Source organism: Rhinolophus hipposideros (assembly GCF_964194185.1).
Source record: "Rhinolophus hipposideros genome assembly, chromosome: 19".
NCBI lineage: Eukaryota > Metazoa > Chordata > Mammalia > Chiroptera > Rhinolophidae > Rhinolophus > Rhinolophus hipposideros.
Window position 1 is genome coordinate 29,170,465 of NC_138065.1, and position 143,645 is coordinate 29,314,109.

General features: G+C 44.1%; 2 protein-coding genes and 3 pseudogenes across 8 annotated transcripts; 3 read left to right on the forward strand and 2 right to left on the reverse strand.

Annotated features, from left to right (window-relative positions):
- The first annotated feature begins 14,064 nt into the window (after positions 1 to 14,064).
- ATP2B4 (ATPase plasma membrane Ca2+ transporting 4) lies at positions 14,065 to 105,069 on the forward strand. 4 transcript variants are annotated; one of them, XM_081026953.1, is made up of 22 exons: positions 14,071 to 14,489; positions 55,915 to 56,554; positions 68,137 to 68,334; positions 69,580 to 69,837; positions 70,323 to 70,448; positions 70,909 to 71,034; positions 72,217 to 72,252; positions 73,788 to 73,949; positions 77,246 to 77,460; positions 78,116 to 78,358; positions 78,938 to 79,179; positions 80,127 to 80,358; positions 81,417 to 81,596; positions 82,316 to 82,403; positions 83,094 to 83,200; positions 89,267 to 89,458; positions 89,924 to 90,137; positions 90,705 to 90,916; positions 91,879 to 91,986; positions 93,903 to 94,079; positions 97,437 to 97,617; positions 102,477 to 105,069. In XM_081026953.1, the coding sequence occupies exons 2-22, from the start codon at positions 56,362 to 56,364 to the stop codon at positions 102,500 to 102,502; spliced, it is 3,516 nt and encodes a 1,171-aa protein (XP_080883079.1). In that variant the 5' UTR covers positions 14,071 to 14,489; positions 55,915 to 56,361; the 3' UTR covers positions 102,503 to 105,069. The 4 variants fall into 4 exon arrangements, with proteins under 4 accessions (XP_080883080.1, XP_080883078.1, XP_080883079.1 ...); XM_081026954.1 differs by lacking the exon at positions 72,217 to 72,252 and having other exon boundaries at positions 14,065 to 14,489; XM_081026951.1 differs by lacking the exon at positions 97,437 to 97,617.
- On the reverse strand, positions 66,806 to 68,053 carry LOC308487227 (small ribosomal subunit protein uS2-like; annotated as a pseudogene). The gene is made up of 2 exons: positions 68,022 to 68,053; positions 66,806 to 67,656 (listed from the first exon to the last, which is right to left on the reverse strand). The product of its transcript is annotated as a small ribosomal subunit protein uS2-like (transcript).
- Positions 105,070 to 118,801: 13,732 nt separating the features above from the next.
- Positions 118,802 to 124,965, forward strand: LAX1 (lymphocyte transmembrane adaptor 1). The gene is made up of 5 exons (XM_081025135.1): positions 118,802 to 118,909; positions 119,317 to 119,426; positions 119,803 to 119,913; positions 120,457 to 120,542; positions 122,256 to 124,965. Exons 1-5 carry the CDS (start codon positions 118,884 to 118,886, stop codon positions 123,186 to 123,188), a joined length of 1,266 nt encoding a protein of 421 aa, XP_080881261.1. The 5' UTR covers positions 118,802 to 118,883; the 3' UTR covers positions 123,189 to 124,965.
- A 4,573-nt stretch (positions 124,966 to 129,538) lies between these two features.
- On the forward strand, positions 129,539 to 130,875 carry LOC308487584 (tubulin alpha-1B chain-like; annotated as a pseudogene). Its single transcript has one exon. The product of its transcript is annotated as a tubulin alpha-1B chain-like (transcript).
- Positions 130,876 to 138,435: 7,560 nt separating this feature from the next.
- On the reverse strand, positions 138,436 to 138,835 carry LOC308487278 (translationally-controlled tumor protein-like; annotated as a pseudogene). The gene has a single exon. The product of its transcript is annotated as a translationally-controlled tumor protein-like (transcript).
- Positions 138,836 to 143,645: the final 4,810 nt, after the last annotated feature.

The window sequence follows — 143,645 nt, forward strand, 5'->3', positions numbered from 1 at the left end:
TTCCCTGGGGCTAGTTGGAAGGAGCAATTTTATTTTATTTTTTTTTTAAATGAATATGGGCCTCAGATCCAACATTGGTCAGGATCTTTCCCATTGCAATTTAAAAAAAACCCAGATACACCTGGCTTGAGCTGAATACATGAGTATATCAGGCTTGGCTGCATACAGAGCTTTCAGGATGTGGTCAAGACTGATTTCTCTCCACATGCAGCTGGACTTTCTACTTTGGCTGTACTCTCAGGCAGCATTGGCAAGATGGCCCCCAGCAACTCCAAGGGTTAACTCAACCAACTTCAATTCCACTGGAAGGGAATTTGACCAAAGTCCCATAATTGAGTTGCTTTGCCTAGCTTGGGTTACATGCCCACTCCTGGAACCAGGGATGGGTTCAACTGCTCTCAAACTGCAAGATCTTAGAGAGCAGAGATTTTTCTAAGAAAAATCAAAGTACTGTTACCAGAAGCAGACAAAGCAACATATGACTACTACAGACCCTATCTTGAATCAATAGGTCAGGTCTCTTACTATGAAGACATCCAATTAACCATCAAAGTATGTGTCAAGGCTACAGGAAACATTAAAACAGATGGATGAATTGAGGAACCACAGACAAACTTCTGGCCTCCAAGAGCCGGTCAGTCTTCTCGGCTTTGGTCTCTTCAGTCTTAAAACAGAGCCTGACACAGGTCAGTACATTTGACTTGAACTACCTCCAAGGCATTTAGGAAAACTTTGAGTTCAAGAAAAAATGAAGACTGCTTAGCAAAAATTTCATCTCCCCAGGGTGACCAAAAGGCAGAAACCACTCGGAAAAGTCTTGTTTTCATAATTCAGTGGACCTGATAACTTCAGATTGAGACTTGTGATGAAAGCCAAGGTAACTTTGCTGCTGAGAAGTTTTATTACCTCTGTGACAGGAGAAGGTGAGAGAAATATCCCTGGCTATGGACTAATATGGAAGGAATGGGAATCTAGGAGAGGGAACTGGAAATGTAGCTGTGGAAGCTGGTGTGTAAGCAAGACCATGCCAACCTGTCCTGGTTATTGGAGATAGCAGACCTGCCAATAGGCTCATTAGGGTTGAGTTTATCCACGAAGATGCCAGACCTAGTAATAAACTATTTTGTGAATTCTAAACATCTGACTAAATGTTATGAGAGGACAAGTGGAGGCAGGTGCTAGTGATGGAGGAAAGTCCAAGGTCCAGGAGCCATGAACCCCAGGCTTTGGAAGAAAACACATGGGTTTTAGAGTGAGAAAACTAGGTTTGAAACCCAGTAATGCTACATATCAACTGTGTGACCTTGGGTAAGTTACTGAACCTCTCTGACCTTCAGTTCCCTCTTCTATAAAATGAGGATAATGATACTAACCTCTCAAGTGGTCATAGGCTCAAATGCAATAACATAACTGAAACCTTTATCTGGGATTTCAAAGGTATATGAGCCATAGGGAGTATTGACTCCACCCTAGATTTCCAATTTCAGACGGTTTTCAGAGCACTTCAGCATTTGTTCTGCCACAGGCAGCCTCAAAAACAGGTGAGGGAAGAGAGTTTGAGTTCCTAGAGGGAGTCACTGACACTACTCTTCACTTCCTTGCCTCCAAGGGAATCAGACACTAACAGCCATGTTTCTAGGCCTGGCAAAACCCAACATTAATCCAGACCAGGAAGATGGTATGTTGCTCCTTCTTAAGACCTCTAGCTAACAGATGTCTTGGCCTACTTGCCTCTGGAATTCTATTAGTTTACATTTACTCATATATTCACTCAACTGTTGATTCATTCTTGCTATAATAATTATTGGGCACCTATTATGCCAGGCACCATGCCAGCTGCTAGAAATACAAAAATGAGTAAGATAACTTTGGCTTCACTTTGAAAGCCCAAAGAAGCACCTGAGTTTGGGAGAGGGGACTCAGGGAAGACTTCTCAGAGGAGGTGACATTTGAGCGGAGTCTTAGGGGTCTGCTGAGCAAGTAGACTTAGGCAACAGTTAATCTGTGACTACTGTTCCTTAACCTTTATCATGCAAGAAGCCTACCAGGTGGGTTAGTGTTGGGCTGATTATCCACTGAGATGACATCACACTGACTGCACTGGTAATTACCATATAGAAGTTACAGTCCAATGCCTGTGATTCCAGGGTAATGACAATTTGGGGACTAAAACCTCTTGTGGTGACTGACGCCCTACAGTCCTGGAAGCAGGTGGTTCCGTAGGGCTGCACCATCGAGGCTGTTGCAGTCTCCATGTTCAATGGAAAGTGCAGGAAGGGAGGCCTGGTCCTCGCAGAGACTGGAAGTGGTGGCCCAACAGACAAGAGTATAGAATCATCTTTTTCTCTTGATCCAGACAGATACTGTTTGGATGCTGCCTGCAATGTGGCGGGAAGGAACAGATGACCTCTGGAGGTCCCCTCTTGTCAAAGGAGTCCATAGTTTCAGAATCTATATTTCTAACTTATCCCAAAGATCTTGGCTCAAGGTGCTGCCCTTGGCCCTCAAACTAATTAACCAGTTTCACTCCACCACAAGAAAGGCAACCCATGCCTCCACTTCCATGCTCCCAAGCTGCAGATGTGGAAACCCACAGAAGTTGAGCACTTCGCAAAAGGCACTTTGCAAACCAAAAAAAGAATACTATTTGTAGCCACTAGTACTGCTCAGATAAGCCACACCTCTCTAGGCAATGAAGCTTTGCCTGCCCCACCACCAAATCCCAGAAAAAAACTAAGAAGATGAATGAAGTCAGACTGGAGCAACCAGTTAAAGCAATTCCTCTCTTCAACTCTGGCAGGCACCCTCACTCTCAGTTCCAGAGACAGAGGTGTCTCTAAGGTAGAACTTCAGGCCACACCAGTCAGTGTGGAGTGGGTGCTAGGGAAGACTCAGCAAAATGCCCCCTATCTTAGCTATTGTCCTTGTTCTGTTTCTGGTGAGTGTCCACCCTAATCTGCCATAAGAAGGGCTCAGGTTAGAACTTCTGAAGAATTTACTCATTTCTAATAGACAAAAGCAGGAATGCATGACCTGAGGAGGCAGCAGAGTCTTCTCAAGGGGATTTTGAAGGAGAGGGCTCTCTACCTGTGGTACCCTATGCAGGTCTGCTTCAAGGCAGAAGAATGGACTGAATGCCTTCCAAGGAGCACAGCGTGCCTCCTTGCCTTGAAGTTAGGCTAAGACCCCAGGGGTCGGGAGCAGAGTGGGGCAGACAGTCCTGTAGTAAGCAGTTTTTGTCAAACATGCATCACTCCAGCTCTCTTGACCCTTCTCTTCACTTTGGATCTGTGCTCCATTTGCCTGCTCTCCTCTCCCCGCTGTCCCCCACCCCCTACTCCCCAGGTTAAATGTTACCCTCTTCTATCCTCCTCCTCCCTTAACTAAGAGCTTTTTTGGTGGCCACCGAAATTGACCATCCTCAATTTCTGCCTTCTGGAAGCTGTTAAGCTGAGATGGACACACGGAGTAGCCAGACATTTTAAAATCTCTTTCTTTCCTCCCTGTCTGGTCACTCTGGGTTGAGTCTGGATACTGCGCACTCTCATATGTCTGTTCAAGTAACACAGAGGGGCCAGGCATGGGCCCAGAGTCTGACTGAGTAGCGCTGGCCAAGCTCTTCAACATACTGGTGATCTGCTCTGAGTTTCATTTCCTGTGAAATTACTGTAAGAACACCTACTTCTTAGGACTGCCAGAGTGAAAGGAGATCATGCAAGTAAAATGGCTTACTCATTATTTGGCATATAGTGGGACTCAATAAATATTAGTTGGATGGATGACAGAAAGGTAAGTGTCCAACCTGAGCATTGGCCCAGGCCTCAGTGCAAAGCCTTCAGTTCACTCACTATGTGTTTGGAAGGAGTCATGAAGATGGTGCTAAGGAGCTGCTTAAATAATGGAAGAGACTGAAGGAAAGGAAACAGCCTGAGCTTTCCCTGCAAAGTAAATTTCACTCCCGGTTTCTGTGAGGCCCACCTCCTGTGGTCCTTTTCAGGTGAGAAGGTGAGGGCAAGGGAATTTTTGGAATCTAAGATCCAACGTCAGCTTGAGAGCCAGAAGGGCTAGAATTCAATTCTGGAAGAGAGGTAGGTTCCAATGCCACCCTCCCTTCCCACAGCCCCTCCCACCTAGGGCTGCTCTCTCCTCAGTACTTCCCACTGCTGTACATCCTAAAGCCTGAAGAACTGGCCTGAGGTGAGAAAGCCTGTCTACTCAAGAGAGGGGACAAGAGCCAAGGGCCAGCTTTCAGAAGACCTCTGTTATATTCCTGACATGCGATCTCAAGCGATTCAGTCAACCTATCTGAGCTTCAGCTTCCCCAACTGTAAAATGTGAATAATCAATAACTCACATCCTATTCTTCCTCCCATATAGGACTATTACAAGGATCAAATTAAATAATCTTTGCAAAAAAACACTTTGTAAACTGTAAACAGTTATTAAAGGCTCTGGAACAAAAGACCTGGGACAGGTTGGAAATTCTTCCTGTTTGACATGGGGGCCAGGAAGGATCCTTCCAATTGGCTTTTCTTTGATCTTATTTGAAACTTAATAAGCACTAAAGGCATTGCTGAACTAGGATTGAAAATTAAATTTGAAAGTCATCAGTTGTTTGCTTCTTTCCACATTCACTTCCTCAGCTCTATTGAGCACAAGTACTAACCAAAAACTATTTTTAAATGGCACTAATTTGCTGTACACTGGAACAAATGACAAATATTTTGTTAGAAAAACAAATCACAAATCAATCTGCAGTTTACGTAAATAAACCTAACTCCTTAACTAAGGAGTTCAAAGTGAAATTAATAGAAAACCACTGCAGTTTCCAAAATAATTGAACCAGAATGAAATTGAAACAGCAAGATATGTTCCCCAGTAAATCAAACTGAGCCTGCATATCATCAAATGACCTAGGGCCAAAAGTGCTTCTGGTCTCACCTCCTCTGGGTCTGCTTTTCCACATCAGATTCTGCACTCCATCTAACAGTGTGCCCCCGACATCCTTATTGTGCTAAGTCACCAGGAATGCAAAGATGAGGAAAAGACGACCCCTTTCTACAGGACCCTATGGCCCAGAACACAGGGTTTACCTATAAAAACAAACTCCCACTATCCAGCTCAGATGCCTTCTCTCCCTAACCTCCTCTAACAGGAGGTTATCTCCTCTGCCTAAGATAGAAGAGTAGAATGGAACTTGGCACCCCCACTAAGCCTCATTATTGTCAGAGCATGAAAACAGCAACACAACAAAACACCAAAAATCCAATAAACCAAAGGCGAGCCAAAGACCTCTGTGGTGCCAGACCAGTGATTCTCAGAGACCAGCTCCTCCAAGCCAGCAAAGACAGCATCTTTTTTTTTTTTTTTTTTTTTGTCATCTACTGATGGGCATTTCGGTTGTTTCCATGTCTTGGCTATTTTGTATAGTGCTGCAATAAACATAGGAGTGCATGAAGATTTTTGAATTGGAATTTTGGATTTCTCCGGATAGATACCTAGGAGTGGAATTGCTGGATCATAAAGTAGTTCTATTTTCAGATTTCTGATATACCTCCATACTGTTTTCCATAGTGGCTGCACCAATCTGCAATCCCACCAACAGTGCACAAGCGTTCCCTTTTCTCCACATCCTCGGCAGCATTTGTTTGTTGATTTATTGATGATAGCCATTTTGACTGGGGTGAGGTGGTATCTCATTGTGGTTTTTATTTGCATTTCTGTGATGGTTAGTGAGGTTGAGCATTTCTTCATATGTCTTCTTGCCTTCTGTATGTCCTTTTTAGAAAAATGTCTCTTCATGTCCTCTGCCCATTTTTTAATTGGGTTGTTTGTTTTTTTGGAGTTGAGTGAGATTTTTATATATTTGTGATATTAATCCCTTATCAGATATATCATTGGCAAATATCTTTTTCCATTCAGTAGGATCCCTTTTTGTTTTATTGATGGTTTCCTTTGCTGTGAAAAAACTTTTTAGTTTGATGTAATCCCACATGTTTGTTTTTTCTCTTACTTCCCTCATGCAAGGGAATGTATCAGTAAAAATCTTACTCCGGGTAATGTCTGTGAAGTTTCTTCCTATATTTTCTTCTAGGTATTTTATGGTTTCAGATCTTACATTTAAGTCTTTAAGCCATTTTGAATTTATTTTTGTATATGGTTTAAGGAGATGGTCCAGCTTCATTTTTTTGCATGTGTCTGTCCAGGTTTCCCAGCACCATTTATTGAATAGACTGTCTTTACCCCACTGTACATTCTTGCTTCCATTGTCGTAGATTAAATGGCCATATAGGCATGGATTTATTTCTGGAAGGAAAGCATCATTTAATTTAATTTTGTATCGCACTCTTGCAGATTCTGACATGCTTCCTAATGATCTCAGTAAAGGCTGTCCCATCTAGTCCTCTCTACAGAATCCCAGGAAGTGGGAAAAATGAAATTGTTGCTTGTTGAGGTATAGATGACCACCCAATCTCAGCAAGGGTGTGAGCCGGAAGCCAGGCCTCCAGGGAAGGGCCCAGCAATGGAAAATTGCTGCTACTATTATTGTCAAGACAGCTGCTGTGATCTGCTTATCTCATACTAATGCCAGAACCATCCCTCCTTATCTTCCTTAGACCCTCCCAGTTGAAGTCACTATTGTCTTCCAGGAGCACAATCCTCTTATATGGTTCCTGAAGCAATGCTCACCACAGACTTGAGAGTTAGTTGTTTGATTGTAGATGAGCTTGTCTGGGAGGGTATCTGTGTTTTTATCTAGTTGCAATCTTCTTTTATCTTCTCTCATCTTGGCCCAGGCCAATTTCAGATTTCTGCCCTGTATCTCCGCTTAGCACTTTTACCCCCAACCCCTTAGCAGGTACTCTTGTGGGCCAGCCTGCAGCTAAATTAGTTTCCCAAGCTCTAACTTCTTATATCCAGCTTCCACTCCATCAGTAGCCTTGCCCTGGGTTATGTATGATAAGGACAGAGAAAGGTCTTGAGGGCAGATGTTGTTTGAATAAAATATCTCTTGTCCAATCTGCCTTCAGTCATCACCAGACCTACCCTTCAGGGGAATGAGAAGATAGAGACACTTGGAAGAATTTCAAAGTCTAGTTAGAGTCCCATCAACTCTAAGAAGCCTTCCTCAAAAGCTTTAGCCCATCTTCAGCTTCGCCTTCACTAGACTTTCGTTGGATTTTTTTTTTATCTAGTTTCAAGTTTTAGATTTAATCACACACTTTGTTTTGTTGTTATCTGTTTTATGTGTCTCCACAACTAGATAGAGGTTTCTAGAAGACAGAGACTATGTCATATGTGAGGTAAAATTGTCCAAACCTGTAGGAAAATTTTATAAGCATGTATTAGCGTTTATCTGAGCCAAAGAGAGGACACACCTGGAAGTAAGATCTCAACAGGTTGAAAAAAATGCTTCCAAAATGACAGTTTGTAATTTCTTTTATATATTTGGAATTAAGGAGAGAACATAAGGAAGATTACATGAAGATGGGAGAAAGTAAGGCAGTGAAATCTCTATGATTGGATTACAAGATAGTTAACAAGATTATGTTGTCTCTTGGGGGTGGTTACTATTCTGAGGGGTCTGAAAAAGAGGCATTTCAAGGGTGTATTAAACTAGGTGCACAAAAACAATGGACAGGGCTTGCTTAAGGCAAAGATAACCTTTTACTATGGGATTATAGGTCTGGGGAGTGACTACCCACCATGACCTGCCCAGGAAATTTATGATCAGATCAACCTGTGAGGTTACTTTTAGTTAGATTTATTAGAGCCCCTCTTTCATCCACACATATATATCTATAGAGTTGCCTTGCTTTGCACTAGGCACAGATTTTCCCCCCCCTGCCACCTAGGTTTCCAATCTACCCTATACACTGCTGACACATCAAGTTTGCTAACTACAGACCTGATGAAGGTACTCAGGGCCCTTGAGAGTTCAGGCCTATCCCATTTCCTCAGCTTTCACTCTATTTTTCTATGATCCCGTCATTATGTTCACGGTTCCATCCTCTCACCCCCCATCCAAAACAGTTTAAAGCTGTCATGCAGGGCCTCTGGTCCCGCTCCCCACATAAGAACACAGGACATGGTGAGTCCAAAACGGAACACCAATGGAGCCATAGATAGGGGAATCATACCACTATAGTCTCGCTGGCGGAAGGGTTGGAGATACAGGCAGCAGGAGCCACACTATCCTCAACCTGCTGTCCACTTCTCTCTGCCAACCAACCTCACTTGTCAACTGCAATCCGCGCCTCTCTGCAATCCGCAATCCGCACTTTCTAGCCACCATCTTCTTGCTAGCTCTCATTTTCTGCTAGCGTAGCCATGACAGTTATATTAGTGGCCAATGGCTCACTGGTTACAGCTGACGGCCAACTAGCCACAGCTGATGGCCATCCGATCACAGATGATGGCCATTTACTACCCGAGTGAGCACCTTTCCACGTGAGGGCGAGAGCCTGGAAACTGCACTCCTGGCTCTGTCCTCACAAAAGCTTACTCTTCAAGATTTTCCAGGTATCTCCAAATATGATCCCCTTTCTAGAGCTTTCTACTGTTCCTGTCAGAAAAAATCACTCCTGGGATTTCTATTCTTCATCTTTCAATACGTACTAACAAGCTCATAGTAAGCACTCGATAAATATGTTTACAAGAATAGCTATAACACCTTCTATTGTGGTTGTTTATACTATGAATATATCTTTTTCCTCCACTAAACTATAAGCTTTACTTACTTATTTTTTTTTTTTAAGATTTTATTGGGGAAGGGGAACAGGACTTTATTGGGGAACCGTGTGTACTTCCAGGACTTTTTCCAAGTCAAGTTGTCCTTTCAATCTTAGTTGTGGAGGGCACAACTCAGCTCCAGGTCCAGTTGCCGTTGCTAGTTGCAGGGGGCGCAGCCCACCATCCCTTGTGGGAGTTGAACCAGCAACCTTGTGATTGAGAGTCTATTGCCCATGTGGGAATCCAACCGGCAGCCTTCAGCCTTCAGCGTTAGGAGCACAGAGCTCCAACCGCCTGAGCCACCGGGCCGGCCCCTAAACTATAAGATTTATTATCTTTGTATACCTGTTCTGGGCCCAGTAGATGTTGAAACCGTAGACATTCAAGAAATGTGTACTGAATTGAATAGTAAGTATTCAGCAATGAATAAAAGTCACTGAAATTGATACAGGCAAAATGAAAGGGCTTCTCACTACAGAAAATTTCTTTCTTTAGTGTTTTAACTCCATTAGTTTCTTAATCATAAATAATAGATTGTTTTTAACCTGAATCATAGAAACCTCCTTCCCCTGCTTTAGATAATTATCCTAAAACTTGTGATTCATACTTGTTGATTGTAATCATTGAAGCCTAATGGTCTCTCCTACCTGTTCTGGATCTAACTTCTGGACAATTAACACCTGAATGACTGGTTGAATGGCCACAGGCTCTATAGAGCTGACGGATTTATTAATTAAGATCTATTTTTCCTCATTCAGGGGTTTTGGGGATACAGAGGATACCCCAGCAAAATTGCCAGTCACAACCAAAAAAGCCAACCAGGTCCTCCAGGCGGATTTCGAGACCCCTTCCTCTCATCTAAGATCAGATAGGGGGAGAGTTCCATGAATCCCCCAATAGGTAGGGACAGCTCTATGCCCCTTTCCAACGGGAAGCAGATACAGAAGAAAAGAGCTTCAGTCCCTCAACTTCCCACAGAGATTTTATGGGGATCATGTCTCTCAAAGAGAAAATAAGGCAGGCAGGTAGAGACAGGCATCGGGTCTCTGCATTCCTGAGTAACCCACAGAATGCAACCATCCAAAAGACCTCCCCTCTCAGCCCAAAACTTCTTCTTTTCATTGTAATTACCTACCCCTATGAGGAACAAATGGGTACAAAATACCCAACTAGATTAAACCAGCCACTCACACCTGCGCAGTAAAGGCCACAACGACCTTCATTTCACCTGGGCCTCATTATACCGTCATTATAATATCATACATATGCCCAGAAGTTCATTAATATCATAACAGATTGAATTCTGGGAAGGAACTTGTGCAGTCTAAAAAGAGGCAGTCTATTGCCTCTTGTCAATCACAGGTATCAATCAAGTGGTCCCACACCCAGAAAAAAAACCAGCCCATTCTAGAGAAAAAAGGGGAAAAAACTCCAAGTCCTTGCCAGTCAGCACCTTTTGAGCCTTGCTTTTGCTCAGGAGCCTGGCTCCAAACTCTTTGGAGTGTACTTTTTCTTCTAATAATGGCCTTGAGCCACTGCTTTCTGCTCAGGCCCACTTCTACCTCTTTGAAGTGTACTTTTTCTTCTAATAAATTGCTTTTTCACTACTTTATCTCGGTATCTCATTCAATTCTTTGCTCGAGATGCCAAGAACCTGGACGTCGCGCCGAAAAGGGCCCACTCTCCAGTAACAAAATGAGTGTACCTAAATGGTAGGTACCAACTCAAAGGGTTTCTATATCCTCTTCTCTATTACATTTCTATATTATTTAGGACAAGTGACCAAAAAAACCCCACACTATTTAATCTAGCTTATGCATGCATAATGAGTCATGTAACTAACTCATTGTAGAAACAGCAAGGGTACAGTAGGATACGAGGTACAGTTGGCTCAAATGCTGACAGGACTCACCCTTCAGCTTTCTTCTCTGCCTCTCTCCACATGTTAGCTTTACTCTTTCCTACCGGCAAGCTTCTTCCATATGACAAGGAACATGGCCCCTGATATTTCCAGAGTCTCATTCCTCACAGTGTTTACTGCCGGAAGGATACTCTTTGGTCTTAAGTTTTAAAATCCCAGGAAAGGATGTAATTAGCTCAGTTTGGATCATTTAGAGGTGGGACCTCTAATAAAATGACAGTTCCTATCTTAAGAGTGAGGAGAAAGACCATCTTTAAAAAGCACTGGATCTGGGTATGGGTAGAGAGTTGCTGTTCTAGACAGACAAAACTGGGGAGAGATGTAGTTTGTATTCAAAGGAGGTGGGGAGAAATGGCAAGGGTGGTTTGGGGAACTCAAAGAGGAGCTCTCAAGAGGCCAGAGGAGCATATTCTGTTAAACACCTAAGGGAGAGTCAAGGCTGACTGCATTTTCTTCAAGTGAGAGATGGGTGGGGACAGGGTCCACAGTGATGGAAGCTATGCCGAGACTGACCTGCTGAAGGGAGTTCATGACACTCAGGAAAGAGGAGCCAGAATAGAGCTAAAGAAGCAGGGAAACTGTGAAGTCAAGAGGACAGCAGGTATAAGAAGGCAATGGGGCAACTAAGCTGCTTGGGCAGCCAGCCATACCCAACAGCCCAATCAAGAACTTTGATGGCGGAGGCAGTGCCATCCCTCTTGCCATGGTTGGGGAAAAGGGCACAACTCCACTTTCCCACATTCAGTGGTTATTTTTATGGGTAGATTTATTTTTATCCATTTAGACCTCAAGCCTGCTGCTAGAAGGAGCAAGGCACTGAAGCTTCTGGATTTGCAGGAAAGGCAAGCTTTGGTGGTGGGCTTGGCTATAGTTGTCAGGCTGCAGCTGCCCCTGGAGTCACCACCTTGACCCACTTCTCACATCCTTCTCTCCTGTCTATATGGAGCCTAGGGGTTGGAATGGGGTGGGGGTACCTCTTGTCTCATCCCACAACCCCCCACTGGGAATCGGGGAACACTGGGTTCTGAGAGAAGGGAGGAGCTAGCTACAGCCTACCATGCAAGTCAAACTCCTGGCCTGCCCTGAATCCCAGCCAGCCAGAGGTGGCGCAGAGACATCAGAGCCTCTTTGGCAGCACCTCCCCTGCAGAGCCTGCCTCCCTGGAACCCAAGGAGTTTGAGAAGAGGATCTTGCCTTTCAAATACTAACCAGGCATCATTTCCAGCTCCACATGCCAGCAGCCAAAGCAGACTTCTCCTTTAATGGGACCACACATATGGCCTAAATTGTTATTCCCTTAAGACCAGGCTACTGAACAGTTAGGCAATGGCTCCTCACGTAGTCACTGCAGACAAGCTTAAAATATACTTTAATACATTTAAAACACCATGTCAGAGAGTGGCTTTCTTGTGATAAAGATGCAACTGACACTAATTAGGAGCTAAAATATCAAATTGTTGTAATCTAGCACAAAGTTTAACAAGCCATCAAATCTGAAGCCCTGTCCAGTTGATTCCTTTCCATTCATTCTCTGTCTTCACTAACAATTGATCTGGGCTCCTGAAGCTGACATTTTGGTAGGACCTTCCAAACTCTAACAAGGTTCTCTATCCCTGCCATCAGTTCTTCCACTAAAGAACTGGGGAGTGGGGTGGGAAGAACCAGAGACGTTTGGAGAGGGGCATGGAGTGGGAAAAAAATCTCACCTTTTGTGTCCTCCCAGTATGAGACCTTCAATTACAAGGCAGAAAAGACTGCTGGAGAAGAATCCATGGATGGCTTCCGTAGAAGGTAGCCCTAAACTCCCCTTTCCCTCCCTTGCAACCTTCCCTCAGCTGGGCTGGGCTGGGGACAAGGACAGGCAGGGGCTTATCTTGGATTTGGTTCCAAGTTAGATGGCAGCAGGCAATCTCTAGCACCACATGGGGAACTCTGAGTTCTGAGCCAAGCCCAACCACTCTTAAAAAATGTCTTCATTTTTGTCTGTTTAACTTTCCCTCGCTCAGAAATAGGATGTGGATGAATTGTTGAGAAATAGTAGGATAGGAAAGTAAAAAGAGGAAAGCAAGGACCCAAATGTTAGAAATTCGGGAAGGATGCTATTGGGCAGAAGGAAACCAGAGCCCAGGGTCTCATTCACAATTCTGTTTCTCAATGTGCATGAGGTTCTTCGTCCTGGGGCAAAGCAGGACCCTATGGTGTGAGGTGTCAGGTTAGAATGGGAGAATCAAAGAGGCCTCTTCCCAAACCCCTCAAGTTGTGGTGGGTCACCTTCTTCACAGCATAGTTTACAACTCTAACCTGGCTTCCAGAAGCATACATATATGACCAAGTGTGTGTGCTGAGGTAGGTGTGGGAATAGCTCAGTCAGTGAACACATGGTGTGTGAACCAATTATGGTACATGTTTATACTTGAAAGCCATAAAGTTGTAGGCAAAATCTATGGGTGGCACTGTTGCACAATGCTGGTGGGTGTGTGGCTGCAGGGGTATGATTAACAGTTTATAGGCTGTGTATAAATGTGCATGGTATCTGAGTGTGCGCAAATTAAAATGGAAATGCATGCCAGAGTATGACACAAGCACAGGAAAGTACAGGAGACTCTGACTTGGTTTTGTTTCTGGCTCTGTTAGTAACCGGATGTGTAACCTTGGGCGGGTCACTGATCCTCAATTTCCTCAACTCTGAAAGGAGGATAATAATAAGTACCTTTCAAGATTGCCATGAGCATTAGAAAGGAAACCATATATACAAAGCTTTTGGTGCCATAGCCCATGCATAGTAGGACTCAAAAGTAAGCAGCTGTAATTGTGTGCTGGGGATGTGCCTCTGTGGGGTACAGAGGCAAGAGGGAGCAAAACGTGACCAACAGTGGTGTGTGTGAAATATGGGTGAAGCCTGTGTACTAAGGTGTGTGTGTAGGCAAAACCGTGTAGGTGTGTGTGTAACCCAAGCAATTCCTTATGCTTCTCCAATGAGCTCCCTATTCAGACAGGGGCCAGAGGGTGAAAGTGGATGGTACAAGTTTCCCCATACACCTTGGGTTTTTGGGTTTCTGGGTCCTGGGTCTAAGTGAGTAAGAGGCTGAGAGGCCCAAAAGGAGATGCAGGAAGCCAACCGCCCGGCAGAAGCTTCCTTTTTTCCCTCCACCCAGCAACGGTTAAATACCGCCACCCACATCCACTCCCCACCTCCATCCCCCACTCTACTTTCAACAAGTGAGAGCAAAGGCGGGGAGGAAACTCTGAGAGAAGAAAGGATTCCTCCCCTTCCTTTCTCCATTCCCCCTTAAGACGAACCAGGAAGAGGCCATAGATTGCAATCGGGCCACCTTAACAGTGGAGCGCTAGTCTGGCCTCTCGCCAAGTCCCACCTCCCTTCCACCTCTTACTCCTCCCCTTTCTCCTCCCTCACTGCTGGGGAGAGCTGGTGAGCTACAGTCTGGTCGAATTGGCTCGAGCTGTTGCCATGACAAGCTTTTTCTTAAGAAAGCTCTGCTGTTGAGACCATCCAAAGCTGGGGGTTGAGGGGGAAGACACGAACTTCCTGGGTAACCATCCTTCCGAAGAGAGCCAGATCTTAGACACCCGCCCAGCTCCCCCGCATTATTTTCTTCCAGGAAACTGAGAGGTCCTTCCTACTGGGAGGACCGGGGGGAGGAGACCCTGCCCACTCCCTGGCGGTGGCTGAAAAGGCAGGAGATTAAAGCCAGATTCTCTAGCGAGACTGCCACACTGGGGAGACCAGTGGTGGTCACCCCCACCCTACCCTGTCCATGGAAACCCGGAGGGAGCGTCCTGCTTGGAGAAGCCTGGATCTTTGCTAGAAAAAGAGGTAGGCTTGCAGAGAATGAATTGACTCGCGATTTACAAACTTTGTTTCTTTCCTTCCTCTCAATGGCTTCTAAAACTTCCGAATTTACTCTTCCTGGCATATTTCTTGCAACTGGTTTTGTGTGTGTGTGTGTGTGTGTGTGTGTGTGTGTGTGTTCGCACGCGCGCGTGCGCACAGATTTGTCAAACACTGTATTCCTTTCCTAGACTCAGTTTTGAGAAGCCGTATAATCAAACAAGTGACTTCTTTTCCTTTTCCTAGTTTTTGTTATTCCTGGGCCGTGGGGGTAGGGGAATGGAAGGACTGTCTTTTTCACACCCAAAATGAGCTTTTGGAAAATGCACTCCTCTTCCTTTCCTGTTTTTCCCTTCCCCCTTGGCTTGGGAATGAGATGCCAAATGGAAAACTGTTGCAAAAATATTTTCCGCGTCTGTTCCCTTTCTCGAAAGCCCCAAAGATAGACGGGGGGTTAAAAAAAAAAAGAACCAAGTAGGAAATCTTCAACAAGAAGGAGGGGCTGCAGTGAAGACTAGGAGAGGGACTCACTGGGGGTTGGGTGGAGCTAGAAGTTGGGCGGTGAGGAAGAGGAGTACACAAATTAAATTTCTTTGGCTTTATACAGAAACCTCAGCAGTTTCTCTCTGCCACTTGCAAAACATCTTCAGACTTTCACGTCTATAATTAGCTGTGGAAAAAGCTGGGAGTTCCCTGTACTGCTGTTGTTTGAGTGTGAGCAGAGCGTCAAGAACCAACTGTATGAGTGTATCTGAGGGCACCGCCCCATGTATCTCCGTGAGAAAGGAGAAGGAGTGAAGTTGGAAAGTTTGCAATTTCAAGGCTGTTGACTGTAGGGGTGAGCGTTTGGCGGTTGGGGTTGGTTGCAGGCATCTTTGGGAGTGTCCCAGAACGTCTTGGGGCTGAACAGGTAGAAATTAAGGCTGTATTGTTCCTCCTAGCCTCCCTTCACACGTATGCTCACTCACATACTTGGCTCGCTCTTGGGGTGGAGGAAGCTGGCTAGCATCCTCTCCCGGACGAGTCCAGCCTCACGCACTCCAACATCACAGAAGGACCAGGGCTCTCTCTTGCTGGGTATGGAGGATGCGGGAGGGGCCAGCCACATCCTGGGAGGCACCTGCTGGCCAGAGGCATCTTTCTCCTGGGCATTCCTCATGGACTTACAATAACTTGCAGAGGCGAAGTCTGCGCGGGCTGGCCTGGTAAGGGGAATGTCAGATGAAGAAATAGGCGGGCCCTCAACTGACGCCGCTAGGGGGAGGGGAAGTAAAAATCCCATTCTACAGCGCCACCTCCTCCACTGGGTGGAGATCCTCCTCTCTTAAGATCCTCCCCTCGCTCCTTGAGCCCCTCCCCAGAGCTGTTCCTTCAGACATTCCTATGTGGAGGTCCCCCTCCAACCCCCTCAGCTGGGGCCCTCTTCACAAGGAAGAAGGGAAGATACCAGGGTTCTCCTAGGCTGGGAGAGTCCTTGGAGAGGGGCCTGGGGTCAGGAGAGACAGGCTGGAGGAAGGTTTATGAGGAGGAGGGCAGAAAGAGGTGATGGCTCTTGATGGTTAGTGAGCGGCTAGCCTGGAGGATGGGGGGATGGGGACATGGAGAGCTGGCTCTGGGAGGTTGTCCTGGACCTGAAGCTGACACAACTGTAGGGTTCAATCCAGGGGGAGAGGAAGCACCTGCCCTTTGCCCCAGCTAGTTTGGTTGGAGGAGTTGGTAAAAGAGAGAGCTTAGAAACTGGAAAGAAGGAAGTAAATGACAAGGAGGAGAGCTTAAATGGGGGCTGGGGAAGCAACAGGAACCTGTTTTCATTTTGAGGTGTTGGACGATTGACCTGATTGCACCCTAAGGCTAAACAGCTCCTCCCTCCCTGTATTCTGATCAAGAAGGGAACGAGGCCTTCCTCAGTGGGCTAGGGTACCCAAGATAGGATCCTGCCCTTGTTCTGTAGGAAGGAGAGGGGGAGAATCCATTTCTTGGCACTTGCACTGGAGCCCCATCCTCCCTGCCACCGTCTTGCGGAAGTACACCACCTAAATCACACCGCTCCCCAGGCCCCTCCCCGCGCCCTTCCCTCTTGGGGGGTGCACCATTTTTGCAGCCGACCTTCCAATTTTCAGTGCTCTGACTAGGGATAGATTCTGGTAGGTTCGGGGAGAGTTCCCAATTTAGCGTGCACCCATGCGCCTGCTCCGGTGGCGGTGAGCTGTGGGGTCAGAGGCTGTGGGGCTGTATCCGGAATGCAGCGAACCCGCGGCTGCTTTCCCGGTGTCTCTGTGCTGGCATGCGCCGACGCCCCTCCCCTAGCACCTCAGCTCCACTCCCGGCTCTTTCTTGGTCGGAGGGCTTTGTGCAGAAAGTGCTCTGAACCCAGGAGGGGGCCACAGTCCTTCTCCCTTCCGGTGTCCACCTCCGCGTCCTGTGCTGAATTCAAGGTCAAGTCGAAAGAACACAGCTCTGGTAGCCCCGAAGGCTCCTTTACTTAACACAGTACCTGAGAAGTTAAAAGGTGCTTGGACAATGTTTGTTGAAAGAAGGAAGTGGCATTTTGCGGGGAGCCTGGGAATCAACCTCATCTGGGCTAATGCTCCCACAATAATAGTGGAAGGGAATGACTGAGTCAGATTTGTATAGTCTTTGGATGTCAGAAGAAAGTCTGACATTTAAATAGGAGGGCACAGTGAGGGGCAAAAGTAGAACAGTTAAGAGTTTGCCCAAGGTGTGAGTGCTGGAAGAAGTAAGGTGGTGTGGGGGAGGGAGGTGAAATCCCTGGGCAAGGGTTTGGAGAGCTTTACTCTCCCCCACTCTCAGTGATTGGAGGGTCTTGATAGGAAGAGGAACCCCCCACTGCTCAGCACAGCACTAACCCAGCTGCCACCTGTCAGCAATTCAACATTCCACTGGACACTGCCTCTTATTCAAAAACTTAGCTTTTTTTCAGTAAACCCCACGCCCACCCCGCGGGCCCTTTTCTCTCTTTTTCTATGCTCCTGGCCTTGGACCCAGCACCCAAAGACATGAATAAGCCCTGCCTGTCTAGGACTTTATAGATCCACCCAACTTTGGAGAAAAGAAAGGAAGATGTTCATTCTTGGTCCTCTGGATCTTAAGAAAGTGTTTGGCTTAGATTAACCCAGGTGTTTGATTTGATCTAAAAGAGGAATGCTCTGTCCTGGGCCTCACTGCCTTTCCTGGAGGAATTCTTCCTGCCCTCTGACCTCTTCTCCCAAGCCTAGCCCTTGAACAGACTCTCTTCCCAGCTCAGTTCCCTGCTCCTCAGACATGCATTGATTTCTGTCATCTCCAATTGATATGTGGTGCGTAGGTGTGAGAAGAAGGGAGGGATAAGAAAGACAAGACCTCTGGGCCACAAACAGAACATGTGGGCCCCCTCAAACTGGGATGGTATCCTTTTCCCACTCATTTTTTCCCTTTCTGTAGAATGGGTCATAGCAAAGAGGGCTCTGGGGCTGGAGTCCAAGAGGCTTGTGTGGAATGTTTTGTACTCAGCTTCCTTTCCCAGCATTTCTCTTTGTCTCCTCTTTCCTCTTTTCCCTTGTATGAGCCATTCTTGTTCCACTGACTTACTTCCTCTGCACATGTTAAAACAGAAATGACAGGGACTTTCGACTTCTGCCTCCACCCTATGCCAGTCCTCTGTGTTCAGCCCACATGAATGTGGGTTGAGGAGGGAAACCTAGCATGATCTGGTTAGAACCAGAACCAAAGGCTCCCAGTCAGGGGAGGAGCCATTGGAGGCAATCTGTGTCGGGAGGGGTAGTGGAGTGGCCAAAGAAGAGAAAGGGGAGGTGGGAACTTAGGTGTCTCTGCCCTCTTTTGCCTCTCCTCACTCTATTCCTCTGGCTGAAGTGAAGTCTTCAGCCTCATCACTTCCCTCTGCTCTGGTTCCCGAAGTGGAGTACAGAAATCTCTGGGACAATTCAGGAAGATGAGCTGGAATGGAATCAGTGAGACTCCTTTGTTCTTGCCTTCCTACGATATCACTAGAGCAGAGGGAGCTTGGGGTAGTGTGTTATTGGTGGGAGGTTAAGAACTCTTCGGTAGGCTGGGGAAACTCAACTCAGAACAAACACCTCATAACAAGATCCACTTACATTGCAAAATCAATGCCAGGCGTGCAAACCAGTACAACCCCTATGGAGGGGAAGTTAGCAGTATCTAAAAAAAAATAACATATGCATTTACCCAGAAGTCCTATTTCTAGGAATTTATCCAGAAAATGCACATTCACAAATACAAAAAGATATACACACAAGGCAATTCTCTGAGGCATATTTGTAACAGGAAAGGAAATAATTGGAAACTACTCAATGCCTATCCTTAATAGACTGGTTGAATGAACAACAGCACATCCACATAATGGAGTACTATGTAGCCAAAAACAATGAGTAGGAGACCTGTGAACCGATCCAATGTCATTTTTAGGATATGTTATTAAATGAAAAAAGTACATTGCAATAGAGTATATGTAGTATACCACCTTTGGATTGAGAAAGCAGGAGAAATAAGAATATTTTTTGCAAACACACACACACACACACACACACAGGAAGGATAAACCAGAAATTAATTAAAACGTTTATCTATAGGGGGTGGGTGGAAACAGGGTAGAGGACACAAGAATGAGAGTGAAATTTTACTAATTATACCTTTTCAGACAGTTTTGATTTTTGAACCACATAAATATTTTACGTATTCACAAATTAAATTAGATCCAAAAGAAAGAAAAAAAACCCTAAAGCTGACCACAACAGAAACAATGAACCTAACTGTATATCAATTTTATTACTTTGCAAAGAAAGGAATTAATTCAAGTAACTTTTTAATTTAATTTCCTGACTCCATATTCATAGAGGAATGTATGTTCTAAGGATAAAAAGAATTGCTACAATAACCTTGAACTTTACTTTGTTAGGTGTGTTATTTGTCGTGGTATTGGTGTCACAAATTGGAAATTGTTTTTTGTAGGGATAGATCAAATGAGTAACTACGTTGATATTTCTGGAAATCAGGGTATTTCACTATGGAAGAAGAGAGACAAAAATATAGAATGGGGAAAGGTGAGGGAGAACCCTGTGATTCTGTATGTATCTCCTCTGTCTGTCCACTGGAAGAGTCTAGAAGCAGTGCTACACAGTAGCAATGAACACATCTTGTGCTACACAGTAGCAAAATGAACACATGTTGTGCTGTGTTTCCATCTGTAAGTACTACTTCTCACTAAAAGAAAGCAGTTCTTCTTGGAGATATGGCTGATTCCACATCTGGGACTGGGAAAATACAAGTGAGTCATGTAATGCCAGAGCATGCTCATGGCAAAAGGACACAGGAGTTGGCTTAAAGGGGCTCCCACTGGGCAAATTTGGGACACACTGAGCATCTAAAAGAATAACAGTAATAGATTGTAAGACACTGAATAAAAGATTCCACGAGTCCATTCTGACAGTTAAAATGGAGCAAGGAGGGAGAACTCTTAACAGAAGGATGCCAGCTAATGAAATGTAGAAGTAATGACAAAGCTAAATTTACCAATTTGCAGCCCCCAACAGAATAGATGATTCAGGCTCGGTTTATGAATACTAATGGATGCTAAAACCATTGGGTGAAAGGTTGGTCTCATTGTAATCCTCACGAATTATTACTTACTCCTTACAAAACGGAAAACCTGTCTTTACAACCGGGAGAGTCAGCACTGTTCACCTTAACCAAGTAACGAGATAGCATGCGTGGGACCACCTCACCTATGTTCTTGTCAAAATGTTATCCTGAATCTAATCATGAGGAGACAAAAGACAAATCTAGAATGTGAGCCATTGTACACGACAACTGGGACTTCAGAAGACTGAATATCATAAAAACACAAAAACTGTGTGCTGGGAGGAGGGTAGGGAGGCAGCAGAAACTAGTCTTTTAAAGAAACTAAAGAGACACAGCCAAAGGCAATGCATAAACCTTAGTTGGATCTTGGGTCAAAAAAAAAAAAAAAAAAGACCATAAAAGACATCCTGGGAGAAACTGGGAAATTTTTTAGCATAGATATTAGGTGACGTGTAATTATTATTAACTTTTTAAGATATGGTAATGATAATGACGATGGTTTTGTAGGAGAATATCCTTAATCTTAGCAAAAGTATTTAGGGGCAAAGTGTCTGCAAGTGATTTTCAAACGGTTCAGCAAAAAAAAAAGTATGTATGTGCATATGAGAGAAGTCAATGCCCAGAAGGACTCCTAGATTCCTGGACTCCTTTCACTTATCTCCCAAACTCCTGACCTGCGAAGCTCCCTAGTCCCCACCTAGGGTGCATAAGGGATCTGACAATGTGACTTCCTTCAGGGAGTCTTCCTTCTCACTCTCACTGCTGCCAACATCAGGCAGGAAGCAGCTGGGCATAATGGGTGGACCAGCTGGCTGCCCCGCCCCCCATATCAGGTGGTAGCAGGCATTCCCCACCCCCATCCCCTGCCATGGTCAGCTGAGGAATCCTAGGGACAGAGGGCTTCCAGAATCATCCACATACCTTTTAGGAAGGGTCTCATGAGGAATCTACCAACAGCCAAGAGATATCCCTTCTGAATTCTATAATTAGGTAATTCTGAGAGAACCTGGCTATGCCAGCCCTGAGCTTTCAAGCCTGGGCTAAGCAAGGCCTTTTACCCCTCCCCCACCTACCTTGGCAGGGATAGCATACCAGCTGCACTGTCAGTGACCCAAAACACCATGCTGCCCACCCCCACCTTCCCAGCCTGGTCCTAGCTCTGGAAAGAGATCAGATTTCTAGGACCGCTCATCTCTCTCTCTCTTCTCTCCCTGGAAACCCTAGGGCCAAATCTAGCATGACTCAGGCTCTTTTCATGTAGGAGAAGGCTATTGATCCTTTAGTCAATTCCTCTTCTGTCTTGCTAGGGAGCCTGAAAGAGTGGGAGCCAAAAAATTGTAAGGGGCAGACAGGGAGGAATTTGTTCTGTGCTGCCAGGCCTGCCAGAAGAGCACGAGACTAGAAGCCAGAAAACTGGTGATCTGGGCTGCTGTGTGACCTTGACCTAGGCAGGTGATATCTCTGAGCCTTCATTTCCCCACTGTAAAATGCAGAGAAGCTTGGACAAACAAGCATTTCTGATTCAAGACTCCTTTTCTACAAAGAGGCAAAACTCTCAAAGCCCAAACCAAACTCTTTTTACCACAGAGTCTAACTCAATGTACAGCTTGTGGCTGAATTCCATCCTTCTACTCAGAATGACCAGAGGTGAGGAACCTTAAAAGGATCTGCCATGTAGACAGACCCTTGAGGTTTGGGGCTAGGACATGTTCTAAGATTTCCCATCTCACGACTCTGGAAGTTCAGTTAAGAAGTACCTACTCAACACTTTCCAAGGCTACGACTCTGCAATGTCCTAAGCCAAAAATTAGGAAAGATTAGGTAGAGATACAGAGGTCCAAGCCTTCAGGGAGTTGGGAACTCCTAGGGAACATAATCCCCCAAAGAGTTACTAGGTCCAACCATATGAAGTTGCCAGTATGCAACCACTTTTGACCTACAAAAGACAATTTAACATAGTTCAACCTAATATTAATATATTTAGACATTGGAAATCAGGGACCACAGTCAGTGCTGTGAGATGGAGAGATGAGGTTTTCATCTGAACTGTGGGTTGGGTTTGGAGAAATTTGAGTAAAGCCACCAGCTGCTAGGCCAGTCTGCCCTCCCTCTCAGTCCAGACTTTTGGCCCTTTAGGTAGACACATTGCCTGAGCATATGTCCAGACTCTGGTAGAGATCCCAGCTTTAGCCTTTCTGGTAATTAGCCAGCACAGCTGCCCATGGGTAGAGAGGCGAGTGCTGTCCATCTATAGTCCACTATTCCAGAGCTGAGGCTAGAGGAAACTAAGGAAGGAGGAAATAGGAAATATCCCCCGATTCTTCTCCCTACCTAGTGGCAGACAAGAGAAGGATACACACTTGAAGCCACATCTGGCACAGGGACACATGACCTAGTGATTCTGGGAGCTAACTGGGGTGATAGTGGGGATGTGGAGACCAGAATTTGGCAGGGCTCATCTGAAAATTACCCTTGGAGGAGGTGATTGCCAAACAGGATATGAATGAAGAGAGAGGACAGATTTGATGGAGGAGAGAGTGGGGAGGGAAAGCAGGTTGGGAGGAAGGGCTGTGTTGCTGCATCTGGCTGAGAACACTCTGAGCATCATGGAGAGTGCGATACTCTGGCAGGTGAGGGAGGCTGTCTCCTCTCCACCCCTGCCCACCAACCTAGTGCTGGATCACCTCCAGCCTTTATCTGAGCCAGCACTGGTGTCATAGGCAGGATGGCATCTGGCCTCAGCAGCAGCCTGCTGCCTGCCTGCTCTCCTGGTGTTCATGGACCATTAGGATGATTTCTTGATGTTTCCTCCCTGCTGTCTACTATAGTGTTCTTTGTGGGAAGCACTGATAGGACATCTGTTAGGATGCTAGGACAGGCACAGCTGGCATACTAACTTCTAGGGGCTTTCTGACCTTGGTACAAGGGAGGTCAGTTAATAGGCTTTGGGATGGGGGTTAGATCATTTAACTGAGCCAGGGCATTTGAGATAGCGATGGAGAAATGGTCCAATTTCCCCCTTTGCAAGTGAAAAAGCTGAAACCTACAGACCTGCCCAAGGACACCAGACTAGTTTGAGGCTGAGCCAAAGCTGGAGCCCCATCCATTCTCCTTACTAGGTCTGTGAGTGCACCCTGACCTCATCAGTGCGTCGCTGTGTGACCCAGATCAATGTCAAACCTTCTCAGTCCCCAATTTCTCTACCCATCTAACAGGGAGAACCATTGTAGCCCCTACAAGGATGATATGTGTCATGGTGAGGTCATTTGCTAGAATCACTTTGGAAGAAAGATGCCAGGAACCACAAAAGTGCTGTGCCATGATTGTTATTGTTGCTGCTATTATTAACAATTAAGGTCATTAGCACTAGAGAAAATGTAAAGGAGAAGCACTGTTGGCAGCACCCTCATTGCTGTGCAGCTCCTAATGGAACTGTCTCTCTTCTCTTGGTCCTTCCCCAGCCCTTCCCAGATAGGAGGCTCTGAGCTGGGAGAAACAGGGTAATTGAGATGGAGCAGAAGTCCTGGAAAAGGATGGGTAGAGCCTTCCTCCTGCCTGGGCATCCCTGGCTCTGACCTTGTCTCAGGGTGTGGCCACTCTGGACGGTCAGAGGAAGTGTGGAGAGGAAGCACTCTGACCAACTCTTCTTCAGAGTTCCTTGACAGCTGACTAGGAGCTCTGATTTGGGGGCTAAGAGTCAGTGGGGCGAGGCTGCTGTAATGTGACAGCACAGGCCAGTTTTATTGCCAGAGCCAATCTGTCATTGATTCTCTTGTTCATTTGTTCATTCAACAAGCTTTGAAGTGGATACAAACTGTATGCCAGGCACTATGTTGGGATTTGGGGGAAGCAATGTCCGGGAGGCAGGGAGTGAACGAGAATCGCCCACTTTCAGCTCCAGGACAAGTGTACTGAACCTGGGGGCACACAGCAAGCCTTGATTGTGGCAGTATTCCAGAGAACTTGCATTTGTGTCCCTGGAGAACACTTTTCAACCCTGACTTCAGGAAGCAAAGGCCTGGACTCCATACACCATTTAGCTGGGAGGGCCTTTGGAGACCACTGCAGGGCAGCCCGTGTTACCAAAGAGACTGTGCCCTGATGGTGAAGGACTTGCCCTTGTCCTTTGCCAGAGGAAAGCTTCTCCTGGGCCTGGTGCTAAAGCTGTGTGTTCTTCCAACCTGGTATAAATCCTATCCTTGGGCTGGCATCCCAAGGATGCCACCTGCTTACATTTGCAACCCCCTGCTTACATTCTGGGGCCGCTGAGTTTCTTGGGATGCCCAGAAGCAATCTGAATGGAACCTCGGAATGAAAAGAAACCCTCCAGTTTCTTGTCCAATCCTTATTTGTTAATTCAGCCCCTTTATCCTACTTTCCAGAGGCAGTGTAGTGTTACAGGATAAAAGAGCGCATTGATATTTGGTTGGTACATATTGCACACACCTTTATTGAGCCTCAATTTTTTTATCTATAAAGTGTGTATAATATCACCTTTCCTTATCTACCCTATAGTGAGTGTCGTGATGGACAAATGAGCTATGGTAGGTGACAGCTTTGTATGAATGCTAAAATGCTAGACCTATGTGCCCCTTCTCAAGTCAGTCCCTTCTCTCCACTGCCCATTTCTGTGACCTCACTCTCCAGCACACGTTTCTCTCTTCTCTCACTATTTGCTCCAGATTCTGCTGTTACTGTGAGAAGGGAGATTACTGCTCCCTTCTAGCCTAGATCAAGACCTGAAATAAGACTTGTTGCATCTTAAATAATAACAACAATAGTAGAAGTAACAGTCTGAGCTAACATGCAGTAATTATGTGCTAGGTATTAAACTTTTCTCATTTAATATTCCCAGCAAACAATAAGGTTGGTACTAGTATTGTCTTCATTTTACAGGTGAATAAAGATATTCATAAAACAGAAGGCTGAGGTCCAACCCTAGTCCAGCCCATATATGGATTTCCTCTTTCTATTACTGGTTGATAAGTACAGAGAGAGATTCAATAGCATTTATTGAATGTCAACTAAATGCCAGCTGCTTTCATATTATGTCACAACAATCACCTCCTGAGACAGGTACAGAATTTGTCTTAGAGATCATCTTGTTGTAAGAACAGAACCCACTCAAGGAAGCAAAAGTAAAAGGCTTTCCTAGAAGGTTACAGAGAAGTATCACAGAACTTAGTGGTGGGAAGTGTAACCTGTGTGTGGACTGTGCCTTCTCCCTGGAGCCGCAAGCACTCTGCTCCCTCATCCACGTGTGCAGGACGCATTGAGGTTGATCGAGCAGCAGCCTCAGTCTCCAAATCTGTGCGGCCTTCCTGCTTACTCCTCCAGAGTCCCTCAGTCCAAATGCCAGTAGCTGCTGATTCCAGCTGAAATCCCGTACCCACCCTGCTAATTGTCTGGCCTGCGGGAGGGGAATAGGGACTACTCGGACATGACCACAAGAACCTGTACCTTCAATGGGGCCTGCGGGTAGGGGTAGGAGCAGATGTTTCTAGAGGGGAAACTCCTTGACTGTGAGTGGATTCGAATCCAGGTATGCTCCTCACCCCACCACACTATCTCTAAGACATTGTGGAGATGATGCTCTGGTTGCAGCCCCTAAGTAAGAGACCATGTGAGTTGTCCGAGAATCTGCCGGTTCGGGTGGGCTTGGAAAAATTGTTTATCATTTTGAACCCTGCTCTGTGCCAGGCATATTATATATATTATCTTTAATCCTTACATCTCTACAACATGTTGTTGTTGCCATTTTATTAGGTTGGTGCAAAAGCAATTGCAGTTTTTGCTGTTATTTTTAACCTTTTAAACAGCAATTACTTTTGCACCAACTTAATACAAATACAAAAGCTACCATTCGTTGGGGTAAATAGCTTGCCCAGAGGTCATCTGGGTGATTAGGGTTGGTCTTTTGACCCAGGCTTGTCTGACACCAAGACCCATTCCCTCTCTACTAACCAGTACTACCTCAAAACAAACAAAAAAACCCAATCATCTTTTTACTTGATTTTGCTTGAATGTATGCTCCACGAGAGCAAGGAACTTAGTCTCTTTGTTCACTGATGTAGCCCAGGCACCTATAATAGTACCTGACACATAGTAAGTGTTCAACAAAACATTTCTGAATGGATTTTGCTTTGGTATCTTCTGCACTCCTGGGCTTCCCGTGGTCAGAGGGAAAGAGTAATAGTCTAGGCCTTGGAGAAAGAGCTAGTGAGATATGTTGGGGGTTACCCTCTAGGTGTGCCTCTGACCCCTACTCAATTCCCACAGCTGACTGATCAGGGACAGTAGGAACAGTACTTCAATGTGGAGGAATCTAAAGGAAGGTATGGCCCTAGATCCTTGTGTGTTTCCTGTCTGCACATCTCAGCCCCGTGAGGGGAGCAGGTGAAAGGAGAGCTCCCTAACACTGAAATATCCATTTATTGGAACAAGGAAATGTCGTCTAGCACTGGGAAAAAGAATACTAATTTCCATTGGGTTTTCAGCCCTAGGGGTCAGAGTTGATCAAGTCCTGAATCTTTTCCAGTGCCTTTCTCTATAGCAGTGGCATGTCCTAAGTCACCCTAGTCAGCCTTCCCAATCTCAGCAGCATGGTGTCCTGTAAGAACACAGATTTGGGGGAGTCAGTAGAACTGGGTTCAAGTCTGTCTGGCCAGCTGTGTGACCATGGACACAAGTTATTTAATCTCTCAGACTCAGTTTTCCCTGGAAAATGGAGATAACACATGAATAAAGAGTGATACATGTTTCAAGGGTCTGGCTCATAGTAGATGTTCATTGAATTTTAACTTTTGCTCTTCCATTCTTCCATTTCTCTCTTCCTTCTTCATAGATGCCGGTACGAGCCTGCCCACTTATTCCCTATTAACCTTTAAACATTTATAAAAGGGTTGTAGTCCATTATCCTCTTGTCTATACAGAAAGGCCCAGAGGCCTCAGCCTGCCATAACTCTCCAGCAAAGGGCCTGCGGAAGCCGAGGGGGGCCTCCATCATGTCCACATGATAGGTTACCTTCCTGGAGCCAGTTCTGGGATTGTGTTTGATATTTGCATATCAAGAGCCATGGCAAAATAAGGCAGAGTGGCAGACAAGGGCCAGGCCTAACCACCTCACCTTGTTTGCTCCTGCCCTACATTCCTCTCCCAGGAGTAGATATGTTAAGAGCCACTAGTGGGTTGTTTCTTGTTGATGGGGAGAGCCAGACTGGGTGATGATGCTCTACTTGATTGTAGAAGCTGTGGCCCAAGGATGCCATCACTATTTGGTCACCCAGATAAACCGTCAGCTGCCACTGGAATTGAGCAGGCCACTTGATAAATAGACAGGAGAGTCCTGGTCTAGGATCTCCTCTCTCCTCAGCACACACCCACACAGAAACTTCAGCTGGTATGAAGTGGCAGCTTGACAAAGGTAAAGCATGAACTGGAACTTACCTTCCCTGAGCTGAAAGCGGCTTGGCATTGAGTGGCTGCATTGGGTCCCTGTTCTTGTTCCAGCTTCTGATGGGTCACTTAAGTGCTCCAGGCTTTCTTGGAGTAGGAGAAGTGCTCTGACCCCCTCTCTGTTTCTCAGGAATGACGTCCAGTGATGGGAGATGCTTTAGAGAAAGTGAGGGTGTGACTATTAGCTGAGGGCTCCTGTGAGCAGGCCTAAGGCAGTGTGGTTGACAGATGCACCAACAAGTAGGTTCTGGCTTCAGCCCACCCACTCACAGCCTGTGAGCTGCTTGAAAGGAGAAGTGGTACCTTTGTCATTTCTGCATACCTAATGTTTAGCACAGTCCTTCGTTCATAGACTCATGATCTGTAAACGATCGTTGGATGGATGGATGAATAACAATAAAATGTTTTTTTTTAGACTAGAGTCAAGAGCACAGCAAAGTTTACCTTCTTCTTTCCCAGGGTCACCATCCCTGTTCAGCATTTCATCATCTCATGTCTGAATAATTGCAAAGGCCTCTAATGACAGGCAGGGTAGCCTAAAGGAAAAAATTCTAGATTAGAAGTTGGGGGACATGAACCTTTCTGGCCTTCAATTTGTTCATGTAAAGTGAATACTTTGACCTAAATGTACTTCAAAAACATTTCAACTCTCAAATTTTCTGTTTCCTCCTACCCCCAAATTCTGCAGATTATAGTTGTTTACCAAAATTTTAATATAAGAAGATTTCACATAGAAATCTGAATTTCCTGATTTTTCTAAAAAACCAGAAGCTCTGGCAATATTGGCCTACCTTTTTTCCTTGGCAATGGTTAGTAGCAACTGAGTACTACTAACTTGTCTGCTCCTTTCAGACAAGTATGCCAGTCTCCTCCTCTCCTAGTCGCGTAACGCTCAGCCTGCTTTGTTCATTTTTGTGCCTACCTGGTCCTGGTAGGCATTTGAATTCGCAAAGAAAAAATGGGAAAAATAAAACTTCTAAGAGTGGAGACAAGGGCACTTAGGGTGGAGTGAATGCCCTGGGAAGCAGCTCTCTTGCTCAGCTGGTCTTATGTGGCAGAGACTGGGGGGAATCTTCCTGGGAAGTTGTGAAAACTTCCTGGATTGTGAAAAGACACAGTGGTCGGTGCCACAGGAGACTCCTTAGAGACTTGGCCTCCAGAACTGTTGAGCCCTTGGCTGATGAAGCCATCCCCTCTTCACCTATCTCCTCCTCCTCGGACCATGTTGGGAGCTTGGGAGGCTCCCTGGGGCCTCCTCTGTATAACTTTGTATAACTCTGTATAACTCCTCTGTATAACCACTTGGAGGTGGGGAAGAGGGCTGGGGTTCCATTATGGAAACCTTGGCAATGGTGGTAATTCCCCTTTCACTTCTTTCTCTTGTCCAACTTCCACTAGTGTCTTTGGCACAAAACAAGTTGGGCTGTTGGCAGGCCATACTGCTTAAGTACAGTGTGAGTTGATCCAGGGCCACAGCTATATTCAGATGGGTGAAGTGCACATTCTCCTGTTATCTTACTCAGCTCACCTCATGGCACCTGTTGCTGTAAACACCTGCACTTCAGAGCTCCCGGGATGGGTTGGTCCCAAAGTCCCTGTCTCACTGGGAGCTACCTTGTGCCCACTTAAAGTCAGGGCTGCTTCTTACTCACCTCCTTAGTCACCCTGTCTGAGCCCTGGCAACTCTGCCTCTCTAACCAGGCAGAACATCCTTGCTTACCCCATCACAGAATCTCTTCTTTATACTTTTCTAAAGCTTGTTACTTGTAGTTTAATCAATTATTCTGTGGTCCGATCTAGTCCTCTGTGTGTTTTTCTTCTAAAAGCATCTATATTTTTTCTTCATTGGGCTTGCATCACTCACAATCATCGTTCGTCACTTGCTACCCTTCCCTCCCTTGTAATATTTCCCTTTTCACGTAGACATTGATATGTAAACCCTAGTTTACATTATGATGATTCTTGTCCCAGTCACTTTTAGAGACCCGACGTGTTCAGGAGGGCTTTTGGTGTTTTCCCAGGGCCCTTTAATGCAAATGGTAGATTTTGAGCAAAGTGGTTTTTAAGGATATTTACTTTGTTCCCTAAATATAAAGCAATACATAAAAATATGTAACATTTACTGCGCACTTACTGTATATCAGGCACCATGCCACATGCTGAAATTGCATGACCACATTTCCTCCTCAAGACAGCTCTGTAAGGAAATCTTTTCCAGAGAAGAAACTGAGGCTCAGAGAGAGAAAATATTTTACCCAAGGTCCCATAGCTACTAAGTGGGGGATGTGGAATTCAAAGCATGTCTCTCAAATTCCAGAGTCTGAGCGCTGTACTCCTTCCATATAAGATCATTCTAGAAAGTTTGGAAAAATCAGAAAAGTATAAAGGAAAAAATAAGATTTCCGTAAGTCCAGAGATAACTGTCAACATTTTGGTCTATTTTCTTTTATTCTTTTACATATGTGGATGAGTATATACTTTAACAAAATTGGGAACGTGTTGAATATTGAGTTTTTGATTCAAATTTTTTTCTACCCAATAGTATATCATGAGCATTTTCCTACATCATAAGGAATTGGCCATAAGTCAGTCCCAAACATGGTCACAGAATCTAATAACAGCAGGCAACCAGAGGTAAAAGGTCATTATGATTTTAGAAGGGAAATAATGATACTGATGCCCACAGCCTTTGCCTTGAAAGCACACAGTCTGAAGCCAGCTAGGGTGGGGCACCAGGGTCTGAACGTGGGATGAAGTGATCAGAGAGGGCAGATAGCTTAAAGCCCTTGAATTGCCTTTGAGAAAGAAATCCCTTCCCTCCCTCTGTGTGTCTGGATCCCACAGGAAGGTGCAGGCCAATTGTGTTTGGAGAGAGTTAAAAATGCAAAGTGGCTTTTTACACAGGTTCAGCTAAGGGCCAGTGTTTCTGGAAGATATGGGACACCGTAAATCAAGCCCCCTATAAACCTGTGAGCAGAATTATTTATTAAGGTCAGAGAGGCTGACTCCTCCTGCTGGGTTTGTACTCTCACACTGACCTCTGGTTGGAGAGAAGGTGGGGGAGGGGCTTTCCTGCTTTCATTCTCTGAAACGTGTATGTAAAGGCTGAGTATATTTTTATCTGCAGCTATATTTTTTAGGAAAAGATACTTTTAAAAAATCATCCAAGAAAAGAGCAGAGAGGGGCAGAGAGAAAGGAATTAGGAAGAACAGGAGGCTGTCACCACCGGTAAGATAATTAGTAAATGTAAGTCTGAGGGCAAAGACTGTCTAGTGTATATGAGTATGACGGGGTTGACAGGGACAGTGTCCCTGTGGTTGTGGTAGGCGAGTCGACACCCTTTGGAATGACATCCTGAGGTGCCAGCCTCTTGGAGGTTGCACCAACCAGCTCTTATAAATTTGAGAGTAAGTCCTGGTAGCTTCCATGTCAGATACAGGCTTGTCTAAAGAATGTTGGCACATGTTCAGTGCAGGTTCGTGGGCTAGGACATGAAGTCTTGGGTTCATCCACAAGCTGGTATCACCTCACTGTGTGACTATGGGGAAATCTTCCATCACTCTGCTCAGTCTGGCCCCTGGCCCACACGGAGGTTTCATACCTGCACCTTCTTCCTTCCTAGGCTATCTTAGGGAGGTAGATGAAAAAGTGGAGGGACATGCTTTGGGTTTCCATTATGAAAATAGAGGATTCCATATTACTACACTGGTTACCCTAGAAGCTCCTGCGACAACACAGGAAGAGAAGGGTATAATCATTGCACATGTCACTTAACTGTTAAACTTCAGCCTTTCCACTGCTTAAGATACCAGATAATATAATATTGAATACCTTTCAGGGTTTTTACAAGAATCACATGGGATAATGGATGTGAAAATGCTCTGTACACCATAGAGTGTCTACAAATACATAGAGATGGTTAAGACAGAGGGATTGTAATTGTGGCACTATATATCTTCTATTTTGAGATTTGGACCTCTGGTATAATTTGATTTAACAAGTGTAATTTAGCTTGGGACTCCTTGAAAGCTTTCTTTTCTTTCTTTGCCTCTTAATGACTCTGTTTCCTATACATTTTCTATACATGCAGACCAGTTTCAATGTTTCTATTTTCTTCCGCCCAGTGCTGGCCCTGCAACTTGGGAGAGGTTTTGCCTTTGTATGGGATCCACTCCTGGCTCCAACTTAAATCTACATAATATATGCAAAAGGTTCCATAACCGGCTTAACTTCACCTTCCCCCACCCCCAACTACAATCCAAAGCAATTTGCATCGTGGTTAGAAAATATAAAACTTGAGACAAAACAAAGATTCGACACAGTAGTTTGCAGTAGTTTCCAGCAGACTCTGCCCAGCCGACCCTTCTCTTACTTTAACAAATCTTCCTTCTATATTTCTACCTGACTTCGTGAATTCTTTCACTGCCCGCGAGTGAGCAGACACAGCAGAGATTATATATGAAGATTCTTGAATAGGAAAGCCCCTGCTCACTCACCTGACTCCTCTGAGGTTTGGAAGGCCATTTCTCCAGCTCATGTAAAATTATAGCCCTCTTTGTTGGGTAGGATGGGATCTTTCCATGCTGTAGATGTAGAGCGAGGGTTTGATGAAGACTAGTAGTCCCAAAATCCTATTGTGTCAGAACTGGAAGGGTCCCTAACTCAATGCCCTCAATTTTACAGAAAAATTGACGCCAAGGAAACCACGTCATCCACACTTACACCCTACCCAGAGCACACTCTCTACTTTAGAGCTCAGGTTCCCCGCATGTATAGCAGGGTGCCCTCCAGTTTACCACCCCCTACTCCCAACGAAGCTGAGTGCGGACTAATGAGATTCACTCTGTACATACTGTAACATCCTGTGTGAATGCATGTCAGATCCCACCGGATATGAAGTGTCTTTCATGCCAACATCCCAGAATCACCCCCGTTTTCGTTCCTGGTTTCTGACATCGTGCATATACTGATCATCTACACTTATGAAGCATGCACGCTGGGTAAAGTGCGGGACGAAGCCCATTCCCAGCGCTCATGGCAGCTCCTGGACGAGGCGCTCTGGAGGAAACTGCTGAGCAGTCACTGAGCACTGAAACCCCAGAGTTTTGCTCTTGGAGTGTTTAGGGAGGCCAGGTGGAGCGCGGGGTGAGAACTGGGCGGGTTCCCGGAGGCTTGCAGTAGACAAAGGGTGGAGATTCCTCCCCAGGGTGTGGCGCGGAGGAAGACTAGGGTCCTGGGGCAGGGAGGGGCTGCTTGGCTCGCCGAGCCGACTGAATCACTGCTCCACAGTGAGCAATCGCCGGCTGGCCGGGGTGGAGCCACCGCTTTTGTTGGCCTCGGTGCGGAGCCAGCCTTAGAAAGGGCTGATGATTTGTTGCCCCGGCTGGTCCACCGCCCTTGGTAGTCGAGGCGGGCGCAGAGCTCCGTGGCGCGGCTGGAGGCCGGCGAGGCCTGGAAGAACAGCCTTAGGGCTGCCCCCGACCCAGGCCGCCAGTGCAAAGCCCAGCCCCGCCAGAGAGGCCCCGGGTCCGCTGCGACCGGGGGCGGGACCTCTGAAGCCCAGAGCCCTGGGTATGCATGGAGCTGGTGTGGGCCTTAGGACCCAGGAAGTCTCGGCGGGAAGGGGTTTGGGTTTTCCCCAAGCTCTCTTACTCTGGGCCGTCGAGGAAGGGGGCGCTCTGCATGTGCATTAGGTTGCTAACATCCTGAGTCTCCCTCCTTTGGGAAATGGGATCCCTGTCTTCTGTCTCTCCCCGACCAAAGACCAGGCCGCCGCCCCTCCCAGCTTCTGGCTCCCTGATCCCTAGAGGAATGATGCATCTCGGTCCATCTGCCCTGCTTCCCTTTACTCCCACCTCCCCCTCTGCCTCACCCCCCAAAATAAGAATTTCTAAGTACGTTGGTATTTTCTTATTAGGCTAATATAGTTAATTCAGTATATTGCCTGTCGTTAAATGACAATTTTGGACCATGAAGTTGACAGAAGTTCTCATCTGAAGAGTCTTGCTAACTTTCGGCCTATCCATGGCTGTCTTTGATCGTGCAGATTAAAAAGTGTTCCTGGCAGAAATAGTAGAAACCTATTTTCTTTCTTTTTCCCTCTCTCTCATCTCTAGTTTTATCTCTTCTTTTTTCTTTATTTCTCAGGTGCACAAAGTTGGATGAATCAAAATTCATGCTTCATGATACATTTTCTTCATTAGTTTATGCATGTCTCTTTTGCAGCTTATTTATATAGGTTGTTTACATATTTTAATAACCTAACGAAGCCACTTGAGCCCACCACCCAAGCCAAAAAACAAGATCACTACCATAACTTACATCCACCTATGTGCCCTTTCTATCCTATCCTCCCACCTCATCACCCATCATAATCACTATCCTGAATTCTGCGTTTACCATTCTCTTGATAAACATATATATGCTAAACAAATATATTATTTAGTTTTGCCTTATATTGTATATTAAATATATATACTATGTCAACTCTTCTGAGACTTGCTTTTTTCGTTCAATATTATAATACTAAGATTTATCCCTGTTCGTTTATTTTCACTGCTATATAATATTCCATTGGTGAAGATAGCACCCTTTTTCACCATTTTGAGGAGTATGGCCACAAACATCCCTGTTCATGTCTCCTGGTGTGCACGTGTAAGTCTCTCCAGAGTAAAGATCTCAAGAAGGGAATTGCTAGGTCTTGGAATATGAATATTCAAATTTACAAGATAATGACAGGTTGTTTTCCAATACATTTGTAGTAGTTTTGACCCTATCAGTGAAATATAAGAGATGCTGTTGATCCATGCCCTCTCAAGTACTCAATATTGACAGACTTTTTAATTTTTGCCAACTGAATGTGTAAATAGTATGGTTTTGATTTGCATTTCCCTAATTACCAGTGAAGATGAGCAGCAGAAATAACATTCCAGAGATCACACCCCAAAAAATTGCAGATGTTGGAGTGATTGTATATAGAAATTTTAAAAATATATTTAATGTGTTAAAAGAAATAAGAGGGTATTAAGAGAATGATGAAGGGAAATGAAACTCAATTGACCAGATTGACTTCTCTTTGGATAGCTCTCAGATATCTGAGATATCCAAAGAGAACTTCTAGGAATGTCAAGATACAGTGAAGGAAATTAAAACGTCAATGAAAAGGTTAAAATAGTGTATTATAGCTGAAGATAAAGTTAGTGAATCGGAAGATATTTCTGGAGAAATTATATAGAAGATACAACAGATGAAAATGGAAAATGTGGAAGAGGTAGAGAGGCATAGAAAATAGAGTAGGGGTTGGCAAAATTTTTCTGTAAAGGAACAGATAGTAAATATTTTAGCCTTTATGACCCACATGGTCTCTGTCATAAATATTCAACTCTGCTGTTTTAGTGTGAAAGCAGCTAAAGGCAATAAATAAATACACGGGTGCAGCTGGGTGCTAATAAAACTATATCTACAAAACAGGCAGCAGGCCACATTTGGCCCATGTGTTACAATTTTCCCACCCCTGGAATAGAGTAAAAAGATCCCACTATTCATTTAACTAATGTTCCAGAAAGAGATAATAGAGAGAATAGGAGTATGACAATATTGAAGAAGCAATGGTCAAGAATTGATGAAATACAATTATATTTATGAGTCCTAATGAATCCCAAGAGGGATAAACTTCACCCCTAGATACATCATAATGAAACTATAGAACACCAAGGATAAATGATTTTAAAGTCAACTCAAAAGGTAAATTGCCTTCAAGGGAATGACAGACTGACAACTGATTTCTGAACCTCAACAATAAAAGCAAGAAGCTACTCTTTTTTTTTTTTTTTTTCTTTAAGGAGGGCGCAGCTCACAGTGACCCATGTGGGGATCAAACCGGCAGTCTTGGTGTTATTAGCACCACCCTCTAACCCACTGAGCTAACTGGCCACCTAAAAGCAAGAAGATAGTGGAATAATATTCTCAAAGGGCTGAGATAATAACTGTTAATACAGAATCCTATCATCAGTGAAAATCTTCCAAGAGTGAGGGCAAAATTAAGGCGCTGTGCAAATGAACAAAAACAGAGGTTTCTACCAATAGGACTTTCAATAAAACAACTTCTAAAGGAAATAGTTCAAGAAGAAGAAACATTACCTAAAAGGAAGTTCTAAGATTCAAGAAGGAATCATGAGCAAAGGAAATTGTAAACATGGCGCTAAATCTAAATATTAATAGCAAAGAAAATAAAGACAACAATGTCTAACTGGCAGATAAAATGAAGCTCTAATTAAAATCCCTACCGTGTTTCCTTGAAAATAAAACCTAGCCAGGCAATCAGCTCTAATGAGTCTTTTGGAGCAAAAATCAATATAAGACCCAGTCTTATATTATATTATGTTAGATAAGACCGGGTATTATAGTAAAATAAGACCAGGTCTTATATTAATTTTTGCTTCAAGAGATGCAGTAGAGCTGATTGTCCAACCAGGTCTTATTTTCGGGGAAACATGGTAGTAACAATAGCATATAAATTGAAAGGTGAATGATTGGAGTTTAAGTGGTCTAAGGTCCTAATATTGTTTGGGAAGAGGTTAAAGGGTTTTATTATCAGCAATTTTTAAGTTAAATATACATGTTAATATTTCTAGGCTAACACTAAAATAACTCGGAATAATGTAACTTCCAAAGTAGTGGAAAGGAAGAAAATGGAAAGAAAGAAAAGGAAACAAAACATGAATGAAGATGATAGGAAATGTAGCGGTTAAAATATTTTAAGGCTGTGTGATACAGAAGAAAATAGTAAATATTACCACTTATTGAGTTGCTACAATGTTAGTCATTTTGAATCATTAATGTTAATAATTTCATGTAACATAGGTAAGAGTGCCAGGCATAAAGTAGGCATAAAAATTATAGTATCATTATTGATGTACCTTTGTATTTAAAACAAGTTCTGGAACTTAGTAGGCACTCATTTATTGAAGAGTGACTTAAATGGTAGTATCGATTCCTGTCTAAGAATGAGCAAACTGAGAGACAGCGTGACATGAAACTAGCCTCTTCTACTTAGAAACTTTGTGGTATTGAGCATAATATGCCCCTCAGTTTTCTTATCTGTAAAAATTAGTCAAAGAGTGCTTGACACGTAATAGTGCTCATTAAATGCTAAACACTCACTAAATGGTAAATGTTATTGGTGGGGAACTTTCTCAAAGTCAGAGCTTGGATTCCAATCCAGGTATTCGGGAATTCAACCAAAGCTACTTTCCCCGCTACTAGAGGATAGACCTGTCCTCCCTTCTGTAAGGCAGAAGTATTATGTAATAGCTGAGAACGTGAGCTTTGGAGTCAGGCAGACCTGGGTTCATGGCCCAACTTGACCACTGGTTAACTCTAAGACTTTGGGTCTCATTCTCTTCAACTGTTTAAAGGGGATAAAAATCGCTGTCACCAAAGGTGGTTGTAAGATTGAGAGACTGCCTGCCAATCACTTTGGTGGTGGAGATTAGATATTAGGTCCCAGTTTAATACAGGCATACCTTGGGAATACTGCGGGTTTGGTTCCAGACCACCACAATAAAGCACAGACCACAATAAAGCGAGCCATACTCTTTGCTGGTGAGGGTCTTGCTTTCAATTTGTTAAAAACGCAACCTCTATGGGGCACAACAAAACAAAGTGCAATAAAATGAGTTATGTCTGTATAAGAAAGAGTAAAAGCTAATGAGTAGGCCCTTACGGAACAGTAAGAAGAAATGGTTTCTAATATTAGAAAAGAGATTAGTCTAAATGACTGTCAGTCCCTTCCAACCTTGGGATGTTCATTTCTTCCTTATGCAGAAGCAAGGGAAATAATGGTAGAATTTCCCAACTCACATTGTGACTGGTGAGCAGGTCCCCAGTGGCTCCACACCCTAAAGGTAAAATGGGCTGATTGATAGCATTAAATAATAACCACAATAATTATATTGATTGCTTACCATGTGGCAGCACCATGTGCCTTTACGTGGATGAATTATCTCAAAATCTTCTGAAGTATTTTAAATGAGGTACTATTATTATGCCCATTTTATCAGTGCCAAAGCTGAAGAACAGAGACATTGACTAGCTTTTCCAAGGTCAAACCGGTAGTGATGGTGGATCTGAGACTTGCGTCTGTATACCCACAGGGCCTGTGCTCTTGATCACTTTAAGAGGTGAGTGGTCCCTGAGAAACAGTTCTCATTTCTGGAGAGCACCTTCCTGGCAATCTTGTGGAATGAGTGTGGCCTTTACCAAACTCTGGTTTGAATTCTGGCTCCACTTCTTACTGTGTGGCCCTAGACAAGGTATTTAACCATTTTTGTTGGGGGCAGTATTACCCGTTTCCCAAGTTTGTTGGGAGGATCAAATGAAATAATATATGAGGTGCTCAAGAGTGGGGACGCTGTATTTCCACCATGGATCAGGAAAGTCTTAGTGGCACCTGTTCTAAGCAGATGCCTATGTGCTTTGAGCTGATGATGGGGTGACATTGGGAGAGTGGGTAGACGAAAGCTGACTTTTTTCTTGCTCCTTGAAAAGACGACCTGTCTATCACGCTTAATGCGCTTCCACTTCCACCACCCCCATACGTACAGAGCATAATCTTCAGAAGTCCAGTCTGTTTCCCCTCCCCTTGGCCTTGCCACTCAGCCTTGCCAGGTCACCTGTTTAGTTGTTTGATTTTGTGCCAAGCCATCTGTGGACTTCCAGCCCTGGGCATGTCAGAAGCCACTGACTGGAATAAGTCACTGGGCCACCACCTCCAATACCAAGATGGTTCTGAGTAGGTGACTGGTAGCTGGGCTCACAGTACTGAATTTAGTTCTGTCCTTCCCTTCTCTACCCTTTTCACCTATCTGTACCAGCCATATTCCATTTGCTTTCCTGTTGTTGTTGTTTTTTAAATATTTCTTATGGTGATAAATGTATAATTCAGTGGCATTAATTATATTCACATTATTGTGCTACCATTACTACTATTCATTTACAGATTTTTCTTGTCATCCCAAATAGAAACTCTGTACCCATTAAACAATATCCCCACCCGTATCCTTCTCCACCTAATCCCTGACAACCTCTACTCTACTTCCTGTCTCTTATGAATTTGTGCCTAGAGTAGGCACTTCATATCAGTAGAGTCATAACAATATTTGTCCTTGTGTGTCTGGCTTATTTCGTTTAGCATAATGTTTTCAAGTTTCACCCATCCGGTGGCATATATCAGAATTTTATTCCTTTTAAGGCTAAATAATAATAGTTTCTTGTATGGCTATATGACGTTTTGTTTATCCATTCATATGTTGATGGATGCTCTCTTTAATCAAACTTCTTTGGGCATATCAAAATTTGCAGTGATATGGACAGAACAGTCTATTCTTTCTTTGAAGCAGGAAACTGAAGAGAGTCACCGTCCCGGGTGGTTAGGAGTATGCTGTTTATAAACTATGCTCTGAAGCCTCTTCTGAGATGTCACCCTTCCAGAGGTCTCTCTTCTGAATAGGTGACACCACCTAGACCTGGAAGTGCTAGTTGGAAAGGAGAGAAGGGATTGTCTGGGACTCCAGCCTTGCCTTTGCCTGCCTTTCTGGGGACAAAGCCTATAATTGCCCAGGGGTGTTCTGTTTTCAATACTATAGGCAAAGGGTCTAGAGATTAGAGCAGCTTTTGTTTTCCTTATTTATAGTTCTGACTTTTTGTTTGTTTTGTTTTGTGTATTTCTTCTCCTTGTCAACTCTGTTATTTCTGGTTTCCTGCTTGGCTTTGACGCACTTTAGTATTTCTGTACTACTCCATTGTAATCATAGGGTTTCCTAATACGGCAGTGTCCTGTCTTCTTTATTTAGACTGTCTGGGAGTTCCTGGAGGGGAAAACTCTTTCTTCCTTTCTTTGAGTCTTCCTCCATCCTTTTTTGTTTTCTCTGTTTCTTTTACCCACCCCGCCCCCTCCCGCCCCAATGCACCAGTAACTGCACAGCCTCTGTCTTGGCCACAATCTGTACCCTCAAGGTATTCACAGCCTAAGAGGATGACACACACTAACATCACACACACCCTCAGTGTAGGTCACAGTTACCACTGGGAGGAAGTAGGAGATCCCATATCAATCCTCTGAGCTCATCAGGACAGGATTCCCCGAGCTCTGAACTCCTGGGTTGGGCCTAAAATTCTCTATTTTATACAAGCTGATCTCTTGCTGTCTTATTCCTGTTTCTCTCCACTTCCTTTATAGGATCCTGGAGCATGTAGTATGTCTTAGCTGCTTCTTGGCTCTTTCTGTGGTTGCATATCCTTAATTGAGTCATGTCACCTTTTAGACCATGAGTTATAAAATCTGCAGAAGGAATAATCATCAGTCCTGTCTGTCTTAAAAGGCTGTCCCAAAGATCACACGTTAAAGTGCTTTGAAATTGTGTGGCATTACCCGGATATGAGTTCTTACCACAACCTGCTTTGACTCTCATGCACTTTTACTCCTTTCTTTCTTGCCAATGCTACTTATCAGGGAACCTCAGGCAGACCGATTCCCCAGATACAGCTGCAAAAGTTGGAGATTCTGGAGAATTCTGCACATGGCAGTACCAACCTCTTCCTGGTACATAGAGCCCAGGCCTGGAAAGTATAGGAACAAGGGGGCCAGGGGCACTGGGAGCCTCTGATGAGGAGCAGCCTCAGTTTACCTACATTGTTCAATAGCTTGTTAATGCAGTTGATCTTCATCCAAGGGCCCTGGACCTTCGTACATGCAAAAGAAGTAGTAATCCTCTTAACTTCCATTTGAGGCTGTTTACTCTCATTATCTCCATTTTTTTGGAGGAGGATGTGCTGAGAGGAAAGCAGTCTAGTGCTATTTGGGAAAGGCTGTGATGGGAGAGCCTGTGAGCTCTGAGGGGTAAGAACCTGGCCCACACTGGGCAGTCTGGCTCCCAGGCGGAGGTTCATGGGAGCCTGGGCCCACGGGCGTGGCTGCTGTGGCATCTTCCGCCCTTCTAGTGCATCCCCTGATCAAGCCAGATTCAGTTCTGGTTTTCTTCCTGAGATATTTCTTAGGGGCTGTAACTCACAGCAATGTACCAGGTTGACTGGTAAGTGCAGCTGCTAGCCCATAAGGTAGCTTATAAAGACTTTAGAAATATGCTCCCTTGCGATGAATACAGCCCATGGGTGCATGGCCTATCCAGCAAAAACACTTCGGGTGTTTCATCTGCTAACAACCTTCTTACCTGGTGCCCATGTTCAAATTGTGGGCCTGAGCCCATTGTGGAGAGGCCCATGTTTTGAGTGAGTTCTCCTGCAGCAGCCTAATGGCTGCAACTGGCCTGCGGGACAGACCCTGGAAGTGTCATGTCGATGCACATGGGTGATCTCGCTCTTCATTTCACTTTCCATCATCTATGTCTGCCTATATCCTGCTTTCCAATCGATAGCTTACCTTTTTGTCCCAGTGCCCAGTACAGTGTTTGACCCATAGAGACTTCACTGTAAAATGTAATGCAATGTAAAATTGTATTAGACTTTCCCCAAAGTTCCCTGCATGTCTTTGATCCTGGGATGTTATGAGATGTTTGATACAGCTGGTAGGAAAAGCAGGGGATCTGCTCCCTGAAAAGGCCAGGAACTTACTGGCTCATGCAATTACTAGTGATGAAATAGTGATTAGGCATGCCCTGCATCCTAGCTTGTGATCAGTTGATCCCTGCCCCCTCTCTGCTTTGAGATGGTAGCAGGGTGTATGTGGTACTTAACCTACCGTGGTGCCATAGTCGCTGCTTCTGGTTGTACCAGAGTCCTGAGCAGCTCCTTTCTATCTCTCCAGTGGGAGCCAAGCTGGCACCAGTTCTGGAAGTGGTGGTGGAGGAGGCATCCAGGGGGTTCTTCTACAATGCAGAGAGCTGTGAAAGGGAACTCCTTGGCCAGATGGTCCCGTTCAGCGGACAGCTCCTGCTGGGAGGACATGGTAGCATTTTGGCACTTGATACTGTTCTGCCCTTCTTTAGAACGAGACTTGAAGAGTCCTGACCAGGGGACCTGGGAAGGTGATATGCTAATTCCAGTGTAGGGAGTAGGCAGTGCGGCAGACCTCAGTTCTGGGGAACAGCACCTTTACACATCACTTCTGAGGATAGTTATCTCACTTGCCCTCTTGCTGGCAAAACTCAGAACCTTTGGAGGTCCTGGCCATTCCCAATGCCGTTCAATTTAGCCCCTGTTCTCTCTGCTGCCTACGTTGTGTTGGCTGAGCATCTGCTAGAGGGAGGTTGCTCATCTTCCCATTTACTTCCTGGGTTTATCTCACCCCCTGAGTGGCACCTTTTCCTCCTATAAGTGGGGCCTTCCATCCTGGCCTCCCCAGGAAGAATGGGAATTGTCAAGACTATTTTCTTTACCCTGTAACCTTCTGTAATCTTTTCTTCTTTTTACCGTATCTCTCTCCTGTCTTGGCTCTTGAAACTGTTCCCACAGGAAGAAAAAGGCAGTTCACCCTCCCACCCCACTTTAAGGCCAAACCTCTGTTTGTTGTCTTGGAAACTATGGCAACCTGGCCTAAGAGGCTGCTTCTGCCATCTTGGAAGTTAATGTTCCGGAGCCTCAGACTCTCAGCTGTGAGCTTGCTAGCACTTTTTTCCAAAGGGGAACAAGTACCTCTGATTTTTCAGGTTAACTAAAAGGAGAATGTTTCAAATGAACCAACCCCTAAATGATCCTTTTACAAGTGGGTTAAGAATGGGAGCTATGTTCTAGGATCTGGAGTATGAATGTAGTAACATTAGCTGGGCATCTGGAAGAGTATTCTGGAATGTAGACTACACTTATTTTCTTGTGTTCTTTTCTTATTTCCCCTCCTCACGTTCAATTACTCAGAAAACTGTGTTGGAGGTGGTTATCTTTCAGCTTAAACCAACTGTTTTCTTTTTCTTGTACTCAACATGTTTGTCCTTCTTGCTCTGGTGCTACGTTTTAAAGCCCCAAGTTGGGAATCCAGGCAGCTGGGATGATTAACTGCAGGAGCCCGACAGAAGAATTCCACAGCCTTAGACGGCAAAGTTTCCATAGCCTCACTGCTGTGGGACTTCCCCAAGGAAGGAGTCCTCTTTCTTGATCTGGCTGTTGGAGGAGGGAGGGGAGAGCAGGCTGGTGTGTCCTTGGCTTCTCTTTGGACTTGACTGCTTGCAGAGGGGAGGATTCAGTGGCTGAAACCCTGAAGGGAGGGCACTGACACCTCCCCCCATTCTGAAAAGGCTTGTTCTCTGGTGATGGAGATCTTACTAATTTGTAACAGCTGGCCAGGGTGTGTGAGACTGGACAAGCTGGGTAAAGAGTACTCCTGCAAACTTTGGTAGAGGCAAATATGTGAGATGCCTACAAAGGTCTGACTATGCTTGGTTAGGATGCCTTTTGCAACTCTGTGAATCCTTGAATCCTTGCATAGTAGTGGGGAAGGATATAAGAAGGCAGCCATGTCACCAGGGAGTTGGATTTTAGCCTCCCTATGCCTACAACCTACAGGCTCAGAGTAGAATTGAGGTGCAACAGTGGGGCCATCTGGCAACTTGTAGTTACGTAGAGCTACCTTATCATGCTCGGTTGCTGAACTTTCAACTTTCGTGGGAGTCTTGGAAGGACCCAGAGTCAGATTGTAGCCCTTTTACATTTATCCAGTCTCTCAGCCCCTTCCTCCATCAGGCCACTTTCCTATTTATGCTGGATTGGAAACGTGGCTGAATATACTATAATAAATCCTGCCTTTAGTTTTTTGTGTTTTTTTTTGAATTGGGAAATATTGGGTAACAGTGTGCTGCCCTTCCAGGATGTCAAGTCATTGTTTCTTCAATCTAGTTGTGGGGGGTGCAGCTCAATCCAAGTCAAGTTGCTGTTTTCAATCTAGTTGTGGAGGGCACAGCTCACTGGCCTACGTGGGAGTCGAACCAGTGACTCTAGTGCTATGAGCACCGTGCTCCAACAACTGAGTCAGCTGGCCACCCACCGGCAGCTCAGCTCCAAGCCCAAGCTGCTGCCTCTCACTGGCCCATGTGGAAATCAAACCGGCGACCTTGGTGGCACGAGCACCGCGCTCTAACCACTGAGTAAACTGGCCGCCCCTGACTTTAGTTTTTAATCTGTGAGAAAGTCTCATACCCTCCCTGTTCCCCCATCTCTGTTAGGGCTCTTTGCTTCGGAGTCCTCAGTGTTAGCAATTTGCCTCTGTTACAAGCATAATTAGATTCTATATATTTGACTTAGCCAGGCAAGCTCCAGGTGGATTTGGGAGAGTACAGATTGGCTCATAGAATTCATCTTGTGTTCCTTTGACCCCTCATCCATGATACCAGAGACACTGACTGGCCCTGTATTGGTGCTAGCCATGGCAACCCCACAAGTGCCCATCATGTCCATATTCTTTCCACGATTTGAGCCCGTGTGGACTAGATGGATAAGGAGAATGGAATTCTATCCAAGTAGTCTGTCCCTGGAGATGTGGAAAAGAGAGAATAAGAGAAATTTTGAGATTGAGGCTGTTAAGTAGGTATGTGGGTAAGGGAAAAATGGAGAGAGGTGGATGAATGGATGGATGGATAGATAGACAGGATAGGATAGAAGGAGGGAGGAAGAGAGAGAGACAAGGAGAGGGACCAGGAAAGAGATATACGTAGATGTGAAAAAACAAAGTGAAAAGCTTGGGAATGAGGTATATAGAGAAAAATGAGGAGGTAGAGTTTGGTACTAGATATTTTCCCCATGATTTCTGGCAGCTCAGTCCTTCAGAAGTAATCCAGAAAACATCTTTTTTGCCACGTCCTACAAACCTCCCCACCACCACCATCACCGTAGCTCTCCCCTGTCTTTCCTTAGAGGCTCTGCAGTGATGTTTAAAATGCAATGTGTGGGAGTTTAGAATCAAATGGGTGTTAGGAGAACTTAAATTCTTTGTTTCCCTTTGCCTCTCCCTAGAGAGTGGATGATTTCTGCAATGATGGCCAGTCTTTCTTCTGCCTGCACCAGAAAAGCCCTCTGACTATGTTCTGGAGAACAAGGGAGATATACTTCCAATCCATTCAGTCTACCAATTCCAGGGGCCCAAGAAGAAGCAGGGGGAGAGGGGCCAAGTGCTGAAGGAGTGGTTCTGGGGACTTAAAGATAACTCATTCTCTGGCAGAGAAGGGTGACTCATTCATTAACTCTGCATGTTAAGTCAGGTACTGGGGCAGAGGTTGGGATACAAACATGATACAACCTTTCTGCTCACTTGGAAGAAAAATACACAGTATCTTCTACTTTCTCTCCCCTGAGACATCCATTAACAATGACCAGCTGGGGCTGAGTCACCTTTGTCTCCCACCCTTTGTCTCTTTCAACAATAGGTCCTGTGTCCATCACTATGGATCTGAGCCCTTTTGTGAATAGATGTTCTTTCTAGTCCATGATTTTTGGAAGCTTACTCTACCTTGGGTGCTCTGAGACGTGTCTGCTTTTCTGTGTCTTTTTATCTATTCCCTAGTAATGGCCACTCAGCTTGAGTGAATACCCTGAGATTCAGGAACAGAAGTACTCGTGTCTAGGACACTAGCTCAGCCGGGGTACTTTTCTGTCAGCCTACTCCCAGCTGTCCAGGACGGTGCCCCATGTTGGGCCCTTTCCTCACGTCCTCCCTGCTCCCTTCCTACCCTACAGGAACAGTGGGATGCTGATGACAGTTGGTTTGACAGCCTTACAAACCTTGTGTGCTCTGCTCTTTTGACCTCAAGGTGCTGCCAAGACTGATTTCTGTTCCAAGTTCTGATTTTCTCAGCAAGACTTTGTCAGCTAACCAGAGCTGTTAGGACTTTGACCACTCCTGGGGCAGCAGGGTGCTCCCCTAGTGGAATCAGCAGCAGCTTCCCCCTTCTCCTGCCCTCTCTCCTCCCCATAGGGTTTGTTCTCATCAATACCCTTTCTGAGCCATGGTGGCATCTGGGAGGCCTTCAGGCATAATCTGAGATGCAAGGAATCGGAACAGTCTGTGGGATTTGCTCTTCTTAACACTGCCCTAGCTTTCATTTGGTCTGATTAATGTGCCCATGGCAGTGTGTGTGTATGTGGGGTGGGGGTGGGGGGTCCTCCTCATAAGGGCATACCAATCCGCAGGAGCTGGAATAAGGTGGAAGGAGAGGCATGATAAAACCCTGCGGCATCTTTTGGATTCCAACCAGCTGTTTCTGGAAGGTGACTCTTTCTCTTACTTGGACGTCATTTAGTGATTGGCCACTAGCTTATTTATCAAAGTCAGTATACATTTTCAGCTCAGTTATGTGTGTGACTCTGTAGCTGATCTCTGATCACTCCCTACCTCCGCTGCCAAAAACCTTTTTCAGGCACCTTGTGCCCTGGAGACATGTGTCCCAGGAGGAATCAACCTCACTTTTGATCATCCTTTAGCATCCCAACTTTGAATGCTGATTTCTTGGTGCTGGCTAGGGGTCCTCACCACCCTAACTAAAACTTTAAATCTTGTTGTGCAGGAGCATCTCTTCTCCCAAGACCTCCCTAAGAACTGAGAACAGAATGAAAGTTCTCTGTATACATGGAAGAAAAATATGTGTCCCTTCTGAGGCACCTCCTGAGGTCATTCCCTTCAGACCTCCAGCTAGGAGAGGCAAGGCTCCATGCTGGGTGGCACTGCACCCATGGTGGGGTCGGGGGGGTGCTGCTGCTTTGAGGCTGTCTTCCCATGACCCCTAGTGGAATCCTCAGTATCTTCATCTTGATGACATTGTCAGCCAAGAGGGGCTGGTAGGGAGTAGTGGGAGGTGGGAAGGAATGCTGCTGGCTGGAGCCTGGCTTTGACAGAAGGAAGAAGACCAAGTGGCCTTGTCTCCTGTCAATAATGGACGTCATGCAGAGGTGAGAAGACCCTGAGTTTTGGCCTTTCTCCTTGATGAGCTGAGGCAGACACGTGTGTACAAGAAGCTCCACCTTCCCTTCTTTAAAGGAACTAACCCGTACTCGTCACTTTAATCTTCCCCTTGCTGGCTCAAGTCCTAAGCTTTATTTTCTGGCTCTATTCTTTTCATTCCTGAGAAAGTTGTGGTGGATCTTTGCATTTTTATTTTTTAAGCTGTTTTAGGGGGCTGGGAAAAGAAAACTTTAAAAGTAAAATAATAAAAAACAGACCACTCTGCCATTACAGGCACATAAATAGCTGCCTTGTGGCCAGGCTGCACACTCACTTTGCCATAGCAACCTAAAACGAGTGTTTACAGCAGCTTGTCACCCGACTGGAAAACAGCAGCTGCTGCTGCCCCACCAGCCACGCCCTTGCCGCTGCCTTGTGCCTCCTGAGAGCAGTGGGCAGGTGCCCCCCAGAGGTGTTGTGGGGGGCGATGGGCCAGCCCTTCTGCTGGGCCTTGGGGGCATGGTGGCAGGGAACAGGCAGCCTGGAGTCCAGATGTGCCAGGGGGTGGTAAGACTTGGGGAGCCAAAGCTGGTGGTAGGTGTTTTTTGTTCTGTTGTTTTTTCCCTTGTCTCTCAGCTCCTGCTCATGGAGGAAACTGGAGTACAGAGGGTGCTCAGCTTCCCCTGAACCGAAAAGGGATCTGTGTGTCCCACTGTCCCTGACAAGGTAGCTTGTTTTAGCTGTCTGAATAAATCTGGGTTCTGCTGCAGCCTGTCCAGGGAAGTCCTCTCCAGTCTGTTAACTCAAGATCTCATAGGAGAGGGGCTTTCCTGGGGAAAATCAGTGTTCTCTCGGAAAGGAGGCTGCTCTGAGGTCATTGGAAATGGAAGCAGAGCATCCTGGAAGAGCTGGAGGAGGGAGAGGGGAAAGTGGGAGGAGATATGTGACAAGATCCTCCTGTGCCTCCCCTGTCAGCTCACATTGGGACAGTGTTGGGACTGACCCCCAGTCAAGACCCTCAAGTATGTTAGCCGGGTGTTGTTGGAGATTGTTGTGACCTTGTTTGCAGACGGGCTTCATAACCTCTGCAACGTTAGGAATTGTGATCCCCAGACCAGCAGCATCAGAATCCCCTCGTTAGGGAACTTGTTAGAAGTGCGGGTTCCCAGGCCCCACCCCAGAACTCTTGAATCAGAAACTATGGGAGTGGGCCCAGCAATAGTTTTAAGCAGCTGTCCTGCGATCCTGATTCTCGATCAGGTTTGAGAACCACTGCTCTAAAACACAACACAAGTGCCAGGGAGTGTGATCAGTCCACTTTCTCATACCCCAGGCTGACTTAGTAGCTCCTGTATGTGCAATGAGTGAACAAGAAAGAGTGGAACTGGGGCAATGAGGAAAGTTATTAGGGAGTGCTCCCAGCTCTCTTTACTGATAAATGCTATCTTCTTAGCATGGGGCCCTTGCCCATTTGCCTGGGACTTCCAGGAAACAGTTGGACTGAGAGAAGGCTGGAATAGGCAAAGCCAGGAGACGGCTCTCTACTCTGTACAGGTGGACTGTCATGGAGTGGGGGGAGGTGATGGAGTGTTGGCCAGGCGTGATGTCCATTGTGTGGTCCTCGGATTACTGTCTGGGTCACATAGGAATGTTATTTTGCTTTCTCTCTTGCTGGGCCCCTGGGGAGAGGTCCGCTGCCCACGGCACCCCCTTTTGGCAGATGAAATGTAGCTTCCTCAGTCTGAGACCTGGCAGCTTTCTCCTCAACCCTGAGAACTCCAGTAGAACCTGAAGCTTGGGAGCAACAGGATCCTGACTCAGTAGCCAAGGGAGAGTGACCTTCCTCTCCCTCTTCATGAGCATGGCATGATTCTGCTGAAATTTGTTTCTAAAAATAACGTAGGATTCAGTCCAGCTGCTAAAAAGCCCTTTTGTTCCCTTGGAACCAAAATGTGGAAAAACTACAGCAGCCCCAAGAAAGGCAATCCGTGTCGCCCAAGAGAATGCACATACTGGATATTTGAATGTTACTGCCCAGAGCCTGCCTCCTCTCTGCTGGCCTAGTTCCAAGGAGCTGCACCTTAATTCACGTGAGCGGCAGATACCTTTGCTAACTCATATCCTGAGCATTTCTCACGATCAAATGGGAGGGATTTCATTAAATAACAGGCCTTCTAGATGGCACTGTCACTCCCATCTGAAATCAGCTCTTGTCCTCCTTAACAACTGAAGTAGTTGCTGTTTTATCCTCTATATTTTTTTTAGCTCTTACTTGCTGTGAATGCTCCTCCATACCCTTGAGTCACAGGAGGCCACAGAGGTGACCTGGGCCATTATGACTCAGATTATTTGGAAGAGGGTACGTGGCTCTGGGGCCTAGGGACTGCACTTTTTCATCTTGATATATTGGTGCTATTTTTGCGTGGAGTTGGCTGTGGGGGAGAGTGGGTGACATTGCCTTCTCAGGCACATTCTTGCTTCGGTTTCCTCATCCATGCCACGAAGCTTCCTGTCTTCGTCTTGATGGTTTCTAGGGTCTCTGACATGCGTTGAATCAACAGGCCAAATGATCAAGAACAGACTGGCAACCTTGGGTCAATTCTTGGTATTATTCTTGTGCAAATGTTTGTGCTGTCTATGGGCCCTACCTTCTCTCTGCCCCTGAAGACGTCTGGCCAGAACTGGTAAGTTTTGTATCATTGTCATGACACATCTTAGACAGTACAGCTCTTCCAAGTCTGACAGGTTTCAGCGTCATGGTATGTTTTATTTATTTGGACCTCAGGTTCAGAGCACTGAGTTGATCGTACTATGGCCCATTATTATCATTGGTCCATGGGAGGCCCGTGCTATTCTCAGTGATTCCCCATATCCACATCTGTTCCCTTCCTTGCCTATAAGCAGCATTCTAATGTGATACTATGTATCTTTTTGTTTAAATATGTCTCTTAAAATGTATAGAATTGCTTTAGACACATGTGTTTTTAATTTGTGCAATAGCTGTTACAGCACCTTTACCCCCACACCAAGTACTGTTTTTTTAAAAATTAAATTTATTGGGGTGACAATGGTTAGTAAAATCTCATAGGTTTCAAGTGTACATTTCTATACTACATCATCTATGTATCACATTGTGTGCTCACCACCCAGAGTCAGTCGCCATATATTTGACCCCCTTTACCCTCTTCTACCACCCCCTCCCCCTTTACCCTCTGGTAACCACTAAACTGTTGTTTGTAAGCACTGTTGGTTTTTTTTTGTTTTGTTTTGTTTTTTAAGATTTTATTGGGGAAGGGGAACAGGACTTTATTGGGGAACAGTGTGTACTTCCGGGCCTTTTTTTTTTTTTCAAGTCAAGTTGTTGTCCTTTTAGTCTTAGTTGTGGAGGGCGCAGCTCACCTCCAGGTCCAGTTTGCCACTGTTAGTTGCAGGGGGCACAGCCAACCATCCTTTGCGGGAGTTGAATCGGCAACCTTGTGGTTGAGAGGATGCACTCCAACCAACTAATCCATCCGGGAGCTCAGCTGCAGCTCAGCTCAAGGTGCCATGTTCAATCTTAATTGCAGCGGGCAGAGCCCACCATCCCTTGTGGGACTCGAGGAATGGAACTGGCAACCTTGTGGTTGAGAGCGCACTGGCCCATGTGGGAATCGAACCAGCAGCCTTTGGAGTTAAGAACATGGAGCTCTAACTACCTGAGCCACTGGGCCGGCCCCTGTAAGCACTGTTTTTAGATTACCAATATTGCCTTGTGTACATCTGATCTGTGTTTCTAACTGTCACGTAATATCCCCTGTTATCTAGCTCGCATGCCGTGTTTCCCCGAAAATAAGACCTAGCCGGACAATTAGCTCTAATTTAGAGCAAAAATTAATATAAGAACCGGTCTTATTTTACTATAATATAAGACCGGGTCTTATATAATATAGTATAGTATAATATAATATAATATAATATAATATAATATAATATAATATAATATAATATAATACCGGGTCTTATATTAATTTTTGCTCCAAAAGGTGCATTAGAGCTAATTGTCCGACTAGGTCTTATTTTCGGGGACACACGGTATTTTACCTTCCGTCAATGGGAGGGGGGATCCTGGGTGGCCTTCAGCTCCTGTCACTACAATGTTCCTTCCGGATCTGTGTGAGAATTTCTTTGGGAGTAGATGACAGGCTCCTGGGTATGCATAGACTTAGTTTGGCCAAGAAGTACCAGACAGCTCTGGGGAAAAAGGATGAATTCTGGGTACCTGAGACCCAGGGGTCAAGGGTGACACATTTTCTCCAGACAGATGCTTTGATTTTAGCACTATATTTTTGCTGTTGAATTGAAGATGTTCTCAGGGTAGCAGACTTGCATAGGGGGAGGGTAAGCAAAGGAGTCGTGTGTGTGTTTGTGTGTGTGTGTGTGTGTACCACCTCTTAACCGGGAAGTGATGTTTTCTTCTTCACGAAGGGCTGAGAATTAGCATCAAGTTCCAGGCCCAGGCCCACAGGCCATCCAGTGTGCCATCCTGTGGTCAGTGCAGAGGCCTGGTTTTTGTGCCCCAGCCCTCACTTGACTTCCTGGCATGGGCCTGGCAGTTGCTGATGATGACAGGCATTGCCAGCCACCACCTGAACTTTACCCAACGTGTTCTGTCTCTGACCTTCCCATGTGCCTCCAAAGAGCCTCAGTAGACTGAAAGGGAAGATATACGCTCAAGTCTGTTTCTGCAAGCCAGCAGGCATTAGAGGAGCAATTAGGGCAGGCATGCATGAGGAGGGAAGTAAAATCTGGGACCATGATGAGGATGGCTACCAGACCTGAATGGTGGGAACTGGCGAGGGTGGGCAAGAATCTGGGTCATAGGAATAAGAGGCCTGTAATGAGAAGGGAGCAGAGCAGTCTGTGTGTGTAGTTTAGACCTTCAGAGAGAAGGGCCCGTCAGGGATGTTTTGGGCTAGGCAACCTGTATGTTGAAGTGCTTGCCAGCTTTCTTGACAGGGTGTGGTCCTCTGAGAAGAATAGGAGTGCCTGAGAGAAGGCGTAAAGCTTGAGACTCTGTAGGTAATGCCACAGGAAACGCCCCTTCTGGAGAAATGAGAGAGAATCCAGAGCAGGATCTCTCTGTGCCTCTCCCAAGTCACTATGGGTTGCAAGGCCAAGGGTGTGAGATTACAGAGTAGAAGAAGCCCTCATCCCCACTCCCAGGATATTCAGTGGGAATTGTATGTGCTTGGAATCGTGCCAATTCAGAGCCAAGTGCATTCTGGCTGGGGGTTTGGGGGGATGAGTGGGGCCTTTTTGCCCCTGATAAGCCCTGCATCTATCCCCACACCTGCCCAGAAAGTTCAAAGAGATAAGGAGATGTTTTCCAGACCTGTTTCATAGCTTTTAGGGGTCACGGGCAAGGGGCAGATATATTTGTATGGACTTTTTCATCAAGCTTTAGGAAGTACATCCATAGCTTTGTTTCCATTTCCTTAAAAAAGTGTCCTTGTACTTAAGACAGGGTGGCTTTTAATTCAGACTAGGGCACAAATCTTGGCTCTCTGAATCTATATTTCCTTGCTATGAAATGAGGTGCCCGCCTTATAGTGTTACTAGCAAGGATATAGTAAAACAATACATATCATGGTGATAGTAGCTACAGTGTATGGACCAACCACTATATATCAGCCACTATGTGCTAGGCACTATATAATGTGTGTGTGTGTGTGTGTGTGTGTGTGTGTGTATACACATATACATATATATGATTTTTCTGCTATTTTCACATAAAGTGCCTAGTATGGTACCTGGCTCATTGTTGGTGCTCAACAAATATTATTTCCCTCCCTTGCTCCACTCTTGAAAATAGAGAGAAATAGAGCCTCATTTGGGATGAGGGAGAGAGGATCAGAGAAAAGAGAACAGGTTTTTTGGGAGTGGGGTGGGGCTGAAGCGGGGTTCGTATTTCAGTTTGGTGCATTCTAAGGTGGGACCAGCCTGCTCCCACCCCCTTCTTTACCCGTCTTCCCTTCTTTATCCGTCGGCCTGCATGGCAGTGATGTTGGCACTCTAACCAGAGCATCTCTGAGTGCCACTACCTCGCTCCTGAGCACAGGCTCTCAGCACTGAAGAGGGCAGGGCAGGGAATAAGAGTCTGCTCTACTGATCATATAAAGTAATATGATTTCTTGCCCCTGCAGGAAGTGATGAGAAAGTTTACCCTTCCATCCTATCATCCCTTTGCCTTGCAAAATGCTAGACATGGGGAGTGAGAATGCCCAGAGCCAAATGATTAATCCTAACCTGATAAGAGGTGGTGTTTCCCAGGCATCTAAGCGTTGTGTCTGAGGCTGAAGCAGTGTGAGCACTTACAGATTGTTCTTTGCCAGTTACCTAATAAGGTTAGGGGCTAGGCCAGGGGTGTCCAAACTTTTTTCAACAGTTCTCACAAAGGGCCATATGCAGTAAAATACACAAACAGCTGGGCCACTCACTCGAGGTGAAGTACGTATTGCCTCACCTTGTTTATTTAAGGAAACTAAATATATTTTTGGAATTTGCTGCGGGCCAATTAACAATGGATTGCGAGCTGCAGTTGGCCCGCAGGCCGCAGTTTGGACACCCCTGGACTAGGCAAACTCAGCAGTTGCAGTGAGCTCATATTCTAAGAGCTCAGAGCTCAAAGAGAAATATGGGCACCTACTATACCTTCAAGTCCCAGAAGAACTTTCATGGAGAAATAAACTGGGCCCCAATTGGGCACTGCCCCTTTGACGTTGTGCCAGCAGCTTAGTGATTGACATCCTGAGTACGTGTCTCTAGAGCAACCTGAAATAGACAAACCTTATTTCTTTCCAGTGCCCAATCTTAAATGGCCTTTTTTCATTGGTTGCCTATGTGAGTGGAAGGAGCTCTCCTCTTTGATACCTTGAGGAGAGGTTCAAAGTAAGGAGTTCTGACTTAGACTGTCCCTTCTGCTCTAGAGGTCCAAGGCCATATAGCCCAGTGGTTATAACCTAGCAAATGGTTATTACTAATGAAGCTGCCTTGGGATTTTCCATTCTCCTCTGGCAAGGAAAGATGGAGGGACAAAGTTCATTAAGATCAAATTAAATTTTCTCCCATCGCTTGAGTGTCTTTTATACTGGACACTGGGCATCTTTCTTCTAAGATTTGCAAGCATTATTTTGATCTATAATCCCATTCCTATATCACTTTTTAGGATGGTGTAAAAAGGTAAGGCTGATTCTTTTCCCAGGAAAGATGGAAGGAACTGAGCTCTAAGAAGGCTAAGTGACTTGCCCAAAGGATGCCCTGGAAGATGGTAAATCTGGTTCTGAATCTGTTACTGGTTATTCAACAAAAAATTTACCTGAATGCCCACCATGTGCAGGTTCTCTTCTAGGCACTGGGGATAAGGCAGTAAATAAGACGAACGAAAATCTCTGCCTTCATGGAACAAACTTTGTAATAGGTAGAGACAGAAAGAATAAAATCTCCTGATTTCCAGTTTAGCACTCTATCAGCACTGTTCACAACATCCTCTCGAAAGCTTAAGAAGTTCTATGTAAGGGTCAAAATTGGCTTGTTGCTACTGTAGCCCTTCCCATGGCTTGGAGGAGAAGCTGAACTGGAGAGAAAAATTCTTTGGCACTGCCTATCTCTGTGCAAGTCTGAATGAAGAGAGTTTGACACATTACATCAGGCTTTTTCCAAATCTCCTTGATCCCCAGGATTCACTGATGACATCTAAAAAGAAAGGGAGTGTGATATTAAAAAACAATAACAACAACAAAACAAAACTCTGCTTGTTTAACTCTTTGTAAGTGAGAGTAGCTCTAAAAATGTATGGTAGAAGGAGGAGTCAGAGGGCACATTTGGATAGAAGATAGGAAGTGTGTAACCACCTCCATCCCAGGGGAAACAGGTTTGATTTGGAATCAGCAGGAACTTTGGCCACTTATGATTTTTGGAAAAGTAATTGATAAAAGAGTCAAGTCCTTATCAAATGGTTCTGTGCTTCTTTGTTCACCTTCTAGAATTGAGGATATCACCAATTTATTAAAGATAGGTTGACCAGAGCTCCTTGCCAACCCCTGGTAACCTAACTTAAGTCAGTGGGCACTGTTTGACCAGGGCTGAGCCTCCCATGTTCTGGTGCTGCACTCAGGAAGAGCCCTTTCACATTTAAATGGCTGATGTGTGGCAATGGTTCCTGCAATGACACACAGTGGCACCTCTCTGAAGCTGAGAACAGGGCTCAGGATAAACCATGTTACCCAGAAAATAAGACCCAGCTGGACTATCAGCTCTAACGTGTCTTTTGGAGTAAACATTAATATAATATTATAGTAAAATAAGACTGGGTCTTATATTAATGTGTGCTCCAAAAGACGCATTAAAGCTCTTGGTCTGCCTAGGTCTTACTTCCAGGGAAACACGGAACCACCTTCCCACCTTCAGTCCTCCATATCCTCATCTACACATAGCTCCACCCCTCTACCTCTTTCTGCATGTATGAGAGGTAACACATACCTTTCTGAGGGGAGGAAAGCTGATTTGAGACCCTCTAGTGCTCACTCATGCAGAGGCTGACTTTATTCCCCTGCTGACCGTGTTGTGGCCCTAAGCTCTATCTGAATGGAAAGCTGTCTTATCCCTGCCACCCCAGAGAAACTTGAATGTTCATAGGCTTCAAACTCATTATCTTTCCTCCTCAGAGGTCCTTCTGACCCCTTATGTAAAAAGGTTCCACCCTGTTATGACAACTGCCGGAGCATTTCATTCTCTCCTTCCATCCACAAAACCTTTTTGGAGAAGGGTGGGGCTTAGCTCCAAGACCTGAACTTCAGAATCTGACTTGTGGACAATTGCAGCAAGCTGCAGAATTTCTATACAGCTGGAGGCTGAATATTCTGAAGAGCCGTAGAGGACTTGGGCATCTTCCATCAGGTTGTCCTCTTGTTTCATAAATTGTGTTGGGAGTAGGGAAGGATAGGGGCATGGGGGAGGGTGGCAGACTGGCAGGCCACCCTCCAGGTCACTCGTGTCTGGATTTCTTTTCTGATCTCTCACCTCATAGAAGGGAGGTCAGATGAAAGGATTCTGTAGCAGGTCCCACAAATAATAGACAGGGAGAACATTAGAGCCATTAGAGGTCATAACCTTTTAATTCAAGTTTCTGAAGTTGTGGGATTTGTATTGCTTGGTCTGGGAGAGGCAAGATATGAAGACTGGGGTCTATCTAAAATTACTTTTTTACCTTGGACTTTGCAGGCTGCTGGGTCTTCCCAGGGAAGAAGGAGGTTCTCCTGAGTTAGTTCACTCAGCTCAGGCCCCAGCTATCAGTTCAGCGAAGGCATCAGCTATTATCTAAACCTTTGTGCTAAAATGAGTATCTCTTGCCTTTGCAGGTGCTGAATCACCATGGCTGCTCTAATTGTTTCTTTTTGTCTATCTTTGAATCTTTATTTCAGAGATCCAGTTGTCATCGGTATCCAGGGAGCCCTCCTCCTTCTCCTGCTGCCTCTTTACCACTGCAGTTGCTGGTTGTTGCTAAGGTTGCCTCCATGGTAACATGCACATCCTGTTTACACCTCCATCTGGGCAAGTTGGTCTAAGCTAGGAACCTACCTACCCTGGACAACCACTTCCATTACCACCTGGGGACACCAATCATCGTGACACGTGGTCCTGCTTCTACTCTGTTCCCCCATCTTCTTCCTCTTCTCACTGCCAAGCTTCATACAGGAAAAAGGATTGAGGCTAGAGACCGTGAAGCTTATTGTACAGATATAGTCAATCAATTTCCTAACTGGGCTCCCAGAGAAGCCAGAAGTGAGGCCAAGAAGCAAGAGACCCTGATCAGTTGAAGGGAAACTCCACATTTTCTCTGGTTGAGGGGATTGGTAGCAATAGTCAAAATGACGAACCCAAGAGAACATGCCTTTCCGGCCAACTCAATGGTTGAGAGCCATGAAGGGGACTTTGGCTGCACAGTAATGGACCTGAGGAAGCTCATGGAGCTGCGTTCGACTGATGCAATGAACCAGATCAGTGTCCACTTTGGAGGTGTAATGAATCTCTGCAGTAGACTGAAAACCAACCCTGTGGAAGGTAAAGGCCATATCAGGAGCGGGGAATTGGAAGAAGGTGGCTAGTGTTAAAAAATATTGATTTCTTAGCTTCTAGAGAAGGCATATTTCTGGAGCCCTCAAATGGTATATCTGTCTGGTGGGAAAAGTATGGTATCTGAAGCACTAAAAGGAGATGAGGTCATAGCCATTTCTATTCCCCAGACATGATGTTTAGGGCCTGTGGTATTATCCTCTGAAGGTCATTTTCTTCTCCTTTTTCTGTATCAATGTACGGAAAGGAGGATATTTATCACTATTTTGGAAACATTTATGTTAGAGATACTTTTATCAGTAAATAATCATCCAATCCCTTATTCTGTATCAGTCTTTGATTGCAAAAGGGTTTAGATGTGATTCTTTCCCACAGTGATTTCACAGTGCAATTGGCAGGATGGGCACCAAAAAAGCGAATAAGTCCATCTACCCAATATAGCAATTTTCTAACATATACAATTAAAAATGGGCAGTAAGTCGTATAGCTGTACCCGCCAAATCATTGGACTACTCGCTCTGTTTCCTTTCAGGGAATTATTGATGACTTTTTCAACCCGGTCTAATGCACTTATTTATTTTTTTTTTTTTAAGATTTTATTGGGGAAGGGGAATAGGACTTTATTGGGGAACAGTGTGTACTTCCAGGACTTTTTTCCAAGTCAATTTGTTGTCCTTTCAATCTTAGTTGTGGAGGGTGCCATTCAGCTTCAAGTTGTTGTCCTTTCAGTCTTAGTTGTGGAGGGCGCAGCTCAGCTCCAGGTCCAGCTGCTGTTGTTAGTTGCAGGGGGCGCAGCCCACCATCCTCTGCAGGAGTCGAGGAATCAAACCGGCAACCTTGTGGTTGAGAGCCTACTGACCCATGTGGGAATCGAACCAGCAGCCTTTGGCGTTAGGAGCACGGAGTTCCAGCAGCCTGAGCCACCAGGCTGGCCTGCACTTTTAATGTAGTTATTCTTAATCTACACTAAGAGTATAGCTTAAGAATAACTATATTAAAAGTGCTGGCTGGCTCAGCCCAATTGCTCAGTGAGCCATAGTAATATGAAATTTTGCCTCATCAAAATGGAGAGAGAACAAAATGAATCTTGCTTTCTCACTTTTGCCTGGTTTCAGCATCTCTGTTACAGGTTCTTGTTTGGTCCTATCAGTCAGGCAGGCCATGGTTGAGGAGCATGAGATGGAACAAAGATCTTATCCTTTAGATGCCTTCAACCTCTTGAGGTATACTATTCCTAAGCCTTCCTTGGAGACCACATCCTATTTCTTGCCTATTCTAAGAAGTTTTGATCCCTAGCCAATGCTATAAGTTAGTGACTTGGAGTCCAGACTCTTAAGAATTTTAAAAAGAGAGAGAAAAAGAGATTTTTATCTGATATCTGTACAATGCCCATGTCTTGTTTTCTTTGCAATCTGAGACAGCTGCACTACATGTTTTCTTTGCTTCTAGAATTCAGTTTCCTGTCATATAGGCTTTGAGTTCAAATACTAGTTCTACCACTTACTAGTTCTACCACTTACTAGCTGAATAACATTAAAAAGTTTACTCAGCTTCCCTGAGTCCGTTTCTCCTTTGAAAATGATACCTAGCACATAGAGATGTTGGGATTAAATACTGTAGTGTATATACAGCGCCCATTTATAATGGGGATTCAATAAATTAGTTGTCTCAGATTAAAATGGAGTCCATGTGTCTGAAGATATTTGCCAGAATATGAGTGCCTATGGAGTGCAGTGTGTTATTATATCTCTAGAGGTTACTGCACGTGTAACTGCAACTACTGTCCATTTCCTCCAGGCACCTGTCAATGTCAAAAAGAGATCTGGTTGAGATGGCAGGGCCTAGTTGCTTTCATGTGCCTCAGTCTTTGCCTTATGGCTGGTATCAAATGACTGCCCTTGGCACTGCCTACTTATTGTCAGTTAGATTTCTTTACCACTTTTGTAGTAGTATTGACCTTAAAGAGAGGCTATTTCTATTATGTTTTCACTGAGATAATGCACCAATCAGAATTTAGACAGATCGTTCTTTTTCCTTTTCTATCCTGTTATTGAGCCCTTTGGTCAGTTGTTTCTCTCACAAAGTGAAACTCAGGAACCCAAATAAGCTGGAACCTAGGAAGCTCCTAATAGCAGGATCCAGGTTTTCCTTCCAAATTTCCAAATCCTTTCTCATAGCTCCCACTGTTTGCTTTCTGATTCCCAAAGAACTTCCATTCCCAAAGGCCAACATATGTTCTATTTTAATTTCAACATCAGATATCAAATGTTAATACTCAGATTCTTTCCCAGTCTTGGTTTCAGACCTACAGTTGAAAGCCTCCCCTTCTGATGGCAGGTGCCTGTGTTGTCATAGACCCTGACCATACCTATATCCTAGTACGTCTACCATTGACATAGTTGTCCATTGCCATTCTCCTGCTTCCTTAGATCACAGATATGTATCCTGATTTATTTCAATGTAAGACTTACCATGGTCCTGGTCCTTGAGCTGGGGAATCAGAGTGTCAGAAAAAAACTTTTCCAAGAGTAATTTTAGCTCCCCATTGCCAACAATGACCTCCTTGTGTGTGTAAGAGGAATAAAGGGGTTGGAAAAGGAGACACCAAAGAACTTTAACACAGGAGTCTCCCCAGACAAGGGTGATGCTGAGCTGTTTAGTTGGGCAGGCTGAGAAAAGAGCATTGATATCCAGGTGCCCAGTTAGCTGGTACTATAAAACGCCAGCCTGTTCACAGAAGACCACACTGAAGTGACTGACAGCCTAGCATGGTTTTGTCACCTGTGGAAGGCACCTGCAGACTAATAATAAAAATAAAGAAATTTACCTGGTACTTGAATTCTGTTGGTTGGAGACCAGAGTGAAGTAAGATTGGGATGATTGGTTACTAGAGTATGAATGACCCTTCTCCTTTATTTTCTGTTGGGTTGATAGCATCTGTAGTATAGATTGACAGATTTTTTTTTTTAAAACCCTAGCTACTAAGGGGCCTTATGGAACTTGGAGTCTATAACATTTCTGACACCAACATGGTTTTATCATTATAGATTTACACAGTTCTAGAGGCAGGTGGGATTAATTTTAATTTGTATATTCTCTCTCTCTTTCTCTCACTCTCTCTTTCTCAACAGGCCAAAAGGTTTAAATTACTTACCTAAGGTCTTCCCACAGGAATGGAATATTTCATGTTTTCTGATTCAGAGTCCTTTACTGCTCTGCTGCTTCATGCTAAGACAGCAACAGAGAATCTCAGAAGCACAGATAATTTAAGTTTTTGTATTAATCAACATAAGAATGTCCAAACCTGTAGAGAATTTTTTTTTAAAGATTTTTTTATTGGGGAAGGGGAAGAGGACTTTATTGCGTGTACTTACAGGACTTTTTATTTTCCAAGTCAAGTTGTTGTCCTTTCAGTCTTAGTTGTGGAGGGCACAGTTCAGCTCCATTTCCAGTTGCTGTTGCTAGTTGCAGGGGGCGCAGCCCACCATCCCTTGCAGGAGTCGAGGAATTGAACTGGCAACCTTGTGGTTGAGAGCCCACTGGCCCATGTGGGAATCGAACCGGCAGCCTTAGGAGTTAGGAGCATGGAGCTCTAACCGCCTGAGCCACCAGGCCGGCCCCCTGGTCCACATATTTTAATGCTTGACAAAAATGCCTAATTGTGACCCACAATAATGTTAGTTTAATATTGGCTTGTGCTCCTTGAAAGTACACGGCTAGTTAGAGTAAAAGAAGTTGCTCCAGTAGCCAAGAGTTGGTTAGACTCGAGAAAACTCAGAGGTGCTCATCTTCACAGCATTCAGCAACAACCAGAAATAGGGTTGAATGTGATCAAAAAAGGGAAGGCAAGTTAAGGAAACAAAAGGGCGGGGGACATATGTGAGACAGACTCAAGCCAAAAGAATATCTTGGAAGGAGGGGGAAGGTTGGAGGTGGGCAGACTACCTCAAACAGCCAGAAAGCAGTTATGTTGTGATGTGAGTAGTTCAGGCAAGTCTAGTAGCTTCATAGAAGACATATTTAGTACTTGGTAGAGGGGTGGGAAAGATTTACAAAAAACCTGGGGGAAGCAGCTTCCACAGCCATATGCTGGATGATTGAGAAAAACAGGAGTGAACGGTGTCCTCCCTTTGTCCCCGCCCCCCTCATCCTGCCCCTGCAGGGAATTCCATGTTGCATCCTGGGAATTCCCTGTCTGGTTTGAGTTACTGCCTAGGGCTGAATTAGGCCAATAGTGCCTGACCGTTCTCTTCCCACCAGAACCCCAGGCTTTGTGAATTCTTTTCTATCCAGCCCCTCCTCGCTCAGAGCTGGACTTCTGGGTTAGCTGGCATAATGCTGCCAGGCAGGGGGCAGAGAAATCTTGGTGGGAAGAGTGGTTAAGTCTTCTGAACCTGAGCACCCTCCCTGCTTTCTCCCCTTCCACCAGCCCTGGAGCCCTCTATGCTACATTCCTTTGGCAGCTCAGTACAAAGTGTTGCAAGTTTTGTTTTGATTTGAACCTTCTTGTTGCTGCCTTGAACTGAACCATCTTCTGGGGGTGGGAAGAGAGATGACATTCCCTCCTTGGCTGAGGTCAATGTTGTGTCTATCTTGGAAGTGGGGCTTTCGCTCTTTTTCTTTAGCTCTGAGGTGTGAGCACGGGGGAGTGTGAGCTGCATGGAAGCACATGCGTGCAGCATGGGAGAAGGTGGCTGAGCAGAGGGCTGAAGAGGGCACTCAGGGAGCTTTCTCTTTGTGCCGGAGTTGGAATATGTAAAACACGCATAGAGCAGAGGCCAGATAAGGGGGATGTTCTCTGAGGAAGTGCCCACCTCTGCAGGCTGTTTTGAGGACAATGAGGAAAGGGGCATTCTTCTCTAAGTCTGCCATCCTTTTGCTGTGACCTGGAGGAGATTGCTTTATCTCTAGGGGCTGGAAGTCCAGCAGATAGAGAGCATGTCCCCAAGCTGTGGATGTGTTAAGCTAGAGAATGTGAAGTATGGAAATTATTCTTCATCCTTAAAGGAGTGGCATTTGGTTAGCAGCAGGAGCTGGCTAAAGCCTATAGGTTTCTATGTAGATTTGAATCTTCTGCTCCTCATCACCCCCCAATCTAGGGTTTTTAAAGTAGTATTTGAAAGGTATTCTGGTGTCTGTTCTTCTCACATACCAGAGAGGACTGCCTTCAAGTCAACCCAGAGAAACCTCTCCCTTATACTATCTGTGTGGGAGAAGATTCTGCTGTCTCTTTGGCAAGGTATCATAACTCAGACATCTGGGAAGTCCCTCATGATGCCCAACTTAGCCCCACCCTTTCTGGGACTGAACTGGTTCTGATAAGGTTTGCCTCTGCCTGGGTGATAGCCCTGGGCCTCCTAGCAAGGCTGGCTCTGGCCCTTCCCTGCTGAAATCAGGCCACTAAGCTGCAGCTTCTCTTCCATAGCCCTGGGTCCCGACACAGGCTCACAGCAGACACAGATTTTCCACTGCTGCTTATTTGTCTCCTGCTAGCTTGGGCAGGGGCTATGTCACTCCCCAGCATGGGGTGGGGGTGATGACTTCACAGCCTGACATTCCTGTCACCTCTCCCAGCTCATGTGTTAAGTCTAGTTCTTAGGGCCAGAAGCACTCCTGATTGGGTGGAGCTTTCTCTCTCTTGTTCTTGGAGACAAGATTCTTCCTCCCTCCCTCCCTCCCTCCCTTTCTCTGTCTCTCTCCCTCCTTCCCGCCCTCTCTCTTTGATGTATTTCTAAGGGAAATCCTTTTCTTGTGATTTCAGCATTCTCTCCCCACTAAGTCCTCCTTCCCTCTCCAGGAAGCTATGTGTTTGAGATGCAACTGCAGAAATCAGAGAACAAAACCTTTCCTGGGCTGGACAAGTACGAATATGCAATTACAGCTGCTGAGATCAAGCTCTGATATGATAGACTCTCAGGAGGCAGGAAGAATTGGAATGGAAAGCCCAAAATTGGGGATTGGCCAAGCTCTGTGGCTTGGCTGTCTGTGCCATGCCACATATCTGAGAGAGGATTCCCAAGGCTGCTATGCTAACAGCCCAATCTGCCCCTTCCTGCACAGGGCATGCTGGGAACTGGGCAAGCCACATGGCTTCTTAAGGTAGCTGTTTGAAGAGCTTAGCGAAACTTAAGGAGGAACAGATAGATAAAATGGCAAAAAGGAAGTAAGTATGTGACTTTGAGGATATCTAGGTAAGAGCAAGGCCTAACCTTTTTGGTTTCCCATAACGTGTCTTTGTTTCATTTGCTTGGGTCCAAAAAAGGCCATAATGAACTTTTTATTGATTATAAATGTATAGGTTGGACTCTGATAAATGTGGTGTCACTATCCCTGAGGATAGCAAAACGACAGAACAGGACTGATTTGCTTGAGAGTGCAGAGGAAAGCAGCATGTGGGCCTGCCCTGTGGTGAATAAAGTAGGTAACCAACCCTCCCTGTTTGCCTAGGACTGAGGGGGCATTCTCAGGAGGCAAGAGCTTCATTGTTAAAACCCAGAAAGTCCCAGGCAAACCCAGGCAAATTAATGAGCCTAGAATAAAGCCTTAGCTGAGTGCTGCACCATCAATACCCTGGCCCTGCTGCAAGTAGGTTGGCATCCCGCTGCTTTCTGTGGAGTAATATAGCCTCTGCCACATACTAGGCTTGAGTAATTACAAAACCTCTCTAGGTCTTAGTTTGCTTATGTGTAAAATGGGTTTAATAGTAATTACCACATAGGGTATATAATGTTTGAATGTGAGAAGACACCAATGCGCCTGGTGAATCATCTGGTACAGAGTAATCACTTAAATGTTAGCAAACTTATTTATTACTCATTCATTTAGTTCATTCAATAAATCTCTATGCATACCATGTGCCAGACACTGCTGTGGACCTATAGAACAAAGACAAAAATCCTGCCCTTGTGGAGGGGGATAGACAAACAGAATAAATGAAAACAGCATATCATATATTAGGCGAGAAGACCTGTAGAGGGAACAACTGAGCAGGAGAAGGGGAATGGAATTGCTGGGGCAGATAAGTCATAATGTTAAATACCTCACTAAGAAGGTGACATTTGTGCGAAGACCTGAGGGAGGTGAGAGAACGAGCCCTACCTGATGAAGACGATTCTGAGCAAAGGGAACAAGGGCCTGAGATAGAAGCATGTCTAGTGCGTTCAGACTGGTGGGAAGGCTAGCTTGGCTGGATCTCAGTGACCAAGGGGAAATTGTAGGAGTTAAGGGGTGAGGGGCCTGGGGCCCCTAAGGGGCCTTGTAGGCCATCACTAGGTCTTCGGTGCCCAGTTCCACTCCAAGTAAAAGCCACTAGAAGATTCTGAGTAGATGAGTGTCATGGGTTGGGTTTGAAAAATATTCTGGCTACTCTGTTGAGAAGAGAGTGAGAGCAGAAAAGCAAGGGTGGAAGCAGGGAGACCAGTTAGAAGACAGTTGTAATTGACGCAAGAGCTGATGGTGGCTTAGACCAGGATGGTAGCAGTGGAGAAGAAAGAATGAGTAGACCTGAGATATACCAGGGGTGCCAAAAATATATATATATATACACATGACTTGTATTCATCTTTTGTTATCGGTATATAGTGAGTATTACAATTTTAATACAGGTTTTCCCTTTCTTAAAATGTGTATATGCTTTTTTGGCACCCTCTGTATTTTGAAGATAAAGAGATAGGATCTCCTGACTAAATGGATTAGTGTATGAGAGAAAGAAGTCAAAGATCATTATAAGGTATTAATATGAGAACAAAGAGGGGCATGGCTCCCTCAGATGGGGTGCTTTTTTTTTTAAAAGAGTGATGCTTAATTTTTTATTATTTTTTATTATTGGGGAATATTGGGAAACAGTGTATTTCTCCAGGGCCCATCAGCTCCAAGTAGTTGTCCTTCAATCTAGTTGTGGAGGGCGCAGCTCAGCTCTAAGTCCAGTCGCCTTTTTTAATCTTTAGTTGCAGGGAACGCAGCCCACCATTCCAGTGGGAATTGAACCAGCGACATTGTTGTTGAGAGCTCACATTCTAACCAACTGAGCCATCCGGCCGCCCCTCTGGAAGCTCAGTGGCAGCTCGTTGTCTTCAGTCTAGTTGTGGAGGCCACAGCTCACTGACCCATGTGGGAATCAAACCAGCAACCCTGTCGTTCGGAGCTCGTGCTGTAACCAACTGTAAGCCACCCAGGGGGTGCTTTTTTAGCTAGACTTTTGTTGTTATTGGGCCTTCATTAAGCTATTGGGATGTTCTTTATGATGCTCTCTTATATCAGATGTCTTGGTTTGCCTTCATAGTCATTGTACCCACCTTTATGGCCTCATTTCTCTTTACATTGTGAATCTTGCTTTCTTGAAAAGCATCCCAAATAGATTAACAAATTATCAAAACTCCTATTTCCCGCAAGCAAACCTGGTCATCCAGCACAGCAGTCCCCAGTTGGCACAGACTTGCTATCTAGGGTCCCTGGGGAGAAAGGACCAGCAAAGCCCTGCCCTCTGGCGACCCTGTCTCTGCCTGCCAGGGGAGCAAGATGCCCTGCCCAGGAACACTCCTTTCCCAGGCCCTTGCTTTTCTTTCCTACTGGGAACCTGCTTCTCAGAGTGGTAGAGGTGGGATAAATCCTCTGGGAAGCAGCCCAACTTGTTTCTAGTGCTTTGACCAAACTCTGTCCCTGCAGAGCTCAGCTCTAGGCCAGGGTGGTGCATTTGGGGACCAGGAGGCAAGAGTCCCGGGGGTAAGAACATTAGGTACCACCTCCCCATCAAGCTCCCTGTTTTCCTTTCCTAAAAGCTAGCAGGTAGAGTGGTCTCCAATCCCCAACTCCGTGAGTGTGGATGCCAGTTCACCCCCATTTTACCTCCAGGCAGGGTTCATCTGCCTTCCCAGACAGATGAGTATCTCGATTACCTCTCCTGATGGTTCTGTTTTCACGGTGGGGAAGTGGAAGCTGTCTCAAACCCTGCAAATAACACTCTCTTAGGTACCTATTTTCCCGTTTTCAAAATCTTTTTCTGTCTAAATGTCTTCCTTAGATCTAACCCAAATTTCTCCTCTTACCATTTAAGATAACACTCTTGGGTCTTATTCAGTGGAGGTGGAGAGTAGATGTTTGCCCTCATGCTATACCCCCATCTCCCCACCAGTGGAATGCACTGCGTGGTAACTGAAGTCTGAAGAAGTCCTCTGGCATCAGTGTCTCCATTTTCTTCTTGCAGCATCCTGTCATCTGCTTTTCCCTGGGCTCTGTGTGAACCTCCATCCTCTGATTCTGTGAGTGGCCTGGTCCTCTGATTCTAACCCTCCTCAGCTGCTGACCTTTTTCACAACAAAGGTTGCCACACCCTGCCTGTGGGGAACCCATCAAACAGTGCAGCCAACAACTTCAAGTGCCAAGACCTGGGCTAATTTGCTGCTGTGTGTAAACAACTTGATAATTGCCAACTGGCAGTAATTGAAATTTTAGGATTTCGCCCCTTCCCTTAAAGTATAAATCCTTGGAGTCCAGTAGAGGAGCCTAACTATAAGGAAGGCACTAGGAATTTCTTTTTCTCTCTGGGAACATGCCTAGAAAATGTGTGCACATTCACGCAGTTATATAAGCATGCATGTATGTGTTAGTGGAAGCATGCTGATAATCAAGGATGGTGTACTATCTGACTTTGTGGCTCCACCTTTTTTGTTCTCTTTTTATTCAACCTTAGTAGTACTGTGTTTCCCTGAAAATAAGACCAGGTCTTATATTAATTTTTGCCCCAAAAGACGCATTAGGGCTTATGTTCAGAGGATGTAATCCTGAAAAATCATACTAGGGCCTATTTTCCGGGTAGGTCTTATTTTGGGGGAAACATGGTAGTACTTCTCTTAGTACCTAATACTTCTCTAAGTACACAGTGTTTAGTAGAATAGTAGTACCGCTTAGTGGTATGTTTTTATGTCTATGTGATGGAAAATGAAAGCTATGTGTGCTCAAAGGGGACGCCCAGAGTTGGAGCCGAAGAGCCTCTGTTCTGTTGATCTCCTGGAACTTGAACTCAGGACAACTAATGGGGCTATGTCTTCTAGCCTCCTAGCATGACCTTGAGCAGATAGCTTATTCTTTCTGGGTTTTGTGTGTGAGCAAATGGTGGAAGCTAACTCTGCTTTTATTTATTTTTATTTTACTTTAAAAAAAAACAAAAAAACACAAACCTTTTAGAAACTGTTTTCCAAAAACCTTACTTTCATTTTGCTTAAGAGTTTGTGGAAGAACAGCTTAGGACCACTCAGCGGTTGTTCCTCCCCATTCAGTGGCCTGAGCAGTGGGGGCTGCAAACCAGTCTTCAGAGGCTGTGTTCAGTAGGGAACTGCTGAGTAGGCACAGAGGGCACCTGCTCGCCTTCAGACCAGTCTGCAACCTCAGGTGGAGCAGCAGTGAGCTCAGAAGCTGGAGCAGTCTTCGCCTTGAAATTCCTCCATGGTCACAGCCTTTTCAGCAGCGGCCTGCTCTTCCTTTTCAGTCTCCTGAGGGTCTCTGTACAAGTAGAGGTCAGGCATGACCTCCCACAGGTGCTTGTGGGAGATGGTGCCACACATGCGCAGGACTTCCCGGGCCAGCATCCGCGACATCAGACTCACGGAGTGAGCGCCCTTGTTGCTGCAAAGGATGGTAATGTCCACATAGCGCAGAGAGTCTGTTACACAGAGCAACGGTCGGCAGGTTAACATAAGACACCTCTGTGTTGGTCAGCCCTGGGATCCGTCACCACCAGAAGTCTTGGCTCCCGGAAGGCTGCCGGGATCCAGTTAGTGAAGGTCCCAGGAGTGAAGTGGCCGGCGATAGGAGTGGCTCCAGCGGCAGCAGCAAACTTCAGCATAGCTCGCTAGCCAGTATTCCTGGACGATATGACACTGATATCAGCCAGGTTTTCAATGGCAACAATTTCATGAGCTGCCAGCAGAAGCTTCTCCCAGGTTCTCTTCAGATCTATGATGTAGGTGCCATCACTTTTCCATTTGTAGATGTACTGTTCTACTTTGAAGTCGAGGTTGGTGCCACCTAAGTGGGTTCCTGCTGCCAGGAGTTTGAGGACATCCTCCTCCCTCATTTGCAGGACATCAAGGCTACTGACATTGTGAAAGATTCCCTTTAAGTTTCTTATGGGAACTGAAAACAATGCTACCCTCTTTGGGTAGAATGGAAAGCAAGCTAACTCTCTCTTTAAGTCTTCACCAGCATTTACGTGTTAATGTGAGAGAGAAGTTCTGTGTGAGTCCCAGGAAACATTTTAATGTTTGTGTTCTTACAACTGGAGCCTAGAACATACTCAATGAGGAGGAAATGAAGTTTTACACCTAGGTTAGCTTACCCCAAACACTTTAAGAGGAGTGAGTGGACCCTGTGACCAGCTTGTCTCGGTTTGCCCATTTTTAGACTGAAAGTTTCACACCCCCTGAGTCCTGGGCAAATTGGGGTGGTTAGTCACACTAACTGTATATCATGGTTGTGTAGATCAGGAAGCATGGGGTCTTTTCACTTCTTTCTTCTATCATTCATCTCTTCCCCTTTTTTCTCACTCATTCCTCCCATTCTTATCTCCTTTTCAGGTCTATCTGGGAACCCGGCAGATCTGGAGAAACGTAAGCAAGTATTTGGACAGAACTTAATCCCTCCCAAAAAGCCCAAGACCTTCTTAGAATTAGTGTGGGAAGCCCTTCAAGATGTCACCCTCATCATCCTGGAGATTGCAGCCATCATCTCCTTGGTCCTGTCCTTCTATCGCCCCCCTGGTGAAGAAAATGAACGTGAGTGTCTTAAACAGCCCGTCATAACTCAGATCTGGTTCTTTCCATATTCACCAAAGAGCACTTACTGTTTGTGGTTGACAGATTATAGCTTAAAAGTTTTCCCCCATTATCCAGTGTGAGTTCTCCAAAGAAAACCAACAAGTAGCTAATAAGCTATTCTTCCAACCCATTCTGATTCCAGGGTCTTTTCCCCCTTCTCCCATCAAATTCTTATTCAGAATGTCACAAATCCTCTACCCTTACCCAACCAATGAAGCCCTGCTTCTCGAAGTGCCCCCCACCAATATTATTGGCATTTTGGGATATAGCAGTGGGAGCCTGACCATGTTGGGAGTAAGTTCTTTATATGTGACTTGCCTATGATTTGCATTGACATGTTTTGTGCTATTTAGTTATTTGCTTCTTTTGGGTTACCATAAATAATTTTATGGTGATAAAATGATGCCGATCCTGCTGTCCTCCAGTATCCTCAGAGCATAGCTCTTCCACCCAAGAGTTTTATTTTTTATTATTCTCTTTCCCTGACTTTCTATTCTGGGGGATTGCAGAAGCACTACCTTTTAATGGGGTAGTTGCATTTGAGCCTTGATTCCCATGCCTATTGTTGGTTGTAAAGAGGTGAGTTACAAAGCCCACCCCAAATGAGGTAGCTAGGCACTCTGGCCCCAAATGCCCTCTGTGTAGTCCTCCGACCCCTGTCCCTTTCTTCCTCAAACACGAGGGATTAAATGAACCATGAAGGCTAAGAAACTGGCCAGAAGGTGAAACTGGATTCCTGCTGAAACCATGGGCTGTCAGTGGAAGAGAGACAGAGCTAGGAGAGTGAGCAAACAGAGGTAATGTCTACTCTGAAGTTACTTCTGTCTTTGCCATTCACTTGTTCCTGAGGGAAGGAGAAACAGAAGGTGAATGAGAGAAAGACAATAAAACCAAGACTACACCTTTTTGTAAGCACTCCTCCTTCCCTTGAAGGACAGAAGGACTCTACTGCTTAGATGGAGTACCATCTTGGGCTGTTTAGTGGATGGTAGTTTATGAAAAGGAAATAAAACGCACTCCTTCCAATACTACGTTGTTCATTTCTGCAGCTACCTACAGATGAATAAGGAGGAAGCTTGCCTGGTGCTGGTGAATTGACATGGAGACACCATGCAGGATCCCTGCCATCAGGCAGAAGCACTACCTTTTAATGTCAACAAAAGCCACTACATGATCCTTTCTTTCTCTCTTTTCCCGGGTTAGAATGTGGTCTACCTGTAAGTAGCCCAGAAGATGACGGGGATTCAGAAGCCGGATGGATTGAGGGGGCAGCCATTCTATTCTCGGTGATCATCGTGGTGCTAGTGACAGCCTTCAATGATTGGAGCAAAGAGAAGCAGTTCCGGGGGCTGCAGAACCGCATTGAAAAGGAACAGAAATTCTCCGTCATCCGAAATGGTCACATTATCCAGCTCCCTGTGGCTGAGATCGTGGTGGGTGATATCGCCCAAATCAAATATGGTGAGAGCGCCATGTTTTTTGCATCCATGCCACCTGCCCTATTTGAGGGCCAGGTGCTTTGGCATAAGGGGGCTAGGAATTGCTAGGGACCCAAAAAGATAGGACACCAAATCATGTTAGCTTCTAGGTTAGCGTTTAAGGAAGTTGTAGGAAGGAAATTCAAAGAAAGAAGTAACTGAAACTCTTCCAAAAGATTATCAACCTGTACCCTGTGTGTCTTCAGGTTAAAAGTATATAATATTCAGGCCATGGGAAGATGTTTGGGGATCAGTAATTGTTTGAATTTATCATACCTGGAAAGGAATCTTGTTCCAGGTTGTGAGAGCTGAAGCTGTCTTTCAAAGGTTCTCCAGATACACCCTGGGCCATTGCTTTTGTGTAGGACCCATGGGGGCAGCCCTGAGATGGGGTTAGGTGAACCCCACCCTCTGCCAGGCTCTTAACCTTCCCTCTTTCCCTGTTGCCCCTTCCCCTGTGTGCACTAGGTGACCTGCTACCAGCAGATGGGATCCTGATCCAGGGAAATGATCTCAAGATTGACGAGAGCTCTCTGACTGGGGAATCGGATCATGTCAAGAAGTCTGTGGAAAGAGACCCCATGTTGCTTTCAGGTACTGCCTGTCGCCATCCCAGTTCCCATTCTACCTCCCACAGACAGCCAGGCCACAGAGACCTGATCCAGATCCTGCTGCCTCTTCTGGCCCTGCCCCATCTCCTTCCCCTGCATTCAAATCGGGCAGTGGCATATTAATGTGTTGAATATAAGTATATGCGGTAACCTAAAAGAAGTTCTACATAAAGTAAGTGCTGCAGGGTCCTTGGAAGGGCTCAGCTTGTTGGGGGTAGATGGTGGTGAAAGGAGCCTTACCTTAAAGCAGACACACTTACCTCCTTATCCCCCAATTTGCTTGGTCTATTTTAAATGGTCCAGCTCTTGACCTTTTTCTACTATCTGCTGAGTATATCATTATCCATGGAGGAGGAAGAGGGGCTGCTTTTTTCTATGTCTGTATTTCTCATGGGTAGGTGTAAAAAAACAACACCCCTCCCATCTTCTCCTTTCTCATACAGGGACCCATGTCATGGAAGGTTCTGGCCGGATGGTAGTGACTGCTGTGGGTGTCAACTCCCAGACTGGAATCATCTTTACCCTCTTGGGGGCCAGTGAGGGAGAAGAAGAGGGGAAGAAGAAGAAAGGTAAAGGGGATTCAGAATGAGATTATCTTCCCTCCCATCCCTATGGATAAACTAGGAATCAAGGGAGCAGATCTGGATGAAAGAATCTGCTGGATGAAGACTGCAGGTATCCAAAACCCTTGCTGAGATAAAGATGTCAACCCCGCCTCTCCAGGGTGCTCTGATAAAATCCTGATTTTGGCTCTAGGCTCCCAAATCAGGTTGCATTTGAGCCTTGATTCCCGTGCCTATTGGTGGTTGTAAAGAGGTGAGTTATAAAGCCCACCCTAAATGAGGTAGCTAGGCACTCTGGCCCCAAATGCCCTCTGTGTAGTCCTCCGACCCCTGTCCCTTTCTTCCTCAAACACGAGGGATTAAATGAACCATGAGGGCTAAGAAACTGGCCAGAAGGTGAAACTGGATTCCTGCTGAAACCATGGGCTGTCAATGGAAGAGAGACAGAGCTAGGAGCAAACAGAGACAGAGCTAGGAGACAGACAGAGCAGAGCAAACAGAGGTAATGTCTACTCTGAAGTTACTTCTGTCTTTGCCATTCACTTGTTCCTGAGGGAAGGAGAAACAGAAGGTGAGTGAAAGATAGTAAAACCAAGACTACACCTTTTCGTAAGCACTCCTCCTTCCCTTGAAGGACAGAAGGACTCTACTGCTTAGATGGAGGACCATCTTGGGCTGTTTAGTGGATGGTAGTTTATGAAAAGGAAATAAAACGCACTCCGTCCAATTGTACGCTGTTCATTTCTGCAGCTACCTACAGATGAATAAGGAAGAAGCTTGCCTGGTGCTGGTGAATTGACATGGAGACACCATGCAGGATCCCTGCCATCAGGCAGAAACAGTTCAAACCTCTCATTTCCTAACACCTCATGCCATTTCTCCAAGTGTTATGACTGAGGCCGGGAGCACCCTCCCAGTAGCAACCGTGCTCTAGGAGGAAGCTGCTCGGTGTAGATGTGTTCACTCACCTGCGTGAGTGGTGTGCTCCATATCCCAGGGTTTCATGAGAGCCCCCAATGAAAAGGGAAGTGAGCAGAGATTTGAGCTTCCTTCACATTCCCTTCACTGCAACTCAACCCCTTTGCTGTCGCCCTTTTGGGCTCTAAGCAGGACCAACAAATTGGATATCTGATCTCTTAATAGTCACTTTGGGTCTCCACCCCACTTTTTTCTTTCTTGTTCAAACAGGTAAAAAACAAGGAGTCCCTGAAAATCGCAACAAAGGTAACCTGTCCACCCACTCATTTACCATCTCTACCTGACTACACTCAAACCAGACCTTTCCAGGCCATCTGCCGTCTCCCTTTTCCTCGCCATAAATCTATTATCTGCTGCTGTGGCCCAGATATCTCATACTGAGGAAGGTGCAGAGATTTGGGGGTGGCCTCAAGGTCCCAGTCCTAATCTAATATGGGACAACAGCACCCCCTGCTGTTGGCTCAGGGAATCTCATGTCAAGGTTTCTCTTGGGGAGTGTGTAGGATTGATCTGCTTTTCCCAGGTTGCTGAATTCTTTGCCTCATTGCCCTCAGCCTGATTTAAACACCAAAGATCATTAGTTTCTGGGTTGGAAGACTTCAGGGTCCTATGATGGAGGGCGTTGGGCGGGCAGTCCCTGCACCCTCCTCTTGCTAGCTTCCTCATTGGTGTCCTCTTCTGGTCTGGAATCCTTCTCTGCTAGTCTCAGGGTGCTTAGAGAGAGGCTTTTCTCCGTGCCTCTCTCCTCACCTCTTTCTTTGTTCTCTCCACAGTCTGTTTTCTTCCTCCTGATCTGATGTGTGTTTCTTTTTTGGTGACTGTGCTGACATCCGTCTCTGTCTTGTTTGTGAGTCTGACAGCAGAGACAGTATCTCAGGAAGGGCACCCTAAGCAAAGGGGCCAATTTCTGCAAGAGTGAAGTGAGAGGGTGGTGGGAGCCAGTGAGAATTGTTCTCTTGAGACAGAGTCTAGAGATTTGTTTCCTCTGTCACCCACATCATAGTAGTCTTTAAAAATAAAGTCATCATATCGGAGAACCAGGGCTCCACAGAACTAATTCTTTAATTTCAGGTCTCTTTAACTCTTCTTTTTAAAGCAAACTGGATTTATATGCCTTTATCCCTGCTTTCTCTTATTCCAGGAGGTTCCCCACACCAGCTTCTTCCCTCTCCCCCAGAAGACTAATCCCAGGTCCCACTCTGGCCCTTTCTACCTTTGTTAGGCAGGGGAGCAAGGGGTTTCCTTCCCCTGTTCAACTGACATAAGAAGGAACTGGAGAGCACCCTTTGTGGGGTCTGTGTTTCTTCCCTGGCAGTCTATACATAGAGATACATGAACCTTTGAACAGAGCAAACTAGGACCCTTATGCTCTGGAAACATCTGTCAGCCTTCCCTTTCAGTCCCTTTCTGCAATAAAGATTCACTATAGTAAGCACTGAGTTACAGAAAGGATGTTTGTTGGTAATAGCTCTTAGTAGCATGACTGATCCTCTTGCTGGAATAAACCTGGCTTGGGACTTTGAGGTAGTGCCAGGAAGATGCCACTGCAGAGGAAATTCATACCCTAAAAGCACCCCTGTTTCATCTCCAGTTGTTAGAATATCATTCCACGGGCCGTAATAGAGGGTCAAAAGCAAGCACCCTGTCTGGCATGGGGTGAGGGTGGTCAGGACTCATGTCAGGGGTCCAAGGAAGAAGACAGGTTTTATGATTTCCACCTGTCTGTTGCTCACTGCTACTACCTGGCCTATTCACCTGTCCTATTTGTGTGTACACCCTAGCAAAGACTCAGGATGGAGTGGCCCTAGAAATCCAGCCACTCAACAGCCAGGAGGGGATCGACAATGAAGAAAAGGAGAAAAAAGTGGCCAAGCTGCCTAAGAAGGAGAAGTCAGTGCTGCAGGGCAAGCTGACGCGCTTGGCTGTTCAGATCGGGAAAGCTGGTGAGTAGGGCAGAGCCTTCTATCTTCGTGGTTTATTGACGTTGTTCCGGATCCTCGCTGTTTTGATTCCTATCTCTCCACTCCACCCAGGTCTGGCAGAAGAAGCTAAAACTTCCAAGTGGCTAGTGTAGTGTAGGTAGCCGTGTCCCCTGCGTCTGCCACTCTTTGGCTACCCCCTAGGCTTTCAGAGACAAACGTTTCTCCCTGTGTAAGGCTTAAAGGCTCTTGGGTCTCTTTCATCCAAACAAATAGGAAGTAAAGAACTTGTATCATAACATGGGAGATTTATATTAGCAAGAAGGGAGACTTTAATAACTGCTTACCTGTTGTGCAGGGCTCCCTATGGGGTCTCTGGTCCCGCTCCCCACATAAGAACACAGGATATGGCTAGGCCGAAAAGGAACACCCACGGAGCCATAGATAGGGGAGTCATACCACTGTAGTCTCGCTGGAGGCTGGAGTTACACGACCTGCAACCTGCCATCTGCTTCTCTGCCTGCCAACTGGCTGATTCACTCTCGACTCACCAACCCGCCCAACTGTAGCAGTTATATCAGTGGCTAATTGGCTAACTGGTAACAGCTGAGGGTCAACTAGCTACAGCTGACGGCCATCAACTACCCAAGCCAGCACCTTTCCACGTGAGGCCAAGAGCCTGGAAACTGCTCTCTGGGACTCTGTCCCCACACCTGTCACATGTATGGGCTTGTAAATTCTGTAAGGGTAGAGAAGACTAGCAGTTTGTTAGAGGTAGTTCCCTAGCAGAGTAGTAGCATCAGAGTGGGGACAGAGTCCCAGAGAGCAGTTTCCAGGCTCTCGGCCTCACGTGGAAAGGTGCTGGCTCAGGTAGTAGATAGCTATCAGCTGTGACTAGTTGGCCATCAGCTGTTACCGGTTAGCCATTAGCCACTGATATAACTGCCATGGCTAAGCTAGCAAGCGTGGATTGCAGTTAGCACGGCGGATTGCAGTTAGCAAGTGGGGTGGGTTGGCAGAGAAGCAGATGGCAGACCGCGGATCGTGTGGTTCCTGCTTCCTGTGTCTCCAACCCAGCCGCCAGTGAGACTATAGTGGTATGACTCCTGTATCGATGGCTCCATGGGTGTTCTTTTTTGGCCTCACCATATCCTGTGTTCTTACGCGGGGAGTGGGAGCTGAGACCCCGCATGACAATCAGGCTAGGCAAAGAGCCATGAATTCAAAATAAGGACTGGAGGGAAAAGGAAGAGAGTGACCACAGAGGCTCTTTTCAGAGGAAAGGTCACTAAAGGCATTCTTGTGTACTGTGAGAGGAGGTGGCTTCTCCATCACTTGCTACTACATTATCTCTCCTCTACTTTCTTCCTGTGGTGAGGAGGGGCAAAGGGGTTGGAGGAGGGAACAAAAGGAAGATTTCTCTTTCATTGGACATACCCCTCCAGGTACTGTCTTATACCACTGCCTATTTACTTCTTGACTCCGAACCCCCACTCCTCTGTTTACCACAATTGTAGTCTAGCCTAGTACTTTAATGTGTGTACAGTTTACCTGAGGCCTTCTTAAAGTGCAGTACTTGATTCAGGAGATCTAGGGCAGAGCTGCAGAAAGTCTGCATTTCTGACAAGCCCCAGGTGAGGCCATGTCGCTGACCCACTAAGCACACATTGAGTAGCTAGAATCTGTGTTGTCCACTACCGTAGCCACTAACCATATTTAACTGTTTCAGTTTAAATTAATTAGAATTAAACACAATTAAACATTTAGTTTCTCAGTTCACATTAGCCTGATTTCGATTGGTCAATAACTGCATGTGGCTAGTGGCTACCATATTGAACAGTGTTAGTCTAGCCTATTCATTTGATTCTATTACCCAGCTAATCTGGACTACTGTGAAATCTCTAGAATATAAACTATATGTGGATGAGATGAATTGCAGTTGTGGAATCAAGTTCTTGAAACTGGCACACACAGGTTTGAAACATTAAACACATTCCACCTAATCCCTCCTATTGTCCTCTTAATCCCTGCTTTGCTCTATAGGAAGGACAAGCTTCCTGATGGCTGGCCACTCATCTCCTCTGTCATATTATTTTACACATTTTACATAAGCTAGGCCAGGACTAGGGTGAGGCAAATGGGGTGCCTTGTACCACCCTGAGAGTGATGGCCCCTTCAATTTTGTACCCTAGGCACCTTGCTTGCCTCACCTTAGCCCTGAGCCTCATGAAGCAAAGTGCAAAAGAATATGCTTTCATTGATATTCATTGATCACCTCTAGCCTTTCAGAGATCCCTGTAAGTCATCAGGCCCTCAGGAAAAGTGAAGACCCAAACCAGACTATGGTTTAAGGCAGAGCTTTTCCCAGATACTGTGCTTCAGATATAGGTACCGCTGTGCCCAGATACTGATCTCAGGGCAATTGGAGCCCCTCGGCCAATTGTTTTCAGACCTTGAGCAGATTCTCCCATTTACCTCAGTGTGTAGGATGACCACTGTCACCGTTTGCTCAGGACTTTCTTGGTTTTAGCACTGAAAGTCCCATGTGCCAGGAAACTGCTCAGTCTCTCAGGCAAACCAGGATGGTTGGTCCCCCACCAGTATGTCACACCAAAAACCTCTCTGTGCCTTAGTTTCTTCAGAAAAAGGGATTATGATAGTAACTTACCTCATAGGGTTGTTAGGAGGATTAAATGAGTTAGTTTATGTAAAGTGCTTGCCTGGCCCATAGTGTAAGTACTATATAAATATGTGCTATTATTTGTCACTTTCATCTCTGCCACATCAGAACAAAGGTTGGGAGGCACTGTTCTAAGGCTTGGTCTTGTAGGTGATGTGCTAACACCATAGGGACACGGCTGTAAACCAGTTGTGGATTGCCCGGCATTCGCAGGTTCCTGCAGAAGTCCACATTGATAAACTACTAGGAAAACAGTCAAATATGGTTACGACATTGTGAATCATAGGAAGAGGGTAGGTCTGAAATGGAATCATAGAGTGCTATTTTGGAAACTAGACCAGCTGCCTTGTGTAAGAATAAGAAAACAGACCCAGAGAGAGTCAAAGACTAGTCTAAATCCATGAATCAGGTTAGTGCAGTGCTGAGACTAGCACCTGTGTCTCTGGAAAGTGAAACCTGTTTTTTCCCCTACACCATCACGTACAAGCAACAAAGAATGGGTTGGGATTTTATGTAGTAGGACTTCCTGGAAGTGGTTTTAAAAATTGGTAGCAAAGGCTACAACTTATGCCAATATGTCCCTGGCTGGGGCCTTAGGAATGCCCTCGAGCTGGAGTTCATGGGACTTGTTTCCTGTCAGGTCTGATCATGTCTGCTATCACCGTTCTCATCCTGATTCTGTACTTCGTGATTGACAACTTCGTGATAAAGCGCAGACCGTGGCTAGCCGAGTGCACCCCCATCTACATCCAGTACTTTGTCAAGTTCTTCATCATCGGCATTACTGTGCTGGTGGTAGCTGTGCCCGAGGGGCTGCCACTGGCTGTCACCATTTCACTGGCCTACTCTGTGAAGGTGAGACTGGAATGATACTGCCTCTTCCTTTAGGACAGAGGGGGAAGGGGAGAGTGCCACATAGCCTTTAATAAAAACAGAGGCCATTGATCCCCTGTAAACTCTGGGTGGAACCTCAGAAGAGCACAAGTCCCTGGCACTGTGGAAGGTCTGTCGCGATCAGGTGCATCAGTGTTTAAGTGTCTCAGTAGAATCTAAAGAAGATTCACAAGAATAGTATCCTGCGGGCGGCCGGTTGGCCGGTTGGGTTCAATTCCCACATGGGCCAGTGAGCTGCTCCCTCCACAACTAGATTGAAAAAACAATGGTTTGACTTGGAGCTGAGCTATCGGTGGGCAGCCAGTTGCCTCAGCTGGTTAGAGAGCAGTGCTCCTAACATCAAGGTCACCGATTCGATTCCCACATGGGCCAGTGAACTGCGCTCTCCACAACTAGATTGAAAATGATGACTTGACTCGATGGGTCCTGGAGAAACACACTGTTCCCCAATAAAAATTAAAAATAAAATAAAATAGTATCCTGCATCTTTGTGTGGGACAAGAGAATGAAATGTAGAGAGACGTAGGCTAGGAAATGGCCTTTGACCTATATTTGGGGGAGCTCAGTTGGTCCCCTCTCAAGTCTTCTCTCAAGTCTTTTCTCTTGTTTTCTGTAGAAAATGATGAAAGACAATAACCTAGTACGGCACCTAGATGCTTGTGAGACAATGGGCAATGCCACAGCCATTTGCTCTGACAAGACAGGCACGTTGACCATGAATCGCATGACTGTGGTACAGGCTCATATCGGAGACACCCGTTACCATCAGCTGCCAAGCCCTGACGCCCTCGTGCCCAAGGTCCTGGACCTTATTGTCAATGGCATTTCTATCAACAGTGCCTATACCTCTAAGATCCTGGTAAGCTCTTCCTTTGCCTGGCCACTGAGAATGGGTGGTTGGAGGGAACATAAATTCTCCCTGAGACAGATCATTCTCCCTTGTTCATTCTGCCTGTATTGACATCCCACATCATATTTTCCACTCTTCAGTGAACATGTTTAGGTGACACCAGGGAATAATCCATGGAAGTAGATTGGGGGAGTGGCAGGTAGGAATCTATGGCTGTGAAACGCCCTTCAATTGCCATGTAAAGGCAAAATCTCCAGGGAGACAGACCTCACGCTGATAGCAAAATTGGGCTCATCAGGACTAAAGTACTCATTTTCCAGAAATTCAGGGAGAGTGTTAGAATAAGACCCACACACCAGCACCAACCCCGCAAAAAAAACCAAACAGAAAACCGTAAGTCCTGGGTGTCTCAGGGACCACTCAGGATTGACCGCTGTCTGCCTTGGAAAAAAAAGAAATGCCGACCCGCCCCCCACCTTGGGCTCTGCATAGATTTGCGAAAGTTTTGAGGGTATGATTTTTCTTTCCTGAGTTCTCTCCTTGGTTGAGGCATCTTATTCAATAGCGCCTTTTATGTTTTTCTCTCAGCCTCCGGAAAAAGAGGGAGGCCTGCCGCGTCAGGTGGGCAACAAGACGGAGTGTGCACTGCTGGGCTTTGTCACGGACCTGAAGCAGGACTACCACGCGGTGCGCAATGAGGTACCCGAGGAGAAGCTCTACAAGGTCTACACCTTCAATTCAGTGCGCAAGTCCATGAGCACAGTCATCCAGAAACCCGGTGGTGGCTTCCGCATGTACAGCAAGGGCGCCTCCGAGATCATCTTGCGCAAGTGAGCATTCCTTCCTCGCCTTCTTCCCTTCCAGATCCTTCTTCAGGAAGGTCTAGGTGCCACGCCCCACGCTGAACCCACTGAATGATGCACGATCCTTCTTCAGGTGGTGACATGTAACTAGTATCTGAGAATTTACTTAGGCCAAGCATTGTTTTTAAGTGATTTGGGTCGCTCATTTTATTTAATCCTCACAACTCAGTGAAATAGATACTATTATCATCTCTTTTTTACAGATGAGAAAACAGAGGTACAGGGAAGTTAAGTAACTCACTCAAGGTGACACAGCTAATAGTGGCACAGCCAGGATTCAAACCCCGGCCGTCCAAGCTGCCATTTCCTAATCTGAAAACAGATAGTAATACTCACCCATCTCTTGCGGTTACTATAATTATATGAGTCAATGTATGCAAAACAGCTTCACGTAGCAAGTACTAGAAATGTTAGTTTTATGTTCCCTTTTCCTTCTCTTCTCAATTGTAATTACAAGGAAGTTGCATAACTTAATCAAAGTGGCTAGACTAAGCACAAGTCATTAACAATTGACCTACGTGGGTCAGTAACTGAATTAGCCTGTACCCCAACTTGGCTTTAGCCACCTTCTGTCAATGAACACATTCTTGTTGAGCACATGCTATCCACTGAGCACTATTCTAGATACCGGGGACTAAAAAAGTCTCCTCTACCTTTGAGAAGTTCAAAAGAGGAGGTGATCACATGTGAATAGGAACAGATGACATGGGAGAATCACATGCTCTGCTTATCTAGACCTTAACCATCTCCAGGTCCCTTAGAAAAAGGGACCCAGCTGGGTAATGAATAGGGATTTCTGGCGATGGAACAGTGTCTTTAGAAGTAATGCAGAGTTACCAGAATGTCTATAAAAGACTGTAGAGTCACACTGGTTGGGAAGGGGGATGCTGCTGTCTGACTGTGCCCCTCCTCAGGTGTAATCGAATCCTGGACAAGAAAGGGGAAGCAGTGCCATTCAAGAACAAGGACCGAGATGAGATGGTGCGCACTGTCATTGAGCCCATGGCCTGTGAGGGACTCCGGACTATCTGCTTAGCTTACCGAGATTTCAATGACGTGGAGCCCCCATGGGACAATGAGAACGAAATCCTCACTGAACTGACCTGTATTACAGTGGTGGGCATTGAGGACCCTGTGCGCCCAGAGGTGAGGCATTCACTTGGAAAAGGGGCAAGAACACATGAATGGGAGTCTTCCAGCAGTCCCTGGCCCGTGTACAGGCCCAGTGTGACCTACTGGGAACCCACCAGGAGTCACGGGAATGAGGGTACTGGTTCTGTTTCTAGTTGTGACCCACACAAGTTACCTAACTGCTTCTCACTTAAAAGGATAGCTGTTTCTGTGCTCCTGGCTTCACAGAACTGCTGCAGAGTCCTGAACGGATAGAAGGTGACATTCCTATGGTTAATGCTGTGTGGGGTGAGAAGCATAGGTTTCACTGGGCTTATCATTTGGTTATTAAGAATAGTCAGGGGCCGGCCGGGTGGCGCAGGCGGTTAGAGCTCCGTGCTCCTAACTCCGAAGGCTGCCGGTTCGATTCCCACATGGGCCAGTGGGCTCTCAACCAAAAAAAAAAAAAAAAAAAAAAAAAAAGAATAGTCAGGAGACTGACTGAACCGGGACACCAGCTTTATTTCTAGCCACTTTTCTTTCAATCAACACATTTTTGTTGAGCTCCCCTAGCATAGCTGAACACTATTCTTAACTATAGGGTATTGAAAGTTTCTGCTTCTAAGAAATTCAGACAGATGAGCTATCAATTGTCAAAGCCTAGAGGCATGAAAGGGTGTCATACGTTTGGGAAACTGCAAAGAATTGATACGGTTGGAGCATGGGCCATGGAGGGTGGAGAGTGGTAAGAAATTTCTGCTAGAAAGGAAAGTAGTAGCCAAATCTCAAAAGGCTATACATGCCCAGCCAAGTAGTCTAGATTGTAATCAGGAGGGTCAGCTTTTACAGCTGATTCCTAAAGCCAATTTCCCCTTCAACTCATGGTACAATGAGGCAAATTCCACTGTGAGAATTATGGGTAGGACAGAAGTGAGGTGGCACCAGGCAATGTAAAAATGACCAGACTTAACCTGTGCCCCATGGCACTGCTTCTAAGATGCTTCTCCTTTACACAATGAAGGGACAGCTGAACAGGGGCAGCTTATCAGCATCACCAGCCCTACCTCCTCCTCCTCTTACTTCACTCTCCATAGGTACCAGAAGCTATTGCCAAATGCAAACGAGCTGGTATTACTGTCAGAATGGTGACAGGAGACAACATCAACACAGCCCGAGCCATTGCCACCAAATGTGGCATTTTGACACCTGGGGATGACTTCTTGTGCTTGGAAGGCAAGGAATTCAACCGACTCATCCGCAATGAGAAGGGCGAGGTGGGTCCTGGGTGGGAGGAACTGGGGCCTCATTTGGCAAGGGAAGGGCTGGTTCTACTGTAAGGCATCTGAGATGCATGGGAGAAAGTGGGTGATTTTAAATTAAAATCTATTCATAGTGAAATGTCCCTTCCACCAAAGCTGCTCAGATGGTAAAATTGAGAGTTTCTTCTCATGATGTTCATTCATAAGCTAGCTTTTGAGACAGTGTCACTAACTCTTCATGTCTTTTCGTTTTTTTCAGTCAAGAGATGATTCTGTACCAATTTCCCTCTACCTCATTCCTCCTGTGTCACTGCCCTGGGACTAACAGTGGCACAGGTTTGTAAAAGGACATGGTCTGAGTGTGGAGCAGACCAAAGCTTCCTGGTCTACGTAGAAACCAAACCTAAGACCTCAGAAGCACCACTTTAGCCACCTGAGCCAACAGCTAACTAACCCTGATTCACCTCCTGTCAAGGGTCTAAGAAATAGGGGATAGGCTGCCAGGTAGGGAATTGGGAGGAGAAAGAAGACAAGCAGGACCTGAATGGTCACCACCAATGACTCTGCCCTTGGAGAATGAATCCTTTGCTTCATCTCCAGGGGAGGTCAGGCTAATTCAACCCCCTGGGCCTTGGAGTACCAGATATCTCAGCATCTCAGAGTGTAGAGGAGTAAAATGTTCCTAGATGGCTGTTCTGAGCTTCACTGACCCAAGTGTGGTCTGGTGTTGACAGGTAGAGCAAGAAAAGCTGGACAAGATCTGGCCTAAACTTCGAGTCCTGGCGCGATCTTCCCCGACTGACAAGCATACACTGGTGAAAGGTACGGTCAGCTCCTGAGTAGGTGCCTGGGGTAGAGGAAAGCGGGCCAGGGTGGGGACAGATATGAACCATCAGCCAAAGCAGCTCTCCTGTCCTGAATAGGGAGGTCCCAGGAGATCTCTCCACCTCATTGGGAGAACATACAGTTTAGCAAACAGATGAGCCCCTTGTGAGTATAAGACATAATAAAGTTGTTTCTAAACATCATATCTTTAAACATATTTCTAACATCATATCTCTAAACATCATATCTAATAATACTATGCACTAGGCATGGCAGGTTAAACTATTCCCATTTTGCAAATAAGGAAGTTTGAGGCCGAGAAGACAAATAACTTAACCGAACTGCCCAACTGGTGGCAGTGGTACAGTTTGACCGCACATCTCTGCCTTCAAATCATTCATTGCTTTTTCCACCACATAATCGTTTCCTTAGGGCATCAGACAGGGTGTCTGATAAGGACAGACTTTCTTAGCTCAGCGTGCTACCCATGAAACAATTTACTGCTCTTCGGTGATAGTGTAGCACTTACAGCATAGGGAAAAAAGAAGGAAAGAAGAAAGTAGGAAGGGAGGTGATAGCAGGGACAAGGGAAGAAGACCAAAAAAGCACCTTTAGTGGGGATCAGGGCTTTCCAAATGGCCTCAGATGGCGTATGTGGAGTGACTGAGGTGTGTCTCTTTTTCCCAGGCATCATTGACAGCATGGTTGGAGAACAGCGACAGGTTGTCGCTGTCACTGGTGATGGCACAAATGATGGGCCGGCTCTGAAGAAAGCAGATGTTGGTTTTGCCATGGTAAGCAGCTCTGCACAGTGTCTCTATCTGACTGCAAACTGCTTTCTCCATCGAGAAACCAGGATGGGTTTGTTGTACTTTGACACCTGACTTTGTGCTCTCTTCTCAGACTCCATCTCTCCTCCTACCTACATAGCCAATAATAATAGATATAATGGGGCAGGCGGGGGGTGGGGGGGAGGCGACATCAAGTATGATGAATAGATGACACAGGGAGGGAAATCAGGAAATACCATTACCTAACAAAGCAAAGCCAACTTAAACTTGCCCCTGAACGTGGTGATAGTGTCTATGTAGGCACACCATAAAAAATTCATGTTCCATATGTAACATGTATTCTGGCCAGCAGCACTGTTCATCACTCTGCTTTTCACTTGTGAGACTGGGAGCATCAGAATCACTTGGAAAGTTCACTTAAGTCATATATTCCAGTGTTCCACAGTTGGATATCTTGATTCAGTGATGTCTGGAATGGGTCCCAGAAATACCTGGGTTTTCTTAATAGTCACATGTTTTGATTCTGATGTTCAGGGACATTTAGAAGCTCCCAGATTGCAAAGTAGTTAATGACTGTAGTTAATGACTCATACTCAAGTAGTTAATGACTGTAAGTCTCCCTGTATATTAAACTGATGGTGATTTTTAAGCAGTAGGAGATTCAAGAAGTAATCTGGCTTTAAGGTGCTCTCTTTAACAATAAAAAAAAGTTTTTATTCTAGGAAATTTCAAGAATATATAAAAGTATGGGCAGCTGGATGGCTCAGTTGATTAGAGCGCGAGCTCTGAACAACAGGGCTGCCAGTTTGATTCCCACGTGGGCCAGTGAGCTATGCCCTCCACAACTAGATTTAAGACCAGCTGCCGCTGAGCTTCTGGAGGGGCGGCCAGGTGGCTCAGTTAGTTAGAGCGCGAGCTCTCAACAAAGTTGCTGGTTCAATTCCCATATGGGATGGTGGGCTACGCCCGCTGCAACTAGAGATTGAAAACAACAACTGGACTTGGAGCTGAGCTGCGCCCTCCACAACTAGATTGAAGGACAATGACTTGGAGCTGTTGGGCCCTGGAGAAACACACTGTCCCCCAATATTCCCCAGTAAAATTTTAAAAAATAGAAAAATAAAATACATACACACACGTAGAGAGAATAGTTTAATTAACCCCCATGTACCTGTCACCCAACATCAGTTATCAACACTTGGTCAATCTTGTTTCACTGAAACTGCCCCCTGCACTTCCCCCATCATCAGCTGAATTATTCTGAAGCAAATCTAGACATGTCATTTTGTCCCCCAAAAAAGGCCTTGAAAGATAAGTATGTATCAATAAAATATATCTAAAAGAATGATAATATCATTATCATGAAAAAATTGATTCGTTACTGTCATCAGATAGCTAGTCAGTTCACATTTCCCCAATTGCTTCATAAGCGTTTTTATAGTTCATTTGTCTAAATAAGATCCATACATTTCAATTGTTATTGATATAGCTCTTAAATCTCTTAATCTATAGCAGTAGTTTCTTTGTTGTTTTTGTGTTTTGGGGGGTTTTTCCCCCCTTCTTCCGCCTTCCCCCCTCCCCCGCCCCACACATTCCAGTTCAAGCCATTGTTTCTCAGTCTAGTGCAGGACACAGCTTCCTGGCCCATGCTGGTATTATGAGCCTTGCGCTCCTCCCGGCTGAGGCAGTCGGTCACCAGTTGTCGGTCGGCTGCTCACAGCAGCTCACTCACGATGGCTGCTGGCCACTCATGCTGGCTGCCGGCTGCCCATGGTAGCACACAGCAGCCTATGGCAGCCCATGACAGCCACAGCAGTTCTGCTCATGGCAGCCCAGCTCCAGGGAGAACTGTTGTTCACAATCTTAGCTGTAGAGGGCGCAACTCACTGGCCCATGTGGGAATCGAATTGGCTACCTCTGCATTAGGAGTGTGGTGCTCCAACCACCTGAGCCACCGGGACAGCCCTATAGCAGTAGTTTTTAGTATATGTGCTGCCGAAGCGAGCACAGCAGTAGTTTTTAAAGTAGTTTTAAAGTGTTCCTCCTTCCAACTGTACCTGGAAACCTCTTCACCTAATAACTTGAATATGCCCATTCTCAGGCCCCACCCCAGATCTACTGAATCAAAAAGCATGGAGTTGGAAGCCAACGATCTATGTTTCAACAGGCCCTTGGTGATTCTGACACATTCTAGAGTTTGAGAGCCACTGATCTCATAGGATCCCTGTGTTAAGTCCCCAAGGCTGCCCATGACATTTGTGGGTTCACAAGAAGGACTCTGCATATAGCTGTACTCATGGCTAAGATTTAGCACATTGATATAGTAAGGAGGAAAGTCACAGGCAGAGTTTGGAGGGATCCACATTCAGGCTTCTTTATGCTCTCTCCCGCCATGAGGGGTCACACAGAGCATACTCTTCCCCCAGCCATGAAAATGCAGCAACGTGTGTGATATTTCTGCCAGGGAAGCCCATCAGAGACTCAGCCCAGGGTTTTTATTGGCGTTGGTCATATAGGCACCTTCTGCCTAGCTTGTATCCTAGCACGTATTCCAGACTCCCAGAAAGAAAGCAGGTGTTCAGTAGAACACAGTCTAGGCACAATGAATCACTAATTAGTTTTCAGCTAGTTGTTGACTGGGAGTATTCTGAGCCAAGTTCCCACATGCCAGCCAAGGGCCAACTTTGTAAACAGGTGGTTTGTGTTTTGTTTTGTTTTGTTTTTTATTGAGGAACAGTGTCTTTTTCCAGGACCCATCAGCTCCAAGTCAAGTCATTGTTTTCAGTCTAGCTGTGGAGGGCGCAGCTCACTGGCCCATGTGGGAATCAATCTGGCAACCCTCATGTTATGAGCACTGCGCTCCAACCAACTGAGCCAACTGGCCTCCCTAAACAGGACTTTAAAAGATAGCAGTCTCAGACCTTGAGACTCTTTTCTACACAATCCCCTTCCATCTTTTTTTCCTAGCCATTAATATTTAGTTTTGAAGGAACCAGGTTGTTTGTCTACACAGAGTACCTCACAGCATGGATTTTGTTGATTGTATCCCTGTAATGTTCTTTAACATGTTCTTTTGTTCCTTGTATTTCCTATAAACTAGAATTATAATAATTAGTTTTAGAAGCAATCACATTCTAGATCCCATCTTTCATTAGGGGATATGAAATGATGATGTTCTGGGTTTTCTTACCTATTAACTTGAATATTCTATAAAAAGAAATGGATGTCCCCTCATTGACTCTTTGGTTACTCTGAAGTTCAGTTCCTACATGAAAGGCAGATTAAATGCTTGATTCTTTTCCTTTATTTACTAGTTTTCAAAATATTCAAAATAATGAGTTGACTTTTTAGGATCCCCTAAAGGTAATCAACGAATTGTTTATTTTTTAAAAACATCATTATGAACTCTTGAATTTAATCGTACTTGATGTGTTTCTATCCATTGCCCATATTATTGTTTTGATGTTCATATTCGCCCATCATGAGCCTCTTCAACCCTGCTTACTTCTTTTGATACAACCCCAGCTAACTCTAATAGCTTCGTTGGTTTCTTATATGACAAAATGTTCCAGAGTTGTCATGCATATTTCTTGTCCTAGATCTGGAGTCGTCAATTTCTCAAAGGAGTCCTGCTTCATTTTAGTGAGAAATGGTATTTAGAGAATACAATCTGATTATCAGGATGTTCCTTACCACTGAGGCTTCTAGGCCTTTTCAGTGGAAAAAGCTAGGAAATAATGTCTCTCTTGTGTTTTTGTGTTTTAAAGTAAAATACTTCATGAATTCACATTGGCATTTCCAATTCAAATTTAGAATTATAGAACTCTTAACTTCTTGATTTTATTTAACTCCCCTGATTTTATATTTATATCTCTTAAGCTAAAAATTTTGATTTTTAAGGGCATTAACATAATTATTACTTCTTTATCCTAAGATATATGTAGTAGTTTCAAAATAGCAGCAATAATTCAATTACTCTACAAAAAAAGTTACATATTTTCTTATACTACTTTTTATCCCGTAGGTATATCCTACTAAGAATATACCATCAAGTTACTGCGTTTTTTAAAAAAGTCATTTGGGACATTTTCCCTTTATGTGGTTGTACTACCAACTGGTTACAACAGTTCATTTATCATGTTGCTTTCCAATTTAGAGATTTCTTTTTTTCCCCCCCTTTATTCTTCCTACCCCCCAACCCTCCACTCCATTCAAGCCATTGTTTCTCAGTCTAGTTGTGTAGGACACAGCTTCCTGACCCATCCTGGGATTCTGCCCCCCTTCCCCCGGCTGAGGAAGTAGGTCACGAGGCAGTCAGTCAGCTGCTCACAGCAGCTCTCACCGGCTGCCGGCCACTCACGATGGCTGCCTGCCATTCATGCTGGCCCCCGGCTGCTCATGCCAGCACAGGGTAGCCCATGGCAGCTTACGCCAACCTCCGTCTGCTCACCGCAGCCGGGCTCCAGGGAGAGCTGTTGTTCACAATCTAAGCTGTAGAGGGCGCAGCTCACAGGCCCATGTGGGAATCGAACTGGTGGCCTTCGGTGTTAGGCCTTAGGAGCATGGAGCTCCAACCACCTGAGCTACTGGACCGGCCCAAGATTTCTTTTTAAACTTCATTTTGTTTTATACTTGTATAAAGTAGTTATATAATTCTAAAGTCAAATATAGAAAGCAAAGTCTTTTCATAGAAATCTAGCTTCTACTCCTATCACCTCTACCCTGTTGTCTCCCTCTTAACCCCATAGGTAACTTATTTCTTTAATTTTTTGGTTTATCTTTCTGTTTCCTTCTTTAAAAAATAATAAGTAATATGTTTATATCCCACCCTCTAAGAGAAGGGATACTTACCTATAGTACTTTCTGTTTATATATATATATATATATATATATATATATATATATATATATATATATATCACTCTTTTTTCCACCTTGCTTTTTTTCACTTGGAGATTATTCCATGGTATCAAGTACAAAGAGATATTCCTTCTTTCTTTTCCTTCTTTTTTTATAGTGCATGGTACAGCATTGTGTGGATGTGTTAGAGAACTTTTTGATGGGGAGACTGAATTGTATAGTCTGTCTAACAGATATTCATTTGTTGCAATGTGGATTGGAAAAATAATACTGCCAGGGAAAGAGAACAAATAATCTACTAGTGTGAGCCAAATTAATAAATAAACTCCTCTGGGGGTTACAGGAGTCTAAAGACGTGAAATTGAAGTATGGGCTGAGGATGTTAGGGACAGTTTTGCAGAGTAAATGGGACATTAAAGATAGGTGGGATTTAAATAGATGGGAAAAGAGGGTATTCCAGACTTGGGAAAATGGTATAAGTAGAAGTATCCTCTAAAAGTGAATGACAGATTTGGGGGATTGTGAGTAAACTAGTGGGTTTTCAGCAGAAGGATTATGTAAGAGCAGGTTGGAAAACACAGCAGGGTTCAGTTATTGAGGGCTTTGACTGCCAGACTAGAAAGTTCACTTTCTAAAGCACAGCTTGCAACCCCTGGTATGTCTATTCAGAAACCTTTAGTGGTTCCCCAGTGGCAGGATTTTGAACAAGGACAGGACATCTGAACTGTGCTGCCAGATTACTACTCCTAGAAGGAAAATGTAGGGTGACTTAAAGGTGTGGGGCCAACAGGGACTTAAATGAGATACTGGCAGCAGCAAAGGAAATGTGAGGATTTGGAGATGGGATAGATAGGACTTTTAATTGGTTCTAAGTTGGGGGAGTAGGAGGGAAGAGAGAAAGGAATATCAAAGACAACTATAACTTGCAGTCTGAGTTCAGGAGTAAGGTGTTGGCATCAGGCCCCAGAGCTCTTTGCTGTAGAATGACAGTGACACATTTTCCCTTCATTTTCTTTGGGAGAGAAGAGAACTCAAAATACTCTGCCTCATTTACTCTTTAGTATTTGTATGGCTAGTGTGCCCACTAGTGTTAGGCCTAGTTCTGAGACTTCTTTGAGGTCAGGAAATGGAGTCTGGGTTCAGAATGTATTAATAGATAAACTCTGCTTTATCCGGTTATTCAGTTTTCCTTCCCCTTTCTTAACTTAGGGCATTGCAGGCACAGATGTGGCAAAGGAGGCATCAGACATCATCCTAACAGATGACAACTTTACCAGCATCGTGAAGGCAGTGATGTGGGGACGAAATGTCTATGACAGCATTTCCAAGTTCCTGCAGTTCCAACTCACTGTCAATGTAGTGGCCGTGATTGTGGCCTTCACTGGAGCCTGCATCACTCAGGTGAAGGGAGTGTGTGTTTGTGTAGTGGCTGAAATGGGAGGAATGAGGCAGGGACTACAGAACGTGAGGAATGGGATACAGTATAGTATGTCTACTGAGGAGTAAGGGCAGTTTCCCCAGTGGTGTTGGGCAGGTTGTAGCTCTACCTAGGTCCACTCTCTCCATCTGCTCATGTGGGGTGATGATAATTTATCTGCTTAACTTAGCACTTACATGTCAGCCACTGTGATGATCACTTATGTTATTATCTCTGTTCTTCAAAACCAACCTTGCAGAGTTTGTATTATCCTCATCTTACAGGTGAGGTACCCAAGGCTTAAAGAGGCTAAGTAACGTTTTCGAGGTCACTCAGCTGATAAGTGGCCGGACCTGAAGTCTAGGTAGATAGGGGGAGCTAGGCGATCTCAAGGACAGACAGTGAGGGTGCTGAAGTGACCTAAAAGGACTGGTTCTTCTTCCCACTAGGATTCCCCATTGAAAGCTGTGCAGATGCTGTGGGTTAATCTCATCATGGACACGTTTGCCTCACTGGCCCTGGCCACAGAGCCTCCTACAGATTGTCTGTTGAAGCGTCGCCCTTATGGCCGAAATAAGCCTCTGATCTCACGGACTATGATGAAGAACATCTTGGGCCACGCAGTCTATCAGCTCACAGTCATCTTTTTCCTTGTCTTTGCTGGTGAGCTGCGGTGGGGATGGGGGTGAGGCGGTAGTTGGGGTGCTGGATAGTGATGGGGCGAGAATGACTCAAGGAAAAAAAGCAGCAGGGGAGCAAGCTGAGCACAGACTAGGAGTAACAGCAGCTCCACTTACTGAGTGCATCCTCTGTTCCCACCACAACTAGCGCAACAGGGCTCATTGTGGTAATTTATGTACTTCTTTTAAGAATTTCCCAAGGGTAACTTCATTATACCTTTTTTATAGATTATAAAACTAAAGCTCAGGTCCCATAATAGTGGCACTAAATTTCAAACCTATGTCTGCCAGGCTCTAGTGCACATAGTTTTACCACCATGCTGCACTAGAAGAAGGCAGATACCAACAGAGCAAACTGAGAGAGAGGGTCAGATGTGTTGAGACTAGGGCTAACGTTAAAAATATGTGCTAACTAGCATAGCTCAGGTACTGACATTAGATTGGACACCAGCCATCAGCAGCCAGTATGGCCACACCCGCATGTTCTGACCCAACCGGAGCCCTCGTTGGGACCATCCTTACCCTCCCATGCCTCCCCTCGCCCCACCAGGTGAGAAATTCTTTGACATCGACAGTGGGAGGAAAGCACCTCTGCATTCCCCACCCAGCCAGCACTACACCATCATTTTCAACACGTTTGTGCTGATGCAGCTCTTCAATGAAGTCAACTCTCGCAAGATCCACGGGGAGAGGAACGTTTTTGCAGGCATCTTCCGTAACCCCATCTTCTGTTCTGTGGTCCTGGGCACGTTCATCAGCCAGGTGAGTCGGCGTAGGAGGTCCGGGGCTGAGACCAGAAGCTGGGAGCCAGAAGTACCCAGGGAAGGGAGTGAGGGAGTAATGGAGATCTGGACTTTGGGTTCCCCATTGGCTTTCATTTGCAGGTTGCTCGAGAATTGGAGCCCGCTATGTCAAGTACTCCAGTGCAAGACAGCATGTTGGTAGCAAATAAAATAAGACTTGTAGAATCCTTTCATTATCTTTCTAAAACCCAGAAATATTCACAATGTGACCAAGAGGAGAGTCACACTATTCTCCCCACTTCGCATGCCAGCATACATGAAATGTGCATGCACGTGCTACGTGGGCCCACTCCCCACCCTGCCCCTTTGTTCTGATGGGGCTTTTGGTCGAAAACACTGTGCTGCTAACAGAGAAAGAAGTGATGGGATGGTGCACATGTAGTTGACAAATAAACCTGGAGTGGGCTCCTCCTGTGGGAACTGGGGTTAAGACATAGCTGTCCTAGTGGTAAGAGGATTGGGCCTTTCCTTCTTGCCCTAGTCAGAGATATACTTAAATATCTGCAGATACAAGAGATTAGGAGCCCACCATATAACAAAGGAGCTCCTGCCTCACCTCTCAACAGGGTACCTCCCTTATTTGCCCCCATCCTCAGTTCCTTTTCTCCATCACTGTGCCTTCTCTTTGTCATCACTGGCTTTAGTCACAAGAAGCCTCCAGCTCCCCCTCCAGCTCTCCCTGCTCCCACATCAATAGTTTTCATAATAGCCGTGTCTGTCTCCCTATCAGAGTTCTCTGTAAAGACTGTTCGTGTCTCTCTCCACTTCTGGATTCCTTCTGTCTCCTTTCCCAACAAGCAGATCAGGACTTGCACCGCCAGGATCCTGGAAACGGGGTTACCTGGCTCTGATGGCGTTGGCTGAAGGGCTGCTATCTGTTACTCACCTCCCTGATGGTGGGCTGCCCCTTCTCTTTTCTAGATTCTGATCGTGGAATTTGGGGGTAAACCCTTCAGTTGTACGAGGCTCACCCTGTCCCAGTGGTTTTGGTGTCTTTTCATTGGTGTTGGAGAACTGCTGTGGGGCCAGGTAAGTACTAACCCGCCTTCCCTGTGCACTCACACAGCGTGCAGACCTCTTCTCCTCCCTCCTCAATCCCCAAATTTTCAAGTTCTTTCCATCTGGTAGGATCCCAAAGTGGAGTGATCAGTGCCCACCACTTCAGAGGCTTCAGATCTCTTCTCTAACCAGGCCTGGAGACAGGCAATCCCTTAGTTTCTCTGAGGTGGGAGTGGAAATTTTCAATGGAATTTTGCTTAAAAACAAAACAAAAAATAGTAAGGGTCTTAGAAGTAGAAGAGTTTACAAAGCATATGTCTTTATTGTAGTGAAACTGCAGTCTGGCTCTGGCTACTGTGCTAACACAGTTTAAGGCTCCCCCACCTCTTGTGTTTATCTCCATGGCCTTATCTGGGTAGAATGCTTGACTTTTACCTAGAATAAAATCCAGACTCACAAGGTCTTTAGAGAAGCAGTATAGCACATGGCTCAGAGCTGGATGTGGGATTGGCTGCCTGGGTTTGAATCCCAGCTCTCCTTTTTACAAGCCTCAGTTTCCGCAACTTAGGATAACAGGGTTATTGTTCATCAGAAAATCAGTTACTATACAGAAATGTTACTATACTAGAACAATGTTTAGTACCCAGTAAGTGCTCCATAAATGGTAACTGCTTATGTTGTAATAATATCATCCGGTCTGGTGAGAGTTTCAGTCCTTCCCGAATACCACTGTGTAAGTCCTCTTCATCCTCAGCTCTGGCCTGGGCTGTCCCTCTACTTTGTAAACCTCAGGTGTCTACTGAATGGTGCCCAGCCACCTAGGTAATAGAGGCTTTGCTCTAACTGGCCCCAAAGATTCCTCCCTGGGGCTACAGGGAGGAATTTCCCCCCCCTCAGACACCTGCTAGTTGTTTCTTTCATACCTCCTAGCTGCCATCCTGATTAAACTCCATCCCATTTCCTAACCCCAGTACCTCCACCCTGTTCCATTTGCTGAAGTTCATTTTCCATTGGGGTCCCTAACACAGTTTATACTCGGATGAAGCTCGATTGTTTCACTACTACTTGAAACTCTCATCGGAATCTAGTCTCACACGTGACTGTGTGACCTTGATGCCAGATAACAGTCTTCCTTCTATATCATAGCAGCTCCTTCCAACATCTGAAAACAGAACTTTGATATTCTTCCTATTTCAAAACACTTGGGTCCAGGTTGGACCGCCATAGCCCCTTTCCCACCTGAGCCCTGTCTACTCCTCATGTTTTAAAGATGAACTCATTGATAGGAACTAAGCTTACCAAATGATTTATTTTGAATTACAAGCCCAACCTACTGCTCTGTGGCTTCTGGTAATACTCATATGTCCCTTCTTCCATGGCCTGTCCATATACTTCCTCACCCTAAGCCCAAGAAGACTTTTAGTAACCTTTGACTATAGTTTTATAATACAAGAATTACTTTGCATGTGGTAACTAAGAAAGGACTCATTCTTTTCCAATATCCTCTCTATCCCTTACTCATGCACATGCAATGTGACCGTCCTGTCCCCAGACCTGTTTTCTCCCAGGTCCTAGTCACTGTCCCTTCCTACTATGTATCATACATCATACATTGTTCTCCTTTTTTGGAAAGACACATGGCAAAATGGAGAGGAAAAACTGAAACAGAAGGAGGAGAATGAAGTATATAACAAGGCAGATGGTTGGTTGAATTTTAGAACATAAGTTCTCCTTTGGACATCCACAAATACAGAAAACCTTTCGGAGGTCCTGACAGCTGGCAGGCACTTGGTGAATGCTGTTTGAATGGACTGATGCTTCTCCCTCTGTTTTCCCAGTGGGAAGAAGGCCAAGAGTCACATACCCCAGGGCCTGACCCATGTAAGTTGAACGACTGTTCCTCACCCCAATTCTGGTGTCTCACCTTTTGCTTCACCTGGTCTCAGGTAATTTCCACGATACCTACACAATCCCTGAAGTTCCTAAAGGAGGCTGGGCATGGCATCACCAAAGAGGAGATCACCAAGGATGCAGAGGGGCTGGATGAGATTGACCATGCAGAGATGGAGCTGCGCCGAGGCCAGATCCTCTGGTTCCGGGGCCTGAACCGTATCCAGACTCAGGTACTCTGATAGTGGCCTAGCCTCACACTGGGAGAAGAAATCTCTCCATCTTGGGAGGTGTTGGGAGGGCATCAAGTAGCCATCGTCTCTTCCCTTCCAAGGCCCGCTACTAGTGGGCAGCCCCAGATTGCTAGCTTCAGGGCAGATGGGCAGAGATAGCTCCATGGGCTTATTTGAAGGGAAAGTAGTCATAAGGTCTAGAGGGTGGGACACTAACTGTTAGAATAGTCCTTTAACTTTGGGTTGGTTCTCAAGCCCACTTTCCCACCTTCCATCAGGTTGGGCAAGCTTCCTGAATGAAGTCTCCTGCAAGCACTAGACCTAACCCAGGGTGGGAAAAGTTCAGAGTCTTACCTTACCTTCAGATGGAAGGAGTTAGACAGCTGACACGTAATGTACATCCTCAACTACTCTAACTGCTGTTAGAGTAATGTTGATGTCACCTGGAGGGATCTTTGTAAAAGAAACTCACCCTCATATCTTTCCCAATTGAAATTTAAGGACATGGTGGGGAATCTGATGGCTAAGTGTGTATAAATGGCAATAGTCTCTCAATGCCTGAGTATCTTTTGCAGGATTCAGACTTACTTCCCAAAAAGGAAGAAGCTATAATTTCTTCAATTTTTTCCTTTCTTGCAATTTCTCAAATGGGAGAGAAGTTGCTGCTGCTGCTCTTAAGTCCCCTGCCTATAACCCTACAGAAACTTTTTTTTACCACTTTCCATGCACCTGTACCTACTTTCTCCTGGGCGAATGGGCTGGTCTAGGCATCCCATCCCTTCCCCTCTTCTTGCCCCATATACCTCTATTGTGATAGTCCTGAGATTTTCCATCTCAAGAAACTAAATTCCAACTCTCCCAGGTGCTCTCTAGAGACCAGGCCTATTCCACTCTACTGATTGGCTGAAGATCCCGGAAATAAGGTTCACTCTAAAATTAACCTTGCAGATGTTTAGAAAGTTCCCTAGTCGAGTCCACCTCCGCTCCTTAGTGCATGGAGAAGAGAGGTGCAATGAATATTCTAAAGTAAATACCTGCTGGGAACTTGTCCCACAGGCAAGACAACAGATGGAAGTGGAAAAGAGGGGCCAGGTAGTAAAACACTGAGACTTTCCCGTCTCTTGAGTTCCTCGTACCAGAGAGGGGAATTCCCACAGTACCTGCAACTACTGCCTCAGGACCTCCAGAGTTCCCACCATTGCCCCACCAGCTCTCCAGGCTGCTGAGCCCATGTGCCCAGAATAAGGGCCTCATGTGCCCGGAATTCTGGCACCTTTGGCTCCTATCACTGAGGCCCTGGTGCTTTCCTTTAGGTCTGCTCTTTTCAAAATGACCTGTCTGCTTTTCTTCCCTTCAGGATCCTCTGCCTCCTCTCCTACTATGTGATTTCTTTCCTAGCCAGGATTCCTCCATTCCAGTGTCTCCTGGTTCCTGGTCCGTCTTCTCTCCTGGGGGCCTGAGATTCATGGATTTTCCTTCTGCCCTCCACTACCAATTTCTACTCTCGACTGTACACCTCTCTGTTTAGTTTCACTGCCTACATAGCTTTAGGAATATTACCTTTCCCTATTGGTGTATGAGGCGGTTAGGCCAGAGTAGCATTAAATCCTGAACTTAGGCAGCAAAGGCAACCTGTTAAAGATGCCACAAGGACCAAATTCATGCCATGGTAATGTGCACCTAACTAGAAGCAAATGAAGCTGACTATGCCAGTCTTCATCTGGACACCTGACGCTCTCTCCTGGCACAACTCTTCAGCCTTAGCAGGACTCTAACAAAATCTCCTGCCATATGTGTTGATCTTTGTTGTAATTCTCATTGCAACACTTAGGGGTGGGAGATGTTGCCAAGCTATTGTCCCATCTTGGTCTCTTTAGTTTGGGGAGAGCTAAAAAGTATTAGAAAACATAAGTTTCAGAAACAAGGGCTAGAATCTTGGGAAGGTAAACCTTGGATCCAATTTCATTGTGGAGGTTGAGATATCTTATAACCCTAATAAATACGAGGGAAGATGTTTCTATAGCCCCTTCTTCCATGAAGCTGAATGCTCCCCACATGGAAACCCTTTCCTCCTACAGGATCAGGCACCTCTGTCCCCTAGAACTGAAAACTGTATAATGTGATGGGGGGGTGGGGGCGGGGGCGGTGTTTTAGCTCAGAATCCAGAAACTAGCCCTAAACAGGTCATGGTTTCTCAGGAAGCTTTACAAGTAAGAATTACTGTCTGACTCACAAGGTGCCTGTTTTCCCACCTTCTCTCCTGAGGAAATGAAGTCAGATGAGTGGAATCAGCACCTTTCCTGCATTCCTGGGAGATTAGCCCTTGGTTCTAAGCATGTGGGCATTTTAAAGACAATTGTGCCAGATGCTGAAGAGTAAAGGAATTCCTTTTGATTTGTTCCTTGTTCCTTAGGGGTCAGGGATAAGGATGGTGGGTTTGACCGAGGCCCCAGACCCAGACCGTTGTTGGAAAACAGATAGCATGACTTTCCTCTGTCTCAGAGGAGTGGCACCCTGGAGACCAGAGACCACTGTGTAGGGATAGACTTGCAGCTGCTTACCACCCACCAACTACCAACAACTCTTTCTGCCCCTCCCTCATTCTAAATGCTGAATTATTGTCAGCATTTCTGCCAGACTTTTCCAGATCTCCAATACATTAATGCAGTTAGTGGCATTCTTTCTGAAGAGCCTGGCCATTAGATTCTCGAGCTCCATTCTCAAGCCCTGTCCACTTCAGCCCAATGAAAGGGTGTCTCAGAGAAGAAACCCAGAACAGGGTGAGCCCAGCAACTCATGGTCAGGAGCCTTTCCACTATGGTGACCTATGTATGTCACCTACTACATGCCTCTGTTTTTTCTTTAAATACATGAGTTATTTTCCTGGAAAATCTGTAAAAATAAGTAGTCAGTTTAATTGGGTTAGAGGTTCCTGAGCCTCAAAATTCAGTAATATATACTTTGCCTTCTATCTTAAATTATATGCTTCATTTTTTAACAGTATAGGTCAAAACAATAAGTTGCCACTATCTGTGAGCAGTTATGGGTGTAGAAGTCCTTTTAAATTTTAGATACTTTTGGTCACCAGTATACCTAAAATGTCCTTCATCAGCTAAAAGGGAAGAGCAGACTGGATTCTGGCTGGGTATTTGGACTCCATGGCAAATTGTTCCTTAAGTGAAGTGTGACCATTGCTTTGTGTGTGAGGGCACCTCTCTCTCTCTAGCTTTCTGTCTCTTGTCCCCTTTGCCCAGCTCCTTCCATTCCCCTTCCCTTAACCCTCCGGGACCCTCCCTTCCTTTTTCTTCACCTCTCTGACTGTGGAGCAAAGCTGTTTCACTCTCTGATTCTTTGCAGATCGACGTAATTAACACATTCCAGACGGGAGCCTCTTTTAAGGGAGTCCTAAAGCGACAGACCATGGGTCAACACCTTGATGTAAAACATGTTCCTAGCTCATCCTATGTAACAGTTGCACCAGTCAAATCTTCCCCCACCACTTCTGTTGCTGCTGCTGTTTCATCTCCTACTCTGGGCAGTGAGTGATAGTCTATTATGATGCATGATTTTATGACCACAAGAGAGCACGTGGCATCCACTTTAACCAACCATGGTTATCTTCCTTTTTGTTTTTCCCTTTGATCTTTGACTTAAGGGAAGAAAAGTGGGACCAAAATCCCACTCCCAAACCAGGCTGTGTGCTCTTTTCTTTTCTTTCTTTCTTTATTTACTTATTTATTTTAAATACTGAAAAGTTATTAAATATAACCATTTTAAAGACAACAGTCCTGTTTTCTGATTGTTCTTCTGCATTTCTTGCTTCTTCCTTGAGTTTTTTTTTTGTCCTGCTTTGTTTTGTTTTTGTTTTTTGCTTTGTTTGGATATGTTGTGTTGTTTCTCCTTCTGCTCCTTTGAGTCTAAACTCTGTCGTCTAAGTTTAGGTGTAAGTTTAGGCCAAATGAAAACACAGGAACTCTTCATTTGGGGGCAAGTTTGAGATCTCCTGAGAAAAGGTATGAGGGGAGCTATTGTTCCTATGGGTTTTTTTACGAGTAGATCTGTCATAATTGAGCCATTATTGAACTTGGCCGTTAATAATAGTTCTTCTGGCAACCACTCTATTGTTAGCTGGCAGTATTGGCATAAAAGTTATAGTGGAATGTGAAGAAACAAAGGTGTTCAGTTCCGGGCTGAGCAGCCGCATTGTTTTACTTTTCAGGGACTTTAAACCAAACTCTGGTTTAAAAATCAATTAATTCACATCTGGGTGGGAGAAACAGATGAAAAGTTCAAAATAACTTATTTTTCTTCACCTGTTAAACTTTTTTTTTTTTTTTAGGAATTTCTGAAGAGCAACTTTTTTTTTCTTCTCCTTTCCTCTAGGAATAGAATAGAAAAATAGAAGCAGGAAGTTCGAAAATCATTGTCTTTCCTATAGCAAACCCATCTATCTTATTTTGTGCATAGAGTTTTAGGAACCCCTTTTTCAGCCCGCCTGTCCATTGGAATGCTGTTTACATTCAACCTAAGATCTGGTGTTCCCTTTGGTAGATTATTGGATTCTTGCTCATGCTTATGCCTTCATATTCCTGGTCATTTTACCTTCCCCAAATGGGACACAGAGAGGAGAGAGAAGTCTCTTTACTGATACTGCTATTTTAATATTTGATGGGAAAGGAGTCTCTCTGTATTAAGTATATTGTGGGCTCCAAACATCTGTTTGTCTCTCCCTTCCTCCCAACCACCCCCACCCCCAACCCTGGGATGGGTTATGAAGAAAGAACAGTTGCACTGTCCGTGGTTCACATGACTGTGAGCTGTGTAGGTTGACCAGACTTAGATTATTTATTGTCTTTTTAACCAACTGTAAATGTTCTCATATGAAATATGGGGGTGGGGTGGAGTGGAGTGTTATATAGATACATATTTCTTTAAGCCTAAGGGTAGTCACAGAACTAAACAAGTCTTACCTTGCAAATATCCAGGAGCCTCTCGCTCTGTTCCTTCCATATTCCTTTCTTATTTCCATTTTCTTCTGGCTTTGCCATGTCCTCTAACTAGTTTCTGTTCTTTTTAAATCATGCCTCTCTGTTATGTAGGATTAGTGACAACAATTTGAAGGTAGAAGGAGACTAAACAGAAGAGAGAGCCTATTAGGCCCTTGTAGAGATGCTGGTGGAGGGTATGCTGCAAACCATCAAAGACTGGGGAAAAAGTCACATCTGTTCTTTCTCCAGCTGTGACTTCTTCCTTGGAGATCCTAGAAGTTATAGGCATGCATTTTAAAACCTCCTGTCCCATTCCAGATCTCCAAATGAATTCAGTTACTTATCTAACCTTCTGTAGATAAATCCCTAAGATTTCCCTCTATAGGAAAGCCCGAATCTCTTTTCTTCCCCTAGTTTCTGAAAATGGAGCAGAAAACTACCAGCTGAGGAAATGGAGTCTTCATCTGCCCATTCATTAAGGTCTGGAGAGTCTGTGGTGGCTCTTAGCACTCACACCTAACCTAAGGTCTAGCCTGGTTGGGGTTCCTGAGTTATGAGAAAGAGTTGCGCTTCAATCAGCCACTTCACCTGTAGGACAGGGGCCACAGAAGAGGCATTTCCTAGAGGTTTTTAGAGATGATGACCAGGGAAGGAAGGGTTGATTGGCTGAGTGGAGAGTGCCTAAAGCTTTCACAGCACCCTCTTCACTAGCTATGTCTTGTTTCCCATATGCTGCTCTTGCACAAGACAGCATGCATCAGCGACGGAAGAGGCCGTCAATTGGGGTGGATTGATGATGGTGTGTCTGTGCAGTTGTTCATCAGCATGTGTTACACCTTCTCTGAGGCCAGTGTTGGGAGCATTCTGGCACAGACTTGTGCCCTCTACCCACTTGTCCTTCTCTCCATCCACCAGGCCACTAGATGGTACTCCTTAGCTCTCTGATTCCTCTTCACTTGAGCTTCCCTTGCAGGTCACTGGTTTCTCTTTAGATTCCAGAAGTCCCGCAGTCTAGCCGGATGACTGTTCCTTGTGCCCCCAAAAAAGAAATTTTCCATCTACCCATCCCCAATTTACTTTTGTCTCCCTTATTGTTTACCTGTAAGTGTTATGACCACCCCAACAGGTGAGAGCAAAAGCCAGCAAACAGGGCTCTAGATGCTCACTCCAACCTCAGTTTTTTAAAATCTGTTTTCTACATTAGACTTCACATATAATTATTTTAATAAAGTATTCAATTGCTTAAAAAAAAGGAACAGGAAGTTTGAAAATCACTGATGTTGACAATGATCAACTGGTGGTATAAAGGTACCTGTTCTCCTGCAGCACCTGTTAGAAATTTTGAGATCTCAATTGCAGGTGAAAACTATGGGCTATGTTATCACTCCTACAGAGGGTGGCATAGCTTTGAACCCATTTCTTCACCAGGGCCAAGGGAGAAGGCATTGGGTTTGGGTTTACTTAAACCAAATTGCCTTGCTCTAAGTTTGACGTAGATCAGTAAAAACTTTGGACCTTCTAAAGATCAGATGGAGCCTCTATTCCATCTGATATCACTTAGATCTGGAGCAAAGAGTGCATAATAGTTAAAATTCACCCATTAGATGGTAAATGAAAATCATAAAAGGATGGAAAAGTAGGTCCTTACTTTCTGTTAAGCCTGGTGAATGTGTGCCCACATTCCTTGATTCTTCTTGTTGAGCTGATTCTATTGAATGGCAAAGAATCCTTTGCCTTCTAAGCTCTGAGCACCCTTAGTTCTGGGTGGTTCTGCCAGGCTGTCATAGAGTGAGGCAAGGAAAGCCTTAGCCAGCAGAGACACAAGTTTAGTGAAACTTCTTTGCACATTAGTTTTGAAGGTTTTCTGCAGTGATAGGAAACACTGGGACAGGCTAGCCAACCAATTTATTTGGCTGACTCTGTGCACTCTGCTGTCCCCACACTCTTGCCTCTTCTCCAAGAACATATTCTTCGCTTAAACAGCAGAAGAATGAAAGAGGCACCCTACCCCAACGTTCATCATTCCTCCCTATCTCATCACCCTCCCTACATCAACAGTTTCTTCTGTGTTTCTCCCATTCTTTTTCCAAAGGAAGAATTTTTGGCTAAGACTAGGATGAGCCTCCTCCCAGCAACAAAAAATCCTATAAATGCTTTCTCTTCCCCTGGCCTCTCCAACCTTGGTATCCAACCTTCTCCCCCTCCCCCAATCCTACTAATGCAGGTTCTAAACCATCCCTCAAACAGGTCTGCAATTCAGAAAAGCAGTCTGCCAAAGGGTGGGTGCCTATGGATAAAACAAAGGCTGGTCACAGGGATCAATTAAGATCAATTTTTTTCTCTTTCTCTAAATTGACTGAATCCCTCCCTTTCTATACAGTAGAACAAAGACTTTGCCCAGTACAACTATAAATTGTTTCCTTTCCTCCATCTTTTTCTTCCACCCCATCAGAAAAGTCACTTATTTGTAGCACTGCCCCCTGGATTGGATGGTTTCTCTCCTGGTCCCATCCTTTCTTTCCCATGTAAGAAAGAAATTTAGAAACAGCTGGAGAAAACTGAAAGACTGGGCATAGTTGCCGAGTATGAGAGACACAGATATACATCTGAGTTGTGAGAGACACGTTTTCTCTCAGTAATCAGGAGGAAGGCGCCTTTTGATACCTTTGATACCTGTATTTCATCCACATCTTCCAAGGGAAGGACAGAAGGAGGGAACAGTGTGGAAGTTGTGGGATATAAATATATACATACATGTTTCTTAGTAAAAGAGCAATTATTTAATTGGAGTTTATGGGTTAATTTCTTGCATGCTGCTGACACATATGAAGACTGGTTTGTCTGCCTTGTTGCACTGTATTCATGGTCACTTATCACCGAAAGCGTATTGTGTGCAGATTGGTATGTGTTTGGCTCTTTGAGGGTTTTAAACAGATAACTACTATGTGTAATTTATCCATTCCAAATTCACAAGATGTTTGGCCTCAACACAGAAATCCACATATCTGAATCATCTTTTAAATTTGGCTGTTAATTTGCACCTAGTTCCAATGTTCTTGCCCTCCATTCAAAAGAACTAATGAATCTTTTTGTTTTCCATTTCATTTTAAGAGTGGATTGTTTGGGAATGCTAACTTTGCTTTGGGTTTTCTGCTTTTTTTAATGCAGCTTTTGAAACATCCTAGATGTTTGCCATTACTCACCCCACCCCACCCGAATGCTTGAAATTGAGTCACGTAAATGTTTTTAGTGTTCCATGATCTCTTCTTATATGTATGCTTTTTGTTATTGATCAGTAATGTCTTGTAGCTTAGGTTTTGTTTCTCTCCTCAAACCACCAATTTCTTGTTTTACTGGTGAATTCTCATCTCCGTATTTTCTCATCCTTCTTTTCCTTCCCCTGGTATAGATCAGAGTGGTCAAAGCATTCCATAGTTCCCTCCATGAAAGCATCCAGAAACCCAAGAACCGAAACTCCATCCACAACTTCATGATCCACCCTGAATTTGCAATAGATGAGGAGTTGCCACGTACACCACTCCTGGATGAGCAAGAGGAGGAAAATCTTGAAAAGTTTTCTAAGTGTGGGACTAGGGTGCTCCTGTTGGATGGCGAGGTCACTCCGTACGCCAACAAAAACAACAATGCAGTGGATTCCAGCCAGGTGCAAATTGTTGCCTCTCACCTGGACAGCCCTCTACACAGCCTGGAGACATCAGTTTGAACTTCATTCCTTGACTCCCATTCCTGCTTTCCCTATTTCCTGTTCATCTCTCCCATCTATAAGATGATGATGGGGTTTTTCACTGTCATGTCAGTTGCTCCCAAGTATGTATGAGCCCTACCTGACCAAGAGGAAGTAGGAGAATAGACCTACAAGGATTTTGACTTAAACTTGAGTTGGGATTTGTAGCAAGACCCAGTCAAATCCCAGGCAGATAGTGAACGGTAGAATCTACTTCTTGGATGTAACAGTTGTCATTTTTAAAGAAATGATATGATCCTCTTGGCATCCACCCCAACTCAAATTTTTCCCCAGTATTCATACATATATTGCCATCTCTTGACTTTTTTTTTATTTTACCCTATGAGTCTATGCCATTTATAAGCCCAGTTGAGGGTTCAGAGAAACAAGTGTTTTCAAATGAAATGTGTGGAGGCAGGAATGGAATATATAGAATTAGCCTACAGAGTGATTGTTTTTAAAACAGTTTTCCCATTTTGAAAACATAACCCTGTAGCTCTTTCTACCCTTCCAGCCCAACCTCCCTAAGGTCCTTTGACCATTGTCTTCCTTACCTTCACTCTTTTTTTTTTTTTTTGTCTTAAAGTTGCGATGATTAAGAAAGTCAAAAGGACCTGGATGACTTGAGTAAACTTTGACCATTCTTCCTTCTGGCCCCAGTGGAACCCTTGACTTAGTTCTAGAGGCAGATAGGCTTTTTTTGATAACAGGGTCCTTTTGAAGTAACTGAGAGCAGGTAAGAATATGTTGCTGCTGTTGTCAGGTTATCTATTTCTAAACTGCCATCTTGTCACATTTGTGTGGTTTCTAAGTGCCAGGAAGATCAACCTTGACCATGAAGCTTGCATATGTGTGGTATGTAGTTTTTACCATAAGCCTGAGCTTTCTCCTAATCCTAAAGTGGTGACAAAAGAATGAATTGAGAATGACCCTGCCTCCTAAATGGACTTGGACGTTGAGGACCAGAAGCTGGCAGGTCAAGGACAAGACAGACCATCGAAGCCAACTCTTGTGAAGTCCTCCTTGGGGTGACCACTACTGTTTTCAAAGCCATCTGCCAAGGCTCTCACAGGGCAGAACCTGAGTGTAGGAAGAGTGAGTGTTGAGAAGCCTTGGGAGAGGCTAAAGCGCCATTCTAGCAGGATCTGAAAAACCAGAAACCTTGAGCTTAGGTGGCTGGATACTAGCTTTGACATTCCCTTCAGTTGCGTAATTCTACTTTTCGCTGTGTCCCTGACTTGTCCAATCTCTGAAAAGGTCCCAACCTTTCTCAGATATTCTGATTTTGAAAATACGTTTCCAAAGTGGGAGCCTCCAGTGACATTTTGCTGACTGAAAGTAACAAAAGACCTGCCCTGAAAAGCTCTCCTCCTTCCTCTCTTCCTCTCTCTCACATGCCCCACTCAAGCCCTTCTCCAGAACATGTTCGCCCGCTGCACAGTAAAACCCTGTGCCTTCTTTCCCTGAACACTGCCCAAAGCATCTCGTTTTACCTGCCACTTAGGAGCTGGGAACTTCAATAAGAGATTTTTTTAAAGTGTTCTTTAATGGGACAAGGTGGAGCCACGTTTTCAGTAGCTCCATATTTATCCCTGCTGATGTTGACTTAAACTCTTCTGTGTAGGGGTTCGCTCATATCTGCCAATTCCCTGCTCCCATTGGATTAATGAAGCTTGCCACTTTCTCTGCAGAGCGATGGGAGTAGGGAGAAGGGGCTTGAGGCTTTTATGAACTGCCAAATGTCCATTTGTGAGAGTGAGGAGACCCGGACCTATCCTCTCCAGCCTTCTCTTCTAGATGCCTCCTCCCTCACCCTTTCACCTGAGCTGTCCACGGTAGGAAGAGTAAAGAAAATAACCCCTACATATCCCCATTACTACAGAATCTACCAAATTTGATTTTGGTTTTGTAAAGTTTGTATGCGTCAGTGATCTTTTCTCTGTCTTAAACACTCATAGAGGAAAAACAGCTCATGTGAGGTGTTAGGTGTTCACATGTATATTTATTAAGTACATTGGAAGATTTAGCGCTGTCAAGTCTTTTATTACCTCAGATCAGTTAAAAAAAACAAGCCAATAACAACCTTTAGAGGCTATTTTACCATTCCTGCTCCCAAAAGACTCTCATGGTGCCTAACAGGTTACTCCTGAGAGATTGTGTCTACTTGTTTAAAGTCAATGGTTTTTTATGTATTCTAGTTTCCATAGTAGGAGAGAAAATATAGAATATTATGCAAAAATATATAGTTTTCTTTAGATCAGAAACTGGTATTTTTTGAGTCAGCCATATGTATTTTGTTTAAAAGATTTAAAATAAAGTGCTGTCATGTAATTGTGTAGAGGGAGCACTAACCAGCCATTTGACATGACAGATGACTTAGTATTTGTAATTGGTTTTCAAACCAATGCACCATAATTCCTTTCTCCAAACAGCCATCTTTATACTTGGGGGAGGGGGCGGAATTTGTTGGGTTCTAGACTTTTTTAATATAAATTTTGTTGTTAGGGAATTGAGTAAGTTTAAGTGTTTATGTGCATATTTTTTATATAGGTTTTTTTCTATTCGTTTTCAATGATCCAACTGGCCGTGAATGAATATGGCATAAGTTAATAAAGCTTACCCCCAAAATGGTGCTTTGGATTCGAAAAAAGTCTGATGGGGAGAAAAGGAAACTATGATTCTAGATTCCTATCTTGATAGATCTAGAAAAGCGGGCAGTAGACTGTGGGTGGGAAGGAAAGGGTCCAGCAGAAGGGATGGCAGCAGAAAATGAGTGTGCGACCCCAGGGAGATGTGTGCCAGGTTCTCTAGTAACTAGTCATGAAGGTCAGGGGTCTTGATTGGATTTTATTTCTTGATGAATAGCTGGCGGAGTGATATACAAGACATTATCATCTCTTGGGCTGCAAGGATACTCTGATTTGGGATTTGGGGTTCTTTTACCTCTTGTCACCCCTGGAGTTTTCCATTAGTGAGTTTTTGTGTACAGATTTAATTTGGGACTTCTTCCCCTTCCCTAGAAAGGTTTCATGCAGTATATGAGATGGGGGATAGAGCTCTAAGTGGAAAAAACAGAGGCTGGTTCTGGCCCTGGCTGACAGTCTTGGGGCTAGGTTCTTCCCGTAGGTACCCTCTGCCCTCTGAAATGACTCATATCCCTAAAGGTGTTAGAGAGACCATCTATAAATCCCTCTGGCACTTGTGGGTTCTTTAAGGCTTGGGTTTCTTCTTCCCCTTGAGCATCAGAGAGGAACAAATCTGAGTGATTACCTCACTGCTGGAAACCCAGAGGGGCTGGCAAGCTCACATGTGCCCTGAAACCCCCAAATGCAGAGCTTCCTTTCTTTTCTGCTTTCCTTGCCTAGTGATTGAAGCAGCCGATGATACCATCACAAAGTTCACACTTTCTTACTTCATAACAAGGGACCACCTCACTGCAATGGTAGGGGTGAGGCATTTGTAAATGCCTGCTATTCTTAAGCCATTCCAGCTCCTTCCTCAGAATAGACCAGATACCCTTCCATTGAGCTCAGTGCCAGTCCTTTGCCTTCCGAGCCCTGCTGTTTGACCTGCTGTTCCCTTTCCTCTTAATTTGAAGAGATAGAGGGAGGCGAGCTTCCCGTGACTGAACTGGCCTTTGGTTCACGTTTTTTCTCCCATATGTATGTATGCCATATGTGGATATGCCATATATATTGTGCCAACAAATCTGTCTACATTGTTCTTTTCAAATCAGCATGCAGATAGGAATTTTGAGTTTCTTCTTTTTTTTCAGTAACTAGTATAGCAAGCACTGGTATTTTTGTATAAAAAAGAAAAATGAAACAAAAGATTGACCATTGTGGTCTGCATGACATAAATAAGCCGATGGTGATATCCAGGCAATGCATACCCCAGTGTGTTTTGCCATATTGCAGTTCGGCTTAACAGTGCACCCAATCTGTATTTGCATTTTGATATTATTTAAGTTCTCTGTACAATGTTTTGCATGTATTTATGGTTCTTAGGGGAAAATGCTATAAACCGGCAAATCTGAAATTCAAACACGTTGTTCCTCTGAGACAGGAAGAATAGTTCTTAAAGGCAGAAAAAAAGGATAATTTTTTTGGAACCAGTAAAGCTTGTTGCTGATGAGCAGAAACCAATACTGCTGTGCACTGAGAATAAAAACCCATGCCCACTTATAACTGTGCTGTCCTCAATGTGTCTCTACTTTTGGGTAATGTCACTGGTTGAACTTGAGAAAGGATCTGTCAGAGCCATGTTTAGAACCCCATGTGTGCAAGCCCAAAACTCAGCTTGTTACTGGATCCTGACTCGTGGCCCCAGTTGCCAGTTTCATTCTCTTGTAGTACAAGCTTTGCTCTGCCTGCTTTTGTTAGAATGTACAATCAGGGAACTATGAAGCTGAAGCTTTTGAACAAGGATGAATTTGGAAGGATAAGAAAGAGGGGTGGGATTGACAGTCTTTTCTTTTTTCCTTTTATTTATTTTTAACGAAATGCCTTTTGGGAAAATTTGTTTCCCTTAGCACTTTCCCCTACCTTCCATCTGGAGTTCTCCAGCCCCTGCTTTCTTAGTTGTTTTTTTTTGTTGTTGTTGTTTTTTTAATTGTTCCATTCATTGAGTCTCTAGCATGACTGATATTAGGCCCCAATTTCAGGTCAAAACAGCTTCCTGACAGGTCATTTAGGTTGAGTTTTCCTATCTTAGAACTCAGAACTCTCCTGAAACTCTCATCCAGTACAATCAAGTTCCCTGCTGTCTTTTAAAACATAGAAGGGAAGGACCTTGTGGCTACCCAGGGTCCTACAGGAACAGTGTGATGCTGTAGGACAGCCCACTCTCCTGGCTGTTTGAGTAGACTGGTTGGCAAGGAGGAGAAGCTCAAGTTGTACAAGACTTCTGTAGTGAGAGGTCTTTTCCCCACTTCTCTTGCCTCTGTCCCAGGCTGCTCTCCACAGGTAGCCACATTGCCCACTTCATTTCTTTAAAACGCTGCAGTAAAAAAGTAAGTAAGAAATAAATGAGTAATAAGGCCTGGGTCTTATTTGTTAACAGAGGTCATTCACAAAACAAGTCTTTTTCTTTCCATTGTATGTCCCCTCCCAGTTACCCTTGCTAAAAAGGGATACAACACACACACACCCCTAGAGCCCTTTCTAAAGCTCGGCCCTATACTTCCCTTTTCTTACTCTCACCTTGTCTTTGTTGCACTCCAGATCTGTGCCTCTCCGCTATGCCAAACAGCATCGTAAGGGTCCACACGTCCTAGCCCTAGCGTGCAGTAAGGCCTGGAGAAGAATGAGCTCCAAAGTAGCTTTCAGACAGAGACCAGTGTATCCTGAGATATCAGTATAATGGAGTGTAAAGCTAGCTCAGCTCCTTGGGCCTGAGTCGCCATATGGAAAAAGAGCTCTTCCATATTTTTCCCTGCCCTCAATTCTTTTTTTTCCTTTTTTCAATTGGGTAACAGTGTGTTTCTCCAGGGCTCATCAGCTCCAAGTCATTGTCCTTCAATCTAGTTGTGGAGGGCGCAGCTCAGCTCCAAGTCCAGTCGCCGTTTTCAATCTTCAGTTGCAGGGGGCGTAGCCCACCATCCCATGCGGGAATTGAACCAGCAACCCTGTTGTTTTGAGCTCACGCTCTAACTAACTGAGCCATCCGGCTGCCCTCTACCCTCAGTTCTTGAAAAGAATAATTTATTTGCCCTCCATATTTAATAATGGTTTGTGAATCTCCCCCTTTTCAGCCACCACATCATCTCCCTGCAGTCACTGGGTTTGTTGGAAACTCTCCCAGATGACTGGTTCCCTCCCAAGTACACACACAACCAGGCAACTCCCTGACTTACTCTGTGGCAAATCCAAAGATGACACATTGGGTACCAGTACGCTGGTTACCAGCCCTTGACCTGAGTCTGTTAGGGAATGGTCTTCATGTCACTGTAAGAAGGAAGATGGATGAAAATAGCATGTCCTTTACCAGCAAATAATTTTGAAACCTTGTAAATAAAACATGCAAACATGTCACTGTCTCTGTGTGGTGTCATTAACATCCAGTTGTCCCCAACATGAACAAGAGGTAATAACCTGCTAGATTCATAGACTGTAATACTTTGGGCCTTGAAAGGTAGTGGCATCTGGATTCTGGACTTGTCCATCGTTAGATGTGGAACTAATCAAAAGTCTTTACTTCTCTTGAAATTTGTTTCAGAGACACCTCACTGTCCTCAGAAAACACACACATCGTAGAAGGGAGCAGTGTCTTTGAAATGGCCTCCCACTGCTATCTTATGAGGAAACCAGAATGCCACATCACACTTACTTACAATGAGAATTTAAATGATCCACATTACTTGAGAAACCGCATAACAATTAGAAGTTTGACTTCTGCTCATGAAATCTAAACGGGGAAATAGAACTGTCTGAGAGGGAGATGCCATCACACTCAGAACCAGCTGCATCCCTCTCTGCTCAGACAGACCCAGTCCCTGAGTTCAGGCTCAGGCACCACTTGGTTTCTCTCCTATAATAGAGGCCACGCAGACCATCCTCCAAACGAAGCAATGTTGATTAGGTTTTCCTGTTGTGCTGGACCCAGGAATACTACAATGAAAGACTGATTTGTATAGCTCCAGTTCTTCCTTTGGTGGCCTTATTTAAAGCAAACATACATGAAAACTTACTTGAAAGAGACAGTGAGACTGGGGAGGGAAAAGCTACTGTGTTTCCCCAAAAATAAGACGTAGCCGGATACTCAGCTCTCATGCGTCTTTTGGAGCAAACATTAATATAAGACCCGGTCTTATATTAATGTTTGCTCCAAAAGACACATTACCGCTGATTGTCCAGCTAGGTCTTATTTTCGGGGAAACACAGTAGGAACCAGTGATTGCCCTCAATCACATGTAAGAGGGAGAACAAACACCCCCCATGGTGATCCAAAACCCTTCTTCTGAGTCAAGAATTCCTGCATCTTCCCTACCAAACCTTTGAACTACAACTGGTGCTAATCAAGTAAGAGAGAGGGGTTTGAAGGATTTTCTCATTTTTTGGTGGAGGATCTAAAACAGAAAATTTAGAGAGAAAGATCGTGATGTGTGGCAACCCAGGAGGCAGGAGACATGTGTTCTGAGCCCAACTCTGCTCCTTGGCCAGCTTGACTGTCTATCTCTACGAGGAGACGGTTGAACTACATTGAAGTTTTTCAGATTACACTTTGAAGGTCTGAAAGGTAGTTCCTCAGAGGTGATTCAGAGCCCACAGATGTTCAACAAAAGTAGCTTCAAAAAAAAGCATTTGGCTTCCAGGTTTACTATAGTTTTAAAAAATAATAACTTGAAATCACTGTGAACTAGCCATCTCTGAAATGCTGATTCTAATTAAGAAACCAAATAATCGGTGCTGAAATGATCTAAGCTTGGGTGACAATGTAACAAGTTGTGTGATTAAATACACAAAGAAGCCTAACTTGGATCCTATCTCCATTGTTTCCCATTATAATTCTCAATGTATGTACAAATAATACAGTGTCCAATTTAGTGATTATAGTCCAGCCTGCTGAGATTGTTATCTTGCTGATTCTGCTTTGGAATTGGATGTGGAATCCAGAGATCTAACCCACCGGAATGGCATAAAATTGGAGAAGAGAAGCAAGATGGCTCATTTGAGCTTCAGTGGAAAGAGCTGGCCTGCAAATCAGAAGACCTGTGTTATAATCCTGAATCTGCCACTAATTTACTGTGTGACCTAAGGTTTCTCCAGGTCTAACATTCCCCAATCTTGATCTAATGTCTAAAATTGCTGTCTATAACCATTGGAGACTGTCTAAATGGCATTTCTCTTTCATTGCTTTAACTCCCCTGGAATGCAGCATTATCACATGCATAGCATGACATGTGTAGGCAGGTTTCACTTAGGCTCAGCCACTTACACATGCAACAAAGAGAAATTGCTCCACAGCTCTGCAAGTATAATAAATCTGTTTTATTTCTTTCCTAAATCAAATCTAATGTAGTGCCGAACTAGCTAGCACTCACCAAGATGTGTGCGAGGTCTCTCTTAGTCATGTTTTTGTTCTTGTCTCCTCCCCTTGGATGTTGCTCCATTTTTTCATTTAATAAGGGTTTATTGTCCATGCACTGTTGTATGCACTGGGGATACAACAGGGAACAAAACAAAGTCCTGCCCTCTTTGAATTCAGTCTTGTGGAAGAGAGAGAAAATACACAAGTAAATATATAGCATGTCAAATGTCAACAAGGACCAGGAGAAAGGTAAAGTGTAAAAGTGAAATAGGGAGCACAGGGCACGAAAGTTGCTCTTTTGTAGAGTGGTCAGGGAAGTCCTCTCTGACAGAGACATTTGTGAAGACGTGTGAAGGGAGTAAGAGAGTGAGCTATGTCAATATGTGGAGGAAAAAGATTCCCAACAAAGGGCACAGCAACTTCAAAGGCCCTGAGGCAGGAGGTCTTGATTTGTTTGAGGACATACAAGGAAGCCAGGGGTTGGAAATGAGTAAGTGGAAAAGCATAGGAGATAAATTCAGAGATGGAGGGTTGGAAGTGGGGGCAGAACCTGCAAGCCATTATAAGGTTGGCTTGATGAAATGGGAATTAATTGGAGGGTTTGAACTGAGGACTGAAATGATGATCTACCTCACAGTTTAAGGGAATCACGCTGGCTGTTGTGTGACCTCAATGTAGGGAAAAATGAAAGAACACTGCAGCTTTAGCTACCACACATGCCACATGTGGGCCTAGCCTCATACCTTTAGGATACAGGTAAATCCAAGCTCTACTATTATGCTCTTATCATATGATGCACAAATCATGAAAATAAAATGCTTGTAAAAAAAATTAAGATATATTGCTTGCCACCGTAGCTTGTTCACAATGCCCTGGTTAATGAAATGATTGAAATTATATTCTATTCACTTCACAAGAAGGAAACAAAGAAAACCATCTTGGCCTGCTCTATAGGCCTTCCCTGCTCTAGCCTCTCACTCCTGCTATCATATGGCTGTCTGGTTCCCAAGTCCTCTGTCCTGCCGCCTCCTCTGAGATGCGTTATGCCCTCATTACATTCCTAACATGACTACCCGCCCTGCTCCGTCTGCTGAGGGTTCACCTCCTTCCAGTCAGAGCCCGGGGGGTCAGAAACTCTCCTCATGTGTGGGCTAGTGGAGGGGCACCTGTGGGCTAAGGGACGCCTTGGGCTGTCAGTTGACATTTGCTCATCAGACATGCCTCACAGCCATCTCTGCTCTGGCTCTGCAACTACAGAGACTCAAGGTGAGGCTCGTAAATGGCGAACTCCAGAAGGACCAAGTAAGTAAGGTCTGCCCTCCTTTAGGGCTTAAGAAAAGAGCTCTCTTACCTTGTCAGCAGTGCCAACCCACCTTCTCTACTAAGGCTTAACTTGAGTGGGGAACAGAAACTATCCCCTTGTCTAGTCACACTCCTTGCTTTCAAATTCTCCTCCTTCTTCCCAAACTACCCCAAACTGCCTTGGGTGGAGTGGGGACAAGGAGCAGATAAGTGAGGGAAACATTTCTGCAGTTTCTAAATCTATCCTAACCCTGCTGTCTCACAACTTTAACTTGAAAGGAAGGTATTTGCTACCTTTGTTCTCTGTTTCAGACTTGTCTGGGCTGGAGAAGGCATCCAGGGTACCAGCAAATGAACAGGGAGGGTGGGGGATTGCCACAATTAAGGCCCCCCACTGTAATTCTGCCTGGTTGTCTCAGCAAATAAACCTTCAAAAACAAAGCCTAGCTGAAATTGTCTTTCACACGGGATAATTTGGGTGTTTTGACCCAGAAATACAAAAGCCACTGTTAACCCTTTCCTTAGGCAAAGGAGACCCAACCCAGGAGCTCAGGATTCTCTTCTTACAGAGAACAGGGAGAGCAGGACTTCTTCCTTTGGCTGATGAGTGCACACAGGAAGAAAGACTAGCCGCTGATTTGTTCCTCAATATCTCACCCATTATACGCTTAGGTCATAAATTCACAGCAGCAATAGCACCTAAGAGAACTCCGAGAGCCCAGTTTTCTCTTACGGTCAGGCACTGTGCCAAATGCCAGAGATTCAGTAAATAAAACAGTTCCTGCCCGGAAGGGGTTCAAAGTCTACTTGGTGAGACAGACATTTCAACAACTAATCCCAACAACTGAGAGGCAGTATCATGCATGGTGCCATGGGGACATAGACAAAAAAGAATTTGGTTCTTGGGAGAGGAAGGCTTCACAGAGGTGGTGACGCTTAGGTCACTTTTTATTAAAATATTTTTTTAAAATAAAAATGACACTTGATCTTTCTAATAATTCAAACAATAAGTGTCCAGATAAAGTAACAAACTACCTCAAGCACCAAAGCAAGAAATAATTAAAATAAACTCTTAAAACGCAATTTCATTGGAATTTTACAAGAAAATAAGAAACTACTATTAAAATGAAGAAACTTGTCATGCAAAGGCCCAAGTAGAAAAGTGACAAAAACCTGGATCTGCTTGGAACGCAGAGTGCCTTCCAAGGGGCAGCCAGCCAGGACTGACCACTGCATGAGGGCAGGAACCTAGTCTATTTTATGGACAAAGCCAGTGGCTAGCCCCATGCCGTGGGAAGGTAGGCAGGCTAAGCATCCAGAGAGGAAAGGAGGAAGGCAAGTGGCAAGTCCATTAAGTATAAAGAAATAAGCCTCATGCTTCATGAGATAATAATACAATAGCAGCCCATTTAACTGAGCTCTTCTTGCACATGCCAAGTCCAAGGCCAAGCATTTTTCATTGTTAGCCCAATTAACTTTCACAACAGCTTTACCTAAGTACTATTATTATTGACACTATACATCCAAGGAAAGACCCAAGAAGGTTAAAGGACCTGCCCAAGGTCACCCAAATAGTAATTTAGGATCTAAACTCATGTTGATACTCTCAATGCAAGGCTTCCATCTTTCCTAAGAGGATTCTGAGAGGGTTTTGACATTAGCAACATCAATGAGTTCATGTGGAGCCTCCTCCCCTCAAGGGGCTTTGCTCACTTGGATGCATAAGTTCTATTTAAAATAAATTTTAATACTGTTAGAAAACAAAATTTAACCAAGTAAATCTAAAGATCTAGTTGGCTTTATTAAGTGATTCATGTATCCAGCATCATCTCATCTAGTGAGTAGAGGGGCGTTTTGAGGGCTTGTACAAAATGGATGGTTTTTATAGTAAGAAGGGTGGAGCAGGGGAGTCACTAGCAAAAAAAAAAAAAAAAAAAAAAAAAAAGGATTATTTTTAAACCAAAACATTATATTTTATGGGGGAAGGGAAAGGCAAGTATTCTGTCATGCAGATTGCCTCTTCTTCCTTTGAGGTGGGTGGATGGAGAAGGCCCAAGCAACAGATTACCTTAGGGGTGCTTGACTAGAAAATTCCAGAATAGTTAACTAGATTATATTTCTGGGGGAAGCTGAGACTGCAGTTAAGTCATTAAGTCTAGGTTTAATATGGGCTTTAACACAAGTGAGGCCATTTGGGGCCTGTGGTTTTCTCTTTAACAATACTTTAGAATCATAGGTCACATTCAACCTCCGAAATCATTACAAGTAATTAAAGGGAAACACTTGAGCAATCAGGTTTAAAACATATATGCTATTTCCCAGGAATGAATAATTTCCTTCCACTATTATGATGAATAACTTCAGACACCTATTTTGTATTTTAATTTCTGGGTTAAGTGGTTTATGTCCCATAGGGAAGGAAAGAAGAGCATCGTGGAAGGGTACTTGCCAAAGGCCTAGAAACCTGGACCTCCTTCTGCTCCTGGGAGCCTCCTTTGAGGAGGCTATTTCCCTCAAGTGTGGGACAGGAGAGACTCAGAAGACCAGAGGCAAGTTTTGTGTGACTCAAGCAGGCTGGGTAGATAAAGAGATGATTACACGCAGGGGGAAGTCTTTTGGAAAAAAAAAATATTTCAAGTAGTAGTCAGGGTTCTAAGGTTTGGTTCTATCTGCCTTCCTGTGTATCATCTTTCAAGTTCCTGGTTCACACACAGTCTCCTATTGGTGCCAGTGGCTCAGGACAGGCCTGGGGAGCCTCTCTGTTCCCACAGTCCCAGCCACTAACCAGAGCAATGGATCTTTTTCCTGTGAGGAGTCCTATTTCTTACTCAGTCCCGAACTAAAGGAGAAGTGGACAAAGACCCAGATTCCAGCTCTAGACTCAGCTGCCTCTGAGCCATCTCTGCTTTCTGCCGGGTAAGGCTAACTTGGACAGTGGGGACAGTGGAGACAGTGAGGACCTGGAGTGGCAGAGCTCTGGGGAGAGCCAGACAGGGGGCCCTCTCTACTAGGGGACCTGTGAGAGCCGGGACAGGTGCAGGGCAGGGGTTGGCAGGGAAGAGATGGGAGAGAGGCATGGTGGTGAGGCACTGGCTGTCTTCCCTGCCATCCACCTGGGAATCCCTTTTCTTGTGGAAAGCAAAATCAGAGGCTCTTCTTCACGCCCTCTTAATAGTCTTAGTGGAGCCTGCTTAGTGGTGCCTTCTCTTTGGACTCTCCCAAGATGCAAAGAGAGTTTTAGGAGATTGGTAAGAGGAAGAGGGGAAGGGAGTCAGAAACAAATTTTGAACAATCCTCGAAGTTTGGGACACTTGAGGTAGACACAGGGGTGAACAACTGGCTTCTGAGACAGGCGCAGAACCAGCAGGGCTGGAGCCATCTTCTCCAGAAGAGCCCTGTGAGCAGGACAGCTGGCAGTCGGGCCGCTGACTGCCTTCAGGGCAGGCCTTCAGGGAGTGGGGGGCAGAGAGGGCTGAAATGGCTTCAGGAGCTCTGCTAACCAGCGTCATCTCCATTGTGGGGCAATACCCAGTACAGAGCTTCTCAAAATGTGAAATAGATCAGCTCCATCAAAATCACCTGGGCAGCGAAACAAAGTTATGTTTCATAACTTAAGTTTGTTATGAAAACAAACTTAGCACTCTCCACCCACAAATTAGCATCAGGTGCCAGACATCCACATTTGTGTCTAAAAAGCACCCTCCAGTTCTCCTTAAACTTGTTAAAAAATTACAAACCTGGAGGTTTATAAAACATTAAATACCTCAGAAACACAGGGTGAACGATTGGTGAATGCACCGCCACCTTGCCCACACTCCCCATAGACAACGGAGCACCTGGCCAATCCAGGGAACAGGGCGTGCAGATGTGTTTTTTTCTTTCTTATTAAAAGCTGAACAGCATTTCCTGTACACCATGTTTCATTAGCACATTGGTGGTGTCGCTTCCTGTCACTGACTCTCTGTTTCTATTCTGGCAAAGTGTTTTCTCTTTTCTCTGCTTTGGGGGCTGAGGTAGATGAGCTTCTCCGGAGCCTCTCTCTCTAGCCTCTTGGCAGTTCCCACCTCTGTGCCCCTCACATGTTCACCAGAGGGCAAAGACTATGGCTTCTCCTTGAGCCACCTTAAAAGGAGCATGACACCGGATGTACTCTCCCCTTCTATAATGGGCATTTGTGGCCACATCCTGGTAGAACCAAACCTGTTGTTTTTGTATTTTGGGTCAACTCAACCTGACATCTCAGGGGTAAACACATAGTAGGGAGTTTGTTGGGGGGAAAAATTCTAGAAAGATTGGAAGTTTAAAAACCAATAAACTTTTTTTTGGTGAGGGACTTTGGTGAATAAAGATTTCAGAGGAAGAAATTGCGAGAGTAGAAAGTTGTGTACTGGGAGTGTTTGGAAGTCATGGATGGAGAACAGTAGGATTTCTGTTATTCTTATCTACTAAAAAAAGTGGTTTTACCTCACAGGATTATATGTAAAATGCAAACCAATTTTGCCTTTTCTCCTGGGTACAGCATCTTGGGAAAAGCCAGAAAAAGTGGCAGACATGCTGGCTAGCTAATTATGCTTAAGAGAAGGCTTACAAGGAGAAACTGAAGCCAAAGAGGTTTCTGTGGACAATGGATGTCATCACCCCGACACTTTCAGAAATCAGAGGAAGTACCTTGGAGCCCAGCTCTCTACAGGTAACTCTCGGCAGGTTGGACAGGTAAGTGGCTCAGAGTGGTGAACTCCACCCTTCCCTGAATTACACAGAGGGCCCTGATCTACCTTGGGGGTTTTCTACTCTACAGTGTTACCACCTACAACCAGACTCAGGTCCACTAAAACCAGTCTAGGCTCAGAGAAGTTTGCTCAAGGTCACTGGGAAGAAAGGAATAGGAACTGAGGAGTAAAAGGAGTCATTGGGGGAAAGGAAAAGCTATGATAACACAGGATTTCTTGAGATCTGGCTGCCTGGCTTGTTTGGATTTATCACCTTTCAGGGGCCCTGATCACGGGCCTCAATCTTTCCTATCTCAGATCCCACAAATCACTCCTCAAAAAAATACTAGGTCCACCATAACGAAAATAGAAGGCTCACTTTTTCCAAAGATGTGTTTTTAGGTCCTAAAAATTTGCCATGAATCATAGCTACGATTATGTTTTTTAAAGATATATCTTTAGGACATAAAATCTCACAGAACTAGTTGTGGATATCAGTTTTACTGCTATATCTTTACGTTCAGTATCTTACTAACAAAAATAAAAGTCCATCAGCAGTTGAAACTTTAGGAACAATGGTAGGTATAAATTTCAGTGCTATGATAACAACACAAGTATAATAAATTTTAAATTGCTGTAATTTGGGGAAATAAATATTACCATGACAAACACATCACTTGCAGGTGGGCAGGAGCATTGATGGGAGTTAAATTTATGAAGTCAGAACCTTGGAGTGTCACCCCCGCCAAGAAAAACCAAACGATTTCTGTATTTATTCATGTGTTTATTTATTCACTCACTCATGCATTTAACCAATATTCATCAGGCCCTTACTAAGTACCAGGCACTGTTAGATTCCAGGCGAACAAGGTAGACAAGTCTGTGACCTCCTGGAGCTTACAATCAAGTGGGAGATCAGAAACAGATAAACAAATGAATGTATACTATAATGTCAGTCATAAATGCTATGAAGAAAAATCAGAGTAAGGGGACTGAGAGTAATAGGTGTGGCCAGGGAGGACCTATCTGAGGAGGTGACATTTCAGAAAAGGCCTGGATGAAATGCGGGACTGAGCCATGCAGACAGGTCGGAGACAGGACTATGATTTGCATGGCAAGGAACAGCAAGGAATCCTGCTGGTCAAAGTCAAAGTTGGTAGGAAATAAGGTCAGAAGATAGGCAGAAGCCAGAACATAAGGTGCCGTGAAGTCCTCACTGGGTGGGGACTATGGCTGTTATCTCAGGTGTGATGGCAAATCATGGAGGGTTGCAAGTGGAAAAGGAATGTGATCTGATTAACCTTTTAGAGGATCACACTGGCTCATGTGTGAAGATAGTAAGTTGGGGCTGAGAGTGAAAACATGGAGACCCATTAGGAAGGTCATTGCAAAGGTCCATGTGGAACACACAGTGGCTTAGGCCAGGAGGTGGCAGTGGAGGAATGAGAGGTGATTGGGTCTGGGATAGATGCCTAGGACTGAGCTACAGAATCTGCTGGTTGACTAGAAGTGGGTCATGAAAGAAAGAGAACAGTCAAGGATGGTTTTAGACTGAGCTACTAGATGAGGGAAACCCCAGGGTAGGAGGAGGTTTATGCGGAGAGAACAGTTCTGTTTCAGACAGATTTGGTTTGAGATGTCAGGCAGCCGAGTGGAAATGTCCAGTACAAAGTTGGCTAAACAAGCCTAGAACTCAGGAGGACAAAAATCTTTCCCTGATGGATGACCTGGTTCCTATATTTGGGGGTGGCAGGTCTGCTAGTGATTCCTCCTGGCTACTTGCTGTTACAATAGACAACGCAGAACAGCAATGACAGCCCCGCAGGGGAATTGCAAGTAGCACAGAACTTGCTCGGTGCATTTGCATTGGTTAAATTCAACAAAACAGAGTGTTGCTTGGAGACCAGCTCCACAAGTTGTTGGTACTGTGAAAGTTACCCAAGTGCACACAAGCTGGACTGTCACAGAGCCACACTCTAACTGTAAGTTGGGTAATCCACCCAGGATCCGGAATGAGGGGAAGCAAGGGCTGATGAACTTGACTCTGCAAGTTTGGAGGTCAGTGTGATGCAGTGGAAAGAGTGCGATCTTTGGGTACACCTAGACTCACATTCCAATTTTGCTCCTTCCTACCTGTGTGATCTCTGATGTGTGACTTTACATTTCCGAGCTTAAATCTCAGGTTACTTGGTCACAAAGAGAGATGGGACTGTTGCAAAGATTACATAAGTATCACATGCAAAACCCAGGCATCCAACAGGCATTCACACAGGATAGTCCTTCTCCTGCGTACAATTTCCCTTTGCCCATGAAGAGATGGCCGTCTTCCACTACACAGCCTATCCCACCTCAGCCTTCCTTTACCCGGCTTCCATTCCAAATGGGCTCAAACTCCTGAAAGAAGCATTTTCTCCAACCCTTCCACCCTCCCACAGCTGGGTCCTGGCACTCGGTTTTCCTCTTAGATATAAAGACCAGAGCAGCAGCATCTTTTCTGGGTTTGCGGGACTCCTCGCCGTCCTCCTGGTCATCGCGGTTCTCTGTGTCCTGTGGAACTGGAATAAACGGAAAAAGCGTGAGTCCCTTGTTTGTCCAAAGTTGAGACACACTAGGACTAATAATCTAGCCTGGCATTTAAAGCCCAGTTTATTCTCTAGGGATATGCTATTGCACCAAGGACACACTGGTCCTTGATTCACTTAAGATCTTAGGCTGTGGCTCCAAAAGGCTCAGTGCTGATTGTGGATCCATTTTGAAAATCATTGCCCTCGTAACCCTGCGCTCCCGTTTTCTCTTCCCTGTTTTCTGCTTTGTCCACCAAGCCCCCTATTTTTATAGCTCAAATGGAATTTGCCAAATCTAAAAATTCAGTTTTTATGATGGAGGGCGAGGAAATACTTTCAGGGACCATTTCATCCCCAAGAGTCCCCTTCTCTCTCGTTGCCATGCAGGGCGAGGTCCTTACCTGCAAGTTACCATCATGCCCTTACGGACTCTGCCTCGACCCAGGCAACGAGCCAAAAATATTTATGACTTCTTGCCCCGGAGGCAAGAAGAGCTGGGTAGGTTTTTCTTTGTAATCCATAGAGGCCTGACATACTGAACTTCTGCCCCCAAAATGCACCTCTCACCACCTGGAAGCAACTTCCTCTAAACTTCTAGAACTTCCTGCTCACAAGGGAGCATGGAGGAGAATGGGATAAATAGACTATAAAATGCAACTCCAGTGGGGGGGCCTAGAGAGCTCTAAAAAGGGAGCAGGGGTTGTCTAGTTTTGGGTTTTTTTCTTGATGTTAAGATAGCAGAGGACAGATGGGTGTGTCTAGGGATGGAGAAGACATTCAGAAGGAGAACATGGGTTCCCACCAGGAGCTTCCTTCCCAGCCTCAACATCCTTGTGCTCATGTTCCCTGGCACCTCAGAAACTGAGGAGGGCTCCAGGTCTCAGAGTGCACCATCCTTGTAGCAAGGACCATCTCCCCACAGAACACCAGCCCGCAAATACCAGACACCACACAAACCCACATAACTCATGATACAAGGAATGTTGAGGCTGAAGCTAGGACTGGCTAACTATCGTCAGGATTTGTTCTCTGTCCTTTCAGGCAGACATCAGTTGAGGAGTATACGCATTTTCAGTACCGAGAGCCTCCTTTCCAGAAACTCTGACAGCCCTCCTTCAGCGCATATGGTAAGAGTCATGTGAAATGACCAGCTTCTTGGGAGAAATGACTAATTTCTGGCAGAAAAACTGAGGAGAAAGAGTCATAGGTTCTCAACCTTGTCATCAGAGTTGAACGTGTCCTTTGGCACTCACCCTTACGGCCTTATTAATAAATCAGGAAGACTAGCCTCAGGACCTCCCTACTGCCAAGGAGAAAAATTAAGGTAGATATGAGCAAGTACTTGGATTTTAAGAAGGGCACTAGTACTACAGGACATGATGTTAGAACTGCAATGGATTGTTTTAACAAAGACATGACAATGTGCTTATTCAAATAAGCATAGTCCTTTTCAAAGTAATCACCCCCAGAGGGTCACAGATATTCCAACATTGCTGTTGGTGCTCAAAACAGACATAAAACCCTGCTTTGGGAATTACTTCTTGAGCTTGTGTCAAATTACTTCAATTATCCTCAACAGCAGAAATAGTCATAAGTCACTGAGCACTGGTGTAGAAAGTGTTTCATCAAATAAGAACTACCCTTTGAGGTTACAACAGAAGTGTTACAATTAATAATCCCATGTGTCTTTTGCTCTGGCTCTGAAGGCAGCTCCCACAGAGGAGTCCCACACAGTGTGGAGCAGAGGCACAGCAGAGGGACTGCTCTGAAGACTAGGGTTCCGATTTCCATAGCTAAGTTCTTGTTCACTTGTTAAAGAATGAGTCCCTTCAGTTTTGTGGTCATCTCAAGCAAATGCAGTTATGCTGCTGATGGTGGTGTTACCTAGCCTGTCTTTACCATATGGCTACCTCCATGTTGCCAGCTTTGTTCCTCCTCTTTCCACCTGTCCCGTACTTGGGCTCTACTGGTAAAGGGCAGGAAGGAAGAGACTCCACTCCAAGACTCAGGTGGGTCCTGAGGGGATTTTGCATCTAGAGCTTAGATCCCAAACTGACTTCAGCCTACAAATATATTTAGCTTGGACTAAATGTTTGAAAAACATTTTGAGCCAGTGTCCCAACATTTAAAAATCTAAAAGATTTCACATTAAAGATCAGATGTCCAGCTTTTCTTGAAAATTCAGGAATTCTGGAAACATCAGACCAACATCCCTAAGTGGCCATAATCAGCTGATTCTGTGTCAGCTGCCCCTTTAATAATAATGCAAATATTTTTAGTGTTTTCTGGGTGTCAGGAGCGATTTTAAATACTTTACATGTAATAATCCATTTACTCCTCACAGAAACCTGATGATATAGATATTATTGATATAATTATTCTCATTTTATAAATTAGGAAATGAAGGCACAGAGAGATTAAGTAATTTGCCCAAATTCAGCACAGAGTGGTGAGGTTGGGAATAACACCCTCAGTCTGAGTCCAAGTCTCTACTTTTAGCCACTGTTCTGTGTTGCCCCTCAGTGTGCTCTGAGGTAGCAGGCTCTCTCCAGTTTATAATATTTCTCCCCACACCCCATTGAATCCCCACATTGAGGCCAAAAAACAGTTACTATTTATCATCACATTTACACCGTTGCTTTCCCTAAACTCAGCCCACTTTGCTCATACCTATATAGCATCTGAAGACTTGCATTTGGAAACCCTGATTCAGAGCCTTTCTCCAAGGTGGAGAACTGAGTGAAGGAACAATCAGATAGCAGTACTGGGTGGGGAAGAAGAAAGGTTTTATACATATTTCTGCTTCCATCTTGTCACTGGCTTTCTCTTTTTGCTCATAGCCCTCCCCAACAAGCAATGCCCTCCAGGTGCACAGAGCCCATACTCATGCTGTGGGCTATGCTGTGGGCATCTATGACAATGCCATGCGGTCCCAGATGTGTGGGAACCTCACTGTCTCAGCACACCATGTCAATATCAGAGCATCTGGAGACTACACGAGCATTTCTTCAGAGAATTTGAGAGATTATGTTAATGTACCCACAACGGAAGAGTTTGCTGAGACTCTAGCTTCTAACAATACCCTCCCCAAGAACCTCTTTGTCCTATCAAGTGCCCAGGAGCTGAAATTTACTAAGGAAAGAGACAAAGCCTATGGGAATGCCAGTGACTGCACCAGTTTTTGGTCTCCAGAAACCGAGAGCAGTGATCCCCTCAGTGATGAGGAAGGTTCTTCTCAGACCTCAAATGACTATGTCAACATGGCAGGCTTCGACCTCGGAGCCATCCAGAGGAAGCATCCCTGGGTGTCTGTTCAGGGCTGCAGAGATTATGAAAATGTCCCATCAACATATTCCAATGGAAGCCAGCAGCAGACAGGACAAGTGATATCCTTAAACACAGACCATGTAGAGGGCAGAACAGATGGCTTAGGGAGCCATGTCCAACTAGTCATGCAATCAGGAGGGTCCTTGGATTTAGGGGATTATGTGATTTATGAGCCATCTTCTCAGAGTGAGAATAGTCAGATGAAACATGGGGAAGTGATGTCAAATAAGGACTCTAATGACTATGAGAATATGCTAGCTGCCAAGTTAGGAGGCAAGGACTCTGAGCAGAGGCCAGACACATGGCTCCTTCCTGATGAATTAAGACCCAGCCACCCAGCTGGAAAGCTACATGGAGTAATCTATCCTGCCAGATCCAAAGCCACTGCAGGTCTTCTAGTGAAGACCCATGACCATCCACATATTTCAGTGGATTCATTTGGTTAGGCTAAAAAGAGGCTGAGATGAGTAGGGAGCTAAGAGGTTCACAAAAGCAGAGGTTTGGGAAATCCAGAAAGAAATTCTTCTCAAGCAGGGTGCCGTTATACCAATCTAACAATGTTTGCTAAAATTGCCTTTTAGGAGATAAAAAATAAAAGAGTACTTTAGTGCACAGTGGAAATATAATCTAAAATCATTACCTTCACTAATACCAGCAGGCTGAAAAAAGAAAAATACAGCTTATTTTGTAATCTGGGCAGAGCCCAAAAGGAAGGGAAAAGTGGGAGTGGGGGTGGGAAAGCTTCCACTTTAAAATGAAGGTAGACAATCAAATGCCGGACAAGATGTGGAACAATAAGAAATCTCACTCATTGTTGATGGGACTGCAAAGCATAACATCCACTTTGGAAAACTGTTTGTTTGGCAATTTCTTATAAACATACACTTACATGACCCAGCCATTCCACATTTCCAACTGAACTGAAAACTTGTGTTCACACAAAAAACCATGCATGACTGTTTATAGTAGCTTTATTCACATTTGCCCATAACTAGAAAAAAACAAGATTTCCTTCAACAAGTAAATGGATAAACTGTGGTATAGTCATACAATGAATATCCACACTCAACAGTAAAAAAAGAAATGAACTATTGATTCATGCAACATAGACAAATCTTAAATGCATTTTTCTAAATGAAAGAAGCTAGACCTAAAAATCTACATATTGTATGACTCCATTTATATGACATTCTAGAAAAGGTGAAACTATAGGGATAGAAAACAGATTAGTGACAGGCAGGTTTGAAGAAAGGGGAGGAGTTTACTACAAAGGAATTTTTCGGGTAATGGAGGAGTTCTGTATGGTACTGTGGTGGCTGGCTGTATGACTTCATGCATTTGTGAAAATGCAAAAAGAACTGTATAGCATACAGAATGACTTTTATTGCATGCAAATTAAAAAAAAAATTAACCAGGCTGTCAGGGGAACCCATGATGGAATGCAAATGGAATGAATCTAACTGTATTACAAATATATGACATAACATCACACTGAAGAGGGTGGGGGGAAAAGGAGTTGGCCTAATTAACTTTGGAAAACAATGTTTTCACTTGAAACTGTAAGATAAAGACTCAAAGAGTTCTACATAACACTGTACTCTAGTTGGTAAAATTGCATTTCACAGGAATATCGGTTAGCAATCCTGAAACTACTTTAAATGTATACTAAGGTTGAACAAATAATATATTATAAATAAGAAGAGGCAGGTTTCTTACCATCAGAGAAAGAAGTAACAAATAAACAAGTAAGAAAAGTTCCAATGAACTCTGTGGTGCTGGATTAAAGTTGGGCGTACAGTTTGAACTCATGTTTATTTTAATATATATGAATAGATATAGAAATAAATATAGATATAGGCTAGTATTGATACATTTCTTAGCTCTGTCCACTAGAGAGCCTAGAAGCAATGGCACCCCAGTAACAATGACCACACATAGCACTCAGATCTTGGTTTCTAAATATTGTTCTCCAATCAAAGGAAACAGAGCTCCTTGGAGAAATGGCTATTTCTAGGGCTGAGCCAGAGTAAACACAGGATGAGCTTGATCATCTTGTAGAAAAGGGAAGGGGAGGGAGGGAAAAGGAAAGGAAATAGAGAGGGGTATGCAGGGGAAGAAAAGATGAGGGCATGTCCAAAGGAGTCAACTGAAAGGGTTCCCAAAGGCAAAGCTAGAACAATCTGAGCAATAAAAATAAATAATTATAATGTAAATTTATAACCCAAAGAACAAAATAAATATCATGACTGATGTCCATACCAATGGTCAAATAAACAAATAAAATAGAAGAAAAGGATAAATCTTCCTTACAGATAAATTACAAATAATAAATGTAGAAGAAATGATGGAAAAAGAAAATCACCACTAAGTCACCACAGAATAATTGCTGTGGGTAAGTCTTGATGAATGCTAAAATTAGTGAGTGACACTTTAAGGAGAAATAAGGTAGTTGCATAGTCCCAAAATATTTATTCATTACTGTGATGATTTTAACACATGTCCACAAATTATTTGATACTCCCCCTGGAACTTAATTCCCCTCCCCTTCACTGTCGGCTGAATTTAGTGACTATTTTCTAAGAAATAGAATATGGAATGGGAAAAAAACAAATTTATAGTGGAGAAACTTGGCAGACATCACCTCGACCACATGATCAAGGATAACTCCCTGGTAATAAGTTGTATTACTATATGATCAAGGAGAAAGATACTTCACCTCTGTGGTATCCCCCCGCCAAATCCACAATCCCAGTCTTATCAGGAGAAAAAGATCAGAAAATCCAAATCGTGTGACATTCTACAAATACCTGAGCAGAACTCTTAAATGTGTTATAGTCATGAAACACAAAGGCTGAGAAACTGTCGGGTTGGAGGACACTGAGGCTACATGATGACTAAGTATAACATGGTACCTTGGATTACATCCTGGTACAGAAAAAGGACATTAGCAGGAAAAGGAAAAGTTAGTTTAGTTAATAGTAGTATATGAATGTTAGTTTCTTAGATGTTAACATTAAGAGAAGGTGAAGGGTATGTAGGAATTCTCTGTACTATTTTTACAACTCTTCTGTAAACTATTTTAAAATAAATAATTTTAAAACATGAATAAAGCTATGAGTGAAAACAAAAGGCTCATGCCACTGAAATAAGTGTGCCTTTGTTCCTTCTTCTGCAAAATGGATGTAGCATAAAGCACATGCTGGAGTAGTTGTTCTGGGTGTTTGTTTTCTGCATTATTTGTTAGCATGTGCATATAAGTTCTATCTCCTCTATCAATCTGCATCTTTGCCTGCTGCATCATTAAGTCAAACATATTTTGACTTAAATGCATTTAAGTCCTTTACATTCACCTTGGATCTTAGCACAAGGCCAAGATAAAGGCAAGTTATTGACAATTGATGATTGGCAATGTGGTTTCAATGCACTTACTTATACCATAAAATGTTGAGAAAGGTTTTACTGTTGTTCAGGAATCTAGGCTAAGGCCTAAAGCTGAATAGTAAAGGTGTAAAACACCCCACAGTCTGAGGTCAGAGTGCCACCAGCTGATAGGGGTCAGGGCTTATTGAGAGTGAGAAAATTAGTGCTACCATATACTGCTCTCTACTGCACCATGTTCCTGCTCCACGGGAGAGGACTGAGAGGTGACTGAGGCTCGCCTTTGAGGAGTATGCTGGTCAGGAAGAGAAGTTCTTTTCTCCTTCACTGGCCCCATCCTGGGAGTGGTAACCATCTCCTTCTGCGGAGTGCGTGATGCCCCAGGAGAAAGAAGAGAGTTGCCGGAACTGAGAGGGAAGCTATGAATCAGCTGGCCACCCACTGTTGGGCACGGCAACAATAAGAGCGTCACCAGGGGAAGTTCACTGGGCCTGGGCCATCTTATTGGCACCACCTCAAGAGGATGCCAGGCAAGGGCCTATAGGACAAATCATGAGTGCTAGAGACTAAATTTTTGTGCCCCCAAATTCATATGCTGAAACCTAATTCCCAATGTAATGGTATTTGGAGGTGGGGCCTTTATAAAGCGATTAGGTTATTAGGGTGGAGCCCTTATAAATGGGGATAGGGCTCTAATAAAAGAAACCCCAGAAAGCCCCCTCACCCTTCCACTATGTGAGAACACAGCCAGAAGACAGCTGTCTATGAGTAAGTGGGCTCTCACCAGGCACTAAATCTGCTGGAGCCTTGATCTCGGACTTCCCAGCCTCCAGAACTGTGAGAAATGTTTGTTGTTTAACTTTTGCTGCAACAGTTGAATATGCTTTCCTGTGGCTTGCACTATCACCAACAAAGATGTTTTGTATGCAACATTTTGTAATAAATTTTTGTCATCAGTGCCATTAGATTCTAATTTGACTATACTTAAATCTAATTGATGCCACTTAGTATGTTTTGAGTATTTTTTGCCAAAATTCAATATAATGGTAAATTTATTACCATATAACAAAAGTTTAAAATAAAATTGTCATTTATTTACAAAGCAGCTCAAAATGTTATTAAATACATAAAATAGTCAAAATATCAACTTTTTATTTTTTGTGGATTTTTGAAACATTTTGGGGGAAAAAAGCTTGAAATCAATTAATGCAATAAAAGGATTAAGTCGCCCAGTCTGTGGTGTTTTTGTTATAGCAGCCTGAAGGGAATAAAATAGTAGGATAAAGGGAGATTATTCCAGTAGCCTGTTCTCCCATGTCTCATGACTATACTGTGGGTAGATTTCTTCAGGGCTCTCAGAGTCACCTCACAAGTGGCCAGCATTTAAATTCCTACTACACAGAGGGCACCGTGTCAGTGTGGTGTTAATGGTCAGGGAAGCAACAACAAGCACACAGAGAGGATGGCAACCGCACCCAGTCAAGTAAGGAGGAATTGTATCAGATGTGAGAACAAAGATTCAGCCAGAACTGACTCTTAACTACGGGGATGAGAGAATTCTCATAATCAAGAAGGGATGAAAAATTATGGGATCAAAATAAGTTGTTAAGCAAGCTACTACCCAATAGGAAAGGGAGGTTCAACCTACCACAGTTAGGGAGCAGGTTGTGGAAAAAAATAAAGCCAAATCATGTCTATATCCCAATAAACCAGTTACACTTATATACATTCTCCCAAATTAAGAATGATTAATAAATTGTAGATTGTCTCATAGGAAACATTTTTGTTTATTTCTTGTTCTGAGAATTTTTACAAATTAATGGATAAAAAACTTCTTATAAAATTATAATTTTTTCTTTCCACTTATAGTTTTATTTTCTCACGATAGTTGCCAGGAAATTTTGAGTTAAATTGAATGCCCAGTTGCTGTAATTATCTGATCTCATATGCCTGATAATGCTAAATATGAGGAAATTTTTTCAAGATCAGGATGAGAAAATAGATATAAAAATAATCCATTATAATTCCTCACGTTATATTGATTGTGACCTCATTCAGAATACTGTTTAGTATGAAATACAGAGATTTGCTACATGTCCTTCTTCCCTGTCACTCACCCTCTGATGGTGAGCAGAAGACCAGATTTCACTGCCCCTCAGGCATGTCTCCTCCCTGAGGGCTGCCTTAGTTTCACGGAGCTTTATTTTCACTTGTGGTTTCCCTGTGGACTGAGGGATGGTTTTGACTTGCAAATACTTCTAGAAACTCTGCTCTTAAACCAGTCAATAAGCTAGTGTCACAGAAAGAAGGCACAAACATCCAAGGAAACCTGTCATATCTTTTCTTACTTCTGTTACATCCTTATATTAGTTAACCACATGCTGAAAGTAATGACATAGCAAGAAAGGGAAAAATAGGGTAACCCATACTTTCTTTTCCTGTTAGTCTTCCCGTACTCTCAGTGAGTGGGAGGCGGAGAGTCTTGGCAGAATATGCATATATCAAGAAGTGAGGTAATAATTCTGGTCACCAAATGTGACATACGGGACATTCCCACACCACCAAGCAATTCTCCACCACCAGCTGGGTTTCCTACAATTCAAATTAATTCTGACACTGTCTACCCAGAGACAATATCAGATTCCACAGGTTGCAGGCTCAGTTCCACAAGACTGCCCTCCGCGTCAGAAGCCAATTGAAAGTCCACATTGTCACTTGTGCTTTTGACTAACTAGCTATAAATCAGAGATTCTCAGGACCCCCTCCTTGGGTTTGATTAATTTGCTAGCGCAGTTACAGGACTCAGGAAACCCACTTATTCACTAGATTACCAATTTATTGCAAAGGCTATTAAAGGATATGAAATAACAGCCAGATGAAGAGACACATTGGGCAGGGTCCCAAAGGAGCTTCTGTCCTCATAGTGAAAGCACTCTGGTTTACCAACCCGGGAGTTCTTTCCCAACTCCGTCTTTTTGGATTTTATGGAGACTTCATTACATAAGCATGATTGATTAAATAATTGGCTATTGACAATAGATTAAACCTCCAGCCCCTCTTCCCTCTTTGGAGGTGGGCAGGGGTGGGACTGAAATTTGCAGCCCTCTACTCACATGGTTGGTTCTCTTGGCCCTTATCCTTAGGTATGATCCAAATGTCACCATTAACATAACAAAAGGTATCTTTGTCACTCTCATCACTTAGGAAATTCCAAGGTTTTTAGAAGCTCTGTATCAGAAACAAGGACAAAGAGCAAGTATATATTTCTTATTATAAATCCTAACCACAGGAATAAAAACTGGTAAGTTATGAGTGCCTTACTTATCTCAAGTCCTACCTTGTCGGGGACAATAACTGGAATCCAGTGTCTACTCCTGTTACCTGCGCCTGCTAACCCATAGACGTGGATAAGTGCATCTCCTTCCACATTGGCCAGGCTGGTGTCCATATCGGCAGTGCCTGCTGGGAGCTCTACCGCCTGGAACATGGCATCCAGTCTGATGACCAGATGCCAAATGACAAGACATTGGAGGAGGAGATGACTCCTTCAACATCTTCTTCAGTGAGACAGGTGCTAGCAAGCATGTGCCCAGAGCAGTATTTGTAGACCTGGAACCCACAGTCAATGATGAAGTTCGCACTGGCACCTACCGCCAGCTCTTCCATCCCGAGCAGCTCACCACAGGCAAGGAAGATGTTGCCAATAACTACGCCTGGGGGCATTACACCACTGGCAAGGAGATCACTGACCTTGTCTTGGACTGAATTTATAAGCTGGCCAACCAATGCACAGGTCTTCAGGGCTTCCTGGTTTTCCACAGCTTTGGCGGGGGAACTGGTTCTGGGTTCACCTCCCTGCTGATGGAACATCTCTCTGTCTATTATGGCAAGAAATCCAAACTGGAGTTCTCCATTTACCCAGCCCCCTAGGTTTCCACAGCTGTAGTTGAGCCCTAAAACTCCATCCTCACCACCCACACCACCCTGGAGCACTCTGATTGTACCTTCATGGTTGACAATGAGGTCATCTACGACATCCGTCGTCGAAACCTTGATATTGAGCACCCAACCGACACTAACCTTAACTGCCTTATTAGCCAGGTTGTCTTCCATCACTGCTTCCCTCAGATTTGATGGAGCCCCAAATGTTGACTTGACCGAATTCCAGACCAACCTGGTGCCCGATCCCGCATCCACTTCCCTCTGACCACATATACCCCTGTCATCTCTGCTGAGAAAGTCTACCATGAGCAGTTTTCTGTAGCAGAGATCACCAATGTGTGCTTTGAGCCAGCCAACCAGATGGTGAAATGTGACCCTCACAACAGTAAATACATGGCTTGCTGCCTGTTGTACCCTGGTGACGTGGTTCCCAAAGATGTCAATGCTGCCATTGCCACCATCAAGACCAAGCGCAGCATCCAGTTTGTGGACTGGTGCCCCACTGGCTTCAAAGTTGGCATTAATTACCAGCCTCCCACTGTGGTACCTGGTAGAGACCTGGCCAAAGTACAGTGAGCTGTGTGCATGCTGAGCAACACCACAGCTGTTGCTGAGGCCTGGGCATGCCTGGACCACAACTTTGACCTGATGTATGCCAACCATGCCTTTGTTCACTGGTATGTGGGTGAGGGCATGGAGGAAGGAGAGTTTTCTGAGGCCCGGGAAGACATGGTTGCTCTTGAGAAGGATTATGAGGAGGTTGGTGTGGATTCTGTTGAAAGAGAGGGTAAGGAAGAAGGAGAAGAATACTAATTACCATTCCTTTCAACATGTCATACTTGGAACTTCATCTTCAAGCTGACAGGCATTAAAGCTTTCTGGATAGATTGTCTTCGCTTTTACCTGTTGTAGGGAAGATGTTGAAGAATATTTGCCTTCATTGGTTGATGTGAGCTTTTGTCTATTAGCTTTTATCTGTTCCTGCATGTGAGGTAATTTCTGTGCTGTGATCAGTGGTTGAGTAAATTCCCTCTTGGTCTCATTCTCCTGAGCAGGGGAGATATGAGATGATGTTGCTTTCTGGGTCTCATTCTCCCGAGCAGGGGAAATATGGGATGAGGTTGATTTCTGTCCCCCTTTGGTCTCATTCTCTCGAGCAAGGGAGACATGAGATGAGGTTTTCTATTTGGTCTCATTCTCTCGAGTACGAGAGATATGAGATAATGTTTGTTGTTCTGTCCGTGTTGCAAGGTGATAGTTAGATTAGGGTTAAAGAAATTCTTCATCGGAAGTTGAGAGAATTCCCTCTTTGTTCTGTCTATTTCGCCCACATCAGCAGATGGAGTGAAGAAGTAGCTAAGTTATATCAGGACGACATGACAGGCAAGTTGCCAGGCTTTAGAAGACCTTGGGCTGATGGTCCCCAAAACAGTAGATATTGCTTGTCTGCATGAATTGGCCCTTTGGCCAGATGGGCAGCATTCATATCAGTAACTGCCGGACCCTCCTGGAACTGTCTATTCCCGGAGGAGTCGGCAGGAACAAGAAAGTTGGCTCGAAGGTACATCTGAGAAAATGTATAAGACAGACCTCTGTTGGCAATAGTATAATAATTATTATTTCATCATTTGGTCATTTTGTCATTGGTGATTTCTCATCTTTCTAACATTTTGAAGACTTCCAGCAACATGCAACTTATAATACCTGGGGATGTCATGACTTCCAGCCATGAACCTGGTGAGGTCTGGCTGGTTCCGGGCCTCTTCAGTGTTGTTCCCATGGTTAGCCTTCTTGAGAACTTGTTAGCATCTAGAAAACTTGTATACAGCTTGCAGCTTACAACATCAGAAGATGTCCTAACTTCTAACAACAACAACAGCAACGACAACAATAGCAACATTCTTCAGATTGTTAACACCTTGAAAACTTATATGCAGCTTGCAGCTTATAACATCAGAAGGTGCCTTGACTTCTAAGAACAACAAGAACAACAATGCCAACAACAACACCAACAGCAGCAGCATTCTTGGGAACTAACAAGCAGCGCTGTAGAAGACGCCTGAGTTTCTCTCAGCTACAGACCTGGCAAGGTTTTGATTTATGACTTTTCCAGTGCTGTTCTCCCCCAGTTTGGTGAGCTTTTGGCATCTACTGTAATAGTTACTATCCTGCAGAGCTTATTACTGCTTTTGGATACTCCTTACTGATGTTATTTGTGTATTTAGCCAAGTGATTTTTGATCAATAGTAAACATGTGTTGGGATCTCTTAAACTTGTAAATATGTGTACTCCTTTGACATGACATTGGTATCAATGTATATAGTTTAGTCTTAACCACCTTTACTTTCTGTCATTAGCACATTCTATTCATTGCCTTTGTCTTTTGCAATTGCATATTGCTAATAAATTAATTAAATATTGCTAAATAAATAAATTCATTAGCCCCATTCTAGCCTGTGTCCCTCCTCCTTCTTTTCCCCACTCATCATTACACATGTGATAATGTCTGTCTTTATAATGCATATACCTACAAGATTTTTTCCCTCATGTTTCAAAGTAAAGGTATTGAGAAAAATACAAACAACAAAAAACTGATGAGTTATTTTGTGCAGTGTTTCCACTGTTCTGGTAAGAATGAAATACAATTAATTATTGCTATTCATGGTAGTTATAGTCTAAAAAGTCACCATAAACAGCAAATTAGTGAATACTGAACCACACTGCTCCTAAGGGAAATACAGAGTTAGGTTTCTGCAAGCTCTGGTCACATTTCGTCAACCTTGTTTTATGTGTGTTTCTGTCTAAAGACACGTATTTAACACATACAGGCGATTCATTAACACTGGAACTCACAGCCAACTGCACTATAACTCATGCCTGAATGAGGCTTATTTAGCATACAAATTTTCTCAGTATAGCACATCACAGCCTTCTCGACCTTTAAAAACTAGATTGCACTTCAGCACTACACATGGGGGTCATTTGAAACAGTTAAATCACCAACAGGAAACATGAAAGTGCAGAAAATGTTGCACTAAATAGACCATAGAAAGGACACTTGTTTGTTGTCACGCAGCAGCCTTCCCATCTATTCCCTTGTGCCTACCCCTAAAGAAAAAAGTCTGTGAGTCTGTGAGACTGATCCTTTCAGGGACTTTGCTTCACGTTTGTGCTTACATCTTATGTCTCCCTGTTTGGCCCCAAAGGATGGCTGGTTAGTCGATGACCGGTAAGATTCCTCAAGGGAGGAACAACCTAAGACAGGCACGGTCACATAGGGGCCATCAGGAGAACTCATGGGATTGATAGAGGTGGGCATAGACCCCTATCTTCCCCCGTCTAAGGAGAGCTTCTGCCTCTGTGGCTATATTCCTTCTCACAACCTGCTTGGGAAGTGATTCAATGATGTGATAACATCAGTTCTCCATCTATTCTTATCAGTAAGTTTCAGCATAAAGGTTTTGTCCCTTGGGGAGGCACATAGAACAATTACTAAGACATCCTGGGACTTTCAATACCAGCCGTGTGCAGGCAAGGGTGATTGGTTTGAACCAGTTTTCTGGTATGATGCATGGAACTCACAGACAGTGGGAAAAACAATGCTACTGCCTTGTGTGTGCATCAATAAAAGCCACAAGGTGGCCCAAGGCTCTCAGTCCTTTGAGGCTGGGAGACCCTTGGCCCCTATTGCATAAATCTCTTGACTTCAGTTTCTTTCTTAACCCTTCGCCTCCCCTTCTCTTTCTCTCACTGCCGGTGTCATGCTGGACACGACACTCATTTATAGTTTGAGAGCTGAAACAAAAAAGGAGACTTTGCCTTGTTCAAACTCAGGTGGGAAGATGAGTGTTGGCCGATAGAAATTTTTCCCACTCTGTACATTAGTATGTCCGTGAATGACCAACAGTGCCAAAAGTATTGATTTTGATGTTACAAATAAATTTTAGCAAGTAGGCAAATTTGCAAACACATTATCCATAAATAACAAGAATTAACGTATGCATGTACCAGCTATAAAATAAAAATTGTGTAATTTTGGTGATTCCACATGAGTTAAATGCTGATATATTTACATTAAAACTGGCATTGCACAATATAAAGATGAATGGTAAAATTCATGTTAACAATTTAAAATTCTAACTTTTCTTTACTTAGAATGGCATTAAATAGAAAGTAAAAAACACCATAAGTCAAGAGAGACTAGAAGAAAGGAAAAAGCTTTATATTTTAGCACTTCTAACAGCACTTTTTTCCTATTTTTTTAACAAGAGGCCGCACATTTTCATTTTGCACTGGGTCCTACAAATTATGTAGCTGACCCTGGTTCCCTCAGGCCTTCCATCCTACACTCGGGTTTATGTGCTTACCTGAATCTCTTCACAGGAATATGGGACATTCCACCTCCCCATTCCAACTACAGAAGTCCCTTCTCACAAGAACTGTGGCTCCTTTAGTCTTCACTCTCCTGGCACACTATGCCCAAATCTAATTTTTGCAGTCTAGTATCAGCTGGCTAGACAGTAAATGGCCATCCCCACCTGTGCTAACAGACACCAGTAGGGAAAGACAAGCCCTAGTTAAAAGGTTAAATGGACAATGATTTTTCCATCTGTGCTTCCATCTTGCTATTCTTTCAGTGCAAAATATGGACCTCTGGCTGGTCCCTTCAATTAGTCAGTCTATTAAAGTAATAAAATCTAAAACCATGGAAGTTTCAAAAAGGGACAAGGAGAACTTTTATAATCCCAGAGTGGTAAAGGTCTTTCTAAACATGAATCCAAACCTAGAAAGCTATAAAAAGAAAGACTGATAAATTTGACCACTATATTAGTTTATGTTGCCACAAAATTAGTGGCTTAAAACAACATAAATTTATTACCTTACAATTCTAGAAGACAGAAATCTGAAATAGGTCTCATAGGACCGAAATCAAGGTGTCACCAGTGCTGTAATTCCTTCAGGAGGTTCCAGGAGAGAATCTTTTTCCTTGCCTTTCCATCTTCTAGAGATTGCATGCAGCCCATGGTTCATGGCCCATCCTCCATCTTCAGAGCACACACTCCAACCTCTGCTTCTGTTGTCACACTTCCTTTTCTGACTCTCATTCTCATGAATTCCTCTTATAAACACCCTTGTGATTACACTGGGCCTGCCCAAATAATCCAGGATAATCTCCCCATCTCAAAATCCTTAATTTAATCACATTGCAAAGTCCTTTTTACCAGATAAAGCAACATATTCACAGGTTCCAGACATTAAGACATGAACTTATTGAGGGGCATTATTTTGTTTACCACATCTACATAGCAGATTAATATCTCTGATGATAGATAAATCTGATAATATCTCAAGCCCTGTTATAAGATTTAGAGAAGTAAAAAGATATGTGCACACACAGGGTTTCAAAAGAAGAAATGAGAGATGAGGAAGAAGGCTGCTAGGCCTGACACATTTGTTGGTTTCCTGATAAACTGATTTAGATTATGTAGCAGATGTGGTCTTAATTTAAGGGAAGTGCTTTCTTTCCTGGAAGTCACAGCAAACCTCAAAGCAGAAGGCAGCCATAGAGAGCCACCAATGCCCTGGGAGATACCAGGCAGACGCATCCAGGGAGGTCTCCAGTTGGCTAAATTTCAAGATCCCTAGGTAACTTTCTCTCGGATGCTGACAAAACTCAGGTTTGGCTCAGGTGTCCTGGAGACCCTAACTCCCTAGAAGAGGAGAGAGCTCTTGACAATGCCAGATAAGACATAATTGTCCAGGTGTATTCTAATTTTGCAGAATCTCACATGGAAAGACTATGTGCTCAGCTGCTGTTGAGTGGAATGCTCTGAAAATGTCAAGTCAAGTTGGTTGAAGTCTCAGCTTCTAGAGACTGTTTCATGATGTGACCGCTGCTGGACCCTCAAGCTAGATCCAGACCAGAACAGAGATTGCTTCACATAAACACCCTCAGAGACTATCTGATTGACCTCTCCCCTAATGCTGGTCATTAGGGGAGATTGATTGACCAGCCCCTATGCTGGTTCCTGGAACAGGCTGTTGTGCTGCCCTGGGAAAGAATGTAAGGCATTTTCCCCTCGTCTGTGGCAGGTTACAAGTACCTCTATCCATCCTGCCCTGTTCTATATAATTCTTTAGTGCTTGCCGCATAGCACCAAGGAGATCCACGTCATCTTGCAGCTGCCCAAGACACACCTTGTATGTAAGGTCCTTTAATAAACTCTTGATGTAATGCTGGAGTTGTCAGCCTCTTTCTTTGGTCTCTCAACCCCCAGGAGATTTTCCCAACAGTTGATAGAGTTGTTCAGGTCATCTATATCCTTACTAATTTTCTTTTTACTTTTCTATCAATTACTCAGAGAAAAACACTGAAATCTTCAAACATAATTGTGGATGTGCCTCTTTATCCTTTCAGTTCTACCCATTTTGTCTTCACATATTTTGAAGATGTGTTGTTAGTTGCATGCACATTTAGAATTATAATGTCTTCTTGGTGAATTGACTCTAATGTCTCCCTTTATCATTGGTAATATTCCTTGTTCTGAAGTCTGCTTTATCTGACATTAATATAGCCAATACCTTTTCCTTCCTTTCTTCATCTCTCCTTCCTTCTTTCCTTCCTTCCTTCCTTCCTTCCTTCCTTCCTTCCTTCCTTCCTTTCTTCCTTCCCTTCACTTAGGAAAAAAGTTTTATTTTGAAATAATTTTAGACTTATCCACATATACTTCATGAAATATCCCCTAATGTTAGCATCTTACATAATTATGAAATAATGATGAAAACTGAGAAATCAACATTGGTACAATAGTATTAACTAATCTACAGACTTTATTTGGATTTTACCAGCTTTTCAACAATGTCCTTTTTCTGTTCCAGGATCCAATCCAGGATCCCACATAACAATCATTGTATGTCTTCTTAGTCTCCTCCAGTCTGTGGCAGTTTTTCATTCTTGCTTTGTCTTTCATGACCTTGATACTTTTGAATAGTACTAGTCAGTGTTCTTTTAAGTTTAAATGAATTTTATTTTTAGACAACCTACATGACATGATTTTCTTAAAAACAATGCCTCTGCTCCAAAGAAATCAAGGTCAAAAATAAATGAAGACCTCAAGATAAATCAGTCCCATCTGTCCTAGTCCTGGTGTGTGGATAAAAAACAGCAGCCAGTTATGATGATGACAGGTGATGGATCCAAATTGCCAAATTTACTAAAATTTTTCCATTTCTACATCCTTAAAGAAATTCATAGTTTCTTTCTTTTGAATTTAGTGAATTCAAAAATTTACTAAAATTTTTCCATTTCTATACCATCCTTAAAGAAATTCATATATAGGGTCATACCATTCTGCACGGTAGACCAGCAGAGCAACAATGCCATCTGGATTCATCATTTCACCAATAAAGAACTGGTAGTTTTTGGTTTGTTTGTTTGTTGTTGTTTTTTCTACAGTTAAGAAATTCATAGTTTCTTTCTTTTGAAATTCATAGTTTCTTTCTTTTGAATTTAGTGAATTCAAAAATTTACTAAAATTTTTCCATTTCTATACCATCCTTAAAGAAATTCATATATAGGGTCATACCATTCTGCACGGTAGACCAGCAGAGCAACAATGCCATCTGGATTCATCATTTCACCAATAAAGAACTGGTAGTTTTTTGTTTGTTTGTTTGTTGTTGTTTTTTCTACAGTTTACTAGTTGAAATTTTATTGCCGTTTAAATTTCTTATAGCAAACAAAAGTACTATGAGAAACCTCCTCTTCTAGCCAACATGGAAAAACAGGGAGAACATTCATCCTCCTATCTTAAACAACTAAGGGATTGGACAACATATACGAAACAATGGTTTTCAAGACATTGGACAGTGGGCAAATATACAGTCATACCTGACAGACAGGAAACAAAGAAGGTGAGCCTTATGATTGCTCTTGCTTACTGCCTGGAGGAGTCCAGGTCACAGTGCAGGAAGTGGGAATTCAGGGAGGGGGCAGAAAACTCCTTGAGTTGAAGAAATGAAGGTGAAAGTCTGGGTTGATGGCAACCAGAGTTCACAGTGTAGAGAGAAAAGAGCTGTATAGAGGAAAAAAATCCAGAAGAGCTGTAGAAGGTGCCCCTGGAGTACAGAAGTCCCTTCTTACCCATTGTTTCACTTTCCACAGTTTCACTTACCTGCTGTCAAGCATGGTCTGAAAATATTACATGAAAATTTCCAGAAAGAAACAACTTATAAATTTTAAATTATGGGCTGCTCTGGGTAGTATGATGAAATCTGGTGCCATCCTGCTCCATCCCGCTCAGGATATGAATCGTCCGTTTGTCCAGTATATCCGCATTTTACAGGCTGCCCTCCTGTTAGTCACTTAAAGAACTAGTAGTTTTTGAAATTAGCAAGAATGTGCTTGATTTGTCCTACAGCCATGTCATAAAAGGTTTTATTCTTTCTGGTCTCTGTTCTTCAAGTTTCCCTTTGATTGATTTCATATAATCTTTGATGTACTTCTTGTAGGTTTCTTTTGTGAAGCTGGTTTCCTGCAAATGATGGTTCATGACAATATCAACACCAGTGACTACTGTGCTTTCGGTACCTTCGCCCTCAGGGCCTTCAGCGGAGGCATTTGCACCAATGAACGAGTCATCAGTTACCCTCTGTTCTACTGACCATCTTCCCCTCCACCCCAGGCACAGCACATCTGTGATCTGATCTCTCAGATATTGTAGATGTTGGAGAACATCTCATCATGGCTGATGAAGTCTGGGTGGATGATCATGATGGTGGCCGGAAGAAGAACATTTGGCCTTGCAGAAGCCAGGTGCTCCCAGCAGTGAGAGCTGCGCTGGGGATGGGGGAGGAAAAAGTAGTACTATGTAGTCAGTTATTCTGTAAAGTATTCCTCTATTGGTTTTTGTCTGATGTTTTCTCATGATTAGATTGAAGTTATGCATTTTTGGCATGAAAATTGCATAATGTTCTCTTCTCAGTGCATTATATTAGCAGGTATATGATACCAATATGTCTTATTACTAGTGATGTTTAACTTGATCACTTGGTGTCTGTAAGTTTTCTCTACTTTATAGTGACTATTTCCCCCTTTTATAATACATAAATATCTGAGGGAAGATACTCTGAGACTATACAAATACCCAGTTTCTTCTCAAATTTTATCCTATTATTTTTAGCATCTATTGGTGAATCTTGCCTGAAACAATTATTACAGTGGTGGCACAATAATGACTTTCTATTTCTTTCATTACCTCTCCCTTTGTTAACTGTGATTTATCTGTAAGGAAAAGCTGTCCTTTCTCTCTCACCAACTTTCTTTTTGATTAGTGTTTGCATGGTATATCCTTTTCATCCACTGACTTTTAACGTATCTATGTCTTGTATTTAAAGTGGATTTCTTGTATATAGCTTATGTTGTGGTATTTTTAAAAAATTTCCTATTGAAGTAAAATTCAAATAACATAAAATTAACCCTTGTAGAAATGATACAATTTAGTAGTATTTATCACAACCACAATGTCGTGCAACTATGATATGGTCTATTAAAATCCAATCTGACAATCTTTGCTTTTTAATTGGTGTATTTAGGTCATTTACATGTAATATAATTATTAATATGAGTGGATTTAGGGCTATCATATTATCATTTGTATTCTGCTTTTCCTTTCTGTTTTTTTCTTGTTTTTGTTCCACCTTTCCTGCTTTTCTTTATTATTTAATTTTAAAAATATTTTTACTAAAAAAATGTAGCTAACATACAACATTATACCAGTTTCAGGTATACATCATAGTTATTCAACATTTATATATCCAAAGGGGTGATCACCGTAAGTCCAGCAACCATCTTGCACTGTATTCCCCAAGCTGTACATTACATCTCCGCGACTTATTTGCTTTTACCCCCTTTTTCTCCCTCCTCTTCCCCTCTGGTTCAAGGTAGGCAGAACATGGTAGCCCGCAGCAGCACACGGCAGCCCAGCTTCAGTGAGAGCTGTTGTTCACAGTCTTAGCTGTAGAAGGCACAGCTCACTGGCCCATGTGGGAATCGAACCTACAACCTCAGCGTTAGGAACATGGTTCTCCAACCACCTGAGCCACCAGCCCGGCCCCAAATTATTTGTTTTATACCTGGACTTGAACCTCTTATTCCCCTTTTTCTTTCCCCTCCTTTTAATTTTTCAATTACAGTTAACATTCAATATTATTTTATATTAATTTCAGATATACAACATAGTGGTTAGACATTGGTATAATTTAAGAAATGATTCCCCCTGACTAGTCTAATACTCACCTGGCAGTATACATAGGTATCACCATATTATGGAGTATATTCCCTACGCTTTCTTTTGCATCCCATGACTGATTTGTAACTACCAATTTGTACATCTTAATCCCTTCACCTTTTTCACCCATTCCCTTAATTCCCCTCACATCTGACAACCATCAAAATGTTCTCTGTATTTATGAGTGTGTATCTGTTTTATTTGTTTGTTTGCTTTGTTCTTTAGATTCCATATATAAGTGAAATCACATTGCATCTGTCTTTCTCTGTCTGACATACTCCACTCAGCACAATACCCTCCAGGTCCATCCATGCTGCTGCTGATGGCAAGAACCCATTTCTTCAATGGCCAAGCAATTTTCCATTGAATATATGTACCTCCTCCTCTTTATCCATTCATCCATCAACGAACACCCAGGCTGCCTCCACATCTTGGCTATTGTAAATAACGCTGCAATGAACATATGGATGCACATGTCCCTTCAAAGTAGTGTTTTGGATCTTCAGATAAATACCCAGAAGTCAGATTACTGGGTTTGTCTTTGTCTCTTGTTATATCCTTTGTTTTAAAGTCTATTTTGTCTGGTACAACTATTGCTACCCCCACTTTTTTTTTTCCCATTTCCGTTTTCCTGAAATAATGTTTTTATCCATTTTATTTGAATATATTTTACTATTCCATTTTAACTTGACTATTTTTTGGCTAAATCTCTTTGGATTATCATTATAAGGGTTGCTCTAGGAAATGCAGAGTATATAACTAACTTTTCACAGTTTACTCAGATTTGATATTTTACTACCTGAAGTAATACTAGTCTAATACGTAGAGCTTTTAACCATACATGCCTCTTTACCCTTGCTTCTTTATAGTATAGCTGTCATATGTATTAAGTGTACATTTGAAAACTTCAACAATGATATAATTTTTGCTTTCACTTAGTCATACATATTTAAAGGAACTTAAGAAAAATAGACCTTTATATTTACCTAGCTACTTACCACTTTTGTTTCTATTCCTTTATTCCTAACATTCCAATAATCCCTGGTATTATTTCCCTTCACTCTGAAGAACTTCCTTTAGCAATTCGCTTAGAACTGGTCTGTTCATTACAAATTCTCTTAGTTTTCTTTGATTTGAAAATGGCTTTATTTAGCCTTCATTCCTGAAGAATACTTCTCCTGGATATAGAATTCTGGGTTGACAGATTTTTCTTTTAGCACTTTAAAGATTTTGTCTCACTGTTTTTTGGCCTCCGTGGTTTCTGATATCTGCTGTCATTCAAATCGTTTTCACCTATGTGTCCCCTATATTTCATTTTTCTCTAGTTGCTCTCAAGAATTTTTCTTTATATTTTGCTTTCAGCAGTTTAATTATCATGATGTGTCTTCATGTAGTTTTCTTTTAGTTTATTCTGTTTGGGGATCACCAAGCTTCTCGAATCTATAAATTTATGTCTTTCATTAAATTTGGGACGCTTTTAGCTATTATTTCTTCTAACGTTTTTCTGCATCAATCTGTCTCTCCTATTCTTCATAACTCCATTGGCATAAATATTAAAATTTTTGATATGGTTCATCAGATCCCTGAGATTCTGTTCACTTTTTTCCAATTGTTTTTCTCTTTGTTCTTCAGATTGAATACATTTTACTAATCTATTTTCATGTTCATTGAGCCTTTCTTTTTCATTTCTATTCTGCTGTTAGCCCATCAGATTAATTTTTAATTTCATATATTTTATTTTTTAGTTCTAAAATTTTTCTATTTGGTTCTTTTTTTTTAGTTTCTATTTCTTTGCCAAGAATTTTATCTTTCCATTCATTTCAAGTATGTTTACCATTAGCTCATGATGCATAGTTACCATATCTGCTCTAAAGTCTGATAATTCTAACATCTGGGTGATCTTGAGGTTGGCATTGGTCAATTGTCCCTTGAGAATTGGTTACGCTTTCTTGTTTTCTTTTTATATATTTAGATATAATTGATATACATATGATATTATATTAGTTTCAGGTGTACAACATAATGACTTGATTTTTTTCCCTGTTCTTTTTATGTCAAGTAACTTTAGATTGTATCCTGGACATATTTAATATTATGTTGTACAAGCGCTGGGTCCAATTAAAGTCCTCTGAAGAATTTTTTTTTCCCCATCCTAGCAGGCAATCAACCCAGTTACATTCACACTGCTACTTCTGCTCTACCTTCTGTGGGCAATAGCTTCCCTCCTAGTTCTGTCCTCAAAGTCTTTGCAGTGCTGGTTTTGGGTCTGTCCCAAGAATGCCCAGTTCAAGTGTAAACCCATGATGTGTATGGGCTCATGCACAGAATTAGGTGGACCCCTTCTTCAGTTTTCTTCTCCTCATGAGTCCTTTCACACTCTTAGGCCCTCAGGGCCACTTTTTTTGCTTTCTCTGGCCAAATAAGTGGGATTTCACTTGAAGTTTTAGTTGCGTACACTGCCACCAAAGTTCAGCTCCACAACTAGGGCCCACCTTCAGACAAAAGTTGAGAGACGGGAAAAAAATATGAGGATTACACACACACACACACACACACACACACACACACACTTCAGTCCCCTCTTCCTGGTTCTTCTTTCCAGAAAGATGGAGTTTCTACCATAGGTTTCACCTCTTGTTCCCTCACCATACAGTTTTGCAACAAGTACCTACCCTCAGGTCAAAGCTATGAGAGAAAAAAAAAGGGTGGGGGGGAACCAAGAAACTCACTTCAACATGGCTCTTTTCTTTAAATTTTGACTTCCCTCCACAATTTATCTTGTTTTGTTTACTTTCAAGATCCTCATGTAGTTGTTTTTTTATGTTGTATCCAGAGTTTCTGGTTGTAATCCATAGGAGACAGAGGCTGTAGTGGGCCTACTCCATTTTGGACAGAACCGGAAGTCTCAGTTTTATTATTTTTTATGTTTAAATTATTTTATTAAAAATAAGAATATTCTGATTTATTCATCCTGATGCAAAGTCCATTTTGGAACCTCTTATGTCTTCTGTCAGATATAATTTCTCCCAGGATTAAAGCGGGTTGGATAAGATTCTTTGAAATATGATGGTTGAGATGTCACATAGAAGGGTTGAGATCTATTTGTCGCCAGAGGCTCACCAGTATGTCCAAGACAGGACTCAATCAGAGCAGTGGTGACAGGGTTCTTGTCTCCACACAGGAAAGAATTCAAGAGCAAGACATGCAGGAAAGCAAATGTGATTTATTGAAACTGAAAGTACACACTTTACAGGAAAGTGCTGCCAAACTCAGGGAAGAGTCTCACAGAGAGAA

Excerpts from the sequence above, each read along its gene's own strand:
- LAX1 (XM_081025135.1), top strand. The coding sequence starts at position 118,884 with ATGAACTTGACTCTGCAAGTTTGGAG. Across the intron at positions 119,427-119,802 it reads CTGGAATAAACGGAAAAAGC|GGCGAGGTCCTTACCTGCAA; the intron begins GTGAGTCCCTTG and ends GTTGCCATGCAG. Across the intron at positions 120,543-122,255 it reads GCCCTCCTTCAGCGCATATG|CCCTCCCCAACAAGCAATGC; the intron begins GTAAGAGTCATG and ends TTTTGCTCATAG.
- ATP2B4 (XM_081026951.1), top strand. The coding sequence starts at position 56,362 with ATGACGAACCCAAGAGAACATGCCTTTCCGGCCAACTCAATGGTTGAG. Across the intron at positions 71,035-72,216 it reads AGAGGGGAAGAAGAAGAAAG|GTAAAAAACAAGGAGTCCCT; the intron begins GTAAAGGGGATT and ends TTGTTCAAACAG. Across the intron at positions 82,404-83,093 it reads CAAGCATACACTGGTGAAAG|GCATCATTGACAGCATGGTT; the intron begins GTACGGTCAGCT and ends TCTTTTTCCCAG.